At 42.2% G+C, this 144,179-nt stretch overlaps 2 protein-coding genes and 1 non-coding gene across 3 annotated transcripts; 1 reads left to right on the top strand and 2 right to left on the bottom strand.

Moving 5' to 3' along the window:
* The first annotated feature begins 30,081 nt into the window (after positions 1-30,081).
* Positions 30,082-99,885, top strand: WASL (WASP like actin nucleation promoting factor). The gene is made up of 11 exons (XM_075558619.1): positions 30,082-30,556; positions 71,005-71,139; positions 73,946-74,032; positions 74,994-75,090; positions 78,382-78,405; positions 83,543-83,711; positions 84,339-84,381; positions 85,430-85,583; positions 92,392-92,915; positions 96,679-96,787; positions 97,124-99,885. Exons 1-11 carry the CDS (start codon positions 30,440-30,442, stop codon positions 97,183-97,185), a joined length of 1,521 nt encoding a protein of 506 aa, XP_075414734.1. The 5' UTR covers positions 30,082-30,439; the 3' UTR covers positions 97,186-99,885.
* LOC142457455 (U12 minor spliceosomal RNA) lies at positions 42,650-42,788 on the bottom strand. The gene has a single exon (XR_012786189.1). It is a non-coding gene; the product is annotated as a U12 minor spliceosomal RNA (small nuclear RNA).
* A 19,088-nt stretch (positions 99,886-118,973) lies between the features above and the next one.
* On the bottom strand, positions 118,974-129,652 carry LMOD2 (leiomodin 2). Its single transcript, XM_075557708.1, has 3 exons — positions 129,376-129,652; positions 120,113-121,461; positions 118,974-119,000 (listed from the first exon to the last, which is right to left on the bottom strand). Exons 1-3 carry the CDS (start codon positions 129,650-129,652, stop codon positions 118,974-118,976), a joined length of 1,653 nt encoding a protein of 550 aa, XP_075413823.1.
* Between the last annotated feature and the right edge of the window lie 14,527 nt (positions 129,653-144,179).

Raw genomic sequence — 144,179 nt, 5'->3', positions numbered from 1 at the left:
TGCCTAGACCAGAGGATGTACACTGGTACAGATAGGAACTCGAAACACAGGGAATCCAGGACAGATGATCCTTTCAGGACCAGTGCTGAGAGTGGTGATACCGGGAGGGTTAAGAGAGAGGGTTGGAAAGAGGGAACCGATAACAGGGATCTACATGTGACCTCCTCCCTGGGGGACAGACAACAGAAAAGTGGGTGAAGGAAGATGTAAGAAAGGGCAATATATGAAAAAATAATAATTTATAAATTATCAAGGGTTCATGAGGGAGCGGGGAGTGGGGAGGGAGGGAAAAAATGAGGACCTGATGCCAAGGACTTAAGTGGAGAGCAAATATTTTGAGAATGATGAGGGCAATGAATTTACAAATGTGCTTTACACAATTGATGTACGTATGGATGCGATAAGTTGTATGAGCCCCTAATAAAATAATTTTAAAAAAGAAAATTATGAAGGGGACATAAGTGCAAATGTGCTTGACACATTGGAGAAATGTATGAATTGTGATAAGACATGTAAGAGCCCCCAATAAAAGTATTAAAAAATAAGTTAAAAAAAAGATTGAAGGAAGTGTTTCTGTTTGTTTGATTTTTAATCATTTTATTAGGCCCTCATACAACTCTTTATCACAATGTATACATACATCAATTGTGTAAAGCACATTTGTACATTCATTGCCCTTATCATTCTAAAAACATCTGCTCTCCACTTAAGCCCCTGGCATCAGCATCTCATTTTTCCCCTCCCGCTGCCTCATGAGCCCTTGATAATTTGTAAATTATTATTTTGTCATATCTTGCCCTGTCCGATGTCTCCCTGCACTCACTTTTCTGTTGTTCATCCCCCAGGGAGGAGGTCACATGTAGATCCTAAAATTGGTTCCCCCTTTCCACTCCATCCACCCTCCACCCTCCCAGTATTGCCACCCCCACCACTGGTCCTGAAGGGATCATCTGTCCTTGATTCCCTGTGTTTCCAGTTCTTATCTGTACCAGTGTACATCCTCTGGTCTAGCCAGATTTGTAAGGTAGAATTGGGATCGTGGTAGAGGGGGTTGGGAAGCATCTAGGAACTAGAGGAAAGTTGTATGTTTCATCATTGTTACACTGCACCCTGACTGGCTCATCTCCTCCCCACGACCCTTCTGTAAGGGGATGTCAAATTGCTTACAGATGGGCTTTGGGTATCCACTCTGCACTCCCCCTCATTCACAATAATATGATATTTTGTTCTATGATGCTTGATACCTGTCCCTACGACACCTCATGGTCACACAGGTTGGTGTACTTCTTCCATGTAGGCTTTGTTGCTTCTGAGCTAGATGATTTCTTGTTTACCTTCAAGCCTTTAGCTGGGCACCATCAGCTTTCTTCACTACATTTGCTTATGCACCGCTTTGTCTTCAGCAATTGCATTGGGAAGGTGAGCATCATGGACTGCTAGTTTAATAGAACAAAGTATTCTTGCATTAAGGGAGTACTTGAGTGGAGGCACAATGTCCATCTGCTACCTTAATACTAAACATATACATATATGCATATAGATCTATTTCTACATCCTCATATAGAAATATATTTACATATGTACATGCCTTTATTTAGGCTTCATAAGATGCCCTTTGCCCCCTAGCTCTTTCCTCTATTTCTTTTTACTTTTCTCTTGTCCTACTATCATGTTGAGCCTTCATCAGGGTTTCAGTAATTCCTCTTGGTCACATTACCCTTGGTCACACCCTACCAGGTCTCATACACTGGAGAAAGGTTTTTAAAAACCTGTGGTACACAGATGATGTCCTTACCAAACGTGATGTCTTTCTCTAGGGACTGGTCTCTCCTGACAATATGTCCAAAGTATGCAAGACAAAGTCTTGTCATCCTTGCCTCTAAAGAGCACTCTGGTCTTACTTCTTCCAACACAGATCTGTTTGTGTTTTTAGCAGTCCATGGTACTTTCAATATTCTTTTCCAGCATCACAATTCAACTGCATCAATTTTTCTATGGTCTTTCTTATTCAATGTCCAACTTTCACATGCATATGAAGCAATGGAAAAGAGCATGGCTTGGGTAAGGTGTACCTTAGTCCTCAAAGAAACATCTTTGCTCTTCAATATTCTACAGAGGTCTTGTGCAGCAGATTTACCTAATGCAATGCATCTTTTGATCTCTTGACTACTGCTTCCATGAGCATTGATTGTGGATCCAAGTAAGACAAAGTCCTTGACAACTTGAACTTTTCCTCCATTTATCATGATGTTACCTGTTGGTCTCGTTGTAGTTTGGTCTTCCTTATATTGAGTTGTAATCCATACCGAAGGCTATAACCCTTGATCTTCATCAATAAGCGCTTCAATTCCTCTTCACTTTCAGCAAGCAGGATTTTGTCATCTGCACAGCACAGGTTGTTAAAAACCGTCCTCCAATCTTGACACTGCCCTCTTTTTTATATAATCCAGCTTCTCAGAGATCTGCTCGGCATACAGACTGAACAAGTGTTGTGAGAGGTTTCAACCCTGGTGCACACCTTTCCTGATTTTCACCCATGCGGTATTCTCTTGTTCTCTTCCGATAACTGCTTTTTGATTCATGCACACGTTCCGGATGAGCACAATACGTGCTGTGGCATTCCCCTTCTTCTCAAGGTTATGCAGTTGATTTGGGTCCACACAATCGAATGCTTTTGCATAGTCAATGAAACACAAGTAACCTTTCTGGCATTTTCTGCTTTGAGCCAGGATCCATTTCAAATCAGCAGTCATATCCTTTGTTCCATGCCTCCTCCTGAATCTTGCCTGAACTCTTGGTAGTTCCAGTCAACGTGCTGCTATAATTATTGTCGGAGAATCATAAGTAAAATTCTACTTCTTTGTATGCAACGTCAAGGATATTGTTCTATAGTTTGAGCATCCTGGTGGGTCACCTTTCTTTGGAATGGGCAAAAATATAGATATGCATATGCATATACATACACATACACACACATATATATTTGGCAATGTTTGGAAACATTTTTTGGTTGTCCCACTGCAGGATACTGCTGGCATCTAGTGAGGCGAGTTCTCTAAGCTGCCAAAAGACACAGGACAGTCCTCCACTACAAAAAATTCATTCCCTGCCATTGAGTTGGTCAACTCATAGTGACCCTATAGGACAGGGCAAAACTGTCCCTGTGAGTTTCCAAGACTGTAACTCTTTGTGGGAGTAGAAAGCCCTGTCTTTTTCCCGCAGATAGACTGGTGGTTTCGAACTGCTGACTGCTGATCACAGCCCAACTTGTAACCACTACGACACCAGTGTTCCTCCACAAAGCATTAATCAATATTAAATATCAACAAGAGCCCGGGTTGAATGTTGGCCTGCTAACTGACAGGTCCGCAATTCACATTGGCAGAGAAATATGATTGACTGCCTTGGTAAAGATTGATAACCTTCCTCGCCCTATGGAGCAGTTCTGCTCTGTCTTGTAGGGTGACTAGGAGTCGAAATCGACTCGGTGCCAGTGGGAAATCGCATTACAGGTACAGAAACCTTGACAGATACATATTGAAAACCATGAAGAGTTGAGGCTTTGCACAAAATTTTGTTTACAGAGCATGTCAGAACCCTGAGCTCACTCTGCATTGAGATCTAATCTCGGTGGACATGGTACTGTGCCATGCTTGCTCTCCCATCATTCAGCTGTTAGTAAAAGCCAGATTATCTAAACCGTAGGAGCAAGGAAGGGAAGGCATCACTAGACATAGGACCTTCTCTTTAGCTGACTCTCCCTAGAGGAATATTTTAAGACTGGAACTTTCCTCTTTCCAAAATCTCCCTCTGCCTCACCATCTCTTTCTCTGAATGAACACAGCACCGTGGTTTGTTTTTTTTTTCCCTCTTCCTTCTTCAGGGCCCGCCTTCAATAAATTGCCTAATTCTCTTGACGCAATTTCCACTACCGGATGAGTCAGACTCGACTCGTTGACAATGGGTTTGTTTGGGTTTTGGTCTACTGAATAATCCAACCCCAGGGTACTCTAGTTTCATTTCTCACCACTCACTACATGACTAAGGCCCATCCTGAGCAGAACCCAGGATCCTTCCACTTCTGCCCTGCATTACGTGGTCATGCCCTGCTCTTTCCCTGCCTTTGCCCACACTGCTCACTCACCTGAAACCTCTCCCCTGACACATCCTGATACTTGTCTTTCAAGGACTCTTCAGCTGGAAAGTTATATTTTCTGCAGTCTCCCTTGGGGTTCTTGAGAGGCAGGAACGTCTAGAGCAGGACTTTTGGTCTTTGTTTTAACTCACTCATGCCATCCCAACTGCTGGTAATAAAAGTTTCTCCTGTCCATGATGGCATAAGATTATTGAAAACAGTAGAATACTTAAAAAAATGCATTAAATAATTATTCTTTATTCTGATATTTTGCCCATCTGATATTATGTCCATCCTAAGACATGGGGTCTTGGTAGCATAGTAGGTTACTCACTGGACTGCTAACCACAAGGCCAGCAGTTCAAATCCACCAGCTGCTCCTTGGTAGAAAGATGGGGATTTCTACTCCCCTAAATATTTACAGCCACAGAAACCCACAGGGTCACTATGAATCAGAATCAATTCCATGGCAGTGAATTTGGTTTCAGAGGAGGTGAATTTTCAATGGTATAAAACTTTCTGAACACACTATCTCTTAATGAATTTTTAAATAATGAAAATGTCTAAGCTTTGTTATATTTTTGTTCAATTTCTCCTTGACAATGGAAACCGTTAAGCTTGTGCTTAACAGTCTCTGTTTTAAGGACTGTGAAATCCAAGAGTCTTACACTGCAGTTTAAACACTGTAGGCATGTGAAGGAATAAGAGAAGTTAATTGAGACAGACCCATCATTCTCCTTGAGGAACATGAAATAAACATAGATCATACACTTTTATGTGTGTTTTTTCTGAGTAATTATGCTATAGAAATTCTATTTTAGTTTTGGTAGGCTCTTTGGCGGAATGCATAAGCTGGTATAAAATATAATTTAAAGATCAATATTATATATCATCCTCTTAGAAAGATTCACAGGCCTCTAAACCCAGAAACATGCTCTAGCACAAAAAGAGAAATGAAAAGGTTAGGGTGGCCCAGGACAGAAACGAGAACAACCTTGGAGTCATGTCAAAGGGAACACTAGAGTATCCCCTCAGCAGGTCATCATCAGAAGGTCTCAGTCACATACTGCTTCCTTGAATAGTCCTCTTAAAACTCAAATTTCAAGAAGGAATTGTATACCTGAATTGGCTTGGACTTCATGCCCAACCTGTAGTCAAAGGATGATAGGATGTGTGGATTGACAGTTCTACTACAACTTGAAGCAACTGGAAAAATTACAACATCTCAAGTGACAGCTGACGTGCTATTATTAAAACAAGGGTGTGTGTGGTATACAGTCTATAGCGATGAATCTGCCTGCCTTACACAAGTCTATCAGGTGACATAAACCAAAACCATTCTGAGACTCTTGGTCTCTAGATGAATCAATGACCTCTAATAACTCCCTTGGACTTAAGGCTGAAATGTCAGAGAGTAAGAAGAAGCAGATGACTACTATCCCGAGGTTATGAATTTGGAGATCATTGGGCTTTGGTTCAGATCTCTTGTTTTAAGATTATCCAATTAATGGCAGCTCGCGACTACCATATATTCACTATTTTCATGCTCTCTTTGCATTTTTATGACATTTCTTAATCTAACAAGCATGGTTTTGCATTTGTGAATGAGTGTTATTGAAAGTTGTGCCTTATTTCAAACCTTCATTATTTGTGTAAATAGTATCAAGTCACTTTGGTTTTTAATCTGTACAATTCAATATCCAGGTATTTTGGCCTCACAAGCTGCCCTGTGCATGTATATTTTCCTTTACTCAACATTGTTTTAAATTCTAAGTCATTAGCTAAATTAATAATACTAGCAATTGTTGTTCTTGTTAGATACTGTCATTTCTGACTCATAGCAACCTTATGCACAGCAGAACAAAACACTGCCTGTTCCGTGTCATAGTCAGTATCGTCCTTGTGTTTGAGCCATTGTTACAGCCATAGTGTCAGTTCATCTTGTCAAAGGCCTTCCTCTCCTTCACTGCCCCTATACTTTACCAAACATGATGTCCTTCTCCCAGGCCTGGGCTCTCCTTATACATGCCCAAAGTATGTGGGAGGAAATCTCGCTCTCCTTGCCTCTCAGGAGCATTCTGGCTATACCTCTTTCAAGATGAATGTGTATGCTCCTGGCAGTCCATGGTACCTTCAATATTCTGCACCAGCATCATAATTCAAATACATCGATTCTTCTTTGGTCTTCCTTATTCAATGTCCAACTGTCACATGCATATGAGACCATGGAAAATACCATGGCTTGGGTCAGGCACACGTTAGTTCAAAGTAACATCCTTGAACCCTTGCTTTTCAACACTTTCCAAAGGTCTTATGCAACAGATTTACCCAGTGCAACACATACTTTGATCTCTCGACTGCTGCTTCCATGAGCATTGGTTGTAGATCCAAGCAAAATGAAACCTTCATTTTTTTCAAGCTTTTCTCAGTTAATCATGATGTTTCCTATTGGTCCACTTGTGAGGGTTTGGGTCTTCTTTACATTGTGTTGTAATCTCTGCTGAAGGCTAGAGTCTTTGATTTTCATCAGGAAGTGTTTCAAATCCTCCTCCCTTTCATCAAGGTTGTGTCATCTACATATCACAGGTTATTAAACCTTCCTCCAATCCTGGTGCTGCAGTCTTCTTTATGACATTCAGTTTCTGTACTTAGTGTAGGTAATCTCAAGCATTTCACGGGACACACTTATACTAAATGTTATTGTTTCTCCGAAATTAAAATTTAACTGGGAATTCTGCATACCCCACTCACAATCTAGCAATCCTACTTTGTGACTTGGTGGCAGTATTGTTGGCACCCATGGAGTCTGTTCTAACCCATGGCAGCCCTATATGTGCAAAATCGAACTGTTTAAGTAGAGTCTTCAATGGCTTCAACCTATCAGAAGCAGATCACCAGACCTGTCTTCTGAGACGCCTCTGAGTAGGTTTGAAACACCAACCTTTCAACTAGTCATCAACCAGAGGACTTAGCTTTTTGCCCTATCCAGGGTCCCTATCTGACCCTGTTCCTCCACACCACTGGTAACCATACCTCTTTTCCCTTAAACCCAAACAAACACCTATGTTGTTATTTATATGTTATTAGTATAGGTGATGCGCTTGGTATAGGAACGTCCCTCAAATACATGATCAGAGCACTGCAAGTACCATGGCGACAACGAACACATCCCCTGCTGAGGGCAAGGAGAGTTATAATGACAGCTCCCCTCAAATCCACTGCCAATGAGGTGACTGTGACTCAACCACCCAATAGACTGTCACTCTTTACAGCAGTAAAAACTGTCACTCTTTACAGCAGTAAAAAGCCTTGCTTCTCCCTAGGATCAGCTGGTAGTTTCGAGCTGCTGACCTTGCCGTTAGTGGCCCAATGCATAACCTACTACGCTACCAGAGCCCTTCCAAAGAAGTGGGAAAAGACTGATTCTGGTTGTCCTGAGGTCATTGCTCAGCTGGTAGGTTCTAATGGCTGTAGCTGGAAGGGACTAACTCCTAAAGCGAGCCTGCTGTAGAATCATGTTAGCAACGAGCTGAGCTGAAAGACGGAGAGTCAATAGATGAGAGCTGTTGACTTCATTGAGCCCTGAATCCTGTACTTCGGACTTTTTTAGGTAAGAGAATTAATAGAACTAATTGTGCTTAGACTTTTTCTTCTGGTAGTCTGGAGGTACTTTGGTTGGTTGGTTTACAGTAGTAAAAAAAACTGAGGCCAAAAAATTCATATACAAAAAAATAGAATAAAGTTATTTCATAGAAAATAGAACCAAGAAAAGGGGCAGAACCAAGAAACAAGTGAGCCATTAATAACAGTTGTCACAGTTCAGTGTTTTCCAATATATGATGATGGACATGTGAGATGATCTTAGACAGCACCTAAATAATACTTTAAAATCTTTTATAGTAGTTCAATATTTACTTTGGTGTGAATTAAAAATACAGCTAGCACATCAAGTTCAATTGAGGATAAAAATACATAATTGTTCAACTCAAACTCACGGCTATGGAGTCAATTCTAACTCATTATGGCCCTCTCGGACAGGGTAGAACTGTTCCTGTGAGTTTACAGCACGGTAACTCTTTATAGATGTAGAAAGCCCATCTTTCTCCCTCAGCATGATTGCTGGTTTCACACTGCTGACCTTGCGGTTAGCAACCCCACATGTATCCACCACACCACCAGAGCGCCTCACATACCTGCTCGGTGTAAAGAAAAGAGAGAGACATTTGACAAAAATTAAAATACAATAATTGTTCTAGAAATATGATGGGATAGCCAACATTACAAAGGCATCGGGCAAGTATCTGGGATTTTGAAAGCACTGATGTCGTTGATGTCATTGGACATCACAGAGTGTTCTGTACGTCCTCAGAGCCAGAGGTGGGAGAAGAGAGGGAAGTAAAAGACTCCTCTGCATATTGTACAATTATCATCAAAAGAGGAATCATGTCGATGCTTCTCAAAAATTATCTTTGAAACTAAATTCCAAAAGAACAATGTCATCTAATGCTTCTACAAAACTAAGCTCAGTGCCATCGAGTCACGTCGGATGCATAGCGACCATACAGGATAAGGTAGAACTGCACATGTGGGCTTCAGGGACTGTAAACATTTACAGGATAGAAAGCCTCATCTTTCTCCCTTGGAGTAGCTGGTGGTTTTGAACTAATGACCATGTTATTAACAGCCCAAGGAGTAACCCACTCTGCCACCAAGAATCCTTTGAAAAAAAGTACTTTATTAATGAAGATGTCAGTACTTCTCTATAGTCAATAAAAGGTGAATTTATAACATGCTTTTAAGACAACAATCTTCTAGGAACATCTAGGATTTTTGAAAATATCACTTAGTGCATTGGGTTCCATGTGCAACTAAGCTAATGGGGGTACAACCAGCAGTCTTTCGGGTATATAATTTAATTGAAACATTATACATAAATTACCATGGCATTAGTTGGGGAGCATTTTCCTTGAGACCTTCTTAAACTCCTAGGTCTCTTCATGGGTTTTGAGTGTAGCTGATAAGAATTAAGAGGGCGTGCTGTCAGGTGTGGTTTTGATGCACTGGTATTCTCTATAATCAAGAAGAGATTCCTAAGATATGGGTGCTCTAGCAAAGGGCGGTGAAGAAATCAGATGGTGCCTGCGCTCAGAACGGACAGTGGCTGGGGTCTTAAATACTTGTCTTAAAACAAGCAACCATCTAAGTGAAGTGCTCACTAATGCCGCATGGAGGAAGGGCACCAGCCTGCGTGTTCCAAGGTTTGTAAATAACCAAGTCAAGACTGAGTAGGGAACAGTATGGGAGTTTAAGTTCTTGGCCCCCAGTTTGCAGAAAGGTATGGATGAAAAGTGAGAGGCCCAGATTCATTTGCTGGGACCTCATGTGGAGTGAATCTCCCCTGACCCATTGACCAGGATGTGAATAAGCTTTGTATCAGACAAAGTGCATTGGATTGCAGATGTAGTTAGGGTAAAGTTTAACATTTCATCACTTGATTTCCCTTTTCACTTATCTTAAATTTGTACTAGTTTTTACTATTTTCTGCTTCCTTTACAATTGAGGCTTTCCTCTATTTAATTTGCTATTGTTGTTGGGATATTTTTATGTGTTTTTTTATGTATGACATTCAGGATAGGCAAATCTATAAAGATAATAACTGGAATACTAGTTTCTTAGGGTTATGGCCAGCAGGCTTCGGGTGGGGAGTAATAGGGAGCTAATAATGAGTACAAGAGAGAAGGAAATGTTCTAAAATTAATTGTGGTGATGACTGCACAACTTATTTCTGTTTCTATTTACTTATTTATTTTCTGGTTCGCTGATTTTAATGGTTTTATTGGCACATATCATATAATTTAATAGTTCAATCATATCAAGATGAAAATCAATTTTATAACATTTCCTTCTACTCATTGTTATTCATGTTTTTTTTAATTTTGGCAAAAATATACACAACAAACCATTCTTCATGTCAAAAACGTCTACATGTGTTATTCAGTGCCATTGAACAACTCTTTTTACATAAGATTAAACCATTGAATTGTATGATATGTGAAGTATATGTCAAGAAAACTGTTTTTAAAAAGTATACCCCTCAGGATGCATTAAATTTATTAAAGTGTTATCAGTCATTTGCAAACACGCACAAAAGAAGAGATTCATAGGCTTTGAAGATCAGGAAAACAAAAGACAGCCATCACTGATTTTTTTGTAATGCCATGATTTCGGTAACAACTACAATCGAGAACATTCTCATAAAAGGTCAGATAGCAACATAATTTCCCATCGACTAGAATATCAATGATTGGAAACCCAAGTGTTGTAGGTTTATTCAATTAAAAACTCTAGAAACAGGAGTTGGAGTGGGAAACTAAGAACAAATGGGTGAAGAATGAACAAATAATATAAAGGTATCAAAGTAGAAGGCTCATGAGAGAAAGCTCGGAAGGAGCTGGCCTGTAACACAAGCACATGTTCAGAAGGAAACTGAAAGAGCTTAAGGAAGGAGGCAATGATAGTGAAGGAGAGCTCACCTACCGTGGGAGCGGGACAGCTACATACTCACGGAATAAGCCCCTCCCAAACAAAGTATTGTTCTTTGTTATACTGAGGAAGTAGGAGTGCATATTGTTTGCTAATTTTAGGTATGACATAGACTCAGTCAGTCACAACCTTGGGTTAAATAAATGTGATGACGAGGATAAACACAGGCCTTGCACTGTAATGACTTAGCTGAAGAAATGCTGACTACAGAAAGCCGGTCCACAGAAACAATTGGACAACTAGTTTGCTGTGGAAATTTTCACCTAAAACATAATAAGATGTTCAGAAGATAAAAGCAGGTGTACAAAAACATGTGTGCACCACATTAACTTAAATTTTAAGTGTTAGTTTCTGATTATTTTGAACATTCCAGAGTTCAGGGTTTTTCTTTCTTTTCCTTGAAGAACCAGTCGCTTTCCAGTGGATTCAGTTGGATAAGACAAACTATTTCATTAATGAATGCAACCTCTGAAGGGAATTCAAGAAGCGTCAGGCCCACAGTGGACTGGGCATTAGGTTGCTAACCACAGGTCAGTGACTCACACCCTCTGCTCCTCTGAAGCAGGATGAAACCATCTGCCCCAGTGAAGATGTTCAGCATTGGGAACTCGATACAGGTTTGCTCTGAGTTAGAACTGATGTCATGGCAGGGGGGTTGGGTTTTAACAAGGAAATTAAGGGTATATTTAAATATATATATTTTTTAATTTTCTTTTTTTCAAAATTAAGAGAAGAGTCAAGAAGTCCTTTTGTTACCATAGTTTATGTAGAATGAACAGATATCCACTACTGTCATATTCATATATTTCATGAGTGATTTCTCCATTTAGTTAGCAATTGAAATTTGAACCCTTGGCCAGCACACATTCTTAATTTATAGATCATTATATAGTTTTAATGTCTTTGTCTGTTATGGTGAAGCGAAATGTCTTAATATGATTCTTCTATTCATGTCTCTGTATCTCCAACTAAAACATGTTTGGGCAGGACTATGCAAATAGGGCATTGGTGACACTACTACAAGGATTGGCCCATTGTAGTTGCCCCTTGCTATAAGGAATGAGCCATCTCAGAAGCAGGAACAAAGAAAAGACAGGACTATCAAGGAAGCGAGCCACCAGTGGAGTACATTCCAGGTCTCTGCCTGAATCATGGAAGGCTAGACCAGAAGCCGCATGGATGACTATAGCATGGACACCAGGAAACAGAGCAACTAAGCCAGACTAAGACCAGAGATAGAGGCAAGGCTATCATGAGATTGAACAGAAGAGCAGGGCCGAGGCAGGAGACTGAGGCAGAGCAGTGAGCTCAAATTCCTGAATTTGAGTGTTTAGAGGCAGGACCTGTGGTGGGTGGTTAGGTGCAGTGGAGTCCATTTCAACTGATAATGGCCTCTGAAACCTAGCAAACTGCCCTGAAGGGGTTTCTGGGCTGTAATCTTTATGGGAGAATTCTTTCCATACCGAGCTACTGTAAATTGTCTACCTTTGCATTTGTAGATAAGCACTTAATTAATGTGCCCCCAGGGCTCTAAATTAGAGTTTGGAGGAATTGGAAGTACTGAAATCCAGGAAATCTGTATCAGAGAAGTCCTTCAGCTAACAGAAAACAAAACAAAACAAAAAAAACCCCACCTCTTTTAGACCCTATAGATGAAAAATCCTAAGATACCAGTAACTGGAATTCAGCAATATTTAACACACCTGAGCAAGCAGAGTTTATGCTAAAGATACAAGGCCATTTCATTATTTAAAAAACAATCATTGTAATTTTCCCTATTAACACACTAAAATGTAGACTAAATAAACATATTTAATAAATACTGACGGGGTATTTGATAAAATTTAATATACATTTAGAAGAGAAATTTCTTTGCAAAGTCAAAATAAGAGACAACTTCTTCAACCTGATAAAGAGAATTTAATATCATGATCAATGAGCAGAAATCAAAGAAATAGAACATAGAGCAAGTAAAAAGAAAGTTAAAAAACGTTTATTCTTTTAAAAAGCCAATGAAATGACAGAAATCCAATGAATTAATTATATATATCACATACATAAATAACGCATACCCACCATTTATCTGCAAATGTGTTCCATTGTAGTCCATTGAAAGTGGCAGTGGTGCTGGAAGCTTCGCCACCAGTATTTCAAATAGCAGCAGAGTCACTCATTGTGAACAGGTGGCAGTGGAGTCTCCAGACTAAAATCAGACGAGGAAGAAGGAATAGGCTGATACTTCTGAAGGCTTGGTCGATGAAACCTTTATAAATAGCAGCTGAAGATGAGCTGCTCCAGCAGGAAGGCACTCGAACTACAACTGAGAAAGAGCTGTCTCATCAAAGTAGCGTTGAACTTAATGACTTGCCTGGAGCAAAGCTTTTGAGACAGTCATTTGCTGCATAACTCAAAATGAGAAGGAACAACTGAAAATATCCGTGAAACATTGGAAGTATGAGTCTCAGAAAATTGGAAGTCCTCAAAACTGAAATGAAATACATACAGATTGATACCCGGGGCACCAATGAGCTACAATGAGTTGGTATTGGCCATTTTTAATTGGATAATTATAGGGTTATGATGCCAGGAATGAAAAATTCAAGAGGAGCTGGGCCACATTCGCCATCAAAAAGAATACTTCAAGATTGGGCTTCAAATACAATGCTGTTTGTGACAGGGTAATAGACACACCTACAAAGACAAGCTAATACAACTGTTATCTAAATGTATGCACCAATCATTACAGGATAAGAATAGTGAAGAACTCTACTGTCTTCATTAGTCAGATGTTGATCAAACAAGTAATCAAGAAGAATGGATCATTTCAACTGAAATGTAAAACTTGGAAACACTGAGGAAGGTTCAGTAGTTGGGAAATTCGGCCTTGGGAGTAGAAATGAAACTGTAGATCACATTATAAAAATTTGGAAGACCAACAACTTCTTCGTTACAAATCCCATTATCAACAGCATAAAGGCGATTATACATGTGGACCTCACCAGATGGAACACACATGAATCAAATGGACTACATCTGCAGAAAGAGATGACGGGGAAACTCAATATCCTCAGACATACTAAGGTCAGAGGCCAACTACGGGGCAGACTATACATTTTTCATTTAGAAATTCAAGTTAAAATCGAAGAAAATTGAAAGTCAGGTTGAAATTGAAGAAAATTTAAAGCTCCCAGGAACCAATTTACAATCCCAAGTACATACCATTTGAATTTAGAGACAATACCAAAACATGTTTAATACATTGCAAAGACCAGAAAAGTTGTGGAATGACATCAAGACTATTGATGAAAGAAAGCAAACAGTCATTTAAAAGACAGGGTAAAAAAAGAGAAGACCAAAATTGATGCCAGAAGAAACCTGGAAACGAGTCCTTGATCACAACAAAAATAACTAAATGGAAGAAATGATGAAGTAGAAGAGTTGAACAGAAAACCTCAAAATGTAGCCTGAGAAGACAAAGTAAAATATTATAATGAAATGTGCAAAGACCCGAGTTAGACAATCAAAAAGGAAGGACACATTCAGCATTTATCAAGCTGAAAGAACTGACCAAAATAATTCAAGCCTCAGATTGCAATAGTAAAGGATTCTCTAGGAAATTTGTTGAATGATGTCACGAAATCAAAGGATGTCTTGTATTGGACAAATCTGCTGTCTAAGACCTCATTAAAGATTAAAGAGCAAAGATATCATCAATGGGTGACTGACTTAAGCCATAGCATTTTCAGAAGCTTCATATGGGTGTGACAGCTAGACAATAAAGAAGGGAAACTGGAGAAAGATTGATTCATTTTAATTATGGTGTTGTGGGACAACATATAAAATATGGCCAGACTAACAAATTCAGAAATGACATGGGGGACACATTTTGCCTCCTCTACCTTTAATAGAAATATGGAGACTCCAACTCCACATCTGCCTGAGCATGATTTCTATGAAGCATAGGCTAGGGCTTGATCAAGGGCAACGGAACCGAGAGGAATTACTGAAGCCCAAATGAAGGCTGAGCATGATAGTGGAACCAGAGGAAAATAAAAGGAAATAGAACAAAGCACTAGATGGGATGTGTAAATGTGCTTGACACAAAGGATGGATATATGGATTGTGATAAGAGTTGTACAAGCCTCCAATAAAATGACTTTTAAAAACTCAAAAGAACTCCACTGCTATCAGTGGATTCTGACTCAAAGTGATCCAGACAGTGTTTCTGAAACTATAAGTCTTTACAGGAGTGGCCAGCCTCATCTTTCTTCCTTAGAGCAGCTGGTGACCTTGTGGACAGCAGGCCAGTGCCTAACACATGGATCCACCAAGGCTCTTTCTCTTGTAGACACTCCCTCACTGCCATCGAGCTAATTCTGACTCATAGCGACCCTGAGTAGGCAGGTGAGAACTGCCCCTCTGAGTTTCTGAGGTTGAAAATCTTTACAAGATAGAAAGTCTTTCTCTAGTGGAGCAGCTGGCAGTTTAAACTGCTGACCTTTAGGTTGGCAGCCCGATGCATAACCATGATGCAATTAGGGCTCCTTGGTCTCTTGATGGATGCTCAGTGCTAATAACCAAAGGCAATATGTTTCACTGCCACTTTCCCATCTCGGAATATGAGTGAGAATTTCATTACCTCTGAACAGCCAGATAACCAACTCCGATTAGCTCAACTTCCCTGAAGATCTGTTGCCTACAACCACCTTCTTGGTACAAATTTGCATACTAACCAGTTCCCAGTGACAACCATCATAAAGTTAAACCTGCCCAAATCAAGTGAAGGGCATTTATTAGAAAGATATTGTAGAGCTCATTGCTCAAGAATAGGCCAGCTCTCCTGTGGGGCTGGTCCCTTGGTGAGACATGACACCCCTTCACTAACTCACAGTGCTACGGGGACAGCACTAAAGACAGCAAGGGAATTGTGCCTATTCTGATTCCCCCCCCACACACACACACCAGAGTGAAACAATAAGGGAGCACAACAGAGCAGCAAGGGGAGGAAAGCAATGAACTACTCAAGGAATCCCCCAAATAGACTTTGGAATCTGTGGGCTGGGCTTGGGACTTCACCAGATTGGATTGGAAAACATTCAGAAGGGTTAGCAGACAGACCTGGAACTATATATAGGCTCCTCCTCTCCCTTTTTGTCCCTTCCTTTTTTCTCATGTCTATCCATATAAGATAAACAGGATAACCAACCCCCAGGAGGAAATAACTGGTCCAAGGGCTCCGTGAGGGACATGGGAAAGGAGGAGGTGGGAGAAACGGAGGAGGGAGCCAACAAATCCAGGGACAAGAGAATAAGAGATCTAAAATCAATAGTGAGGAGGGCATGCAACGCTTGGTGGGGTTTGATCAAGTGCAATGTAGCTGAGAGAAAGTACTGAGAGATGAATAAAAGGTGAACAGGATAGTGGGAAAGCAGGGAATTGAAAAGAAATAGAAGAAAAAACTAGGAGGCAAAAGACATTTATAGGAGTATAAATATAGGAATGCATATATGTAAATTTATTTAAATATATTAATATATAATGATAGGGATATAGGTCTATGTCCAGATATTTACATGTTAAGTATTAAGGTGGCAGATAGGCATTGTTTCTTTACTCAAGTACTCCCTCAATGCAAGAACACTTTGTTTAAATAACCTGGCATTCTGTGATGCTCACCTTCCTGATATGATCACTGAAGTCAAAATGGGTGCATAAACAAATGTGGTGAAAAAAGCTGATGATGTTCGGCTACTAAAAGATATAGTGTCTGGAGTCTTAAAGGCTTGAAGTTAAACAAGCAGCCATCTAGCTGAGAAGTAACAAAGCCATTATGGAAAAAGCACACTAGCCTGTGTGACCATGAGGTGTCGAAGGGTTCAGGTATCAGGCATCAAAGCCCATCTGTAGACAACAGGATATCCCCTTACAGTAGGGACGTAAGGAGGAGACAAGCCAGTCAGGGTGCAGTATCACACCAATGAAACATACAACTTTCCTCAAGCTCTTTAATGTTCCTCCTCCCTATGCCCCCCTAATCATCATAACCCTAATTCTATTTTACGAATCTGGCTAGATCAAAGCATGTCCACTGGTACAGATAAGAGCGTGCAATACAGAGCAACCATGACAGATAAACCCCTCAAGACCAATAATGAGAGTAGCAAAGCGATACTAGGAGGGGAAGGGGAAGGTGGGGAGCAGGGAATCAATCATAATGATCGGCAAATAACCCCCTCCCAGGCATGTTAGAATACTTCCTTCAGAATGCAGGACCGGTTGCTATTCCTTCCACACATGTTCAGTAAGAATGAGGTTTGGTGAGCCTCATTGTATGGCAATAAACCAAGTTGTGTGCCTTGTTTTACCCAAACCACTTAGAGTAGAGAGCTGAGATCAAAAGCAGGCTCTCCAGGTAATATATACTGAAGTAGAAGGAATATGCCAATTCTCTAAACCAAAAACTATTAAACCACACTCATGATGCTTAGAGATCTTGAGGAAGGCGGGGCTCTTGTGCTGATGTGCATTAACAGGAACCTGGGATGGGGTGACACATTCTTCTTTATGAGTGTCAGCATATTATAATATGCTTACACATGTAAGTGGCATCAGTATCTAGGAACTGAGTCAACCAGTCAAGTACAAAAGGTTTTGAGCTTATTCTCAGCAACCTAGTATTAAGATGTAGGACTCACTCTGAAAAGAATTGGCATAGTTTAAATTTCTGATGAGATGGTAATTTTTTTCCCATTAGAAATGTAAGAGTTGCGGGGGGGGGGGGGGGAAGTAGGACAATGTCTCAAAACTTGTTATACGCTCTATAGGGCTTCTAGATGACATATCTTCATGTTTACAAACATATTGTTACTGCGTGCACTCACACACACGCATGTCAGAATTGACTCAATGTCAGTGAGTGAGTTTGCATTCAAGAAGATCCAAACTCACAGCAACCAGATAGGTCAAAGTCATGCTGCCCCAGAGTTTCCAGGGGATTCATCTTTCTGGAAGCTGACTGTCACAATCACGCCCACCCCCTCCCTGCACACAATGCAGCTGGTGGGTATCACCTGCCAACCTTTCAGGTAGCAAAAGAACACTTAATCAGTTACCCATGATCCCACCAGACTTCTTTTTCATATGTATCGATGAGGGCCTTCACAAAAATTGTGGGAAAATTTCATTATCATTCAATTCCATGTTTCTTGTGCATGTGTGTGTGTGTGTGTGATTAGAATTGACATTCGGGAGAATGTGAGAGAGCTTTGGCTCCATTTGAATAGTAATAGTTACCATTTACTGAGCAATTATTACAGTTCCAGGCTTTGTAGGAATGGTTATGCTAACTGCAAGGTGAGCAGTTCAAACCACCAGTCACTCAGTGGGAGAAAAACCAGGCTTTCTACTCCAGTAAAGATTTAGTCTCGAAAACCCACAGGGTAGTTCTAGCCTGTCCTTTAGGGTCACCATGAGTTGGCATCCACTCAATGGCAGCATTTGGGGCTTTGAGGCTTTGTTACAGGTGCTTTTACAAATGTGATTTCAATTTTATTCCTAATACTCATCCTGTGAAGTCCATGTTATCTCAATTTTCACAAATGAAGACATTGAGCATCGGCGAGTTAAGTAATTTGACCTCTCTAAGACACAAAACCAAAGCCACTGCTAACATGTCAAGTGTGACTCATAGTGACCCTAAGGACTGACTAGAACCTCATCTTTGGGGTTCTGAGGCCACACTTTTCCTGGAGCAGGCAGCCTCCAATTTCTCCCCAGGCGTGGCTGGTGGGTTTCAACTGCTGACTTTGTGATTAGCAGTCTAATGTTTCACCCACTATGCCAGGGCTCCTCTGGACTTGTATGTAGCAGGTCATTAACCAGTGTCTCTCTGGCTGTAATGTCTATGTCCTTTTCTTCTCACAAGAGATTTTTAGACACATTTAATCAGCAGTTGTTATTGTGTACGAAACCAAATATATCCATATGTGGTGTTATATTTGTTTGCCATTTCCATTTTTAGACATAGGTAAATGAGAAGTTTGGACTGCGTAATTGCTAAGGTAGCCTCCTGCTCAGAAGCGTGGATTCTCAGTAAAGCTATGAAGCTGAATGGCTCGCAAACAAGGAAGAAAGGACTGATGTTAATGTGACCAATGACTCTGGCTACACCATTTGGCTCACCTTTAATCATTTTGTCCTTACCCATTCAAAAAATAAGAAAAATAGCAACTAACTTTCAATAATCAGGTATTGAGATGAATGATTTAAAAATGGCAAACTAGCACACAATCTAGTTTTGAGTGCAATTGGTTACATATAAGACAATTCCATCATCACACTACCACTACTAATTACTCTATATACTCATGTATAAGCCGAGTTTTTCAGCACATTTTTTAGCAGTTTTTTGTGGTAAAATTAGGTGCCTCAGCTGATATTTAGCACGGCTTATTCTTGAGTATGTGCGGTACTCATTCCTTTCTGCTCGGAGAGAATTAAAAGTGGGATATTTATGCTGAGGAAATTGAGATTCTCACCACCACTCTGCCTTTCCAAGAGAGTAAGGCTTATAATAAAGCCAACATGCTCATTTTTATACCCTGCACATGGTATTTGTAAGGTGAAAAATACAGCAATTGTAAATATTCTCTTATGCATTACCTTTTATTCTTTTAAAAAATGTGAAGTATTTTTGTTTAGTTATTTAAAAGTATTTTATTGTTTTAAATGGGTTCATATAGCACATTAAGCTCCCATTTAACAATTGTTATACAAGTTGTTCTGTGACAATAATTATAATTTTCCCATGTGTCACAAGTCTCATTATTTTTTATTGTTTGGGTTCCTTTGTTCTAGCATCCCTGCTCCTTCTCATCTTGGCTTTGGGGTAAATGTTGACCATTTGATCTCACATAACCAAACAATAAAAAGAAGAGGGAAAAAAAAAAAAAAGAAAGAAACCCATGGCCGTCAAGTGAATTCCAACAGGGGTTGTTGTTAGGCTCTAGTAAGGCAGTTCGGACTGATAGTGCACCCCTGCCATATACGACAGAATGAAACGCTGCCAGGTCCTGTACCATCCTCACAAGTGTGCTTATGATTGAGCCCATTGTTGCAACCACTGTGCCAATCTATCTTCTCCAAGGTTTTCCTCTTTTTTGGTGCCCCATTCACTTTATCAAGCCTGATGTTCTTCTCTAGGGACTGGCCTCTCCTGATAACATGCCCAAAATATGTGAAACAAAGTCTCAGATCCTTGCTCCTACAGAGCATCCTGGCTGAACTTCTTCCAAGACAGATTTGTTTGTTCTTTTGTCAGTGCCTGGGACTTTCAATATTCGTTGCCAGCACTAGGATTCAGGTGTCTAGATTCTTCTTTGGTCTTCCTTATTCAATGCCCAACTTTCACATGCATATGAGACGACTGAAAATACTACAGCTTGGGTCAGGGTCACCTTAGTCCTCAGTCACAACCTTGCTTATGGGACCCTATACAGAGTTTCTCAAACTGTTCATCTGTCCAGGAGAAGACAGCTGTATCTGTTTCCCATAGTACAGCTGGTGGGTATGAACCATTGGTCTTATACTGCTGACCTTGTGGACGGTAGCCCAAGACATAACCACTGTGCTACCAGGGATCCTTTATCAGATACGTAAGGTCTCAAAATGTGTACTTTTTATAAAAAAAATGTAAGGACGTGATTAAAGGATATGCACCACTAAAGGAGTAAACCAAGATAAAATGACATAGAACACCAAAACACAGAGGACTCAACATACACAAAAAGAGGTGAAAGGAAATCCTAAGATAGTAAAAGAAAAAAAAAAAGGCAGTAGCTGTGTAGCTACAAAAGCAACCACTCATGTGAATGTAGGATTGTGGAGGGGCTCAGTGTAGCTAATACATTCCTGATACATTTGACCATTTTGAAAATAGTATGAAATGGAGGGAAATTATCAACAGAAATAAGTATCCACTTACTCCCAAGTAATTGGTTCTGAAAAAGATACAAGGACAGAAATAATAATTAAAAGGATAGAAATATAATCATAGTATAATATTTTACTCACTATGGAATAATACACACTATTCTGTGTATTAATGATTTAATCACATATTGTGCTATAACTAACTATATTGGGGGAATGATGTTTAAGAAATAAATCCTCATTGTTGATAATAAGAAACAAACAGATAATGCTTCACCTTAATACATCAATAAATAAGTGCTTAGCACATTAAAAATTGTTACAGATTGAAGAATGTACCCTAAAATGTTTTGTAAAGCCTAACTTGTATGCTTGAGGTTATAATTCCATTTGAGAATGGGTTGTCTTTATTATGTTAATGAGGCGGAATTGGTCTAGGATGCATTTTGAGCCCATCTCTTTTTTTGAGAGATGATGTTGCTGTTATTAGGTGTCATTGAGTCAGATCGCACCCATAGTGACACTTTCCTGCACCATCCTCACAATTGGTCCTATGCTTGAGCCCATTGCTGCAACCTCTGTCAGTCCATCTCATTGAGGGACTTCCTCGCCTTTGCTGCCTCTCTACTTTATCAAGCATGATGTCCTTCTCCATCGATGCAATTAAACAAGCAAATAAGTGAAGCAGAGATAGCGGAAGAGAGAGGCCAAGCCACATGTAGACCTTTCAAAAGCTGAAGCTCACAGTGACAAGGACCTTTCCCCAGAGGCAGCCCACTCCTAGAGGCAGCACCCTGAATTTAGACTTCTAGCCCCCTAGAGTGGGAGCGAATACATTTGTTTGTTTAGGTCTTCCACTTGCGGTCTTTCTCCTAGAGCAGCACTGGGTAACGAAGCCAGAAAATACACACAAATGCCAGAAGAAGCATTCAAACGGCTCAGAGTCAGATGTCTGTGGAGAGAGCAAGGGAGTATAAAAGAGAGAGTGTGGAGCTTCTCTTTTTGTGGTAGCTACAAGCTTGGTAATTCTATTTGATTTGTAGAAATTCTGTGCATGTATTGGTTATATACAAATCAAGGTTGAGTTTTTAAAAGTTACAAGGTAAAGAGCCCTTCTCCTTCACCCTAATGCTTCCAGTGAGATAATGGGGGAAACGTGGCATCTTCAGATAATCACAAGCATCCATGCTGCCTGCTCATCTATAGTGGAGATTGACCTTGAGCACATCATAATAAAGAATTCAGTGTTTCCCCTCTTTCATCTGGAATAATTAAACCGAGACTCATTGAATATCCATTAAAGTTAAAGAACAACAGCTAGGAAAGCAGTAAGCAGCATCCTGGGAACTCTAACATACTTAGCTTTTCAAATTACTTCTTGAGTAAAGGTATTAGGTGTCTGGAGACAAGTCATACAGTGGTAGCAAATAGTACTGGTAATTCGCTAGTATAACTAAGAATTCAATTTCCCACTAGCATATGTGAAAAACCCGAATGTGTGGTAAAGTAAGCTATCTATTCTTTAAAATTATAACCTCCAAAATGTTCTGTGCTCAAAAGAGTTTAAAAGGTGGTGGGGGTGGGGGTGGGGTGGAATCACTTACATTTTACAATTTTAACTGATGAACAATAACACATTCAACATTTAACATGAGAGGACAGGTTGTACAATAAAATCTCTAGCATTGTTCTATGCAACAATTACATAAAAATGTCCAGAAGTATTTTAAAACATGAACATCTAAAAACCCTATGGCCCTTGGAGTTTGCATGGGAATGGTGGCATTCATCAGCCCAGCAGTCTCCAGGTTTGCAGCTGTTACAGCTCAGTGATTCAGTTCTGTCCTCACAAGCAGCACAGCAGTACCAGTGTTTAGGGCTACAATGGTTCTTAATGCCGCAGACCCCTGGGTAGACCGCCCATAACATTCCCCCACACAGAAGGCTGTCCCTACATTAGAAAATCTTAATATTAGCAAGGGGAGCAGGCTGTTTCAGAGGACTTTCAATAGTACATGCATAATGACATTTGTAAAAAAAGAAAAATGGATAATAAAGAACCAGGACATGAGAATTTTGCAAAGAATAATGATAACAGCGTGGAATACATCTTAAAATATGTCCTCATTTCCATATGTAAACTACCCTAATGTTTTCTGTTAGAAGGAAAGTTTTACCTTAAGGGATCATAGCAAAGACACAAAGAAAGAAGAAAAGAGTCTCCTTAAATCAAAGAATAGAGTCTCCTTAAATCAAAGAAACTCCAAAGAAAAAATAAATTAAACTCAAGAATTTTCTTATTTTAACTATATTCATAAATGTTTTAATACTGCATGTATTATATATATCCATATATTATGTATATGCATATACATGAGTAATACATTGAGTAAATATGCCGCAGAAGACCTCTTTAGGGTATTGAAGAGCAAGGATATCATTTTGAAGAATGGGATGTGCCTGACCAAAGCCATGGTATATTAAATTGCCTCATGTGAAAATTGTACATTGAATAAGAAAAAAAATTGAAATTTTTGAATTACGGTGCTGGCAAAGACTAGTAAAATGCCATGGCCTGTCAAGGAACAAACAAATATGTCTTGGAAGAAGGACAACTAGAATGTTCCTTCCAAGTGAGGCTGATAAGTCTTCATCTCATATACTTGGGACTTGTTATCAGGAGAGACCAGACCTTGGAAAAGGTGATAAAGTAAAGGGGCAGCAGAAAAACACCTTTGCAGAGATGGATTGATGCAGTGGCTGCAACAATGGGTTCAAACATAACAACTGTTGTGAAGATGTTGCAGGACCATAATATGTTCTGTGTGCATAGGGTCACTAAGAGTTGGAACTGCCTTGAGAGCATCTAACATCTAACAACAACCATCTCTCCATATTATACATATTTAAAATCTCTAGCTTTCTTAACTTGGCTCACAAACGTCATGTTACTCAGTTGGAGGGAAACAGGATCCTTATTTCCTGGATAACATCCAATCTTTGAAACTCGGTAAAAAGAAATGGAGATAAGAAAATAAGTTGGCAAAGAAACAAAGAGAAAGAGGTCTTGTGTTCTGCCAAATAGAAGATACACTATCAAGAATAAAAGGAAGAAAAGACTTGCTAAAACTGATGAAATAAGTCTATTCAGTACTTCTTGGTCTCTGGATGAATGCAGAAAAATAAAATATTCTATGCATGATAAGGGAGAAAAAACAGTGTTTGTTCACATGCTCCAAAGGGTAAGAAAGTCATATTTCCAATGTAATGCTAATGATTACATATTTCACATTTTAAGAACAATATCAAGGAATTGGGAAAAGTCTAGAGAAAAGCAAAAATAATCGCAACAAAAAAGGTGGAGGAGAAAATCAGAATTCAAATTGTAATTTTCTGGACAAGTACTATTTTTAAATTTTTAAGAAAAAAAAACAGAGATATGATTTGAGAAAAAAACCTATGGTGGTTATAAAATCAGAGCACGAGCAAATAATCACAAAGATGTATTTAGATATCCAAAACTCCACACTCAGTGCCAATGAGTTGATTCTCACTCAAAATGACTGCCCTTGTGGTTTTCTAGAATGTAAATCTTTATTGGAGTAGAAAGCCTCGTCTTTCTTCTGAGGAGGGGCTGGTGGTTTCGAACTGCTGACCTTGCAATTAGCAGCCCAACAAGTAGTGCACTTAGCCACCAACGCTCCTTGCATTTAGATAGAGGTCTTTAAATGTTCTCGAAAGGAGGAAAAAAATCAACTAAAACAGTGATAATAAAACAAATCCTTTGCTTATTGAGTCTAGAGCAGTTCTACTTTGCAGCACATGGAAGTGGAAACATTAAAGCTCTTTCACCTTGAAGTTAAGAACCGGGCTCTTAACCAAAAAGTTGATGGTTCAAACTCACTCAGAGGAAGCTCAGCAGAGAGACCTGGAGATCTGTTTTCAAATGGTCACAATTATGTAAATCTTAGGGAATGCAGTTTTACCTTGTAATACAAGGTGTTGTTATGCGTCGGAACTGATTTGATAGCACCTGCTTGTGGAATCCAGGCCTCCTTCCGCTGTGGTGCTTATGAGTGGATCCAAACTGCTAATCTTTTGGTTATAGGACAACACAAACCATTGTGTAAAGAAGGACCTAAAAATACACAAGGTTGTGAAATGATTGAAACCCAACCATTCTCAGCACGGGACATATTCCTCTTCATCTTCTAAAAAAAAAAAAAAAACATTTGCCATCAAGTTAATTCTGACTCGGGGCAACCTATATTTGTCACAGTAAACTGTGTTCCACTCAATAATTTCAAGTAGTTTGCTAGGCCTTTCTTCTGAGATGACCCTAGGCTGTCTCAAACTTCCAAGCTTCCAGTTAAGAGCCAAGCTTATTAATTGCACTCCTCAGGGATTCCTGCTCATCTCACAGCTACTGTCTCCTCCTTTAACTTCTTTCTCATGTCCCTCCCATGCCTCTCCAGTCTTCAAAATAGTTCCCTGGTCTACAAGTTCTAAAAGCTGGTGCCTCCAGTCTAAACATTACTCATTCTCCTTTTTTATTAAGTAAAAGTTAATAATTCCATCCCTACAGTTATAGTTTTAATGTTTTACTATTTAGACATGCTAGGATGTCTATATCTATGGGCTTCATAAAGTCCAAGGAAAAAAATTCTTTTAATTCCGTTTTCCCATGAACTTTTGGTACTTCCTTGAATATCTCCTAATCAGAAATTTTGTTAACAAAGAAATTATTATCCAAATTAACCACCAACAATTTGAAGAAATACTGTGCAGTTCTAAGTTTGGAGGACAATTTTAAAAGAATCAAGTTTGTGTAGAACAAAGGTAACAATAAACATTTCAACTCCGCTGGATATCCCTCGGTGAAGAAAAATAAAGCAGGGAAGTCTATAAGCAAAAACCATTAAAAGCCTAAAAAGCAAAAGTATCACTTTGAAGACTAGGCTGTTCCTGATCTCCATGATCTTTTCCCTCACCTTATATGCATGTGAAAGTTGGATAATGAAGAAGAAAGAGAAAAACAGATGGCTTTGGCCTATAGTGATGACAAAGAAGAGCAAGTATAGAATGTACTGCCAACAGCAAGAACAGCTCAGTCTCAGAAGAAATGCAGCCAGGAATGTGCTGGTTCAGCATTCAACTCCTTTCCCCCATATGATCAGAAAAGGCCAATCATTAGAAATGGACTTCATACTTGGTAAAGCAGAGGGCTAACAAAAATGGGGTGGATTGACACAATAGCTGCCTACAATGAATTGAAACATACCAGTGTATCATGAAGATGATATGGGATTCATCATTTTTTTGTGTTACACATAAGGGCATCAAGAGTTGGAATCACTCAAGGGAAACTCACAACCTGTACCAGGTACTTTACATATGCTTTTTTGACAAATTTTACAACTTTCAAGTAGGTATAGTGATTTCCACTCATATTACAGTCTAAAGAAATAGAAATTGGTTTCATTTCACAGAAGAAGGAATGCACTAAGAGAAACAATTTGTCCAAAGTCCATAGCAGATAGGGACTGCCATGCAGTATTATTTTCATTTGACAAGGTTTTATTCTACAAACTTTAGTATTTATTAACAAACGGGGCTATCTTGGGTGACTTTGAATATTAAGATGTACAAATTAAAAATGTTTAAGTCCTTGGGATTTACTTCTAAAAATTAAACCAAACCAAATTGAACCAAATAATAGTCATCAAATCGACTTCAACTCTGGTGATGGAATAGACTACACACTGAGCTAACCACAAGGTTTGCAGTTCCAATTCAACAGCTGCTCTGTGGGAGAAAGATGAGTCTATCTATATGCTCAGCATATCTTAAATTGAAAGAACTCAAGAAAAAACCTCAAACCTCGAGTTGAGTTGCAAAATTGGAAGACTCTATGGGAAAAATATTGAATGATGCAGAAAGCATTCAAAGATCATGGAAAGAAAACATGGAGCCACTATGCCAAAAAGAACTTGTCAACATTCCACCATTTCAGGAGGCAACTAGCATCTGAGCAAGAACCAATGGTGCTGAAGGAAGTTCAAGCTGCACTGAAAGCATTAGCTAAAAACAAGTTTCCGGGAATTGATGGAATACCAATCAAAATATTTCAACAAGCTGATAAGGCACTGGAAACAGTTGTCTGTGCCCTAAAATTTGGAAGACAGTTAATTAGCCAACTGACTTTAAGAGATCCATATGTGTACCCATTCTAAAGAAAAGTGACCCAACAGAATGCTCCAACTACAGAACAATTGCATTGATATCACAGTAAAATTTTGATGATCATTCAACAATGGTGTTAGTCCAGGTTGACTAGAGATATAAATTCATGGACACTGATATGTGTATAGGAAAGAACTTTATATAAAGAATAATTGTACATTAAGAAACAATCCCAGCCCAGTCCAGATCAAGTCCATAGGCCGATATTAGGCCAAGTCTTGTGGATCCAGTGGCAGTGGAAGCATCTTAGCACTGGTGTGGGTCTCCACATGGCTCCTCCAGCTCCAAGGCTCTCACTGCCATCAGCGTAGCTCCATGTGACTAGTCAACAGGAATGTCTCCCAAGGAATGAGTGTGTGTCCCGCCTCCAATAAGCTATTTCTCTTGTTAGGGCCTCCAAATGAGATCATCAAGCTGTGACCTGATTAACAGGCTAAACTCCACCCCTTCACTCTGAATAGTCTCAGTTGACAACAGATGATGTAACTACCACAAACAGTTGCTGCATTTCATTGTCAGGGAGCTGCCGGGGATTCATGCTGAATTTAGAAGAGGGCTAGGAACAAGGGATATCATTGCTGACATCAGATGGATCTTGGCTTATGGCAAGAATACCAGAAAGATGGTTCCTGTGTTTTATTGACTATGCCAAGGCATTTGACTGTGGATCATAACCAAATATGGATAACCCTGCGAAGGGGAATCTTCACTAGATCAAGAGGCAAGTATTGCAACAGAACTAGGGAATACTCCATGTCTTCAGATCAAGAAAGGTATGGGACAGGGTTATACTCTTTCATCATAGCTTTTCAATCTGTATGCTGAGAAAATAGTCACGGGCGATGGATAATACAGAAGGGTATGGCATCATGATTGGAGGATGGTTTATTAAGAACTTGTGGTATGCAGATGATACATCCTTGCTTGATGAAAGTGAGGACCTTAAGTACTTGCTGATGAAGATCAAAGATTATGGCATTCAATATGGATTAAAATTTACTCTACAGAAGATGAAAATCCTCCCACCTAGATCAATAAGTAACATGATAAACAGGAAAAAGGTTGAAGTTGTCAAGAATTTTGTCTAGCTTAGATCTATAATCAATGCTCATGGAAACAGCACTCAGGATATGAAAAGACAATATATATTATGCAAATCTGTTGCACAATACCTCTTTGTAGTATTGAAAAGCCAGGATACTACTTTGAACGCTAAGGAGCACCTAATTCAAGTCATGGCTTTTTCAATTGCCTCATATGCTGGACATTGAATAAGGAAGATTGAAGAATTGACACATTTGGATTATGGTACCGGAGGAGAATATTGAAAGTACTCCGGACGGCTAATGGAGCAAACTGATCTGTGTGGAAGAAGTAAGGCCAGAATGCTCCTCAGAGGCAAGGATGGTGAGACTTCATCTTACATACTTTGGACATGTTGTCAGGAGAGGCCAATCCTGGAGACAGGCATCGTTTAGTAAAGTAGAGGGACAGTGAAAAAGAGGAAGGCCCACAAGGAGATGGATTTGCTAGGTAGGCAGTATAGGGACTAAGGGGGGGGGGTGTCATCTGCCCCAGTGCCTGCATAGGGCCATAATAAAGGGGTTGCAGGGAAATCAAGCACCCATTCGATATCTATGGGAAAAAATCTAAACTAAGCATGCTCTGACAGAAGCCCTCTAGGCCCTGGTGGAAGCCAACATGGGCACACCCACCTTAGGCACCAGCTATCTAACATCCAGGTGTGCTTAAACTCAGTCAATACCCTTGACTATGCCTCCACAGCCAGTGGGGATAAAAGCAGTCCACAGAAAGGCCACCCTTGTCTTTTAGAAAGGCTTAGCAGGTGGAAGGTGGGAATCTTCCTCTTTATGGGCAAAGGCATGCTGCTCAGGCCAAGGCCCAAGCTCTTCCATGCCTCTCTCTTGGCCCCTGGGATTTCCTGGTTCTGCAAGCCTGGTTTTGTGCTCCTGTTCCGGTATTCTTTCTAGGGTTTTTTTGCGTTCAGCCGTGAACTCCTATGTGGTTCCCTCCCTGCATGTACTTTTTGAGACTGCAAGACTTGAAACTTCCCTTTTCCTCATAAAAGTCACTTGGATTACAAAGTGCTTCTGGTTGGTGAACTCCTCCAGCGCCACAAAGCAAGAACCAGTGTTTCCGATCGAGAAACCTACAGAATGACACTGTGGCTGCTTAAAACAGGAATATTTGTGAGGATGGTATAGGACAGGGCGATGTTTCATTCTGCTGTGCATAAAGTCGCTAGGAGTCAGAACTGATGGATAGCACCTACCACCAACCACTCTGGTAAAAAAGGAAAGTCTCAGAACTCGAAAGGATTGGATTTTACCCTGTCCTATAGGGTTGCCATGAGTTGGAATCGACTTGATGTCGCCTAGAGGATTAGACCAGATGAAACATTTCCCTAGGTGGCGTCCTCAAAAGGGCAGGCTGGGGTGGAAGGAAACCAGGTCTTTGAGGGCTGAGAGAAAAATATATTGGGGTGAGGGTGCAGTCCAATTAAGAGTTGCCCTGCGAAGCATAAGGTGAACAGTTCAAACCCCGATCATCCCAGGAGAGAAAAGAGGAAGCTCTGGGCTCCAATAAATCGTTACAGGCCTGGAAACTCACACGGACAGATCTCTGTCCTGAAGGGCAGCCATGCAGAATTGGCTTGTTGGTAGTGAGTCTGTCCTGCTTTCTTGCTTTTGCACAACTTGCAAGACAGAAGGAAAACGTCTCTTTAGGGAGAACGTGAGCTGACGCCTACGTTTTTTTACGGCGGCTCTTCCAGCATAAGACTGTTTTTCCTTACAGCCGCCCGCGAGAGACCTCCCGGAGAGTCCACTGCCGCGGAGGAAGTTTGGACAAAGTTCGAGCATCCCAGGCACCTGCGGCTCTGACCGAAACGGGCAAGCGGCTCAGGGGCGCGCGTCTCTTCCCACGCAGTTCCTTCAGATTCTGGACCTTTCCGCCCAGCGGTGTGCGAGTCCCGCCTCCGCGCCTGGGAATCCGGGGCCGTACCGGGCGGTGGGCCGTGGGCCGTGGAGCCTAAGACACTGGTGCGGCCAGAAGGGGCTGGAAGCGCGCGAGGCCCGGAGGCCGGTCGGGAGGCCGGAAGGAGGCGGGGCCTCGGGCGGCGCGGCGGCGGTGGGCGGGGCTTCGCTCGGTCGCACGCGCGTTTCCGGCGCGCTCCACCCCCCGCCCCCCCGCGTCCTGTGCGCTCGCCCGCCCTCGCTGCCATGTTGGATTGTGCGGCTGCCGCCGCCGCCGCCGCCGCCGAGGGAGGAGGGTTGGAGGAGGAGTTGGGAGTTTAGCGCAGCCGCCACACGGCGAGGACAACGGCCATCCGGCCTCAGCCTTGCCGGGCGGGAGCGAGGAGCCTTCCTTTCCCCGCGCGGCCCGAGGCGGCCTTGATCTGCGCCTCCTTCGCTGGGCCTCCTGCTCCTCCTCCCCGCGCCGGAGGAGCTGCGAGATGCTGCACCTCTAACTCCCCTCCTCCCCACCCCTGTCACCCAGAGGGGGGACGAGCGCTCGCCCACTCGCCGAGGAGACGGCCCTGGACTCGAAGCCTGGCCGGCCGCAACCATGAGCTCCGGCCAGCAGCAGCCGCCGCCGCCGCGGAGGGTCACCAACGTGGGGTCCCTGCTGCTCACCCCGCAGGAGAACGAGTCCCTCTTCACCTTCCTCGGCAAGAAATGTGTGGTCAGTCTCCGAAATCTGCGCCGCCGCCGCGATGCGATCGCCCGGGTGGAGGGCCAGGAAGGGAGAAGCGGGCGGGGGGGGGGGGTGTCCAGCTGCTCGCCGGGCCCCCGGCCTGTCGGACCCGCGGCGCGCCCTGCCCCCCAGGCCCCCGGTGCAGGCGTTGCGAGCTGGGGCTGGGCCAGTGTCACCTCCGCAGGCCTGCCGCGAGTCCGCCGGCCGGGAGCCTGCCCGCGCTCTTGCGGCGGGTGCAAACTTTCCCCGCAGGCCACAGGGGGCTTTTGGAATTTCTGGTGGGAGCCGCTGGGTCTCGGAAACCGGGCCCCCTCGCTGGCCCTCGCGTCACCTCTTAATCTTTGATCTGGGCGTGCCTCGCCTCACAATGCCAAAGGTTCCGCAAGTGGATAGATCGGGTCAGCAAGCCCAGATGGGAACGAAGCGGGTCAGCAGATGGGCCCAAGCCCTCCTTTGGAGTCCCGGAGTGGGTGAAGTGAGCACAGCAGGTTCCCGAACCCCCGCTTCGGATCAAGGGCAGGAAATGCCGCAGCTCTCCGTTGCTGAGACGGGGTTTATTCCATCAGCATTTTTTTTTCGGGCCCTGCTTCCCTGTGCCTCTCCACCGAGTTATGTTATTTTATTTTTTGCTTTGGTTAAGAGCGGGTGCCTCTCTCCCCGCAGCCATGCGCAGGGAAACCACAATCTCTAGTAGGTTTTAGCCGTTGGGGTTATAGAGTGACTCTTGAGTTGGGTCTCTGCAGCCCATTCCAACCCCAGATGGCCGATTTGGAGCCAGCACTTCTGTGGGAAGGAGAATGTGTGTTGTTGACGGAAGCATTCATTACATTGGCTGCTGGCACTTCTGGGGGTGGGGAGGTTCGGCTCCGCGGTGTAGGCCTTGTCAGGTTGCAGTCTACTGCGGTGGCCTGGCTGAACTGTGATGGAGTTGGTTAAAACGCTCGCTGCGTCCTCTTCTCCCCACCTTACTTGTCCGCACGTGCAGAGTTTGTGCCACGGGGATCCTGGGCACCCCGATGGGAATTGGAGATGAGCTGTACCATTCTTTAGTCATCCTTCGTAATTTTAAAGCATGCCAGCCCTGGCTGTACCTGCTTATTTTAGAAGTTGGGTTAGACCAGTGCTGAAAAGTTACCAGATTAATTGTTAACTTTCAGGGAGCCTACCCTTTGTAACCTGTGCCATTCCAGCTGGGGATTGAATCATTGTATTCAGTTGCTTGGGTCGCGGAAGTTATATTTCAGAGAGCAGAACTTGAGTTTACTGATAAGACGAATGAAACAAGAGGAAGGTAGCTAGAAAGCAGACAATTGGAGGACAATTAATACAATCCAGTCTCTTCCACAATCACATGCACTTATTTTTAAAGCAAGAGAAGAGTGAGCCAGCAGTCTAGTAATGGAAGCAGAACTCGAAAACCAGGGCTCGGATGCCTGATCGGTTTTATTTTCCACTACATCATGTTGCTTTAGAAGGTTTCTTTTCTTTTTGGGTTCATAGTTGTTGATTTATTTCTAAAAGTTGCCTTAAAGAAATAATCCTGTTACCTTTTTGTTTCATCAGAAACCAGTGTAATTAAAATGTGAGACTCTTAAAGTAGAACTAGTTCAAGCATATCTTCCACTTAGGAAACTCTCCAGCACTTTGAATGTTATGGAACTTGCATTCAGAACAAGGAGCCCTGAGAGTAAAGCGGGTTGTGTGATGGGTCACTAACCACAGAGTCAGCAGTTCCAACCCACCAGCCACTTTGTAGGAGAAACATGAAGCTTTCTGTCCCCTTAAAGATTTATACCCCGGTGACCCATGCGGGCAGTTTTACTCTGTCATATGGGGTCACTACGAATCAAAACCAACTCTAGGAGTGTGAGTATGCTTTGGGAGTGGGGGAAAAAAAGTTCCAGTTTTGCTGGTTTTTTACCTGTAGTGTGTCATCTGTTTCATAGCACGTAGTTGTTCTGTTTCACATACCAGACACATTAGGTAGGTTATTACATTTGTACACACGTATACCGACTAATTGCTCCGTGCGTAACCATTAGTGTTTACTGGTTTCAAGATAATGGCAGTGTCCTCGGCTGGTTAGAGCGTGCGGATTGCTGAGTAAGTTATCGGTATTGAATCTCAACAGTCAATCCTCAACTGGCTCATGGCAGCTATTATTAGCCAAGGCCCTTTACTTTTCAGAATTCTTTCATTTATAGTTGCCTCTTGGGAGATGAAACTGTTATAAAGATTAACTAATGTTTGGGAAGTCCCTAGTAAGAATGATACTGTAATTTAGAGGAACAATCTTTCTTTGCTGTTTTTGTTAGCTTAAAATAATACTGAAATACACATTCCCACATGAAATTTATTAAATTTTGTTGGGTTTACATCTCGCAACCTGAGGATTTAATATAAGAAACAAGTAGCTATAGTATCAGCTCTCGAGGAGCTGTATTACCATATTTCATTCATTCAATAAACACATGTTGAGCAACCAGCTATTAAGGCCAAAATCACCTTTGAGGAATTTAACTGTGTCCAAAAGGGCTAATGAATGTATAAACTGATGAGTAAGCCAACTGTCAAAATGGAAAATGCCTTGCTTTGTAGTCACATGCAGAGAGCACTTTGGATAAACTTCATCTTCCTGCCTTGGGTTTACGATCTCCTCCTGTAATGTCTGGACACTATTCTGTGGGTGGTTGTGTGGATTTGAAGGATGATAGGTATCCATAAGGAAGGTATTATTAGAGGTATATTAAGTTGAGGGTAGGGTTAAGGAACTGAAGGAGAGTTAAGAAAGATAGTACAACTCCTAAGATTAGTAGCTACTCACTAGGTTAGCCAGGAAGGTGTGAAACAACTTGGAAAGGTAGGGGCCCTCCTCGTGGATTGCTAGGGAGCAAGAACGGTTTCAGCTCTGGCTCTCAAATTGAAGTGTTCATTGGGGTCATTATGGAGATTATTAGAAATGCATATGACTAGGCCTCATCATTTGGTGATATTCAGATTCATTGGATCTGAGATGAAACTTGGACTTGTCTAATTTGGCAGGTGATTTTGAGGTATTGAAGTTTGTAAAAACAATACCACTAGAACTCCTTTTTGAATTAAGACAATACTTCTTGGAATTTTAAAACCAATTACTAGTAGAAGGATTTCAGCAGGAATTAATGCCACCTGGAGAAATGGGCTAAGGAGCGAGAGTTGGGATACAGGAACGTATCACATGCACCGCTCCTGTCGGTTTGTCATATTCTGGTGCCTGTGTGTTGTGATGTTGGAGGCTGTGCCAGCAGTAGGAATGCAGGGCCACCCATGGTACACAGGTTTCAGCACCGCTTTCAGACTAAGACAAACTAGAGAGAAAGACCTGGCTATCTCCATCCGAAAGAACTGCCCTGTTAGTATGAACAGCACTGGGACATTGGATGGTGGAGATGGCAAAGGACCGGGCAGGGCAGCGGGGTTTCATGCTCTTGTCTATGGGGTTGCTGTGAATCAGAACTGACTCAACGACAGCTGACACATAACCAACAACATTCTCACCACCAGCAAAAGAAGTAGAGGGGGCTTCAAAAGCTCCTGGAGTTATTTTAAATTCCATTTCTTCATGAACACATGCATCTGAAACCTAGATGTTAATGAGACCCTGGATTGGTGAGTGAGTATGGCTTTGTGGAAAAAGCAGCTCTTTCATAATTCCATTGTTTGGCTGCAAACAAAAAACTTACTGTCATCTAGTCCATACCAACTCATGGTGACCCTCCAGATAGAGTAGAATATTCTATCCTCAGGTTAGCATTTCCCCTGTGAGTTTCGGCGACTACAACTCCTTCAATGAGTAGAAAGCCTCATCTTTCTTCCACACGGCGACTGGTCGCATCATATTACTTGGCTAGGATTTTGCTGTGTTTTTTAGAAGTACATTTTGTGGATGTTGAAATTTCATTTTGTTATATTCTACGTTTCATTTAAAGTTACAAGAGTAAGTCAAGAAGTATTGCTACAAAATCATGGACACATTTATTAAACAAAAATATCAAAATATGAAATGATTGTTTCTTGACATACCCTCCTTCATGCAGAATATGTGCACTTGTGAGGGTAGTGTTTCCAGCACTAACCCTTCTCTGAAGCATTCATTTTCTCACAGCAGAATGACGTCCTCCAGGGTCTCGAATTATGTTCCTTCTAAAAGTCCTACGTGTTTGGGAACAGAAAGAAGGCTGAAAGGGCTGATCACATTAAGTTCTCTATAGGACAGTACTTGCTCCCTGAGAAGAATGAGCAGGAGTGTTGTCATGAAGGAAAACAATTCCTTGGCACAACTTTCCATGCTTTTTCTCTCCAATGCTGGTCTTTGTAACGAGTCCTTATAATAGTTGTCCTGTCACTCAAGCAAAAGTATCAAGATTATCCTTTGGAATCCCCCAAACTGCGACTGTAAACTTTCTGAGCTGACCCTACTGCGCGGCTCAGCAGAACCCTTTGAAGCTGGTTTTGACTGAAACTCTTTGAAGGCACCCTAACGAGACTACTAGCAGTATAATGCGTAGAGAGCTGCAGCCATCCACTGATCCCAGTCTCGTTTAGCACATTTTGTTAGGAATAACTCCATGAATGTATGAACTGGAGCCCCAATCACAGTGCCCTTTGACAACCTTACCCCAGTGCATTATTACTTTTACATAAAGTACATTTATATTGAATACCAGGTCTCCGCTGTTGCTCAATGCAGTGGGGCAGGTTCTGACTGTGGTACAACCCTGTGAAACATTGCCCACTCCTTCCCCAGCCTCACAGTCACTGATTTGTTTGAGCTCATTGTTGGAGCCACGGTGCCAATCCATCTTGTTGAGGCTTGCCCAGTTCTTTTGCGGATCCTTTACCAAGCATAATGTACTTTTCTTGGTCATTCCAAAAAAACCCGAAAACCCAAACTCACTGCCATCAAATTGACTCGGACTCCTGGACTCCTGGTCACTAGCTGGTAGAACTTTAATATTTAAAGATAATAATGAAGAGATAATCTGATTTGCTTTGCAATGAATTTTGTTGTCTTTCTTGTTGTTTGAAACGGGACATGCAATTTTGACAAGTGGAGCTGAATGTATGTAGCCATGAATAAGTAAGATTTAAAGAGTGAGAAACAGTAAGTTCTTAAACTACTCCTCTGCAACCATCTCTTGTCCAACTTGATCAGTGATGTTAACTGTTCCCTTTCCTTGACACACTCACTCAGTCTGTTGTGTGTTAGGCAGTGCTAACTACAAGACTGGCCGTTCAAACCCACCAGCTGCTCCAAGGGAGAAAGAGGAGACTTTCTGTCTTCATAAAGATTTATGGTCTTGGAAACCATTTATAGGAACCTTATGTGTCAGAATCCACTCATTGGTAGTTTTATTTTTTAGTTTTAGTTTTATTTTTTATTCAGCACTTAACTTACTTACCATGGTGCGCCACATAATATCTTTTAGGTAATGTCTACTGCATCCATGTCTATGGTCCCAACCTCTGTAAAGCAGACATTGACAATTGGAGGTCCATATGATGGCGCATAGTGTGCAGAGAGCATCAAACATTACTGTTGTTATTGCTATACTGTTAGGTTCAAGGAGCCCTGGTGGTGGTGGAGTTACGCGTTGGGCTGGGATCTGCAAGGTCACCTATTTCAAACCACCAGCCACTTTACAGGAAAAAACAGGACTTTCAATTCCTGTAAACAAGTACAGTCTGGGAAACTTTACAGGGCAGTTCTAGTCCAGTGATTCTCAACCTTCCTAATGCTGCGACCCTTTAATACAATTCCTCATATTGTGGTGACCCCCTACCCATAAAATTATTTTCGTTGCTACTTCATAACTGTGATTTTGCTACTCTTATGAATCGTGCGACCCCTGTGAAAGGGTTGTTCTACCCCCCCAAAGGGGTGGAGACCAACAGGTTGAGAACCCCTGTTCTAGTCCCTCCTACATGGTCGCTATTAGTTGGCATCAACCCAGTAGTGGATTTGACTGTTAGGTTATAGACTGTTATTTTGATGTATCTGTGTTTCTTTGCTGGTTTGTACTCATAGAAAGATACACTATATTCTAAGACAAGCAGTTGACTAATTGATGTTAGATACGAACCACACCAGTGTTCTGACTTATGTGCAAAAGGGCTTAAAGTTAGTTTTGGGAGTGGAATTATTCATTATTCATCATTTGGGCTGGCGTGCGTGTGTGCGCGTGTGTGCGTGTGTGTGAGAGTGAGGGAGCCGTGGTGGGGTAGTGGGTATGCATTGGGCTGCTAACTGTAAGGGCAGCAGGTCAAAACTACCAGCTACTCCTCAGCAGAAAGCTGAGGCCGGCTGCTCCTGTTTCTGAGCCTTTCGCAGAAACCCACAGGGGAGCTCCTCCTGGTGCCATCGAGTCTCTGAGTCGGAATCGACCTGATGGCAGTGAGTGAGTAAACATACAAGGGTGTTCACAGTGTCCAACCCACATAGCCTCCTATTTCATAAACCCTGTCCTGGTTGTTAGTGACACATGACTGTGTTTATAGTCCGCAGTTTTTTGTTTTCTCACATTATATATAACTCTGGAAAGTACACCTTCTACCTATGTAGTTGTCTTTAATTTTTTTAACATCTAGCATACTGATCACTGAATATTTAATGATATGTAATTTTTCTTGCTAGCTTGTCTATTCTATAGGAACTCATTTATCCTTTCTCATTGCTTGATCCAATTGTCAGAACCTTCTATTTCTGAGGCAGATGGTATCCGACTTCAGTCTTCATTTATTAGAACAGAATGGTTTAATTCAGCTGTTGAACAAATACAGCTGGTAGCAGTGGATGTCAAACAGTTGTATTATTTCTAAGTCAACATGTTGGTGGCAGTGACTCTTAAATGGGCTTAGAGCAGTGGTTCTCAACCTTCCTAGTGCCGTGACCATTTAATACAGTTCATGTTGTGGTGACACCCCCCCAACCATAAAATTTTCATTGCTACTTCATAACTGTAATTTTGTGCTGTTATGAATCGGGTGACCCCTGTGAAAGGGTCATTTGACAAAGATCCCCGAGGGGTCCCGACCCACAGGTTGAGAACCACTGGCTTAGCGGGAAAGCGGTGTTACAAGGTAGTTGTGGCTGGGAATATGCTTCTGCTTGAGTACTGTGAAAGAAAGGTGGTGGTGACAGCAGTTTGTACTGGACTACTACACGCTAAAGGTTGGTGGTGTGAACTCTCCAAACTGTGCTGTACAAGAAAGGCGTGGCAGTAGACGGCAGCCAAGAAACTAGGGAACAATTCTGCTTGCTAACACATCGGGGACAGCAATGGGCTTAGGCTTTTAGTTGTTTTATTTTTAGATTAGTGTGGAAGAAAAATGATTAAAATTCACTGGCTTGGCTAAAGAAAAGCATCCCAGGTGGTGCTGTGGGTTAGATGTAGGTTTCTGAGAAGTGGTGGTTCTAACCCACTCGCTGCTCTGGGAAGAAAGACGAGGCTGTTCCTTTCCATAAAGATTTATAATTTTGGAAACCTATATACAGTCACTATGAGTTGGAAGCAACTCACTGGCAGTGAATTTGTTTTGGGGGGGACTAAACAAAGATGAGAACTAACCTTTGTCTTAAAAAACATAAAGGAAAAAAGCCAGCACAGAAAATTTATACATGAGTGGAGGTTCAGAACAGTATACAGGTCTGGGTTGTAAATCCTGCTTTAGCAATTCTTGACTCTATAACTATATAGGTGATTCATAACCAGTCTGAGCCTTAGTGTCCAAGTTTGTAACAGTTTTTGATGAGAGCTTTCCAGCAATAATGCAGTACTGTCTGTAAAGCATAGAGTACCCGGCATTTCTTCAGGCATAGCTCAGTCCACTGCAATAAAGTGAAGTGCCATAATACAATGAGTCACTTGAAATGCTTGGATTCCAAGTACATATTCATGTTACGTTCATTCTGCACTGCAGTCTGTAAAGTGTGCTGTGGTATTATAGAAGAGTTTTGAAAATTTGTGAGAATTAGCAAAATGTGACATGAATGAGCACACGCTGTTGGAAAAATGGCACCAGCAGACTTGTTCAACACTCAGTGACAAACCTCCAATTTATTAAAACACACCCTAACTGCAAAGATGCAGTAAAGCAAAGCGCGGTAAGGGTTTCAGGTGGGAGGGTGCAGCGGCGGTAGTAAAAAAGGGACGGTGTCTAGGAAGGAAAAGAGTGTGGAAAATGATTGTGGTAGCAGTTGTGCAGTTTTACTTGACATGATTGAACTATGGAATGATATGTATGTATTAACTCCCAATTAATATAAAATTATATATAATTTTTAAAGGTGTTCCTGAAATTGTGGGGATTTGGAAAAGTATAAGAAAGGATTAGGTCATCAGTGTTGCCCCATATGTTTTAACTGGTGGAAAACCTGTCAAGGAAATTTTTAGAATAAAATATTTCATTTGATTAATGTCCTCCAACGTGTTTGTTTATTTGTTTGTTTAAAGGACAGTTAGCTATATGTATAAATGAGTTAAAAGGCCTTATGAGCATGTCTCATTTCTGAGTCTGTGGGCAACTTGATGTTCCCTGCTTGCTGACTGAAGAGGAAGAAAGGAGTTTTGGGTGTCAGTCCAGGATCTGCCACCAGTGTGCTGTGAATGTGCACAAGAAGTTCTCCTGTCTGGCCCCTCAATTTCCTCATCAAAATAAGGGGCTTGGACCAGATAACATGCCTAGTCTTCCCAGCGCTGTTTATCATCCTAAACCCTTCAGTGGCCAGGGTCTGTGTAGGAGGAAAGGGCACTGCTACTGTTGAAGCTCACCAGTGACTTTATTATCAGATTCAGAAGGACTTCCACGATTCTTAGATGCACACTTCAGATATTTCACTTCTGATTACTAATGGATGCTTGCAACCGTCTCCTCATATTGAGTTGTGCTCCGTCAGCAAACAATGGTCCTGAGAACTTTGCTGTAGCCTCATCATTAAGGGCAACTTGGCTTTCAGGGGAGCTCTGGTGTGGCATATTGGGTATGCTTTGGGCTGCAATCAGCAAGTTCAACAGTTTGAAACTATCAGCTTCTTCCCAGGAGAAAAAGGAGGCTTTCTACTCCTGTAGATTTAAGGGTCTTAGAAACCTACAAGGGAAGTTCTGTCCTGCTCTATAGGGTCACCACAAGTCAGAATTGACCCGATGGTAGGAAGTTTGGTTTGGGTTGACTTTCGGGAGGCAGCTCTTCCCCAGTTGTGTTTTGAGTGTCTTCTCAACTTTGGGACTCATCTGGCACACACTCTGATCGTGTTCTGCTACTCATTGTAAGATTGTTCTGTGCTATTCCCCCAGAAGTGGATCACCTATCCTTCCTAACTTGGAAGTTCTGCTGATGCATGTTCACCATGGGTGATCCTGTGGGTGTCTAAAATATTGGTGGCACAAATTCTAGTATTACATCAACTCTAAAGTAGGGGTCCTCAAACTTTTAAAACAGGGGGCCAGTTCACTGTCCTTCAGACCGTTAGAGGGTCGGACTATAGTTAAAAAAAACCAAAACTATAAACAAATTCCTATGGGCCTGGGACGAGTTGGCTGCTAAGCAGGACAGGCAGTGGTGGCAAAAACACTTGGCGGGCCGGATAAGTGACCTCGGCGGCCTGCTTGTGGCCTGCGGGCCGTAGTTTGAGGACCCCTGCTCTAAAGCCACCAGAGTATGTCAGGCTGACAGATGAATGAGTGTTGGCAATTTCATCTAGGGCCTTACTTTTATATGAAACTATTAGTGGTATGATGACTAGATAAAGCATCTTAGTGTGTTTTTAAACTTTTGTAGCGACCTGATTTGGTCCTTTTAAAGAGATTGATTCAAAGTTGAGGGTGCGCTAGGAATTGTTCATGTGATTAAATTAATTTTGACCTGTAGTAGGAGCCTAGGTGGGGTAGTGGTTATGCATTGGCCTGTGATCTGCATAGTTGGCAGTTCAAAACCATGCGCAGTGCTGCAAGAGGAAAAATGAATGGGCCTTCAACTCCAAGTACAATTACAATCTCGGAAACCCATGGAGGGTTGCTATGAGTCAGTATGAACTGGATGGCAGTGAGGTTTTTTGTTTTTTAGTGAGAAAGGAGCCCTGGCGGCAGCCTGTTGGGTAAGCCTTGGGACTGCTAACCAAATGGTCATATATTCAAGCCCATCAGCAGCTCTGCAGGGAAAAAGAGGAGGCTGTCTTCTCTTGTGAAGATTTACGGCCTTGGAAACGATCTATAAGGTCGCTATGACTCAGAGGTCAGACATACTAGCGAGGATCCTTGGTGGCACAGTGGGTTGAGCATTGGGCTGCTGAAAGCATGCCCCGTGGGTCTCAGTGCCTTTGACCGAATTGTCCTGAAACTCATTTGGATACCTAAAATAGATATGTGTGCTTCACTGGTTGAAAAGGACTCTTTTATTTGTTACTACTTTGTTCTTTCAATCTCCAATTTTTCTGTGCTCTGGATACTGGAAAGTAGAATCCACGAGGGGAAGGTCTGACTGGACCCTTTGAGTGCCTCCCAAGTTCAGCAAGTCACTCTTGGATCGTATTTAGGATTGTATTAAGTCATCTTTTACTCAAAGTACAAATGTTAGGTTCCAACTCAAAGTGAAAAACAAAATGAAGCCCTTTGCCATCCTCACAGGTGTTGTTCTGTTTGAGTCCATGGCTTTATCAGTCCGTAACTGTGCAGGGTCTTCTTGGTTTCCATTGACCCTCTAGTGTACGAGGCACAATGTCTTTCTCCAGGGATTGGTCTCTCCTACCGTGTTTCCCCGAAAATAAGACAGTGTCTTATATTAATTTTTGCTCCCAAGGATGTGCTAGGCTTTATTTTCAGGGGAGGTCTTATTCTAACACAAAGAATACGGTACACATTTATTGTTTATTGTTTTATTAAAAGAGACCTTGCACTTCCTGTCTCTCTGGCTGTGCTATGCCCAACAGTGAGCTGCTTGGTTGCACCTGCCGCTACAGTGTAGAGTCCAGAGTTACGGTAGCTTCAGGGGGCCTTATTTTGGGGGGGGGGATGCCTTATATTTCAGTGAGAGGCAAAACTGTAAGTAGGTCTTATTTTCAGGGGATGTCTTACTTTCAGGGAAACGGTAATAACATGTCCAAAGTATTGAGATGAAGTTTTGGCATCCTCACTTCTAAGGAACATTCTGGTTGTACTTCTGAATTCAAGATAGATTAGTTTGTTCTCCTGGCAGTCCACAATACTTTTAACACCCTTTGCCAGCACCATAATTCAACTGCATTAATTCTTCTGTGGTATTTTGAATGATGTCCAATTGGCAAATCTAGAAGTTAAATGAAGTCTCTTGGGTAGAAAGGAGATTTGACCAGGGCATTCAAGATCGCTGTCATTGCAAAGAACAGGAAGATGCTTCAGAGTTGGCTGAAGCACTGGAGAGCTAGGTTCTGCTTTGGTGCAGCATGTACATCAGGGCTCTGCGTCCTCCAAAGCAAGCTTTTTTTTGTTGTTTAAAAAAAAACTTTACTGAAACTGGTAGAATAAAAATTTCCAAATAAAATAGGGGCTGCTGCTATAAATATAATTTCCTTCATTTCTGTTAATATTCTCTTGATTTTTCACGTGTTTTTAATGGAAATCTGTGTAATAGCTTTTCTTAGTTTTGAGAAGAAAAATACATTTCGAGAGCAAATAAAAGTTGATTTCCAGTGTAAGTGTTCCTGCTTAGGAAATCTAGCTGTCTGATACTCTAAAGGTTCTTAGAGCAAAACCAGTTGACATTTTTGGTCTTACAGGAATAGATTACATGTTGTTTACTTAAAATACAATTCTTACTCCTTTGTGACTGAACCATATAATGTTTTTAAGTATTCTGTATTATTAGAAGATAGTTGGTGTTCTTACTGCTAATTCACAATTATAGCATGGCAAGATACACCCTGTGTTGCATATTTTGTCTCTGTCAGCATTTTCAGAAATTGGACAGGGTTATTAGCTTCCATCGGGTCTCGTTCTGACTCAGCGGCGACATCGCACACAGCATACAGAACTAACGGAGTGCTGCCCTGCGCGGCCCCCATGATTGGTTGGGGTGCAGGCTGTTGTGATCTGTGGGTTTTTTTTTGGGGGGGGCAACCTTTACCCGCTCAAAAATTCGTCTCACATTAGCAATGAGGATCCGGGCGTCACCCCGATCGTTATTTTCCTTACTCATAAGTTTAAGGCATTGATCTGTGGGGTTTTAATGGGTTGGTTTTCCGAAGCAGATTACCAGACCTTTCTTCTTGGTCTTCCTTCATCTGGAAGCACCACTGAAGTCAGAGTAATACACAAGCCTCTCCTGGCAGTGGTGATTATGCATGAGATCCACTGACAGGGAATCGAACCTGGGTCTCTGTGTGAAAGGCGAACCACCACTGCCTTCAGGAGAATGAAATGAATTACAAATCGACTGTGTTCCTCTGGGGTTCATATGCCGTGGAGAACTGGGACCCTTTATGAATGGGACTAAATAATTGACTGTCTAGTAATGCTGAATAGGCAATTCTGGGGTTGGCTGGGTGGATAAAAACAGAAAGTTTTGTGGTAGCCTTGTTTTTCAGTTACTCTATTTGTTGTAAGGTGCTGTTCAGATGACTGTTTGCTCTAATTGTTCTTATATCCCTGGCCCCTGGGTTAGTGACGTCTAAAAAATGTATTTTTTCAAGTTAGACTTTTAGCATAGATTATGAGGAACTATAAAATAATTTAGAAATAAGGTTATTTGTTGCCTTTGTCATATGGTTCTAAAATAAAAATTTTAATGGTGGATCCCTCCTATAATGATTTACTTTTATCACCATAAAAATACCTGAAGATGTACATTGGTACAGTTAGGAACTGGAAACACAGGTAATCCAGGACAGATAAACACTTCAGGACCAGTGGTGAGTGGCGATACTAGGAGGGTGGAGGGAAGGTGGGGTAGAAAGGTGGGGGATGGACAAAAGAAAAGTAGGTGAAGGGAGATGTTGGACAATGTTAGACATGACAAAATAATAATTTATAAATTATCAAGGGTTCATAGGGGGTAAGGAGGGAGGGGGGAAATGAGGAGCTGATACCAAGGGCGGAAATAGAAAGCAAATATTTTGAGAATGATAATGGCAACAAATGTACAAATGTGCTTGACACAATGGATTGTGATAAGTTACACAAGCCCCCAATAAAATGATTTTTAAAAGATAATAATCTGGGAGGAAATACCTTAAATAGTTCATAGTCTTAAAGGAACTGATTGATTTTGATCATTTGCATACGGCTAGTTGGAAATCCAAGTCATTTCCTCAATATTTAGCAATAACATACTGTTATGAGCAACCACTGCGAACTTGCTAAGTGTATAATACCCTTCCAGTATCTTTGAGTACAAGGAAGGAGTGGAGTTAGGAGGATTCAGTATTTACTGTTTAGGTTAGTCACTCAGGAAATCAGAAAACATTTATAGGTAGAGACATACAACATACTACAAACCAGCAGCACCTGATACAAGCTGGACTAAAGGGAGTAGTAGATAGATCTACAGACCATTGTAAGTTTGGATATAATATTGTGGTACGTTAGTAGGAGGAGCTGAAAATGACCCATAAACTTTGTTAGGAGGAAGAGAGCAACTCATTTTTGGCATAAGGAAATGTGTAAGCAGAGGTTTGGAGCAGAAAAAGCATAGGGAGTATTTGAAGATGGGTAGGCTGGACAGATAAAATTAGAAGACATATTTCAAGCGTAAATTGAAGGCAGATGTTGGAGGACCTTGAACTTCAGGGGTAGAGATGGAGTTTTATTCTAGGTAGTAATGAACCACAAGATTTTTCACTTAAGACATGTAAAGGTGGGATGACTTTGAGATGGAGAGAGACAAATTATTGTTCACAGTAGGAATAATTGAAAAATTTTTAATAAAGTTAACAAAATAGTTCCTCATCCATTACTTCAGGAAGCCTGACCCAGCTAAGGAACCTGAATTGTAGCTGGAATTGGGACAAAATAGGATTGTGAGGGATAGTGAATGCTTGATCCTGTGCCCCAGGCAGATACCACTGATCACTCCCAGCACATTTCCGTACTGATACTGAGTGCAGATGACCTCTGGATCATCTACAGCATCTCCCGCATACAGGCCACTGCAGGATCCCAAGTTCTTTGGAGGTGGAATCTAGTTGCTGCTGCAAGGCTAAACCTAGAAACATTGTAGAGAAAAAAGTGACAATATTTAGTTGACTATGTGAATTCCAGATGACTACACAAGTTTCACATGCCTATTTCCATGTGCCCTTTGTGAAGACCAAGGTACTTTCAACAACTGGAGGGCACAAGCAATAAAGTATTAACAGATTTATTGCTGAATTGTCTTCCCAAACATTTGATCATATCACTGGTGAAAAGAATCTCGTTTGTTGTGGTTTTTAGTGAGGTTGAACATTTTTATATGTCTAATGACCCTTAATAATTCTTTTTTGTGAATTGCCTAGTCATGTATTTAGACTATTTTTCTCTTGCATTGCCCTTTTGTCATGACTTGAAAGAACTCTTGTATATTAGGGACACTAATCTATTATGTTATATCACAATTTGGGGGGTGATTCTGTCTTACATTTGTTATTTTGTGTGTGATCTTTTTAGTTGCTGTACAGTTGATAAATTTTTGCAAACATTTTATTAGGGGCTCATAAAACTCATCACAATCCATATGTACATCAATTGTGTAAAGCACATCTGTACATTCACCACCCTCATCATTCTCAAAATATTTGCTCTCCACTTAAGCCCTTTGCATCAGGACCTCATTTTTCCCCTCCCTCCCTCATGAGCCCTTGATAATTTATAAATTAATATTATTTTGTCATATCGTGCCCTGTCCAACGTCTCCCTTCACCCACTTTTCTGTTGTCCGTCCCCCAGGGAGGAGGTCACATGTAGATCCTAAAATCGGTTCCCTCTTTCCAACCCACTCTCCCTCTACCCTCCCAGTATCGCTACTCACACCCCTGGTCCTGAAGGTATCATCCATCCTGGATTCCCTGTGTTTCCAGTTCCTATCACTTCAACACTCGAGATCACACAGGCTGGTGTGCTTCTTCCATGTGGGCTTTGTTGCTTCTGAGCTAGGTGGCCGCTTGTTTACCTTCAAGCCTTTAAGACCCCAGATACTATACCTTTTGATAACCAGGCACCATCAGCTTTCTTCGCCACATTTGCTTATGCACCCATTTATCTTCCGCGATGCGATCATATCATGGAGGTGTGCAGCCAATGATAAGATTTTTTGTTCTTTGATGCCTGATAACTGATCCCTTCGGCACCTCGTGTTCACACAGGCTGGTGTGTTCTTCCCTGTGGGCTTTGTTGCTTCTGAGCTAGATGGCCGCTTGTTTATCTTCAAGCCTTTAAGACCCCAGACACTATCTCTTTTGATAGCTGGGCACCATCAGCTTTCGTCAGCACATTTACTTGTTCACCCACTTTGGCTTCAGCAGTTGTGTCGGGAAGGTGGGCATCATAGAATGCCAATTTAATAAAAGAAAGTATTCATGCATTGAGGGAGTGCTTGAGTAGAGGCCCAAGGTCCTTCCGCCACCTTAATACTTAACCTATAAATATAGACACATAGATCTATTTCCCGATCCTCATATATATATTTGCATATGTACATGTCTTTGTCTAGACCTCCATGAATGCCCTTTGACTCCTAGCTCTTTCCTCCATCTCCCTTGACTTTCATCCTGCCCCACTATAATGGGTTTCAGTCCCCAGCTGGGTTTCAGCAATACTTCTTCCTTACATTACCCTTGATCATTCCCCACCAGGCCTGCCACTCCCCCCTCTCTACCATTTTGGGTCCCATGTTGTTCCCTTGTCCCTGTGTTTGTTGACACCACTTCCTTACCCCACCCCCACCCCAAACCCCACCCCCCAGAACTGTCGGTCCCATTGTTTTAACTCCAGATAGTTCATCCAGCCTGTACTATTCAGACAGACCTGTGGAGACACTGCCATGCATGAAAACAAGACAGAAGAAAACAAAACTACAGTATACAACCAGACAACAGAGCAACAAAAACAAATACATCCATTGTGTCAAGCACATTTGTACATTTGTTGCCATCATCATTCTCAAAACATTTGCTTTCTACTTGAGCCCTTAATTATCAGCTCATTTTTTCAAACTCTCCCCTCCTTCATGAACCCTTATCATTTATAAATTATTATTATTTTGTCACGTCTTACACTGTCCGATGTTTACCTTCACCTACTTTTCTGTTGTCCATCCGCCAGGGAGGAGGTTATTTGTAGATCCTTGTCACTGGTTTCCCCTTTCTATCCCACCGTCCCTCCACCTTCCAGGTATCGCCACTCTCACCACTGGGTCTGAAGGAGTCATCTGTCCTGGATTCCCTGTGTTTCCAGTTCCTATCTAATATGCATCCTCTGGCCTAGCCAGATTTGTAAGGTAGAATTGGGATCATGATAGTGGGTGGAGGAAGCATTTAAGAACTAGAGGAAAGCTGTATGTTTCATCATTGCTACCCTGCAACCTGACTGGCTCATCTCTACTCCGCACTCACCCTCATTTACATGCTACGATTCTGTGTTGTTTGATGCCTGATACCTGATCCCTTCGACATCTCGTAGTCACACAGGCTGGTGGGTTTCTTCTATGTGGGCTTTGTTGCTTCTGAGCTAGATGACCGTTTATCTTCAAGCCTTTAAGACCCCAGACCAGGGGTCCTCAAACTTTTTAAACAGGGGTCCAGTTCACTGTCCCTCAGACCCTTTGGAAGGCTGTACTATAGTTTAAAAAAAAACAAAAAACCTATGAACAAATTATGCACACTGCACATATCTTATTTTGAAGTAGAAAACAAAACGGGGTAAAAACACCCAGTGGGCCTGATTAATGGCCTTAGCGGGCAGCCCTCAGGCCGTAGTTTGAGGATGCCTGACCCAGACACTATCTCTTGATAGCCGGACACCATCAGCTTTCTTCACCGCATTTGCTTTTGCACACATTTGTCTTCAGTGATCATATCGGGAAGGTGGTCACCCACTGATATGAATTTTTGTTCTTTGATATATGATACCTGGTCCTTTCTATACCTCATGGTCACACAAGCTGGTGTGCTTCTTCCATGTGGACTTTGTTGCTTCTGAGCTTGATGGCCGCTTGTTTACCTTCAAGCCTTTAAGACCCCAGATGCTGTACCTTTTGATAGCCAGGCACCATCAGCTTTCTTCACCACATTGGCTTTTGCACACATTTGTCTTCAGCGATCATGTTCGGTAGGTGTACATCATGGAATGCCAATTCAATAGAACCAAGTTTTGCCTCAGTGTCGCAGGGCCAGTCCGGGACAGTGTAGTCCCCTGTAGGGCCATGGGTCAGCGAGGGACGTTGTGTCTCATGGTGGGCTCAGCCATACGGGCCGCTTTGCATGTCACCATTTGTAAATGAGAAAACCACTCACACACTTGAGTATTTCTCGTAGCGCTCTTCTTGTCAGCTGTGTTCAACACCACAGCAGTTTCTGTGATGTTTTTCCCAAGCAGGAAACAACATTTCACAGCCACATGTTATTCTCTTAAATCAGGCATCGCAAAAAACAAAGTTGCAGCGCAACTGCTTCTATGAAAAAGTTCACTGTGACCAGAAAGAACCTTCCCAGGCAACGCCACTGGGGGCACTGACTCAGCCGGGTGTTCCGTGCTCCCCTAGCAGGAAAAATATGTTGACTACGAAGGCTGTGCTCACCCAGTGCAATTCTGGTTTTGGGCAGGGGTGGGGGTGGGAGTTTAGGGGTACTTTCTTGTATACCTAGGCTATGTTATCAGGGAGAACCAGTTGCTGGAGGAGGACATCATGCTTGGTAGAGGGCCCATGAAAAAGTGACGAGTTGATAGAATACCTGTGTTACAATAAGGACAGTGATTTATTCTGTTGACATATAGAGGTCAAAACCAACTCACGGGCACCCGACACTTATGTAACACTTAAAAGTTCTTTAACCATATTAAAGGCATAATGAATTAATTCCTAATTTTTTGAGCCCATGTTTGATACAGCTAATGATTTTGATCTTTTATTTTTGAAAAAGAACATGTTGAGAGGCAAAGTTATTTTAATTCATTAATTGATTAAACAATCTTATATTAAGGGGCCTAAAATAATGCTGATACAGTGGATTTAAGCAGTATATTTTCCTTAACTTGAACTGTCAGAAATTCACTATTAGGAAATCTGGAATTAGGAGATTGGCTTCATGGAAACATCCACATGCATATGGCAGAACTCACTTTCATGCTATATTTTTAATTGGTCCTTGCATTATATACCTTCTCTTGGCTTAGAGGAACCTCCTCGTTTCTGCAAGGGAAAAAACAAAAACAAAACATTTCCATACAATGCTAGGAAACAGTGTGAAGGACGTAAATAAAGTTATTTCATACACAGCTGTGAAGCTTTGGGGAAAGAACTCTGATAACAGCCAAGTGGCTTATTTTAAGAATAGCATTTCTCTCATTACAAATATAACATAATGTGTGTTATTAAACATTTAGAGCTTCACTGTCCATGACAATAGCTGGTAGCCCACATATGCTATTTAGCAATTAAAATGTGATTAGTTCAAATTGAGATGTGCAATAATAACCGACACTGGATTTCTACGACTTTGTACAAAAAGAAGGAGGTAAAATATTTCATTACTAATTGAAAAGTATTACTGCATATTGAAATGATCATGAATTGTTAGTTGGATTAAGTAGAATGTAATAAAATTAATTTTACCACTTTTTACTTGTATTAGTGTGACTACTAAATTGTTTAAATTGTTTATATGGTTTACATTATAATTCTCTTGTTCAGCACAGACTTAAACAGTGCACCAATAATGATAAACATAAAAATGTAAACTGTATTTAAGCACACAAAAATGTTTAATTAATTGAATGCAATAAAATTACTTCCTGCTTCTATGCTCCAGCTGATTTACTGCCCTTGATGTGCTTTGAAAATTAGTGAGGAAAGCACACTCTTTTTAGAGCTTTATGTTGACTTTGCCACTTTCTGCCCACAAACTACTACTTCCATGCATGGAGGTAGTGAGGGGAACTCGTTAACTGGTATTTTCTACCATGTCATTCATAAAGACATTCGTGATTAATTGAGGGCCACAGAAAACAGACACAGGAAACTTGCCGTTCTCCTAAAATTTAAATACCACAGATTACTAATTTCTACTCTTCTGAAAATTATGTAAAATAGTTTTGGTCCTGTATCAGTAATCCATGGTTCCAAGAAAGATGCCTCTTCTGCTCAGTTCAGCAAATGAATGAATGCAAAATGTTCGGGACAAAGGATACTAACTTTATTCATACGCCAACTCTACTTGTGGGGCCCTACTTCCTCCCCACCTCGAGGGTTCTCTCAGTGTAAAAACTTGCTCCTCTGCCCAGGGATATTACCTGATTTAAGCTCTGTCAATTAAGACTCTCTTTGGGGAATTACAAATCCCAAACTGAAGAACTCAATTGAGATTCCCTCTTGGGAATTATGAATCCCAACCTGAGACCTGGGTTGAAGGAAATGGCTGGAGTTGAGAGACATTTCACTGACTCCTGTTGTCCTCAAAGCGTCCTTGGCTCCTGCCATATCTGAAGCTGTGTTTGGAATTCCGTGGAATACTCTGGTAGCCAATAAATTCCATTATGCTTAAGCAAGCCAGAACTTGTTTCTGTTACTTGTACAAAAATAATCTTAACTAACAGCAATCCACTTAAAGACAATATTTCTATTATATACAGTCTTCAATGCCTAAAATCTTATTAGAAATCAGTGAAAAATAATGTATCTTTGCCTTATGCAAGGGGGCTTCAAAAATTCGTGGAAGAAAAAGTATTTTTATTATACCTTTCCCATGTCATATTAAAAATATGACAACTGAATGAGATCTGAAATTTACCCCTTCTTTGTGTCTGTGTTGTATTTCACTTCTTAGTATAGTCTCCAGTTATTTTTTAACCTCCAAGGAGTTTTTGATAGTGGTGTTAACTATCTTTTAATGTTTCACTTCAGTAGATACAGCCGAACAGTTTCCATTGAGCAAACTTTCCAGTTTATGCTTCTGTCAGTACTATGGGAAAGCGCTACTGAGCCCACATTTTTGCTAACACTTGTAAATGAGTTAAATTAGCTTTTCACCCATTTGTGATAAAAGTGTATATTGTGTTAACTAATAGGAGGTTGACCTATGAAGTATGATGAAAACCTTTGAGTTAAGACCACGTTATTTTGGCATTTTGCCTTTATAAGTTTGAATGTGTATCTGTATCAGACACATTAAATATCAAATGTATCAATCATGGCATTTTAAATTATTATTTAGTAAGTCTATCAAGCATTTAATTGCATTTAATATTTTACCAAGTACTATTGAAGTGGGGAGCGGATAACTTAGTTTTATTTTATAAAAAATGTTTTAATAGCTATTCATAGCCTTCTGTGGATATCACTTTGCTGTATATTGTAAATCAAGGTGGAAAAGTTTAACTATTGAAATGCTAATCCCAATCATTACTGGTGTTTGGTGTCGGGATGGTTGTTTGAAAGAATATTTTGTTTGACAAATGGATAGAAATGGAAATTGGAGCATCATTTGTTGTGGCTTCAAATAAGATTACCAATGAACTGTGAACAGCACATTTTTACATTCTGAAGTTTTAAAATTCTTTTGATATGGTTAAAACTTTTTATTTTGTGGATAGACTAATTCCCATCAACACATCAAAAGTAGCATAAAAATGAATACACATGACACCCTGCTGACATGGTAACATACTTAGTCAAATCGTTTTGTGCCACATGTCACGCGCATGTGCGTCCTGACTTGCTCATGAGCTCTCTGAACTTGACACGGACAGAAATGACCTCTTTTTAGATGGTCTTTTCTAGAGGTTTGCATTTCCTTCTGTATCTATAGTATATTAGCTGTAGCAGCTTTTGTGAGGAGTCTTGGTGAGGTAAGGGGGTCTTGGCGAGGTAAGGGGTTCTTGGTGAGGTAGCAGCTTTGGGCTGTAACTGCAAGGGCACCTTCAGCTCAGTGAGAGAAAGGTTAGACTTTCTATTCCTGTAAAGATGTGTAGTTTGGGGTTCCCCATTAGGGTAGTTGTATTCTTGTCCTGTAGAGTCACTGTGAGTCGGAATCAACTTGATAGCAGTGAGTTATTTTGTTGTTGTTCTTAATAGCAGTTTGACACTGCTTAATTAATCCTTGGTAGAACTTTGAATTGCTAGTCATTAAACTGAATTAGCCGATGTGCTATAAACTTAATTCTTTTTTAATTTTAACAGTGTGGAGACTTATTTTATTGGATGCATTTTTAATTGAATCTTAAACATAGTTTTATTTGGGTGTTTTAAACAGTGCTCACATGTAGCAAAGGTTTTTTGTGCCAAGAACTTTTCTTTAGAGCACTTTCCATGTATTAAGCAAATTTAATGTACATAATAACCCAAAATTAAATTAGCTGCACTGGTACTAATCCTCATTTTTTGCTGCAATTATCTTCATTTTACAGATGATGAATCAGAGGCATGAGGTTAAGTAATTGCCCAAATGTCACAGCTAATAACTGGTGGGGTCTGCCCCAAGCCTGTGTTGTGGGCCGTCACAGTGCGCCCCTGACAAATATATCGTAATGACTACCTGTCCTGACTGCCTGTCATCCTCCATCCTGCCCCACCCCTCCCCTGTCCCTTCTTAGCCTTTCCAAAATGCATGATTTCTGCATCATTTTGACACTTGTGCCATACTTGGTTATCGTTTGATTTTGTTTTTTTTATTAAGCATATCTCCCTTACTAGGATATAAGGTCTGTGAATACAGGAACCATCTCATAATTATCTTTTTGTTTTTTGCATGTGATAAGTATTAGTTCAATTGACATTAGTATTCTTCTAAATTTTAGTTACTAGATATTTGCGAACAAATGGAATTGTTTTATTAGATGTGAAATTCCTTTGTCTGATGATCCAACTCAGATCTACCCTGGACCTTGTAAGTTTCATGTCATCGTCTAAGAAAGTTATTTGTATAAAATCTCTACTACTTTCAAGAGTCATACTGCCCTGCACAACTTTCAACAAAGGGCACATTGTATGTCTGCGCTGTCCAATGAAGTTACCAGTCGTTGAATATGTGGCTCATGGGATTGAGAAACTGAATTATTAACTTGATTTAAATATAAATTGTTACCTATTAGTACAACTCTAAAGAGCAGAAGGTAGAGGAGTTCAGATAGTACTCTCCCAAGACCCTCAAATCTAGGGCCTACCTGGAGAGGACAGTTAACCTTGTAAAGATGCTGAATTGAAGTGAACTGGTTCCCAAATGTTTTATACATTTTTAAAGAGATAATGCATATCTATTAAATACATACACAGATCAGCCAGTCCATTTACAGAGCAAATCATCTACTTGCTCTTTGGCCCTCACCATGATTCAGCTTCCCCACACCCCAGCTCTTGGTTTATTAATGGCAGAGAGCTTTTAAGAGGAAAAAGATACCATGATCTAACTTTTATTTTTTTTCAGGGTCCTATTCCTTTGTGAGAGTTGCAATTGAGTACCCAGTTATGCAAACTCATTCGATTTTGGTAATAATAACTGTAGTTAGAATTATTGAATTCATGCATTATGAATAAAAGCTTTCTTTTCAGACCAGCAGTGTTAAGCTTTCTGGAGAAGTATAAAAGTTGGTTTATTGAATAAATAATTTGTATTTCAAAATGATCTGCTAGATCATCATTAATATTTTACACTGCAATCTTAAGTCTCAGGTAATGTGAGTAAAAAGTAAATCTTGAAAATAAGACCTCAGAAAAGTTCCTGCCCCTTTCAATTTGTTGGGGGTTGGGGGGAGACAGCTGTATGGGAGTATGTTACATGTACTTAAGAGTCCCATTTTGTGTTGAATTTAAACTCTCATTGGTAGAAAAGTTCTACTCTTAGCCCACACGTTCAGATTTTGGTATTTGGTTCACTTACTATCAGTTTACCCTGCCCTCTTATGTTCCTCATGCATAGTCTGTGTCCTCTCTCCTTCCCATGCTTTTGAAAGTTGAGCAAATTAGAATTGACTCAATGGCTGGGATTTTTTTTCTTGTCCCGTAATATATATGCACATTACTGTTAATTTGTGTAAAAGCTTGGAGGCTTTTACAAATATGAATATAGAGCCAATTGAATTTTAACTTGGGTAACGACTATAGGGTTGCTATGAGTTAACATGAACGTGATGGTGGTGAGTTTGGGTTTATCTTGATATTAAGCAATATGTAAATATTCTCATTATTCTAAATAACTAGAGTGTGTTGCTTGTTTGTAATGCTAGCAACCATGGACTGCTTGACAACGGACTTTTAATAAGTTTTCTTGTGTTTTCATATTTTTTAAACTTAAAAAATATGTTGACATCCTAGTGATGGCTGGTAGAGATCTCTGCATGTCTTTAGACATACTTCTGAGTCTTGGAAGACTGGTGAAAACGCTGCAGTGTATATTCCAGACGACCCCACACAAATACAGACTCTAGTATTTGTGTTTTGTGGGTGATATTTGTAGTTCCTCTTTTATCTCCTTTTTCTGCATGGTCTTTTAACAATTTTTTAAAAACATCTAGACTTGATGTGCGATGCCAGCAATACTTTCATTGCTACAGCTTGTACTTTATTTACAGTGTGTATTAGATAGGCATTTTAATAATCGATTATAATATAAAAATAAAAGCAAAACTACCCAGTGATGAGTAGAGTTGGCAAATCACGTCACTGTATTATTTGGTTCTACCATGCCAAATATATTAGAATAATACTATAAAACAAGTAAAATTTACTTTAAAATTTGGGTATTAAATTAATAATTTATATTCTAAAATTAGCAAGTAAAACATAATTTAGGAACATGTAATTTTTTCCTCAGGTCTGAGAGAGTCAAATAGTTCTACAAGAGAATTGAAAATAGCACACTACCATTACCCAAAAAAGGGGGAAAATAGCATCCTTCGTTTCTTAAAAGAGTTGGAAATAATGTCCTTGTTTGATATGCTGGATGGCTGCCTTTTGCAGATAAACTTATATCAACAGCAAAAACATTTATCACAATAAATTGATAATGGATTTTGGGTCTTGACTTGCCTACTCTTGTTTATGAGCATGTATAGAGTAATAACGGCAGACAAACTCACTGGATACATAAATTAAAACTTGTTCCTGTGAGATAAATATTGATTAGCCAGTATGTTATAGATGTTTGCTATGGTGGTATTAAGTTATTACCCAAGTTAGTATTAAATGTATGCTGGATTGTGACTTTGTGTATGCCAAACATGTTACAATTGAAGTGACAAAGATTGTTTACATAACTTAGGGTGTGACTCTACATAAATGCTATACAGTTAAAGAGTAACGATTGAATCCATGCAGTAGTTGACTTTTTAAAGTTCTCTCACTCTTGCATGTCACTTGACACTGGCGTTCCCATTAACGTTTGCCTAGGGCCTGTGCAAGAGCATACTGTGTGTTTGTCAAGGAAAGAGCACTGCTGGCCCTCCAGACTGGGGCTCCTGCATCAACAGACATGGATATATCGGATGGTTCATTCAGAGTGAACCTACCATCCATAAATAGCATACATCAATGATGACATGACTATAATCAATCATTCCTTGCCCAGTAACTGCGCAGGTTGGAACCACTTTTGTATTGGGGGAATGTAACAGGAGTTAGACTTGATTGCCCACTAACCTCTTGTTTATTAGAATGAAATAGCTTACTTCCAAGAGACCCTCTGAGATAAGACTGCCCATTACACAGAGGAGAACTGAGGGAGACAGATGTCAGCAAAGTTGTTGAGTGGTAGGGGCCTGACTGTTTTGTGAACTTATTTCCGGTGGGTCCATTCTCCCGTACTGGAGCTGGTAGCACTTTCATTTAGTGCTCTCTCTCTTTGGCGTCAGTGGGCCTTTGCTTTGGACAGACAGTTAGAGGCCCCTGTTTTGTTGATGACCTAAACACATGCTTACCTTGCTTGTTTTCATCTTCTCACATGTTTGCTTTTAATTGGTTCTATATTTCATGCTACCCATTAGCACTTGTTTAATGTGTTTTATTTAACCCAACTATCTGTGAGGTTTGAAATGACTCAATTACTCCCCTACCTACCCCTTCTTGGGTCCACTGGCTTTTCTGGGGTGACTTCTTGGCAAAGGCTGAGCTAGGGGGAACCGCTTCCTTCCTTCAGATCTTGATGACCAAAGCTTAAAGATATCTCCTTTCCCAAGCTTACTTTGCTAATCTTTATACTAGTAAAGTGTAACAGTGCATTAAATGTTAACTCTACAAAACATAGTTTTTAACAGTTACATGCTGTGTGCTGTGGGCCGAGCAGGTGCTGGCTAGGGGAACAGAGGAATCAGGACCTTGTTCTCCAGGAGCTCATAGTCTCCTGAAGAAACCTGTGTGAGCAGTTGCATCGCCATGATCTCATCCACTACCATCGAGTCATTTCAACTCAGTAGACTCTGGTTTCCACTCAGTAGAGACTCTTGCAGTTGGCAGTGTCCGGGTACTGTGGAAACCTGATCTGAAACAAGGGAAAGTAAAGTTGCCATTAGGTAACTAATGGTAAGGTTGGAGGTTCAGACCCACGCAGAGGTGCCTCAGAAGAAAGGTCTGGCCGTGTGCTTTGGAAAAGCAGCTGTTGAAAACCTGTGGAGTACAGTTCAACCTTGACACACACGGGATTGCCGTGAGTCAACGACGGCAGTGATCTCAGATCATATACATAATACTGTGCACTGCACTTTCACAAGGACATCTGATTACTGAGCAACCTCTAAACCCAACAAGAAATGACCCAAATACATTTTCACGGAAAAGTGTTGACCTGACCTGACAAGTGGACTTCTTAGAGGGCAACTCTCGAAGTAAAAATGTTATTGCTGCTGCACAGGAAGAATAAGCCTGCTGTACACCCTCAGCTCCTTCAGTACCTAGCAATATACCTGTCTCAGAATAAATGACTATGCAGACCTATAAACAAATGAATATAAAAAAACCCCTAATGAGTGTGAATTGTTAGGAAAATAGTTTAGGTTGTATTAAGAAATGTGTCATTGAACTACTCAACAAGAATACACCCCCCCCACTACTTGTGCACTCCCCATTACAGCAAAGCATTCAAGCAATGCTATGTGTTCATTTGTTAAGAATGCTCCATGAAAGGTATCCCCCCCACACACACACAAACACACACTCCATTGGCCTCTTCTGCAGTTGCTGTTTGAAGTTTCTCATCCTTAGTTTTTTTGCGTAAGGTCACTATATACAAAGGTCAGTAAGACTGGCTTTGTGAAATGAACTTGCTGAGATAGCTGCTTGTTTTCTTGAGATACAGAATTCTTCTGTGCTGATTGACACACGACTTTCTCCCCTGCAGCAGGGCTGCTTCAGCTGGTGGCCTGATTTATACAGGCTAAGGGAGTAGTAGGGGACAGGCTTTCTTGGAAAATGAAGAAACAACTAGGTATATCTGTTACAACTTTTTCCTTTTATAAATGTTCACATACCCTGTCAATCTTCTATTTTCTTACCAACAAACATCTCCCTACCTGTTGCAGACAATTAGATAGGAACGTCAATCAAATGAGAAGGGAGCGTGGGAATAAAGTTATATGGGTTATATAGTTAGTAGAGAATCATTTAGATCAGGGTGGGGAAGCTTTTTTCCACCAAAGACTCCTTAGATATTTATAGCTAATCTATACATCGTTTGAGGTCCATACTGGTCACACAATTATCTTACTCCTAAAATGACGGCTGGACTGCTGCTGCTTTTTGGTGAGGTATGTGGTGTTAGCTTGTATCGATGATTTCAAATGGCCCGAGGCCCAGACCTTCCCCAACCTTGATTGAGATGGCATAGTAACTCACTGCCAATCCTGACTCATAGTGACCCTAAAGGACAGGGTAGAATTGCCCCTCTGGGTTTCCAAACTGTAAATCTTTTAGGCAGTTAAAAGCTTCATTTCTTCTGCAAAGCAGCTGGTGGTTTCAAACTGCCGGTTTTGCAGTTTGCAGCTCAGTGGGTCGCATAGTGGTTATGCATTGGTCAGCAATCCAAAACTACCCGCTGCTTGCCAGAAGAAAGACAAGACTTTGTACCCCTATAAAAAGCTAGCAGTCTTGGAAACACACAGGGGCAGTTGTACCCTGCCCCTGCCCTATGGAGTCACTGTAAGCTGGAATTGACTTGATGGCAGTGAGAGGGCATAAAACGGGACAAATTAGGATCTGAGACAGACCAGTGAGAATAAGGTGAATGTAAAATGAGCTGATTGGGAAATTCAGCTGACTGCTAATGAAATGTATGACTGTTTGCAAATAAATGGGTGGATTTTTTCCGTTATGCTTCATAAAATGTATTCTGGAATGGTGTAGGTGATATATGACTGTACGATTAAGAACTTTGAAAATGCTAGTAGCGCCTCAGCCCTCAGCTTTCTACTTCATCCCAAACTCTTCCTTAAGACATGGCGAAGGTACAGTAAATGGAAACGGTTCCCTTTTTTATCAGGGCTCAGGGCGTCTGAATTCAGAAGCCTAATGAGCCTTCTTTCCATCCTCGTTCCCCATAAACCTAACCCCCCCACTCAGGTTTTACCACAATCCATCTGGTCTTACAAGAGAGAGCTAAGAGGTACAGAGGAGCGGAAAGAAGCTACCTGAGAGGAATGAGAGAAAAAACACTTCTGGTAGGCAGGTCCACTTAAGTTACAGCAGGGGTGGAGAGCTCCTGGCTTGCTACCCTTTTACCAAAGAGTATTCTCACCTGCTTGCACACATGACTCAGTCTGAAATGAGATTGGTACCTCTCTCACCTTACCTGCATATGGTTATCTTTCGAGTAGTTTTTAACATTCTTAATGTCACTGGTAATGCTAATGGCCTGTGCCATCCAGTGATTTATAATTTTCCGGGTGGGTGAATTTAAGTCACAGGCACTATATGAGATTGATGTGTGGCAGTGAGTGACTTGAGTGAGCCTCGTCTACGGCCTGGAGTGCACCTTAACCCTATAACTTCGAGAGCGATGTTTTCGTAACATTTAATTAAAATATCTGGTACCGAAATGATGAAGTTTTGGAGCCGGCGACGATGTCGACAAAACGGCCCCACTTTGCTAGTGCAAATGCACACCCGCCAGTCACGCGTTTTAGCGGCAGAATGCTTGAATGGTGGCGTGTGCTCTGACCGAGTGTGCGCTCGGGGCTAAGAGGTCCTTGGCGTTCAGTGCATTTTAAGGTAATTTTCAATCCAATGAAGTTTTAGTGTTGATATTTTTGTATATGTTTATAAGACTGTAGTTTTTATGTCAAAGGTATAACACTCATAAAAACATTACATTTACTTTCTGCTTTTTCTAAACGTAACAAATTCGTTGCATTTGTTTTTTGAATCGATGGTGACAAATATTGCCACAGCATGGATTTTGATTTGTTTTACGGAAAACGGTGAATTTATGACCCAGATGGAAGTGGTAGACTCAGACAAGGAACCAGATGCTAATATAGATGAAATTGGTAAATAAAATGTGTATTATATTTACAAATTTTGAGTTTACAATATAAAATTTTAATTATTGCTATTCAAACTATTTTGATAACACTATTTTTTTCCCTTGATGGGAAGTGAAATATGCCCGATTATTCTGATTTGGATGAATTCAAAGACCTCGTAGTTAGTAATGATAATACTAGTGAAGATGAGTTAGAAACTTCAGTTGTTGAAGTTGAAGAATCAATTCCAATAACTACAAGTTCAAAGCCATCTACATCAAGAAATCAAAGAATTCCTCTTGGCGGCACATTTCTGGAGACGGTACAGCTAGACCTGTGCCTGCATGGTTAGGACAAATAGATTCTTCTGGGGTAGTAAAACGTTCTGTTGAATATTTTAGACATTTTTTCTTGAAGGGATATCATTACTCATATTGTCAACCAATCAAATCTTTATGCAGTCCAGCAAAATCCCCCTAACCTCTTGCACTGAGTAGCCATGAACTTGAGCGATTTTGCGGTACACTGCTTGCTATGTCGACGGTGAAGCTCTCGAATTCACGTTTATATTGGAAGAGCAAACTAAACTGTCCTATTGTATCGGAAGTGGTAAGTAGAGATAGATGGGAAGATATAAAGTCCAAGTCTCACTTCAATGAGAATTCCCAAATTCCCAAAGTCTGTAAGAGTTCAAAATGAGCATCACTGAAACTCTTCTTCTTGACGAAAAAAGTAATAGACCAACAAAAAGAGGCAGCCCTTCTAGCTTTCCTGATGTTGAGTTTTGCTGGCAAAAAGAGAAGAAGTCCTGCCACTAAAAGTATCCCTGGAAGAGCTACCCATTTGGATGGTCTTCACCATTACCCTGAGGTCACAAACAGAGGAAAATGCAAAAATCTAAATTGCAAGAGTGCACCAGTATTTTTCTGCAGCAAGTGCAAAGTTCATCTTTGTATCACAAAAGAAAAAAATTGTTTTGTTCAATTTCACACTAACTAAAATTATAAACAAATTTTGTATTATATTTTATAAATAAAATAAGTTTTCAGTTTGTTTTTTATATAATAATGAAATAAGATGAAAAATAATATGGAAAAGAAGGTGCATTTTTTTATTCTTGTATTATAAATCCATGGACGGATGTGACGATTTGGTTTAAAAACATTGCAAATTTTATATTTTTAAAATGTATTTTGGTTGTTATATATATTGATAACAATGAAACTAAAAAATAAAAACAAATTTTTTTTTCCTGAAACTAAATATTCAGGAATTATAGGGTTAAGGTAAGAGCCAAACATTTAACTGGCTGTACCACCCTGGGCTTAACGAGGGCCTAAAGGACTACCAGTGTTTGTCCCTAGGATAGCAGCTGTTTCTATCTGGCTTAATCTTTCTTCTTTGTTGGGAGGACAGTTACTACCCTCTTTTACTTCTAGGTTAACTATGTCTTGTGGCATTTTCTTTGTTATTTTTGGTTTGGGTTTTGTCTTTAATCATTGCCTTTTACATTTATTTTCTCTTCCTTTTCTGGTTATTTTTCATTTTAAAAATTACCAGGCAATAAGATCCTTGCTTTCCAGTGAGTTAGCAATTTGCCCTTTAGTTTCTATGTACTTTTTATGGGTACTTATTACTCAGGAGGATCTCGTTTTGTAACCATTGGTTACTGTACTGTGATTTTGAGGTTGCCATACAGTATTCTGGTTTAACTGGAAGTTTGCTCTTTGAAATCACTGCATGTAATTAATCACAAGATTCTTTGTTTTTTTTCACTCATTTTATAATACAGAGGTTAACATTTTATTTTCAGACAATGTCATTAAACTGCACATGGGAAGAATGTTGAAATAGCAAATGCTTGGTCACACATGCACACTTATCACAATAAAGCATTTTCACATTCAGGGGAGGAAACAGAATGAAACAGCACCTGGTCCTATGCCAGTCTCACAATTGTTACAGTTGAGCCCATCATTGCAGCCCCTTATGACACTTTTGTGGTGGTATAGGGTATAAATTGTACTACTAACCACAAGGTCAACAGTCCAAAACTACCAGCAGCTTCCTGAGAGAAAGATGAGGCTTTCTACTCCCATAAATTTACAGTATTGGAAACGCACATGAGCAGTCCTACCCCATGAATGAGTTGACTTCCCACGTGATAACAGTGAGTTTGAGTTTGATATAGACAATGAGTGCATTAGGGTGAGTTTTTCCAGATTTATTTTTAGGAACGTGGGCCAAATACAGACACATACAAAAGCTGGACTGTCTTGACTTAAGCAATAGGATCATAAAAATAGTTTTTATTTAAATTTTTTTATCATTTTATTGGCGCTCCTACAACTATTACAGTCCATACATGTGTTCATTGTGTCGATCACATTTGTACATTTGTTACCATCATTATTTTCAAACCATTTTCTTTCTACTTGAGCCCTTGGTATCAGCTTCTCATTTACCTCCCTCCCCAACCCTCCCTCCATCATGAACCCTTGATAATTTATAAATTATTATTTTTCGTGTCTTACACTGACCAATTTCTCACTTTACTGTTGTCCATCCCCCTGGGAGGGGGTTATAATAGATCATTGTGATGGATTCTCCCTTTGTTCCCCCCACCTTCCCTTTACCCTCCTGGTATGGCTACTGTCAGTATTGTTCCTGAGGGGTTTATCTGTCCTGGATTTCCTGTGTTTCCAGCTCTGATCTGTACCCATGTACATGCTCTAGTTTAGCCATATTTGTAAGGTAGAATTGGGATCATGATAGTGTGGGGTGGGGAAGCGGGGGGCATTAAAGAACTAGAGGAAAGTTGTATCTTTCATGGGTGCTATACTGCCCCCAGACTGCCTCATCTGCTCCCCACAACCCTTCTGTTAGGGGTGTCCGATTGCCTACCAGGTGGGCTTTGGGTCTCCACTCTGCACTCCCCATCATTCTTTGTTCTCTGATGCCTGATACTTGATCCCATCCACACCTCATGATCCTACAGGCTGGTGTGCTTCTTCCATGTGGGCTCTGTTGTAAATATATTTATATATAACGATGGGGAAACAGATCTATGTAAATATATTTGTAGGCTTAGTATTAAGGTAGCAGATGGACATTGGGCCTCTACTCAAGTACTCCCTCAATGCAAGAATATTTTGTTCTATTAACCTGGCATTCAATGATGCTCACCTTCCCGACACAGTCGCTGAAAACAAAATGGGTGCACAAGCAAATGTGGTGAAGAAAGCTGATGGAGCCTGACTATCAAAAGATAAAGCATCTAGGGTCTTAAAGACTTGAAGGTAAATAAGTAGCCATCTAGCTCAGAAGCAACACAGCCCACATGGAAGAAACACACCAGCCAGCCTGTGTGATCACAAGGTGCCGAAGAGATCAGTTAATCAGATATCAAAGAACAAAAAATCAGATATGACCGCTGGAGACAAATGGGTGCATAAGCAAATGTGGTGAAGAAAGCTGATGGTACCCAGCTATAAAAGATATCATCTGGGGTCTTAAAGGCTTGAAGATAAACAAGCGGTCATCTAGCTGAGTAGCAACAAAGCCCACATGGAAGAAAGGCATCAGCCTGTGTGATCGCTTCAACACAAAGTGTCGAAGGGCTGAGGTATCAGGCACCAAAGAACAAAAAATCATATCATTGTGAATGACAGGGAGTGCAGAGTGGGGACCCAGAGTCCATTTGTAGCCAACGGGACATCCCCTCATGGAAGGGTTGGGGGGAAGAGACGAGCTAGTCAGGGTGCAGTGTAGCAACGATGAAACATACAACTTTCCTCTAGTTCTTTAATGTTTCCTCTCCCCGTCCCCTCACTATCATGATCCCAATTCTACCTTACAAATCTGGCTAGACCAGAGAATGTACATTGATACAGATAGGAACTGGAAACACGGAATGCAGGACAGATGAGCCCTTCAGAACCAGTGGTGAGAGGCGATGCCGGGAAGGTGGAAGGAGGGTGGGGTAGAGAAGGGGGAACTGATTACAAGGATCTACATAAAACCTTCTCCCTGGGTGACAGATGGCAGAAATTGGGTAAAGGGAGACATCAGACAGTGTAAAATATGACAAAATAATAATTTATAAATTATCAAGTGTTCATGAGGGAAGGGGGGGATGAGGAGCTGATGCCAGGGGTTTTTGAAAATCATTTGAGAATGATGAGGGTAACAAATATGTTTGGATTATGATAAAAGTTTTATGAGCCCCCAATAAAATGAAATTTTTAAGTAAATAAATAAAATTTGTGCTTGGGTTCTGACTGACCAGCAAAAAGAGCATCTATTGGCAACACGCAGTGCTTTGAAAGAACAGCTTCCAAGCAAGCAGACTTTTCCCAAGGTTATTACTGGTGACAAGACAGAGTGCTATCCATATTTTGGAGGGGGGGGTGCTATTTCTTACAACCCCACAAGCAAACATCAATGAAGTTAGTGGAAGACGCCGTTGTCCCCTCCTGCCCCCTCCAGAGCTCATCAAGTGAAATAAAAAATAAGACAATGCTCACTTATTTCTTTGTGAGGGGGTAGTGCATTTGGAGTTCCTCCCACCAGGTCAGACTGTTAATCAAACTTTCTATTTAGCAGTTCTGAAAAGATTGCCTAACTGTGCAACAAGAAAAAAAGCCTGGCCTGGTTTAATGGTAGACTGGGAACTGGTTTTGCCACCACGACAGTGCACCTGCTCACTTAGCCTTCTCACTGTGCCAGTTTTTGGCAAAAGACAGCATTCCGCTCTTGCCCCACGTACCTTACCTGACCTCACTCTGTATGACTTCTTTTTATTTCTGAGAATGGAGAGGGTTATGAAAGGACTGTGATTTGATGACGTAGAAGACGTGAAGAAAAAAAACGAGGTAGGTGCGCTCAGCTATCCAAAAGAGGAGTTTGAGAAATATTTCCAAGAATGGATTCTCTGATTTGACAAATGTATTAAGTATAATGGAGAGTACTTTGAAGGTGTGTTAGTCTGGGTAGATTAGAGAAACAAATCCAATGACACACCTGTGTGTGTGTATAAGAAAGAGATTTATATATAAGAGGAATTGAACATTGAGAAAACATCTCCACCCAGTCCAGTCCAAGGCCATAAGTCTGATATTAGCCTATGTGTCCAATACCAATCCATAAAGTCCTCTTCAGACTCACGAAACACATACAATGAAGCCAAATGCAGGATGATCCCAAGCCAGTGGGTAGAAAGTCCTGTGGTCCAGTGGCGTTGTAAGCATCTCAGTGCTGACAGGGGTCTCTCTGTGGCTTCTCCAGCTTCCAAGGTCTGGTTGTGTCCATGTGGCTTGGCTTCTGCAATGTCCCCAGGGAGTAGCAGATAGAGAAGGGTGTCTTCTGCCTCCAAGGAGGAAGTACCAGAATTCTCAGAGGGCCTTGCCCACACAGTAGTCTCATTGGCTATCTCTAGATTGATAGCCTAGACTCCACCCCTACACTCTCAGTCTTTAAATTGACACCTGGTTAGGTTACTACCAAAGAAGGTGATAAGGCTGTTTTGTAAAATATTTAAATACATAGCGAGGGTGGAGATTTGGAGTTTTGAGGGGGGGTATCCCCTGATAAGCATTAGATTTTTATTTACTAACATTTTGCTAGATTCCTACTGAGATTTTTTAAGATAATTTTTCAGTATCAAGTCATTTTAGTAATTGATTAACAGGTTTATAGTGGCCTGTCATTACAGTCTTTGCCTGGCATTAGTTAGTAGGTAACCAGAGAGAATCACCGTATTTTTCTGATCTGGAAATCATATTTGACCAAGTAAATAATATAGTTCTGAAATTGTGAAAGGACTTTAAACTAAAAGTATTGGAGATTCTTGGTGTAAGTGTTTTTCAAGTTGAAACTCCCTTTTAACAAGTTCGGTATAGAGTACAGCATAGGTTCCCAAATTTATTTGAACAATAGCCTCCTTTCCATGAAAACAATTACTCAGCACATACTTTGGGAAATACTAGTGTAGAGGAAGGAAGTGGCTATCATCCCAGTTTGGGTAGGGAGTGAGGTTAGTGACTAATATATGTAAAAGCAGTATGAATGTGTTAAGCATTGGATTGCTAACCACAAAGCCGCAGGTTCAAACCTACCACCTACCCCAGGGAGAAAAGGTGAGGCTATCTGTTCCTGTAGAGATTGACATTCTTGCATACCCATTGGGGCAGTTCTGCTGTCCTATAGGGTCGCCGTGGGTTTGAATCAGCTTCATGGTAGTGGCAGCAATGGGACTGAAAGTTTTCATTTTGAAATAATTTCACGTCCATAAAAAACAGGCAAGTATAGTGCAAAGCATTTCTGGATCTCCTTCTGGATCTGCCGTTTTTCTGTGCTTTTCTCATTTTATGTACCTGTATGTGTACGTGGATACTTTTTCTGAGTTGCTTGAGACTGAGTGGCAGGCATGTTGCCCTTTTACAGGACTTCAGGGCATAGATGTTAAAATCAAGGTCATTCTCCTTTTTTATCTGTCATTATCGAAGTCAGTATGTTATTTTAAATTTCACAAACATTTGTGTGCTCGAGGGCAGTCAAAGGGTACATCCAGTGGAAGTGTAGCCTTGTAAAACTATTTTAGGAGCTGAACGGAATTGCACTCTGCTTAATGGGTAAGAAATCAATGCAGAAAGTCATTTGGTTTTAGCAAAAGATCTGTGGTATACCAAAACTGCAGGGAAGTATTCTGGTGGCGCATTTGTACCTGGGAACTGGGTCTTCTTGCCTGGAACAGTTAGCCCAAGAGAGGTGAAAAGTGCACCCACTGCAGACACAGAGGTGGGTGGGTGAGGGAACTTCCTCTCCCAGAACTCAGCTCCCCGCCCCCCACACAAGGGTTCTGCCCTTGACAAAGAAAGCTCTGTGTGTGACTGTGTTACTTCAACAACCCAGTACTGAAATAGCAGTCTATAAGATAAGATACCACACCCATGTTTTTCTTCAACTGATTTTAATCTTAACATTATTGGGCTAATAAGAAATAGATTTCCCTTCTTCAGCGCTTGGCCTTCAGGTTGTTTTTCAATAACATCCTCTTGATTAGGCAAAGGCTTAAAGGAATGGAGTTGACTGGCTGTAATTCACTTAAAGGAATGGAAGGAATGTGTTTAAAAAACTTAATTAAGCCACTGTCAATCTAGAGTTTAAGGAATAATCATTGTTTTTCATATTGTCTAGCATTTATATACTAAATAATGTGTATAAGCTATTTCTGCTTTTACTATAATTACTCTTAAGTGAATCAAGAAAGGGCTGTTGTGTATAATTCTCAGGCTTTGTCGATTTAAGCTCAGAGGGAAGAATTAAGATACACATTTTTAGACAGATACTGTGATTGTGATTAATTTTTGAAAACCTGGTTATTGAACATTTCTTATGACTAGTTGGGTTTTCTTCCAGTATTAAAATATATTACACCATTTTACAATAAGATATATGATGCCTTGTGAAAAATCGTTGCATTGTTTCAAGATTTCTTTTAAGCAGGAGCTTAAGAATTTGTTTTACATTTATATAAACATTTAAATGAGGACTTGTAGACATCTTTTTTAGTTCATATCTATTAAAGGACTTCAAGTTTGTGAAAAATTGGAATTAAAAGATAATAGAATTTTTCCACATATTTTTTGAAGCCCCGTCCTAGAGGCAAATAGTGCTTTACAAAGTTGATATTGGGACCTTTGGCAAGGGGCTTTCCATAATGGAATTTCAGATGCTGTTAGGTAACACATTCTGAAATCTGTAACTTCTTGTTTTCTGGTTAAACACGTAAAGCAAGGAAATTTTCAGAGCTTTTTCCAGGCATCTAGTTTCCAAATTGCTTCTCTTCTTAGAAATGAATATATTTTGACAGGATCATGCTAAAAGCACTGTAACATATGTTTACCTAAGAAATAATTTTTCATTTGATGTTTTAAAAAAAATCCTTCAGCCTAGTCCTAAAAACGCTTGGTATATATATACATATCCCACTTTCCCAAGGCTTTCTTCTGTGGGGCGTAGGCTCGGAATACAGCCGGTCGCCATTCTGCTCTGAGAACGATTCGGTGGCTAGAGGTGTCTGCATTCTTCAGTCTTCTTGTGGAAGCCCAGTGTGGCACTACATGCGTTTTCTTGTGTAATTTTAAGTAATCTTTTAAGTGCCTTTTCCTGTGGATATTTTTCACTGCCGCTTTGTGTCCTGATTACATTGAGGTAACACCTGTGCAAGAGTCAAGAGCACGTCTAGGAGTGTTGCTCCAGGTCTGGGGTGGTCCTCAGGAACCGCATGAGCTCCCAGCCGCACTGAGCTGATTGTGACCACTGCTGCCCCACGTGTACAGAGTAGCACTGCATTCCATGGGGATTCCAAGCCTGGGACCTTGCAGTAGCCGACCGCCAGGCCTTTCTCCCCGGTAGTTTCTGTGTTTGGGTTTTAACTGCCAACCTTTTTGTTGGTAGTCAAATATTTAGCAATTTGTGCCACCCAAGGATTCCTAAAAGGACAATATCCTTGGGGGAAATTGAGGCTGCAGATCAGCGGTTCTCAACCTGTGGGTTGCGACCCCTGGGGGGGGGGTGGAACAACCCTTTCACAGGGGTCACCCACTCCGTAACAGAAGCAAAATTACATTCAGGAAGTAGCAACGAAAGTAATTATCTGGTTGCAGAGTCACTATAAGGTGAGGAACTGTATTAAAGGGTCGAGGCATTAGGAAGGTTGAAACCACTGCTGTAGACACAGATCATTATTAATATATATAAATTGAGAGAAAACACATTACATTAGGCTAAGAACAGTTTGTCCTAAACAAGTTGTTTAAAAAAGGAGCATTTGTTTCTGGGTGAGCCAGAGGAGGGGAGGCATTGAAGTAAATCAGTCAGTCCAGTTTCCAGTATTTCCATATAGGTTCATTTTTTTGAGGCAAAAGCTTACATGAAGTCCATGGGCCCACCCCTCCCCCAGCAAGTGGAGCCAATGGCTTCCCCAACAAGGCACGAGAGTGGCAGCTTTGGGAGGCGTCTCAAGGCTTGGTGGGCCAGGATATGCTCCATGCTCTCTTTTCCTTCCCCTTCATTTTCTCCCGTGTGCCCTGATCAGACATGTCCCTATCCCTGAGCTGTAGCTTCGGTTTTGTCCTCTGAAGTAAATTCTTCTTGGGGGAGGTTCTTTCTTAGTCTAGAAGCTCCGTTGTCTACTATGCTGGTATTTGAAATGCCAGTGGCATGATTTCCAACATCTTACCAACTCACAAGCCCCCCTGATAAGACAAACTGACAGATACAAGATGGGGCATTATAATTAGCAACTGTGAATCTTGCTTTCACGTTTTACTTAGTGCTATAAGAAAGTGTTTCTAAGAGCTTTATAGAAGTTAATCATGGTTAATACTATTGATGGTTTAAATGTTCATTTTATTAGGTAGGTTATATAGGATCTGAAGCCGTAGCGTGCCCAGACTGGAAGTCTAACTTTTCCACTTACCTGTGTGAGAGGGCACAAATAAATCCCTTATTCTCTGCCATCAGCATCTCAGATGGTGGTCTGGTATGGTTTCTCTCTTGAGGTGAATGTCAAGATGTCAGTAGGAACTGTGGTCTTCTGAAGCCTTGATGCAGAACTGGGAGATTCATTTTCAGGATAGCTCATTGGTGTGTCATGGTTGTTGGGAAGGGGGCTCATTCTCTCCCAAGTAAACCTCTGCACTCAGTTATATAAGTAATGGTCCTTGTGACATGGAAACTGGATTTCTTCAAAAGACAGCACAGCAGAAACTAGGATTTCTTAAGCCCTCTCCAGGGATCAAACTTAGCCTTACCAGACCGCTAGTTTGAATCACATGTAGTGTGGCACAACTGGGTTTTCAACTCCCGTTAATGCTGTATTTACTCAGGTATAAGCCGATCCAAATATCAGCCGAGGCACCTAATTTTACCACAAAAACTGCATTAAAAATGTGCTCAAACCGAATAATAATTTATAAATTATCAAGGGTTCATGAGGGGGGAGGGGTGAGCAGGGAGGGAGGGATGGGGGAAAATGAGGAGCTGATGCCAGGGGCTTACGTGGAGAGCAGATGTTTTGAGATAGATTAGGGTAACGAATGTACAAATATGCTTTATACAATTGATGTGTGTATGATTTTTGATAAGAGTTGTATGAGCCCCCAATAAAATGATTTTTAAAAATATGCTCAAAAACTCGGCTTATACACGAGTATATACTGTAGTTATAGTCTCAGAAACAAACCCACGTGGGTCCCTATTAGTCCGCATTGACTCAGTGGCGGCGGGTTGGGTTGTTGGAGGGGTCTGGGCTGGCCCACCTTTCTGACAGTGTTTTTGGAGATGCCAGTGCTGCTGCACTGGTGTCCACACTTTGATTAGTGAGGCTTGAAACTTCATCACCCGTCGTACTTTTTATATTTGGGATTTTTACCTTATGTTAGCTACCTTAATAAACAAATTTGGGGTGAAGCAATATCAATGTTTTAAGACCATATTGTTTTCCAGAATTATTTTTTGTTCTAATTATGCTGCTATCCACATCTTGGTCTGACAGCAGGGCGTGCGTTCTTCACTGTAATGCAGCCCACCATCGATCTCATTTGGTTCTCCCAGTCAGCCGTGCAGCTGGGGTGATCGCTGTGAGTGTGCTGGAGAGACGGACGGAGCCCCTTATTTAGGGACACACAACCAGAAGATTTAGTCTCCATGCATCCCCAACCCTGCCTACACAGCTGTGATTTCTCGGAAAGTCTAATGGAAGACTAATGATAGTTGTCTTTAATTTAATGAATCCAGACATAAGACTAAATATTTTCCTATAAAACTTACAATTCTGAGTTAGATGGAGCTGCCTACAGATCAGGAAACACAACTCTCTTGGCCACTTACCTAGCAGGTGGCAGACACACTGAAATTACTTAAATGAATGAGAGAGTCTATTTCATCATGATAGAATTCTAAGTTGCTTAATAGATGCAGTTAAAAGATCACTTAAGTTAGGACAGCTTCCCCACCCCTCCGACACACACACACTTTTTTTTTTCCAGCCACCAGCTTCCTTTGTCACTGCCAGTTGGCCAATGCCTGAAACGTGTAGGACACCCTCTCCAACCTCTGACACTCCCTCCCTCTTGTTCTTCAGCCAAGCCACTTCTGTAGCTAGAGAGCTGGGCTTCTCTGGATGGCTCTGGCTCCTCCAGCCCACATTGGAGGCAGAGAGCGGTCCTCTTGGGTTGCACATGTTGTCTGGATATAAAATGTTGCTGTTTCCACTCTTATGGGTGTTTCCTAATCTGCCCCCATCAGTATTAGAGTTTGTAGATACATGACTTGCTTTCAGAGAATTGGAGTACCACACCTCTAAGATTTATGTGGATAATAAATCAGTAACAGTGTGTTACAGGAGTTTCCGCCCTAGTCTATCACAACCGAACTCGTTACCATCGAGTTTACTCCAACTCACAGTGATGTCTCACAGGGTTTCCCAAACTGCAAGTCTTTACCTGACCAGGTCTCCAAGGTGGTGAGTTTGAACCGCCGACCTTGCTAGTTAACCTGCTAACTAGCAGCTCAACACTTAGCCCACGGTGCCCTCAGGGCTCATATTTTGGGCCATCTGTCAGATTTGAGACTTCTTTTTCCTGCCATCTGAAAGGACTGCATGTCTTGGCTATTTGGCATGCTTGTTGGGTGTGGGCTTATACACTTAGTTGGGTCTGCTTATTAGGTACTTATATTTAAAAGTCTTGTTTTGAACCTAAAGGCTGTGACTCTTCTGTTTTGCAGACCATGTCTTCCGCAGTGGTGCAGTTGTATGCAGCAGATCGGAATTGTGTGTGGTCAAAGAAGTGTAGTGGTGTTGCTTGCCTCGTTAAGGACAATCCTCAGAGATCTTATTTTTTAAGAATATTTGACATCAAGGTGAGTGGTTTTACTCTCAGTTGACACTTTAGATGATTGTTTTGTACCTCAATGATGATGCGTATCTTTTAAATTAAAAAATATTTTTAAATTTTAATTTTTTTATCATACTTACACTACTATTCTCACTGCCCTTGAGTTGATTCCAACTCAGATGATCCTGTAGGACAGAGTAGAATGGCCGCTGTAGGTTTACAAGAATAGAAAGCCTCATCTGATTTCAAATTGCTGACCTTGAGGTGATCAGCCCAATGTATAACCCACTATGCCACCAAGGGTCAAGCTTGGTTTTATATATAAAAGTGTGGATCTTGTAAACAAATGAGAAGATGCCATTAGGCAAGTCAGAAACCACTCCATACTCTGTTAACTCACTGCCATCTAGCAGTAGTTTTACTCTCTTTTGTTTTCTTTATTATGCATGTGGTTGGCTCATAAAGGATCCACAGTGGTTCTTTGGGTGCTAGGTTGTTTAATTGCAAGGTCAATGGTCAAACTTAATGGCTCCTCCTCAGGAGAAGATGACACTGTAAGATCCCATAAGTGGTTTGTGCTCTTGGAAACCCTGAGTCGGTTCAACTCTGTCCTGTGTGGTGCTGTAAGTCTGAGTCAACCTGTTGGGCACGGTGGGTGGGTGGTTTGGGCTTCTGAGCTTTCCCACCCTCTCTTATTCAGCAATGTTCTTTATCCCATCCTGTTCCTTACAGACTAGTTAGTATACGCCCTTCTTTCAGGGCACAAGGAGCCCTGGAGGCGTAGTGGTTACACAGTGAGCCGCTAAGGCCAAAGCTAAGGCCAAAGTCAGCCGTTTGAAACCACTAGTCTCTGAAAGATTTCTAAACAAGGAGTAAGCAGCTCCACCCTTCATTTGGAGTGGTTATGATTCAGAATTGACTCGATGGCGGTGTGAGTGTGGAGTTGAGGTTAGGGAACTGCAAGAGTATATTTCAATTTGGTCTGTGGTATTATCATTTACTTCAGTTCAGGTTTAAAGCTTTATACGATACCTATGCTGATGTATTTGCTACTCACCTTTCTTTCTGTTGTTTCTCAAGAAGCCACATTTAAGTTGTTTTAGTTCTTATCCATCATTCTGAATTATAAAGCCCCCTTGTCCTAGCATGTCTGCCTTTTCAGGGATCCGTCTCTTAACAGTTACTGCAAATATAATTATCATTTGCCAAGGTGAAGTCTCCATTCTTCATTTTAAAACTTTGCTCATAAGTAACCCTCCGTGATTAATAATTAAAATATGGTAATATGATTCACACAAACTCCCATGAGTGGCTTTAAAACCATGAGTCTGAGTTACTCTCTAACCATAGTCAAGTTAAGCTTCCTTGTACATCTCTGGGCTTCCATTCTTTTGTCTGTAAAATAGACATAACTTTTGGGGCCTGTTGCAAAGTATTTCACTAAGAGTAAATAAGACTTGAGTCACTATGTAAATTAGTGTTTGTTAACAGTCACCACCTCCAAGCCAGCTGAGAGTTGTCCTGCGTTCCTGTTCCCCACAGCGGCTGAGTGCTGCAGGGGTCCTAGCTGACAGGGAAGGGAGCACGTGCAGAGATGAAAGAAACCCCTAAGCACACTGTTTAGAAACGGAATTCCTTTTCATAGCTCCAATGAGAAGAAAAGATTTGGGGTGCAGTGGTTACAATATCATTGTGCATTTTGAAAGTATGATCTAGGTAGAAGAGTGCATTTCAGAATAGGGCCCTCAGCATGCTTCTCCTGTCACCCATTTCTAAGCGTGGGTAACTGTTGTGCAACACTGGGATCAACCACCGCAGATGTTAGGGTTAAATCTGTTTCTTGCACTCCAGTGGTAAATGTGGCCGTCATCGACGCCTCTCTTAACCATGGCGGGCTTTAATACTCAGTGCCTTTCTGAGGTCGGAGTAATTCTACTAATACCAATGTTTAGGAGGGGGCCGTGCAGAAGTTAGGAATTCAAAGATTGCTAATGAGAATTAGGAGAATATGATTCCCCCAGCATCTACAGGATCTAAGAAAAGAGCATGGAAAATTCCTGTAATAATTGACCAATGGAAAACTAGAACCCATTGCCAAGAAGTCTATTCTAAATCATAGCAACCCTGTAAGACAAAATGCAATTGCCCCATAGAGTTTCCAAAGCGGAACCAGTCTAAATATTACTGATGGTACTATCACTGGTATTTGGCACATATAAATGTTTTCCTCTCCTATAAAATATTGATGATCTAATAATTGTTCTAGTTTATGGCTTTGGCTAAATATTTTTGTGAATGCTTGATTAATGAGATTGTAATCCAACATACTGAATTAAACTCAACATGATATGTAGGTTTTAAGACATTTTAAAAATGTCTTAACTATCTTTTGTTTGTTCCTTAGTAATTCCTCCATGATAAGGTAGTACTGATAAAACCGTGTGATATGTTACTTAGACAACCGGCATATTTTCTTTGTTGTCGATAGGTGCCATTGAGTCGGTTCCCATTCACGTGCCGTGCCCACGAGTGTTCTTAGTTTTGAGCCCACTGTAGCCATGTGTCGTCGGCCTTGCCAGGGGGCTTCCTCTTGCACTGCTCCTCCACTTTACCAAGCGGGATGTTCTTCTCCAGGGACTCGTCTCTCCTGACAACATGTCCAGAGTACATACATGAGATGAAGTCTCACCATCTACATATGGCTTATATGTATATAAAAGCTATTGCTAACATTTTACAAATCCTGTAATATGAATCATTGGCTTTCCTTCATTCCTAGATACTACCTTTAAAATTTTTTTTCTTTCTTTTTTTATTTCCGTTTTTTCCAGGATGGGAAACTATTGTGGGAGCAAGAGCTATATAATAACTTTGTATATAATAGTCCTAGAGGATATTTTCATACCTTTGCTGGAGATGTAAGTCATATTTTTTCTGTATTGTTCTATGTAATGTATTGCTTTTATAGTTGCCTGGAAGGCATTTGTTAGCTTCTTTTATAAGTACTGTATCAAATATAAAGAATTATTTTAATTTTAGAAGCTTCTTCAGAGATATTATGGCTAAAGAGGAAGAAAATCCTCAGATGTAAGAGCCAAAGAAATAGAGGTGGGAAGGTTAAAAAAAATACTGTAAATGTAATGTAGTAGTGAAGGAGAGTTTTGTTTTTTTCCCCTTTCCTTCCCTCTTTGTCTTGGGACTTTCAGTAATAAACTTCTTTAGGTCTTAGTTTTGTTACCTAAAAAATGAGTCTTAAGTGGCTGCTAATTTATAGTAATTTAAAAATGTTGAATATTGTATGGTCAGTCATATTATCCTGCGGAAGAATAATTCACAACCTAGAAGAGGGTAGGATACAGTAAATGAGGGAGGAATTTAAAAATATTAATTGTATCTGCTTGAGGAAAATGTTGGAAGGATTTTTATACGGAATGCTCACAGGAATTGAGTGATTCATGGGTACATTGAAGTTTCTTCCTTTGCATCCTTGTCTTTCCTAAAGTTTATACATTTGGAAGAAAAAGTTGGATTAGGTATTGTATCTGTCTCTTCAGACAGCATTTTCTTCTTCAACACCTTTTTTTGTTTTGGAGAACATAAAAATAGACCTAAGTTCCCATGTAGTGCCATGATAATAGCAGCGTGTGTTTGTAAGTAAGGTTGTAATTTAAATACATGTGATTGGACTGTAAAATAAAAACACGGTGCATACAGTTGGCCAGTTTGTTTTCAGACCCTTAATAAAAGTTCCTTGAGTCGTAAAATAATAATTTGTCTGCTTGTAGCACCAGCCTTTCTTTCTGCTGGTCATGTTTTTCTTTTTGCTTTATATTGCTAAATTTATGCATTTTGTTTATTCTTTTGATGAAAAAATTTCAGACTTGTCAAGTTGCTCTTAATTTTGCCAGTGAGGAAGAAGCAAAAAAATTCCGAACAGCAGTTATAGACTTACTGGGCCGGCGACAAAGGAAATCTGGTAACTTTCTTTCTAATTTCTTAAAAACAGAGGCAAACAACAGGTGCAGACTAAATATGGTCTGCTGCCTGTTTATGCAAATAAAATTTTACTGAAACACTGCTATGCTCATTCATGTGCATATTGTCTGTGGCTACTTTTCTGTAACTGGAGGGTTACGTATTTGACAGAGACAAGAGGGCCTACGAAACCCCAAATTTAAATTATTGGCAATTCACAGAAAAGATGCTGAGAAATAATTTCTCTAGATTTATTGCAGGACCCATTTTAATAACTTTGTTGATAAAATTTTACATCCACTAGCTTTTAAATTTATATTTCTGTAGCATTGTTCATAGCTTAAAAACCAATTTTAGCCATTTCATACTTTATGGACAAAGACTAGGCAGAGTTGCAAACAGGAGCTGTCAGTAGTCGCACCTCTATTTTTTTCTTCGTGCTATAAATTATAAAACATAAAGAACTTGTCTATCAGTGAGCCTGGGGGGGCGGGGCACTAGAGTTACTAGTATAGAAGTTTTGTGTAGCATTGTGCCTGACCTTTTTCTTACTTCCTGGAGGAAGGGGTATTAGAATCAGTATTAGAAAGGAGAGCATATGGGTGTTAGGTCAGCAGATAGGTCCCTTACCACTTGCCATGTCTCATTGTGTCCTGTTCTTGGAGCCAGTCTTCCTGTACTTCCAGTGGCCCATGTTACCCAATTTGGAGGTCACTGTCTTCAAGGGTATAAGCTGAGAAGAAGAAAGACATTGGCTTGAAACGGCTCTACAAAAGCATGTAGTTTTCTTCTTTCTGTGAGTCCGTTCAGCAAGGGGAACAGAGGTTGTCCCTTCACTTCCACCATCTTAATATATTAATATTCCCAAAAAACTAGTGATGAAGCTTAGTTTAGACATATATCCCACTTAAAATACTTAGTACTTTCCTACCAACGGAAAGCTAGTAGTGTAATGCCATAATCATTGGGCTGCAGCTCACCCACATACAGATTGGTGGGTCCCAGCCCACCTGCTCTTCCTCAGGAGAAAGATCCGGCTATCTGTTCCCGTAAAGACGTGCAGAAGGCAGAGGCAGAGGGAGTTCTGCTCTGTCCTCTGGGGTGACAATGAGTCAGAATTGACTCACCTCCAGAGATTTTGTTGTTTGGGATTTGGTGCTCCGTCTAATGAAGCCTCAGCTTGAGGAAGGATGGTGGCTTCAGTGCCTGTTCCCGGGATGGTGACGTGCTGTGGTAGGAGGCCAGGGGCCCTCGGCTCCTCTAAGTCAAAATATATGATGCATTCACTGTTGAAGCGTAAAAGATGCATGTTTATTTACATATAGAAAAGTTCCCTTTGGAAATTTATAGGGAACTTTCACAGCCTCTCACCTGCAACAAGAATTGTTTTGTGTCGTTCTTTAACTGTGGGCAGTATTTCAGAAGCAGACAGCTGACTTATTGTGGGATATCCTTTATGCGAAGTCCAGCGCTTAGGTCAGGCCTCTTTAACTTTGATCTATGGGGTATAATTTAGGGAACGACAGAGAATTAGTCTGCTTTGTTGGTTTTTTCCCCTTCATCATACTGGAGGCCATCTATGTCCTCCTCTTGCCTTTACTTCTCAACTCCAATCAGTACCAGGTTTTAAACCATTCCTCATATCTGATATAGACTTAGTACTGTGTTCTGAATGCAACACAGGTTTTTATATACTCCCGCAGGTCTGGTGTTCAGGTTGAACACAGTGTTTCAAATGTAGTCTGACTAGCACTGAGATATTTCAGCATCCTTTGACTTGATTTCAACACTGTTCTGGTGTTTTATGGAAAACTTGACAATGTTAGCTCTCATTCAAGTCATCTTCAACCAAACCTTTTTTTATTCCCCTCACAAGAGTTGCTTTCAAGCCAGGGTCCTGGCATATGCCCAAGTCATTGCATTTGGGCACGTATTCTCTGGATCGTATATTGGTCTCACTTCATATTTGTTTCATCCACCAATTGAAGAAGTATTTCAATTCTGGATGCAGAGAGAACATCACCTTCGAGGTTGGGGTTTGGCATTCGTTGACAGGGAGACGACTTGCTTCCTTCATAGGTTTCAGAAAGTTACTTTGTCAGACCACCAAATGGAATAATACATTCATGTTTTCTATTGCTAAGATTTTTTTCATGTATTCCCCAATTAAATTCTACTTATATCATCAGTTTGTGGTTATGTTTTTAAATAATCATCTAATTCCACCTATTATTTGTATGTATTTCTCTTAAGAGTTTTATAAAATTTTTATTTTAAAAGTCTGTAAAAATTGTTTAAAATTTTTTCAATCACTCTTGAACTTTCTTAAAAGCCAACATTTATATTTTCTGAGAAAACCTGGTGCATAAGAATGTAAATGCAAAAAATGGATAGAAATACTCCTGAGTCTCTTCTTCCTTACATACTTGTATCGTCTTAGTATGTTCTTGGTCTGTCTTGATGCTGCCGTCTGAGAATGTTCATGTCCCCTCTGTCCCACCAGACACGTGGCTTTGCATACTGTCTCTGTCTCTTCAGAATGAATATCGATGTAGCCTTTGGACTTCACATCTGAGCAGAATACTTGATTCTCGTTCCACACTCCTAAATTAAGCCCCATTCTGACCAGGACCGGGGTCTCCTAGTCTTTCCCATCTTAGTAGAAGAGACTACCTTTCACTAGTCACTCAGGCTCAAATCCACGGTCTCTCATAAATTCTATTGGCAAACCCCGTTTGATCAATCCAGTTCTAAGCAAGAATTCCTGAATTTGACTGCGTCTCCCAGTTGACTACATCTCTAGCAGCTACCACCTTCATTAGGCGAAGCCTCCACGGGCTGCGCGGCTTACCGCTGAGTCCCCTGAGGAGTCCTGCTTCTCTGGCGCTCTGCCATCTCTTCCACAATGAAGGTAGAGCGAACCGTCCACAGCACAGCTTAGATTCTGTCACTGGCTATACTCAGAACCCTACACGAGCTTCCTATCATACACAGAATAAAACCTGTAGTCCGTAACCACAGTCCCATCGTGTTAGTGGGCCCTTCAACTCTGCTTCTCCTCACTGGTCTCTTTTCATTCTTCCTCTTGCTCACTCCCGTCCAGGCTTCAGGATGTTTCTTCATGCCATTTTCTCCGTGTACACTGATGCTCCCTCCTCACTTCATTCAGATATGTGCTCACTTGTCTGTTCTCAGAAAGTCCTTCTTAAGAATGAGAGTTTAAGTGAATTGAATTTTTTAAGTTGATGTCATGTTACATATTTTAATAATGTTTTAATTTATTTTCCAACAGAGAAAAGACGAGACCCCCCAAATGGTAAGCACTTTGATAATTATTGGTCAAAAGATTTTAGATTACTACTTAATCCTTATGGAGACATGTAGTATACATTAATATCTATTATTATGATCAAATATGCTTTTTTCAAACTTACTGTGTTCTTATTTTAAAATAGTGACGACAGGTAAGACTTAAGAAGTAAACACTGTTTTTTGGCTTCTCCTGTAGGAGGAAGGAATACATGGTGGGCAGGTAGATTAGTGAGATCTTAATTCTGTATTAACCATTGACTGAGTTTGGAATCTCTAGAATTTGGTCTTCAATATGCTCCCAAGAGGGAGACTATCTTTTGCTAGCATACTTATTTACTCCATTAAGATTTATCCTTTTTTTTTCTTATTTCCAGATAGTAAGTATTTCATACTGGTGGTATGAAACCTAGCCCCTATTCGGTATTAATATTACTGCAGTGATTTCCTTTGAACTAATATTAGCTGCAGAGAAGTGTGCACGCACACGCACTCATGCATGCACACAAACAATTATATAGCGCTGTTTACAGAGTATATATTTATACTTAAATACATTATATGCATATAAGGATTTAGGATATATATATATATATATAATACCTCAGAAGACAAGATACTGAGATGCAAAAGAAAGTGCCTGGGCTTTTAGGGCTGAGACTTTCCCTGGGCTGGATGAACCCTCCCTGAAATTGTGTGCTAAAGTATGTGTTCATAGAGGCAGCACCTGGCAACACACTGCACTTAACTGTGTCTGTCTGTGGAATTTTTAAGACAAGCCATAGCAGGTTCGTATGATTGAGCCTGACTTTAGTGCAAGAAGAGCCTAGAGCCTTTTCCGTGCTTTGAAAGATGCACGTGCAGCATTGAGGGTGATAGTGATGAAGACTTCGTTAGGGGCAGAGAACACAGGTACGCAACAAACGAGAAGTGACTAGCCCTGGGTCTGACTGTGTATTCACTTTTGGATTGGAATAGCAGCAGCTCGTAACCTGTGGATTGCGACCCCTTTGGGGTCGAACGACCCTTTCACAGGGGTCGCCTGATTCATAACAGTAGCAAAATGACAGTGATGAAGTAGCAGCGAAAATGATTTTATGGTTGGGGGAGGGGTCACCACCACATGAGGAACTGTATGAAAGGGTGGTGCCATTAGGAAGGCTGAGAATCGCTGATATTTTGTCATTGCCCTTGGCTCTCAAGTCCACACTGACTCGTAGGGGAGGCCCACCCCGTGCTGTGTGCTCTGTTGAAAGTAGAGCAGCAGACCTTTCTTTCAAGGTGCTCCTGGGTGGGATCCACCCTCTAGGCTTTGGTTGGCAGCTGAGCCCCTTGGTGCCACCAAGGCCTGTTTGTTTTGAACAGATTGGGAGACTTAATCCACCTAGCACACAATTCAGTAGTTCAAGCTTATCAAGACGAGTTGTATAATCATTACCACAATCAGTTTTTACTACAATTTCATTTTAAACCGTGCGCCCCCCTCCCCTTCATGGTTAACAGTAGTTCAGTAGTGCTTATCATGTGCCAAGCAATATATACTTTGACTTTCTCTTTTAAATGAAAATATTCTTATTAATACCTTTTTATAAAATGGGACTCTGTGGGGATTAAACAAGGTGATCAAAATGCTTATCATAGTGTTAGTCCTGCGCAGGTACTAATTGTTAGTTATTGTGATAAAGGTAATGCAGGAATAGTAATAGCAGCTACTGCTTAATGATCATCAACACTGGCAGGCGCGACTCAGGTCCCTTATGCAACAACTCCTATAACCCCCACCCTCTCCAGGATGTGTAAACTGGGGTACACAGAAAAATAATTTGCTCTCAAGTCAAATAACTAGTTTAAGTGGCCAAACAGGATTCCTCTGCATGTGATCTGATGCCAGGTACTGGCCTTAACCACTGTGAGGGTTACCCTGCTAGTAAAGGCAGAGGTATGACTACTGAGTCACAAATCACTCATTTGGTAACTCTCAACACATTGAAGGTTTTTGTTTTTCTTGATGTGCCCAGTAGGGTAGCCTGTTGTTTTTGAGTTGATTATTTTATATTCTGTGAATGTCTGTTGAGGTGTACCAACTAGTGTGAAATGGTCTAAAGTTTTAGGGAAAGCAACTTGAGATTTTAATGCATACATGATTCAGTTAAGGATAGATATGCTGTCTGTAGCTTTTGGTATTTCAATATTTTGAGAACATTTCTAAAATGCACTTCTGCAAAAGGTTCCTCCTTTCCTTGATTAGATACACTGAGCATTCTTTCTGGATAGTGTGTCCCATGAGCTTAGTACCTCCGGCAAGAGGGGTACTCTTGGTGGCTGCATGCGGTGGTCATGAAAGTTGTTCATTAAAGAGTTAAAAGAAATGCACCCTAACTCACTGCTGAGTCTAGTCTAACTCACAGTGACCCTATAGGACAGAGTAGAACTGCCCCTGTGGGTTTCTAAACTGCTTCTGAAGCGTGTCTAGCACTCTTGACAAGAGTGGAAAAACAAAATTATATAGCCTGTGTCACCAATATTTGTATACTTACTAATGTAAAGATCTATGTATGAAATTATATTGACATATTGCATGCACAATAAGGAATGCAATAGATAATTATAAGCAGATGGGTCCATTTCTCTTCCTGCTTACCAGTAGATTGTCTTGCTCTCCCACATGTGGCCAGTTTTGGAGGAGGCCAATGGCTTTTCTGCACCACCACTAGGTGGCAATGATAGCTTACCCACGTCACATAGTGTCCATACAGGTACTGCTTCAAATGCTTGTGTTAGGCTATCGACTTACCATCCTTCTCAAAATAGAGCTTTTAAGAAAGACACTCTGAAATCTCCAAACCTTTTTTTTTATTTTTGGTTCCTGCAATTAAGTGTTTTGGAATTCCCATTCTGCCCAAGACTCTAGTTTGCTGTGGTGCACACCGTTGAGTGCCTCTGGGTCGTCAATAAAACACTAACAGATATCTTGTTGGCATTCTCTGCTTTCAGGCAAATCCGTCTGACAGTAACGTCTGTCTAGTATCTGTATCTTATATAAACTTAGACAGTTCTCAAAGTTATTGATTCAGTATTAAGTAATGGGCTGCTGGATTCCAGCTGGAGAAAACTGATCAATAAAGAATACATGGCAGTATCTAAAGTTACCTAACTATAATCCGTTAGAGTTTTCAAGCACCTTGTGCTTTGACCTTTGTAGAGGTTTCAATAGTTAACACAAAGGATGGACTGTGGTAGACCAGGAACTAGGAGGCCTGAGTTCTTTGCCTCTGTCACTAATTGTGATGTATGGCACCAGATTACTTGGTTCTTCTGGTCTTTCATTTTCTTCATCTGTGAAATGGAATGGTGTACAAAGGAAGCTAATGTTTTCTGTACACCTCTATAACCTAATTTCCTATATAGACTTATTTCAATAATGTTTTAACCGGTCCTTCAGAAATTCACCTATAATTACCCTGGAGAGAGAATACCAGGCGTTGTAAACTATTGGCCTCTGAGTCACAATATCCCCACATCTGAGTTAAGGCAAAGAAAAGAGAGGGATCCTAGGTCGCTAGCATACGAGTGGAGCTTTGATATTGCCTTCTAGCTGTCACGTATAGGAAAGGGCTTCAGAACATTTGTGGACAAAAGAATGAAAAATTAAGGGACTTTTTCCATGCCATTAAAAACAATCACTTTATTGGGGGCTCATACAACTCAGCACAATCCACCCGTCCTTTGTGTCAAGGACATTTGTGTATTTGTTTTCCATGACATTTTTGAAGGTTCCTGTATTTTGTTTCTGTCGTCTTTGTCCTTGAGCAGTCTTCGAAAACAGTGTTAATTTCTCTAGTGAGGCTATTCATTGAGCTTACAAGATCCTCAACTTCCTTCCTGACCAGAAAAGAAGTTCACTGGCTTGAATAACTTAAACTCCTACACTTAACCCAGTTCTCGTACCAGGACCTTCTCATGAGATCCCTTTCAGAGCAGTTAGTAGGATAGCTGGGCACCATCTAGTTCTTCTGGTTTCAGGGTTGTGGAGACTGATACTTGCATTTCCCGTTAGTCTATTGAGGTAGTTATTTTTATGTGTCTTTTGATGGTCATTTCTTCCCTGTGGACAGAGAGAAAAGTAGTGGTACCTTGGATGGCCATTCATTGTGTGACCCTGGTTGCTACTTGCCATAGTGGGATGTAGAAGGTTATCTATGTGAACCATGTTAGGGTAGTTGACCTTGGTCTGAACCCCAAGCCCAGTGACTCATTCTCTCAATGTGTTTGGTAATATGGAAAAAGCTTCCGTAACTAGCACCCTTGTGCTCTAGCATATTCATCGATAGATTTGCAGTGGAGGTAAATACCCATGTGCAAAGGCCCTTTGTCGGACCTGTGTATGTTCTTGAGTGTACTTCCACTCTCCACTCATTTTTAATTAACTAGAGTTGTGAGCAATGGTGTGTATATAAATTACCCGAGTAGCTAAGTCTTTTTCTTTCACATAAACAGAGTGAATTTGTCAGGGAAGCTGAGTAGATGCTACGTTTCTCATAGTCTCCGTGTATGTGCGCTGACGAGGAAAAGACTACTGGGCTTAGCGGATAGTTGCGGGGCGGGGGGGGGGGGAGCGGGGAGGATGGTTCTCGTAATTTTGAAAGTACTTTTCCCCCCATTTTGGACGAATAAAATTTAAACAGAGTGAAGACAACATTCATTCGTTAAATTTGAAACAAATAGGTTCTCATACTTTGACCGTTAGGTAATACATGCCACTTTTCAATGTTGGATATGAGTCTATTTTAAGAAAAAATTGAGAGGGCAATCCAATTGACTATTAAAGTCAAAATTTCAAGACATCAGATCATTTTAAATTCTAGTTGAAAGTTCATACTCTTCATTAAAATGTAGTTATAAAATTGAAGTTTGCATTGAAATAATGTATCTAGGATAATGTGTTTAAGAATATTATAAGGATCTGATGTTTAAGCTGTACTTTTTCCTTTACATGTGAATATCTAACATGTAGGCTTAAGGAAACATGTAAATAATTTGCAGTAATGAAGTAGTACTCCAAAATTACATTATTGAAATTAGTGTTTATTATATGTAATTACCTTAAATGATAATATTTTCTATTAATTTGCCTTTATTTTCAGGTCCTAATCTACCCATGGCAACAGTTGACATAAAAAATCCAGAAATTACAACAAATAGATTTTATGGCCCCCAAGTCAACAACATTTCTCACACCAAAGAGAAGAAGAAAGGAAAAACTAAAAAGAAGAGACTAACCAAAGCAGATATTGGAACGCCAAGCAATTTCCAGTAAGGCGATCCTTAACTATCGTCCTCGGTTTTGATTTAGTCGTTGCTGCTCTGGAGTTTTAGAAAAATGTTCAAAATTTAACTTTCCTTTTGGAAGGACCCTTCCATTCGCAACTTGCATGCTTTTTGAGCTGTGGGGTGTTTTTTTTCGGGAATTTTTCTTTTTTAAGTAAGCACTCAGTAAACATTCTGTGCACTTTGGTTTTTTTAATTTCTCACTCATCAGAAAAGAAAAATGTTATTTCTTCAACTGAATGTAGATAAAACCATTTTCCCTATATATAATATTGGAAACTGTTTTCTGCCCTTTTAAATGCTTATTTCTTCAGCCCATTATAAAGCATCTATCCAGGAGCATGGGCTCCGTGTATTCCTGTGCTTATCAGGACACATCAGGAAGTGAATCTCAGAGAGCTTGTATCACATTATTGAAGCTGAGTTAGTAGCAGAACCAAACCAGATCCTAAAGTATTGTGTTTCCAGCTCCTTGTCCATAGTTTTTTCCTCAGACTATTGACTCTACCTGAGAGAACTGTAAAAGTTTAAAGGACAGATTTGATTTCACGTGTATTGTGTTTCTAATCCTCCCTATGTGTTTCTTTTTTTTTTTTCTGACTTCTACTTTAGACACATTGGACATGTTGGTTGGGATCCCAATACTGGCTTTGATGTGAGTATCTTTTCAAGCAACCAATGTTTATTGTTCTAAATATGTGGTAGTGTTATGACTGATCTGTAGGTTTTTGTACTTATTCATTATTATCAGGCGTAGCATGTATTTGGATATGCTTCTTTATATCCTGAAGGCCATGGTTTTTGGGTTGTCTATGTAGGTATGCCATTGAGGTTTGAAACCGTAGTTTGTTCTATTTTAAAAAGACGGTTCTGTATCTGTAAGTTTTTTTTTTACAATATCTCGTGTTGTGTGTTATTTAAATAAAACTTTGAAGAGAAGAAAAAGTCTTGGTTATATACAACTTGTGAGCAATATACATTAAATGACTATAAGGTACCATTATTTACTGTCGATAGTAGTCCATTTTTGAGTTACATAGAATTTTTTATTGTCTTGTTCTTTTTGGAAAGTTCTTAATCGATTTAACTTATAGCACTTTATAAGGTAAGTGAAACTGTTGGCAGAAATTAGTGTTTTATCTGTTTTCATAATTGTATCTGTTTCATGTAAGTGTGTAAATTATTTTACAGCGCATTGTTTATGAGTGGGGTCATGAATTCTCTTGGTTTCTTCCATTAAAATTGTATATCTGGTGAATCTGCAAGCATCTATCTAGTGCCTCTTGGACTTTGGTGGGACTACAAGGAATCTTTCTCCCTCCCCATTTATTTATTTGTTTGTTTAATTATTATTATTTTGTGTGTGTGTGTGCGTGTTTCTACCTGGTGGTCCTTACAGTCGGATAAAGTGCAAGAGGCAAGCCCTGAGGTGCCTGACTCTAGGATGAGTCAGTAAAATGTCTAAATGGGGGGCCCTTTTGAAGGCAGGGGATGTAAGAGAAATGGGATAAATAAATGAACTCCTCTTGTACTCTTTTTATGAAAAGCTAATTAGCATATAAGAAATGTGACTGTATTCAAAGTTCATAGACTTCAAATGTCCTAAAGAGCACGATTATGTAAATGAGAATTGGATCTTACTATACCCATGTTGTAAAGATCGTTGTAAAAGTTGTCATTAATAGTTACTTTCTTTGTTACAGCTGAATAATTTGGATCCAGAATTGAAAAATCTTTTTGATTTGTGTGGCATCTCAGAGGCACAACTTAAAGACAAAGAAACATCAAAAGTTATATATGACTTCATTGAAAAAACAGGCGGTGTTGAAGCTGTTAAAAATGAACTGCGAAGGCAAGGTAACTCAGCCGTGTTTGGGCATTCTGCTCTCTCTTCTTTTCGATCTTCCCTGGGCCACACCATTATCAGCTACTCGACAGATTCCTTGAAGCCTTCCTGAGACAGTCTCTGAAGAAATCGTTTGGGCCAGTGTGCATGGCTCGCGGTTTTTTATAACTAGGAAGTGTGACAAGGTTTGTTTATATCAAAAGTTTTATATTTGCCCATGACCATCAACATAAATTCTTCTATTTTACAATAAAAATTATAGTTTCTTATTTTATTTAATGAATCTTCAACCATCTGGGTTTGCAATTCCATTAAAATTATTTTCTGGATAATTCAGCAGTAGGGACTTAAATATAATCAGCCTGATCACATCCATTATGAGAGAACCCCCGTGCTTAAAAGAGCTCAGCTGCTAACCAGTAGGTTAGCGGTTCAAACCCATCAGCCCCGCCTCTAGAGACAGACATGACATTTGACTTCTTAGGCAGCCTTGGAAGCAATTCTCCTGTGCCTGCTAGGGTTACTGTGAGGTGTGAAAGGTTGACTTACAGGTAGTGGGTTTGGTTTTGGTTTCATCAGTGTTCTAAAGAGCCAGGGGTTAGGAGCTCAGCTGCTAACTGAAAGGTCAACAGTTTGACGTCACCAGCTCCTCTGAGATAGATGTGGCAGTCTTAAGGCAGTGGGTTTTTGTCCAATATGGTAAGCAATTTCAGAAAATGAGCAATGCAGATTTTCATAGTGAAATGCACACATTTTCTCTTTGAAAAAAGTGTAACTGGTGTCTCTTGGTACCTGAGAGCACAGAGCATAACAACTCTAATCCTTGTAAGATCTGGTCTTTCGTTTCAAGCATTTTGAGTATGTCTTAATTATCACAATAAAAGGCCAGGTACGTTTTCTATGGAGCAGTCCATATACTTGCCACCTGGTCCACCCCTTCCTGACTTTTGTTTGCTTAAAATAGCAAAGCAAAATGTCCATTTAAAGAATTGGACTGTTTTTAAAAATTCGGTGTTGACCTTACCTGTGTCTTCTATATTGCTTATTTATGTTCATTTAGCATCTAATTGATTCGTTGGTCCATGTATTTAGTCAACATGACTATTTGAGCACCATCACTGAACATTTAGATGAAGAAAGATAAAGGTTTTGGCTTTCTTCTCAAAAATCTCACATACAGGCATATAAACAAATATATAAAGAACAAACAAACAAAACACCCTTCAAACCCACAATTGGTGAGTCTATTTGGATTCATAGCAATCCTATAGAGTTTCTGAGGCTGTAAATCTTTACACGAGTAGGCAGCCTCAACTTTCTCCCAAGGAGCAGCATGTGGGTTTGAACCACTCACCTTGTGGTCAACAGTCCAGTGCTTACGATACCACAAATATGAACGTTTGAGGGAAGATGGAATTAAAAGACAATGGGATGTTTCTGGAAACATGTTTTGAAGCCCCCTGGTATATGATCATGATTTCTATTTTGGAAACACAGTGCTGGTTCCACTGAAACTAGCATGATACTAATTTATCTGTTGGGAAAGAATTGCATGTGTAAATTCTATAGACTTAGAAAACAAAAACATGTCTTCTACCTCACCATTGTTTTGAAATTCTCGCTGGTCAGTCCCTGTTGCTAGTTCTCAGCTGTGGGTGGTCGTGAAGATTCTCTGATGCCCCTTTTCTCTCCTCCACTGATGTCCACTCATCTAGAGGGCCTGAGAGTCAGAACTGACTCTACAGCAAGGTGGTCACCGTTCACTGTGCACTGCTAAGTAAATCCAGGGTGTGTCTGTCTCCCTGACCTCTCGGGATTCACGAGTCTGTACATTACTCATAGCATTATTGGACCAGGGGATTGCTTCCCTCTCACCTAAAGACAATTAAGAAGGGGTACCAACAGAACACCCGGAAAAGTTCCTGGGTGGAGCTTTCATAGTATGCATTTTTCCCACGAGGCGAGTCTCAAGCAACTCGCTCTGAGTTAGTGCACCCCATGGTGTTGCCTGGGAAGGTTCTCTGGTCACAGTGAATTTCTTTCATAAAAGCAGGTTCGCTCAGCCTCGTTTCTCTGATGGCTGACCTAAGAGAACAGCATGTGGCTATGAAATTGTTTCCTGCTGGGGAAAAATGTTGCAGAAACTTGTGATGTTCAACACAGCTTACAAGGACATCACTTTGGGAAAAACTCAAGTATACGAGTGGTTTTCTGATTTCAAAAAAGGTGAAATGTTGATTGATGTCAAACCTTGTTCTGGACATCTGTCAACTTCCTGAAGGGACAAAAAAGTCAACTCGTAGTGCATTTGGAGTTCATTCCACCAGGTCAGACTGTCATTCAAGCTTTCTATTTAGATGTTCTGAAAAGATAGCATAACAGTGTGTGACCAAAAAGGCCTGATTTGTGGCAGACGGGACTGGTTTTGCCACCATGACAATGCCATGCAGCCTTCTCAGTCCATCAGTTTTTGGCAAAAAACAGCATGCCTCTCGCACCACACACCTTACTCACCTGACCTCGTTTGATGAAACTTCATTTTGTTTCCACGAATGAAGAGGGACATGAAAGGACAGCGATTTGATGACAGAGGTGTAGGGGAAAAAGAGGGAGGTGTTGTCACCATCCAATCAGATGAGCTTGAAAAATGATTCCAAGAATATAATCTCACATTTGACAAATGTATTAAGTGTAATGGAGAGTACGTACTTTGTAGGTGATAAGGTTGTTTTGTAAAAAATGTTAAATGCATAGCTGGGGGTGGGTTCTGTTTTTTAGGGGTACCTACCCCCTTGTATTAACATGAGTGGGTTTGTTATCTAAGCTGCAATAGTACTGTTTTGTTACTCTGGCTGCTTTTAAAACAGCAAATTAGGCCAAGATCTTTCTTCAACTTAATTGCATGAAACAAAGACCTGGGCTGTAAAAAAAGCAAGCTAAGAGAACAAAGTCAAATTCATATCATAGTCAAGAACCAAATTGCGAATGTAGTGTGGAACCTTTCAGATACCAAAGAATGATTTGAGGGAAGACTGACACCCCCCCCCCCCCGCAGGGAAGACGCAAAAGGAAAATTAATGATTTGCTCAGGAAATAAATATCTTCTAAAATGATTATATAATGAAGTAGACATTCAAATTTAAAAAGAATGAATTAGAATGTAGAAGTCTGTGAAGTTATTTTTTAGAATATGCATCGTGACTGATTTTGCAGAATGGTGTAATTGGGTTTGTAAAACAGTAACAGATTTCTCTTTCCTCTTTTTCGGGGTCTGTTGAAAATGTTTGATGTTCATTAACACGAACCATCTATTCTTTAGGTCCACCACAGTGGAGTGGTATGTATTCGGGGTGCTGTTTGACCTAGTACTGAAAAGGATGCATGTTGTGAAGTGCTTGTTTTCAAAGTCAGAATTCACGTATCCTGACTCCAAATCTGACTTCCAGGGAGGGTTTTTGCCCTCTACACAACTATTGTTTTGGTCACATTGATGTTAAAGTTTTCTTAAAATATGTGTTTATTGCTATTTGTATTTACTAATCTAAGGAGCCGTAGCTGGCACTGTTGAGTAACATTGGACTGCTAACTCCAAGGTCAGCGGTTCAAATCCATCAGCTGCTCTGAGGGAGAAAAATGAGGTTGTCAGTTTAGGTAAAGAGTTGGAGTCTCAGACAACTTCTAGGAATTTACGTGATGGCAGTGAGTAGGCTTACTTTTAGTGGTAGACTTTCATAGTTGGCATTATTTCAACAGTACATTTATGTATCCAGTATATTTATATTTTTCCATCATTTAGGGGCATGCCAAAGGGGCTAGACAGAAATGGCCCCATACTTTTCTGCAAACACCTACTCAGGGAGTTGTCAGCATTCCCAGACATTTCCATTTGTGCTGGGTCACACTTCTCTACATGCTTAGTCTCCAAAATACTTGAGAGCAATGCTGGACTGGTTCCTAAATTCTACAGTATCACATGTCCATAAGTAGTTTATATTTGTATTATTTTATAGTCTGTTTATAATTCCTACTAATATCACTAGAGTGTCTACCATTTACTTTTAATAGAATCAGCGATATTTTTTATTTTTAAATATGTCAACTTCTTAATAGGATTCTGCCAAGGTTTTAGCTCTAAACCTGTCATCCTGTTTAACTAAACTTTGATAGCAAACGCTGTTTTTAAGTGTTGTGATTTTTTGTGTGTACTATCTTTTAAAAAGCTAAGAAACCCTGTTTTCATTGATTCTGGTGACTCTTACTTAAGAGTTTTTAACATCTCTTAGACTCTTAGGGCTTTCTCCTACGGTGTGTGGTGCTGCTTGCTAAGCATCCTGTGCGTGCCAGCCTAACTTGGTGGCATCTGTTCCCTCCTTTCCGGTTAGCTCCCTCACTCGCAGTTTGACTTAGGATCAGGCATGCCTCCTGCTGGAGTGCTTCCTTTCTGGGCAGGCATGTTAGGAGTTACACACAGTACAGCTGCTCATCGGTTTCCTTCAAGAAAATAGGGGAATGTTTCCAGAGTGACTTTTCAAAGTGGTAGAAGTTCAGGACTCAGGCTGGATACAGCTGAAAATACACTCCCTATCAAATAACCCTCTTCCTCACTCTGGCCCTTGCTTAGTGTTTATCTGGGAGGGCCTTCGCTGGGTTCCAGGCCCGCGATCACAGAGATGTAGCTCTCTTCTACTGAGGAAATAATACCCAAAGCCTGTGATAGGAAAGCCCTCGGTGAGGTCAGGAGGGAGGACTTCTGACTGGTGTTTTTCAGAAGAACATGCCTGCACATGGAACGCAAGGCATAAGCACTGCAGATGACTCGTGTAATTTTTGTTCATGCTGTAAACCCAAAATAGATTGAAATGAAATTTTGGTGTCTCCTTGAAGGGCTTGAACCACTGCTCTACTTAGAGTATGCATAATACACACACCGTCTCCGCTCTCCTCTTTTCAAAGGTTCTCTGCTTTGAATTCGGTGAAAAAATGGAAAGATCCTTGGCTGCAGCTTGCAGACCCCCAGTACAACTGCTGTATAAATAGTGGGGACCCTCTCTTGGGCAGCCAGGGTCTAAGAAGGGCGAATGCTCTTGAGGTTGTGGGGTCTTTCTTTATGTCAGGAGGCAGTTCCCAAGTAATAAATTGGGCTTTGTGTGCTTCATTTCATGTTCGTGGCTATTACATGTAATGGCACATTGTTATAGCTTAATTCCCCCATATTGTCCCAAATGAAATGGGGAAGATACCCTTCGATTTTCTTCAAGTTACTCTGCATTGCATTTTCCAACATCTAGAGCTGTCGTTATTTAAGGTGAAAATTTACCATTAGAAAAATGGGTTAAGAATATCCACCAATATCATGTGAGACACTGTGTCAGATACAAACAGTGGTTCCAGCTTCTGGGATTTCTCTGTTTAAGTCTCCATTTCCACAGTTGTAGCTACAAGAATGCGAACATCATTACTTTTCAGATGAACTTTTGTAGAGAAATTCTCAGTTCTTGTGCTAGCAGTCAGTTCATGTCTCCCGAGTGCCTAATCGAGCATGTCGCCTGAGCAGCCAGTGCTTCCATTGGCCATGACTCGAGTGGCTGTCTTTTAGACATGGGACATTGTATCACAGACATCCCCGCCCCCCCTAAAGCTGCCAGAGAGGAAGACACAGAGAGTGGTAGAAACGGGGTAAGATTGCCTCCTGTCAAAGGTGCAAAACTTGTGAGAGCTGAAGAGGCAGCTGGAAAATCAAGTGCCGACCCCCGCCTCCCCCGACCCCCACTTCTCTTCTTTCACAGGTTTCCTTTGTGAAAGTACACATAAATGTAAGCTGGGTGGCGTTTGTATTTTAAAAGATCATTGCATTTTCCAGCTCATGTTAATGGCTATGAATTCTAATAGGTTATGTTATTGCAGTACTTTAATTCTGGAGGTGAAAAGGTATTAATATTTTTGGAGAAGTATTCTCTTCTAGCAGAAAATTCATGCCATCCAGTCCCTTTCAAATTCAGTAGCAACCCTGTCATTGTCTGAGACTAGCTCTTAACAAGAGTAGAAAGCTTTTCTTCCTTTTGTGGAATGGCTGGTGGGTTTTGAACTGCTGACCCTGAGGTTAACAGACCAACCTCTAACCACCGAGGTTCCCTTAATTCTTCAACACAAAATTCAACAGTCTCAGTTACTCTGTTTTGAGAAGCAAAAGGGCAATGATCTTAAAGCGGAGAAATTCCCAATAAAATTAAACTATCTCCTCGCGTTATCTTGGCAAAATAAAATAGAAAGAGGGCAGCACCTCCCCAGCCCTCTTCTTTTGTTCCTGTGGGGGGGGGCAGGGGCGTGAATTGTTTCTCTGTGATGTTTGTTTAGGGTAGTGGTTTTCAGCCTTCCTCATGCCTGGGCCCTCCATACAGTTCCTCATGGCGCGGTGCTGTTAACTTTGCTACTGTGAGGAGCTGTGAATATCTGGTAGGCAAGATGTATTTTCATGGTTACAAATTGAACATAACAAAAGCATATGCAATTACATGTTATGAAATACTGATTTCTATTGACAAATCAAAGAAGTTTTGTGTGGAAGCGTGGTGTAGCACGGGGACCAGTCTTCACACCAGGTACCCGGAGGTGGGCCTACCTGCATGTGGGCGGACCCGCCTGGAGACGGTTGGGAGGAGCGGTGTCTCGGTTCCTAAGACCTTCGGAAATAGGTGTTTTCCCAGGTTTTTAGGCGACCCCTGGGAAAGGGCCCTTCGACCCCGAAGGGGTCACGGCCCACGGTTGAGAAGCGCTGGTTAGGGGAAAAGTTGACATTCCTTTTTTCTGTTTGTGTTTCAGCACCCCCGCCGCCCCCACCATCGCGGGGCGGGCCTCCGCCTCCGCCGCCCCCCCCACATAGCTCAGGCCCGCCGCCTCCCCCTGCCCGGGGCCGCGGGGCGCCCCCGCCGCCGCCCTCCAGAGCCCCCTCTGCAGCCCCTCCGCCCCCGCCTCCTTCCAGGCCGGGCGTGGGCGCCCCGCCGCCGCCGCCCAATCGGCTGTACCCGCCGCCGCCGCCGCCGCCAGCCCTTCCCTCCTCCGCACCCTCGGGGCCGCCCCCGCCGCCGCCCCCGCTGTTGGCCGGGTCCGTGGCGCCGCCTCCCCCGCCGCCCCCGCCGCCCCCAGGGCCGCCGCCCCCGCCCGGGCTCCCGGCTGACAGCGGGGAGCACCTGCCGCCGCTGCCGGCCGGAGGCAAAGCCGCGCTTCTGGATCAAATTCGAGAGGGCCAGCAGCTAAAGAAAGTAGAGCAGAACAGTCGGCCAGTGTCCTGCTCGGGACGGGACGCGCTGCTCGACCAGATACGACAGGGGATCCAACTGAAATCTGTGAGTAACCGCTCCCCCTAGAGTAATCCACGTGAAGTCTTTCAGATGCTTATTGTTTCACTTTCCCCCCTGCCATTAAGTTTTCGACCTTATTGTTTGTTAGGTTAAGTCCACACATTTTTAGTTTTGACAAATTACCGTACTAAGAAACCAGGTGTTCTAAATCACTTGAACATTAAAACCAGCCATAAATAAAATATAGAAAAAACGGGCATGATCATGTTATAATACCATTCTATGATGGAAACTGAAGTGTGAATATCTGTATCATTTCCACATGTCACAATTAAAATTTTGTTTTCTATCTCAAAATAACATGAAATCTTCTTAGCCTTCTAGTCATACATAGAATTTGCCTGTGGGCCAACCTTGTCCAGAAGCCGGCCTTCTCGAACTTTCCTATGTGTCGTATCTTAGCTCCCAGCAGAACATTTGTTCTTTAGACTCTTCACGCAGGTAAATAGATGATAGCCTTTTGTTTGAAATGAGTGGAGGTGAATGAAGGAGAATGCACTTGAAAATGATTTTGCAAAGGTTTGGCTGTGAGAGGTGAGAAGTAGGATTTAATAAAAGCATTTTAACAGTAACAGCACAAATTCACGGAACTTCTGTTAAATCATACTTAATCTTCCTTTGATGTCTATTCATAGTGAATAACCACATCTGCCTGCTCATCCATTTAACTCAGGCACCAGGTTTCTTGGAAGCAGGCAAGCAGCTGTGAACAGTGGCTGGGGGAGAATTCTTGTCAGTGACCACAGCCACAGGATGTGATGAATCGGTGCGACATACAGCCCTGACAATTACTTTAAGGCGCTAGCAGGAGGCACTGAAGTGTTCCCTTCCATGTGGTTCGAGTTTCTAGTACTTCCAATAGCATCATGTTCAAGTAAGAACGTTAAAAAGTCTCCCAGCATGACAGTTGCTGCTCAGGGTGACTAGATTGCTTGACTGTTGTCTCAGTGTTTCCCCTTGCTGCTGGTACACTTCTGAAAATATCCCCGCGTGCTGACGCCCAAAACCACTCCTGTCTGCCTTTTCTCTTCAGTAATAGAGAAGACGTTGAGGTGCCCTGCTGTCAGTTCTCACCTACAACTCAAAAAAAAAAAAAACCTTCGCCCTAGTCCGTGAGTCTCTCTGGTAGGGAGTTACTTTGAATATTTTGAAAAGGAAAAAAGTATCCAGCCCAAACAAGGGATACTAGAAAGGGGGGGAAGGTGTGTAAATACCAAAAAGAATTTATTTGTCCTAATAAATTTTCTTTGTGAGGTGATGTGGAATTTTTATATTAATCAGTCAGTTAATTAAGCATGTCTTGCTTTCCATGAGTATTGCTTCTATAAGACACTTCAAGGACGCCCAACTCTACTCCACTCTCACATCAGTAGCATGTACTCTGCGGAACTCCACAAACCAGAATGGCGCTGGCGGAGCTTGTGTCGCCCACCGTTTCCCGCTAGGGGAGCTGGAGCAGCTGCACTGAGTCAGCGCCCCCAGTGGCTTTGCCTGAGAAGGTTCTCTGGTCACAGTGAGTTTTTTCATAAAAGCTCTTTCGAAGGAACCTCGTTTTTGTGACGGCTGATTTAAGAGAGCAACGTGCAGCTGTGAAATTTGTTTCCTGCTCGGGGAAATGTGCTTCAGAAAGTGTTGTGATGAACACCGCTTACTAGGATAGCGCTATGGAAAAACTCAAGCGTATGCATTGTTTTCTCGTTTCAAAAAATGTGGAATATTGATTGATGTCATACCTCGTTCTGGACGTCTATCAACTTAGCGAAGACGAAAATGTCGACTCGTGGTACACTTGGAGTCTGTTCCACCAAGTCAGACTGTTCAGCTTTTTCTTTAGAGGTTCTGAAAAGATTGCATAGCCATGTGCCACGAAAAAGGCCTGATTTGTGGCAGACGGAGAACTGGTTTTGCCACCATAACAATGCACCTGTTCACGCAGACATCTCAGTGCTCCAGTTTCAGGCAAAAACCATCATGCCGCGCTTTCCCCAAACACTTCACTCAGCTGACCACACTCTGTGCGTCTTCTTTTTGTCTCGCAAATGAAGAGGGACATGAAAGGACAACGAGTTGATGATACAGAAGAAGTGAAGGAAAGGAGGGAGGTGCTGTTAACCATCCAAACAGATGTGTTTGAAAAACGTTTCCAAGACTGGAATTGCAGATTTGACAAATGTATTAAGTGTAAGGGAGGTACTTTAATTTTTTTGTAAAAAAATTAAATACATAGCTTTGGGAAAACTCTGTGGGTTTTTTTTTAGGTGCCCCCCTCATATACCTTGCATTTCCTCTTGGATGCTGTAAATAATCTCTAGGTTGCTGTATAATTTCTAATTCAGTGTGAGTGACAAGTAAATAGTACTTTACTGTATACACCCTCTTAGCCTTTGAGGGATTGCTTTGACCATTTAATTGCCCCATGCCCACCCATGTGTTTTTTTATTTATGGTTGGTTGAATCTAATTGTGCAGAACCTGCAGATATGGAGGGTGACTGTGTATTTAAAAACTAAAATTATTTAGTGTAACTGTTCAGTAGCATCCTTAACTATACCACGTTAGACCTTTTACATGACCAACTAAGTCCAAAGACAAGATTAACATATATGCATTTTAGTCAGTGCAATTTAAACAGTACTTTCTAAATTCTCATATACTTGGTGTTTTGTTTTAATATGAATATTAGAATAGAGATAATTGGTATAGACTGTCATTCTCATTGTGGGGGGGAAGATGTGGCTTTTTGCTCTCATAGAAATTTACAGCCTTGGAAACCCACAGGGACAGTTCAACAGTGTCGTAGAGGGTGGGGTCACAGTGGATGTGACAGCAGGGGGCAGCATTCTGATAAGTCTTGACCTGATGAGAATCCTCAATACTAGTTGCACCCCCCCCTTCCTAAATGGAGCCTTGGTGGTGCAGTGGTTATATTTTGGGCTGTGATCTGCATGGTTAGCAACTGAAAACCACCAGCAGCTCTACGAGAGACAGAATGGGCTTTTAAAAATACCCGGAAACAGTTAAAGTCTCAGAAACCCACAGGACATCATTGTGAGTCAACTTTGTGACTCTGATGGCAAGAAAAGCAGGAGGGAGGAGGAGAAAATGTACTTTCTAGGAGATAGTGCTTTCCTGTAAAGGTTGTTGGTTTCACAACATGGGTGTGTTTGGGAAATTGTTCAGGAGTTTGCTTGGCCTCAAACGACTGCCTTACCCAGACTCCGGCTTCCCAGGGTTCATTGTAACACAGCAGGGTGCTTCGGGAAACTTTGAAATTCCCTCCACGTACAATGTTTATTAGTAAAGTCGAATTTTTTCTAGAAATCTCTTCTCTCACGCTTGGATATCTTAAGTATGCTTCCTAGCTAACAACTCATCTAGATCTCATCCCTGTGTAAAATGATGTCTCTTGATGGTAGTTTCTTTACCTAAGACTCTGGGTTGGAATGAGCCAGAAGTACCCCAGATGTGAAAGCTAGTATTTTGTTCGGACAGAATGATAGCTCAATAGGATCAAACATTTGAAAATACCCTGAAGGTTATACATTGAGGAGGGGGAATGTCTCTTGAATTATTCTTTTAAGGCAATAGTCTGTTTCTTTTTAATTTGACCGATTTTTGTGCTAGGCTTGCTTTCTTTTTAAGTCTTCTTTTTAAGTAAGAAGTGATGCTAGGAAAGTAAAATTCCCATTGACAAATATCCATTTTAAGGATCCTTTCCTAAGCAAACTTCATTAACTTTGTTTTCCCAGGTATCTGACGGCCAAGAGTCCACAGCGCCGACACCTGCCCCCACTTCAGGAATTGTGTGTGCATTAATGGAAGTGATGCAGAAAAGGAGCAAAGCCATTCATTCTTCAGGTATATTTTCATGTCTGTCTGTGTCTTCTTACAGGTTTGAATGTGTTGCACTATTTTATCTTATTACTCAGCCTGCGCTAGCTTTTTCTTTGCTGTCTGAGCAACTGAAGGAGGGTTACTTACAGAACACAAGTTATCTGGCTGCTAGTCTAAAATTTGTTACCACACAGTCTGGACCTATTTCATTAGATTCATTTTAAAACTCTCCAAGTACCTCTAGAATCAAATGGTTTAAAATTCAGGCGTTATATAATGGAGGAAGTCACCCAAGAATAATGTAGTATAATTGTGTGTGTGTATGTCTTAATTGTTCATTTTGGTCATTTTTTTCCCCAGATGAAGATGAGGATGAAGATGATGATGAAGATTTTGAGGACGATGATGAGTGGGAAGACTGATCAATATATGTTATATATATATAAATATATTTTTAAGGTGAAATACTAAACACTACTTTCTGTCTATGGATTCTGTAAAATTATCATGTAAATGTTCTACCAATTTGCTGTATATTTTTGTTGCCTTTTTGCTTTTTTTTAATTAATCTGTGCAATACCTCATTTAGTCTGTCAAGGTTTGTCATATCCTCGACAAAGCTACTCCCTGTTACTGTGTGCAGGTTTACACCAGAATGCTCACTGTATTTGTGAATATTTTCATTCCATCAGCACGGGAGTTTAAAGATTATATGTGAGACTGACAAAAACCTTAATGTAATTTACTTATAATGCCAGAAGGAAAACACTATTTTCATACCCTACTTTTCTGTACCTAAATTTTCTTATTAAAATCTAGTATAGCACTACATTCTTTTTTAAGTGACGCAAACCTTAGTTTCTTTAGCCCCTTCATTTTTGAACACAACGCTACATGAATGTTAAAGCCAACACATTGCACAGTTCCTCAGACATCACCACACTGATGCCGTTTCTCAGACATTAGCAACCTGCTCCACAGAGCTGCAGAAAGGCTGGTGGGAAAAGTCAGCCACCACCTGGCCTGCCTATAGCGCTGCCAATGGCCGTGACAGTGGCACCGGGAGGTTGGGATGGCCAGGAGTGCTTGACCGAAGCTATTTTTATGCTGTACCAAATGCTGCAGGCTCTTTGGGCAAAATGGTTTTAAAGATATTTTTGAGCAGTTTCTTTCACAGCCAAAGTGATATTTAGTCCTCAGAATATGGGGAGAGCATCGTTCTACACAAGCTGAAGGGCTATCTCTATTCTGTGGTCACTCCGTCATTCGGTTACAAATACTACAAATCTCAGGACATTCTGAAAATGGTGTGGAATCAGCTTTTGGGTGTTTTGATCTCCACCCCCGTTGCTTGGACTGTTCAGAAATGCCAAGCATAAAGGTCTAATCTAGAAAACTGCATATGTTCATCCTATAATGTTAAACCTAATATTCTCTTGGTAATTTCTCAAGGTTTTTGTCAAATGTCAGGTGAAGGGTTACGTTTTTCTTCAAATATTAGTGGTCCTAATGTCCGATGTCTTGGGACACTTAACCAAATGATAGATTTAAAAAAATAAACATTTACAACCTGCACATTTGTTACGCATACTAAATGGTGTGTTAAAACTAGGGTTTCCTTGCCTCGAAGCGGCCTGCAGTGGTGGTCCCGTGTTTAGCGCTGCCCTACCCACCTGCGTTACCAGATGTAGGTAGAAAAGGAGCTGATTTCAATGCAGACATGGATATTTCTCACATTGAGTCATATGCAGAATGTAGTTACAAGTGTATTTCATTGCTATAGTTGCAATATCCATCTGAAAGTTTAAGCTGTCTAGAAATATACTGACCAAAATCGAGTATTGGCTTGATCTTGACAGGCTGGCCCTGCAAGATATGGCTCAGATTTTAACCCGTTATCACATACTCTCTAGTGAGGATGCATCTAGTTAGAATAAGATGATTTCAAAGGTTTTGTGGCTGAAAGCAGTTTGTGGTGCTGTAAAATAGTTAAGTTATTCAGAGAACCTTAACCTTCCTTGCAAGAGTAATTTAAGCACACAGAAACTATACTTTTTGTTTCTGCAAAAACAGCGCCCTCTGCTGCTAGAAACCTATGTCTGCTTCGGTTTATTTTTACTGTGGCTTGCGCTCCCAAGAGTCAGGTGTGGCCGAGGCTGGACAACTTGGTAACCAATAGAATTAGGAATTTGTGCAAATGGTCACTAGGACATTATAATTACTTTGAATATCATTTAAGCCTTTAAAAAACTTTTTAAAATTTTCTAGAAATGTACTCAAAGTAATGCCAATTAAAACGCTCAACTTTTAGCCAAAGAATTCAGGAATTTCTACTAACATTGATATGATTAAAAATTTACCAGGAACTCAGTTTCTTGGAGTTGACAACATAGTTTTAAGCATGTAAGACCACCTACCCTGCTGCCATTACATCAGTTCAGACCCATAGTAGCGGGGTTTCCAGCGTGTTTTGGTAACCAACAAGCCCATCTTTGTCCTGGAGGGCAGCCTGGTGGATCTGAAGCACTGACCTTGGACTTAATAGTCCACTGCTTACCTGACAGCACCTCCAGGGCTTCTAAGCACAGAAGAGGGGTATGTCATTTGCCAAAGGGTCATCAAATTTCTTCACTCTTTTTAAAGGCAAAAAAAAATGTTGCACAAAGTCTAAATCACTGTTGGTTGAAACAGCAGCTGTGCTGTCCCGTCCAGGCATGGCGACGAGATCTGCTTTATACCAAGTGGGCTGCCCAGGCAGCATGTTTCTGGGCTGCCACCTCACCTCGCCCTGCGGCTGCACTCTGCTTAAACCCAGTCTGAAAGTCGCCCGCTGTGTTTACTCCAGCTAAGTGGTTGTCCAGTAGCCTTCGCGTTTAACAAACTAGCATGAGGCTTTTTCTATCTCAACGCTACGTGATAGACAATTTCAGCTAGCCACAATTGTATGTATGAGATTCATAAAGACTTTCAATCATTCTTTTTTATTTTTCATTTATCAACTGAAATTTCATTTAGTATGTGAATTATTCCCCTCCCCTGGAAATGTATAGTGAATAGGATGTTGCACTGGTGGCAATTCATCATGGAGCATAATAAAATTAATTTGACCCAAGTAGCATGAAGTAGCGTGTGTTCGTTTGCTGATTGTTCAGACAGAGATAAAATTCTGTAAACCACCTGGTGCGGTGAAGGGGACATGGCAGCGAAGAATAACAACGTTTTCAGGAAGATTGCCTGCCCGCAGCGGTGGGATGTGCTGTGGAGTCAGCGTGGTGAGGCCGAGTATTGCCCTCTGATCCCCTGGGATGCCGGACAGCCGCTCTGCAGCCCCCAGCCACTGCTGCGCCCTTCAGAGCAGTCGCGGCAAGGTCATTGGGGCTCGAGACTCCTGCACTTAACGGGAGCGAGACGGGTATACCAACCCTCAGTTAAAGTCCTGCACAGCAATTCATGTGGGTGGGCCTTGAAGAGCTCCCATGAAAAACATCAAAGCTGGTGCTCTGAACAGGAAGCGCAGCTGTTGATAACAGAAGGCTCTGTCCCTTGACCGGCACTAGTGGGTCTCTGAAGAGTGAACCGCGTTATGGAATTCAGCATGTAGGATGCTACAAATATGCCATCTGGAGCTCTGGCCAAATTTAACAAGCCTTTCACGAGTAACAACCAAAAAGTTCAGTTACATGTGAGCCTTTAAGAAAGCACTAACAAAGCTTGTTGGTGTGGGGTGATTTTTGAGAGAAATGTGGCTTAAAATTCACCTTGTCGTTTCCTCTTTATCTGTAGCCAATGGAGACATTCCTGAAATGACTTCATCTCTTTTAGGAGTGAAGTTCCCAAAGGAATAGTCTATATGAGTGCAGCCACAAACCTTTCATTGAGGAAATTAGGAAAATTTACCGTGAACATTAACTGACATTGTCATACCTAGCTTGAAATAAATGGTATTCTCTTGGTTTTGTATTCATGGATTTCTTTTTAAAACTTTTTTAGGGAAGCTACCTGGCTGGAAATCGTAGTAAACTGACTCTTGGGAAGATGACCGGAGGACTGTAATCCCTGACAGCTATCTGTGTTGCCTTGGGGAGCCTTTGGAAAAGGGTGGCTGTAGAACAAAACACCCTGGTGCGACTTCCACCACCATTTGTTGAATATACATCTGTAGTTGCACTGAGAAAGCCTGCTGGTATAGTGGTTGAATGTTGGCCGCCTAACCACAAGGTCAACAGTTCGAAGCCACCAGCTGTGCCTCTAGGGAAAGATGAGGCTTTTCAACTCTTGGAGAGCTTTGAAGTGGGCTTCACAGAGGCTGTTCTACTACCGTATCCTGCCCTGTAGGGTTGCTATGAGTCAGAATTGACCCCAGGGCACCAACTACGCCAGTGCCTGGCCAAGTTAGCGATATACTTAATTTCACACACATCTAGTTTACATCCCAATGGGGCAGGCGAAGATAAAAATTGGAGCACATATTTTAAAATAAGATAAAAAAGACTGGCTTTATAGGCAGTTTACTGTTTAGTCATATAATTACACATTTTACTCTGGTTAGGGGAAATTTCTGGAAAATTTTGAACTTTGAATAACCATCAACAAAGTTTTTTGTTTTAATGTTTTTCTATTTGAAAGGAAGTTCAACAGGACAAATTTGCATTGTATAATTTAAACAGGTTGGGTATGATCTAAGTTTTTATGTTAGTTACTGCTGGATATGAGGATTTCATCAAGGTTTAATTTTAAGCAGTTCTTAGAATGGAAGCATGAAGGGAACTAGCTAGTAAAATTGAAAGCTCTGGTGCCAGCATACCCACCTTAAAACTCAGATACTCCTAGCACCACTGAAAAAGACTTCAGGACCCTTGAGTTGGATCGGAAGAGAGGAATTGTGGAGACCTTTGAACCTACCCTTTCATTCCATAGCTGAGGGCCCCCATGCTCCGACTCCTCGGGAGACTTGCTGGTGGTCAATTAGAGCTCATAATAGAAGTCACATCTGCCTTAGTTCCTTATCATGCGTTATATCTCTTAATTCTTGTTTTCTCTCTCAATCTGAGCTTTTTGTTTTCTGACATATTTACGGCTACACATTTCTCTCTCCCCTGTCAGCTGGGCCTTGATAGAAGCCAGCAGCATCCTGTTGTCTGCCCAGGGAAGCTGGCAGCCTTTGAGGAGCTGGCCTCTGACTCCGAAGCATGTGATGCTACTTTGGCTCTGTGATGGCCGTCACTCAGCATTGTGCAAGCATTTGGTCATCACAGGACATTTGCGTCATTTAGTATGGGGTTGAAATGAAGTTGACCATTTTCTTCTAAATTCACCTGCTTGATTAGTTTCTTATGTGTTTAGATGGCCATTAGCTTTACTAAACCCAAGTATTTAATAAACCTTGACTACCAACTTGTCTGACAGAACATTGAGAGTGAATTAATATTTCTAATTTTCAGCCAACAGCTCTGATGTCAATTTAAAGACCGGGAGTTCTTCCCAGGAGCACAGGGACAAACTAAGCATTTTAAAATCCAGCTTCCTGGTGTACGATCCAGGGTTCCACATGGGTTGCCAGTACTTCACCCTTACTGGAGAAGAGGCAGGAAAATAAACTTAGATGTATGGCATTGTAAGAAAATCAATGAAAAAAAGGGGCCTTATGTCCAACCGTAAGTTTATAAATGTCTTAATTCTGTAGCTGTCTTAAGATTTATCCCCATAAATCAGTTTCCAAACCTAAAATCTTTTCCTTTTTTTAAAATTAGGGTAGAAATCTCAGGAAACAACAGAAATGTGGAAAAATAAAGAGGATTTGTGGTCAGACTTGTTTTTTCCCTTTTGAAAGCTTGGAGAACACAAAACCAGACCCATTGCTAGTGAGTTTTTACCTCTTAATAGTTATGTGTAATTGAACTTCAACCTATAGCAGTACATTCAACTTTATGAAGGTTTTTGTTTTTTAGAAAACGTTTCTAAACTTTGCTGTGGATATTTATCCAAGATGTGACCTTGGGGTTAGCAGTCACCACCAGGGTGACTAAGGACCCAATTCTCAGGGGTTCTTCTCCTCTCCAGCCAACCAGTGAGCCTGCTCTCTTACCATTTTTTTCCCTCCACATTTGTCTCCCACTCCATGCAGGACCTTCTATTGTGACCCCTTTCGGAGCAGTTAGTTGTGGGAGCTGGGCACCATCTAGTTGTTCTGGTTTCAGGCTTGTGAAGGCTGATGTTTTTGTCGTCCATTGGGTAATTGGATTGTTTCCATCTTTGATTTTCATCACTCACTAAAATAGGATGTAGAACTGTCTTTGTAGACTGGTAAGTGACTTGGCCTTGGTGTTCCCCAAAGTCATGGTCCTTAGCCCCCAGGTCCAGTGACTGACTTTGCATCATATTCCTGAGTTTCCAAAGTCTTTAGATGCCTGGTTTCTTTTTTAAATGATTAGATGAAAATCTACTTGAATTTAAGTGTTGTTTTCCTAATGTCATATACTAAAGCAAAAATCAAATTTGGAAGAAGGCATCAGAATAAAAGCAAAACCTCATTGCACATATATATAATATTAATTATATATTTTATATATATATCAGATCAGAATACTAGAGGAAATTCATGTGCCATTGAGAATCAGACTCCACCACCACCTACACCTCCTTATAGCACCTTAGCAGGGTTTTGTGGTTTTCCAAATAACCTTGACAAAGAGGAACTTGTAATTGTGCTCATGACATTTAGGGCAGGATGACGAAGAACTTACACATTGATGAAGATGGAAATGAGGTTAAGAAGCCCTAGCACACAATGTAAGATATTCACTTGAACACATGCCAGGGAGCATTTGAGGTGCTTCCAAACCCATCAGAACAAGAGGCCTGCTCTAGGAGACTGCTGGGGCTACTTGGTGCTGCTGAAGTGCTTGGGTCGTTGTGGAAAGGCATGAATATTTGTGCATACACATGTATATACAATGTGTGCTAGTCTGGGTAACCTAGGGAAGCAAATCCACAGGAACTCATGTATAAGAGAGTTATATAAAGGGTAAGTGTGCATCAAGAAAACATCCCAACCCAGTGCTGCCCAAGCCCACCAGTCCAACATTAACCCGTATGTCCAACCCCAATCCACAAAGTCCTCCTCCATCTCACAAAACACACAATAATGCCAACTGCAGGCGGAAAGCTGAGTCAGTGGGTGTGTAACCATCTCAGCTGCATTGGGGTAGGTCCATGTGCCTTCTCAGGGATGTCTAGCAGGAAGTCAGCCTTGGCAGCGGAAGCAGCTGCACTCTGGTCTGACCATCACAAAGCAAGAGACCCGAGAACTAGAAAGCCGAGGCTCACTGAGCCATTTATCCCTCCGCCCTTCAGTTAACCCCACATGTATTTTATTGGCCAGGTTGGCACAATAAACTAACTACGTCACAATGAACGGCGCCACTCTGGTCTCTGGGAATTACAAACCTGGCCTGGGTAGAACAAGGAGAGGCCATTAGTGTCACAAGTCCTTCCGAGGCTGACGCCACTTGGATTGAGCAATCAGCTTCTTCGCCTCGGACATGCTTCTGCGGGTGACTGCCGTCTGCATGACTGCACTCAGCGCACGACGAGAAAATTGGGGGAACCAGAATGGGATGAGGAAGAGGCGTAGATTTTTATAAATTGACCAATTCATAGACTGGCTTTCCAAGACGAGAAGTCTTAGTGGGAGCAGATCACCTCCTCTTAACACAGTGGCTCCAAAGAGCAAAACTCCAAAAAACTGCCATCAAGTTGACATTGAGTCCAATTGACCCTATAGGACCGAGACCGCTGGGGTCCCAAGTTGTAAATCTGTTTGGAAGCAAAAGTCTCATTCTCCCTTTGTGCAGCTGATGGTTCTGACCCCTGAATTCATAGTTAGCAGCCCAGCATGTAGTCCATCGGGGACTTCTTAGCATGACCAGTGGGTTTAAACTGCTGACCTTGAGTTCCGGGGTGAAGGTTTAGGCTAGTTGGGAGATTTGGTTATTATGGGCTGTTTTATAGAAGATTATTAATATTAAATCTTTGTGTTCGTTACCTAAAAAGAACAGACAAAAGACTAACCCACTGCCATTAATTCAATTCCGATTTATAGTGCGCCTATATAGGACTTCAAAGGTCTTGTAAATCTGTTTGGGAGCAGGCAGTCTCACCTTTCTCCCCAGCGTGGCTAGTGGATTCGATCCTACTATGACCTTGTGGTTAACAGCCCAACACTTACCTGTCAGCACCCTGAGGACTCCATGGGAGAAACGTTTCTCCCACATCTTCAAAATGCAGGAGGCTTGGGTTTTCCTGCTTCTGCAGATGCAGTGACCCAAAGGGAAACGCTGTCACGCTCTTTTCCCAAAGAACCAAAATACCAGAGGAAGGACTTATCATCACGCTGTTAAAACCCAGCGAGAAGGCCAGTCAAGGCACGTCTCGATCTGCGAACACCCTCCGATTTCAGTGGCATGTTCAGTGAATGGCGTGCCTCTCGTCAGTCCTCTTTGGTCTGTTCTCAGCACTCTTCTCCACCCTGAGCCCCCACAAAACTATTTTTTCAGTTGAAACATTAGACGGATAATTGGCCTGCTTGAGTAATAGCCCAAATATTTTACAAACGATCACTTGGAGTTAACTCAGATTCTCCTCTCTGAATTCAGTCTCTGCCCATGAATCATCCGTAAGCAGTTTTTATTCCATTTTTATTTTTGTCAACTCCATGGTTTGTGGATGCTATCCACAGGACACAGTTAGGCTTGTTTTACCTTTTTTTTGTTTGTTTCCCCAGCTTATATTAAAAAAATAATAATAATAAGGTTTGCCTTTTGTATCTTTAAAGGTGTCTTTTGCTACTGAAAATTTTGAGGTAAAAGAATTATTGTTCATCCCAGCAAATTTTGATAGCTCTTCGATTCGGAGAACCTCTCCAAAAATGCATGCCAGCATCCAGAGAAAAGCAAATAGGGACGTTTGGGGAGTGGTGCCTTGCTGGCCTGCGTGTGGCACGCATGCCCAGTTCTCTGTGGGTCATGTGCTTGGTCATCCCAACTAGCAGTTGACCTAATTTCTAGAAAGACAGGAACAGGTTAGTGGAAATAAATGTACAATGAGAACGGTGAGAGCTGGAACTCAGCGGGCCTGCCTGTTTTTCCAGGTCTTGCAGACTTTCTCTCCTCAACCAGATGCAGCCTCACCAGGTCTATGTTGATCGTGTAACGGGCGAGCTTTCCTTGATGGCAGATTTCTACCTCCCACAGCTTTCACGGGTTTTAACGTCTCTTTCCTCTGAGTCCTTCCCTTCCATGTTGAAAAATTAAGAGGACAAAGAAGAATGCTTTCTTGTCCTGTTTTTTACTCCAACGGAATGAGGTCCACCAAACTGCTGTGTGTCGGGCCGTGTGTTTATATATGGAGGGAGTTGGGTGGGGTGGTTGGCATGAGGGCAAGTTAATCTCTGATAAATTCAGAGGACACTGTGCAAATTGTAATGGGGGAGAGACCAGAGCAGGTATTTTTGTGTTTGTGTGACAGTCTTCTGCTAGTGACAACCATCTTTTGGGATTAGGGTAGAGTGTATGCTTTTCAATGACGTGCTCCATTTCCCCCCCCCCCAAAAAAATTCTAAATATATTACCCAAAAGACTGACTCAAAAGAAATGTGTTTCTAACAAATGAACTTAGGTTAAAGATGGTACAGTGAGCCTGCCAACTAGCGCAGTGTCATCAGCAAATAGCTAAGTGATAGATCAAGTCAAAACCCCAGTGAAAATGTGTCAAGAGCTAGAGTTCTAAAGTTTATGAGCTGACCTCTGGGCGGCTTCCTTCCATTTGCCAATTGGCAGCCCTTGACTTGCCCAGATGCGACAGACCACACAGCCACTCATGACTACAGCCGGGTACTGTCCCCAGGTCACACATGGAAAAGGGACAGAGTCTGTGGGGAGGTGGCCCCCTGAGAACAGATGTGGATAGTCCGCACTGGCTCCTTACTGATGACTCTCCCTGGAGCTTTTCTCAGCCTCCATGTGGAAGAACAGCCCGGCCCTAGACCCTGGGGCCAATCTCCTTTTATTTGTTGGGTAGGTAATTACTGCCATCTATTTAAATAGGTGTGTAAGGAGCCTGGGAGCTGGAGCCGGATAAGCATTGGGCTAGCCACCAGGTCAATGTAGAAAAATGTAGATGTCTGCTTCCATAAAGATTACACTCTTAGAAACGCTATAGGGCAGTTCTTTTAGGGTTGTTCTGAGTTGAAATCAAATCAGTGATGGTGGAATTGGGTACTCAAATACATGTGTTCTGTATAAGGTGTAAATACCAGGCATGTCCCCGTTCTCGATGTATAATGCAGAAGGATAGGAAGAAAAAGTCAGGCACACACATAGCATAATGTTACATGAAATGTGTTGTTGTTAAGTGCCATTGAGTTGGTTATGACTCATAGCCACTCAGCACAACAGAACTTTACGCACTGTCTAGTCCTGCGCCCCCCTCAGTTATTCCTCCGCCTGAGCCCCTGCTGCATCCCTAGTGCCATTCCAGCTCCTCGAGGACCTTCCGCTCTTTCTCTGCCCTTCTACCCTACCTGGCATGATGCCCTTCTGCAGGCACCGGTCTCTCCTGACAACATGTCTAAAGTATGTAAAACAGTCTTGCCATCCTGGCCCTCTGGCTACACTTCTTCCAAGACAGATCGGTTTGACCTTTTAGCAGTCCGTGGTACTTTCAATATTCCTCTCCAGCACCACCATTCAAATATATCAATTTTCTTCCAACCAAATAGGAAGCTTGAGCAAAGAACAGTAAGGGCTGAGATGATTGGAATAAAGTAAGTTCTGTGGAAGAAAATGGACTTGGAAAGAAGAGTAACTTATTGATCCAAGAAGGTGGGGAGAATCTAGCTGAGAAGCAACAAAGCCCACTTGGAAGAAGCACGCCAGCCTGTGTGATCACAAGGTGTTGAAGGGATCGGGTATCAGGCATCAAAGAACAAAAAAACATATCATTTTGAATGAGGGGGAGTGCGGAGTGGGGACCCAAAACTCATCTGTAAGAAACTGGACATCCCCTTACAGAAAGGTTGTAGGAAGGAGAAGAGCCAGTCAGGGTGCAGTATAGCAATGATGAAACATACAACTTTCCTCTAGTTCTTTAATGCTTCCTACCCCCACCACTATCATGATCCCAGTTTTACCTTACGAATCTGGCTAGACCAGAGGATGCACACTGGTACAGATAAGAGCTGGAAACACAGGGAATCCAGTGCAGATGCACCCCTCAGGACCAGTGGTGCGAGTGGCGATACCAGGAGGGTGGAGGGAAGGTGGGTTATAAAGGGGAAACCGATCACAAGGATCTACATATAACCTCCTGGGGGGACAGACAGTTGAAAAGTGTGTGAAGGCGTCAGATAGTTTAATACATTACAAAATAATAATAATTTATAAATTATCAAGGGTTTGTGAAAGAGGGGGTGCAGGGAGGGAGGGGTAAAATGAGCTGATACCAAGGGCTCAAGTAGAAAGCAAATGCTTTGAGAATGATGATGGCAACAAATGCACAAATGTGCTTGACACGATGGATGGATGGATTGTGATAAAAGTTGTATGAGCCCCCAATAAAATGATTTTTTAAAGGGAAAAGAAGAAGATGAGGAAAGGGCAGTATGAACTGAAGAGGCAATTTAAGTAAAAACATGGAGATGGAAAGCCAAGGTGGTATTTGATGACTAAGACTTGAATCTCATGCTGACTGAAATTTTTGACCCAATTAGAGGCATTTCTATTATGCCACATGACACCCAAATCCTTACCTCTAGGGCAGATCCCATCCCCATGATTCCAGGCCTACATATCCAAATGTGTAGGCACTTATGCTCTACATCTTTTGTCTTCTGTACATAGACGTAGCTTTCCCAACTCTGCATCACTGCTTCCTAGATCAGGACAATGGTCTAATGGGCCTTCCTGCACCTGACTATACCTTACTGAGTCTATCCCCTCCCTGTTTCACCACCTTAGTTAAAAAGTGTGTATGAACATCAGGTCACTTCTCCTCTTGGTATCCTTGGATACCTGCCCCTGGCTTTCATCATGAAGTTCTTTGACAGACTTCTGTCAGCCTCAGCCCAGTCCTCAACATTCTCCCATTCATGTTTTATTCTTCAGTCAGAAGAAATTTCACAGCCTTTCATTTTACTAACTCATGCATCTGTGATTCAGATAGACATAGTCTTTGGCTAAGACAGCGGTTCTCAACCTGTGGGTCATGACCCCTTTGGGGACTGAACGACCTTTTCGCAGGGGTTGCCAGATTCATAACAAAAGTGCAGTACCAAAATTACAGTGAAGAAGTAGCGATGAAAATAATTGTATGGTTGGGGTCACCACAACATGAGCAACTGTATTAAAAGGTCATGGCGTTCGGAAGGTTGAGGACCACTGGACTAAGAGAAAGTTCGCAGGCAGGATAGTTGAGTTCAAACCCAGTGTCTTGGTCTGGTGTACCATGGTGAAGCCTCAAGTCTTGCCTGTGTGGGAGCCAGTGTTTTTGTCTCTGATTTTCAGCCAATGATTTCTTCTCTGGATTTGGTGGTAGAGTTAAAATTTTAAATAGTCAAATACTACAGGTTCTGTTAAGGAGCCCTGGTGTCACATTGATTAAGTATCGGGCTGTGAGCCCAAAGGTCAGCAGTTAGAAACTATCAACCTCTCTGCTGAAGAAAGACCGGGCTTTCTACCCCTAGAAAGAGTTGCGGTCTCGGAACCTCGCAGGGGCAGTTCTGCCCTGTCCTGTAGGGATGCTGGGACTTATTATTGAGTTGATTGCAGTGAGTTTTGAGGAGTTTACTCTTTTGGAGGTAGATCATTAGTGCTCCATCCAAGGAGCCTGGAGGGGATTCAAACTCCCAGCCTTTCGATAAGCTATGTTCCGGCATCAACTCTGGCAGTGAGTTTGGGTTTGGGGTTTTTTTTTGTATGGGTTCTGTTGGAGTAAGCAATAGGGACTAATAAAAATAATCTAAATATCCAATAACTTAAAATTATGTAAATAAAATGTGCTGTATAATGGCATGTATGCTCTCTTTTTTGGGGAGGGAAAAAAGTTAAATTTATGTTTAAGTATTCATTAAGAAGGATCTAAAAAGATGCATGAAAACAGTATCAGTAATCGGTCTATGTGGTGGGATTATGGGAATCTAGATTCTTTTGCTTATTGGTAGATTCTGACTTTTTAAATGATCTTATACCATTTTTGTTACCAGAAAAATATCTTAAAGGAAAACCACAATCCTATTTTAATCCACTAAGGAAGAAAGTGATTGAAACATTAACTTTTTTTTTACCAAATTGTTTTTACTGATTCAAAGTCAACCTCTGATTTTCAGCTAATTCCTATAGTATCATAGTATCCTGTTTCCTCATGCTGAACTGTCCTTCGTCAACCCCTAGTCTCATCAGTTCTTTTGTAAACCTGATAGCTCCCCGGTTCTTTAAAAGTCCAGATCAAGCTTCACCTTCCCCGAGAGGCTTTCCTTGAGCCCTTAGTTGTTGTCAGGTGCCATCAGATGGGTTCTGAGTCATTGTGACCCGTTGCCCAGCGCAGCAAAACACTGTCGAGTCCTGTGCCAGTCTCATAATTGTTACGTGTGAGCCCATTGCTGCAGCCACTTTTCTTTTCTTTTAAAACATTTTATTAGGGGCTCATACAACTCTTATCACAATGCATACATACATCAATTGCATAAAGCACATCTGTACATTCTTTGCCCTCATCAATTTCAAAGCATTTGCTCTCCACATAAGCCCTTTGCATCAGGTCCTCTTTTTTTCCCCTTCCCTCCCTGCTTCCCCGTCCCTCATGAGCCTTGAAAATTTATAAATTATAATTTTGTCATATCTTGCCCTGTCCCACGTCTCCCTTCACCCCCTTCTCTGTTGTCCATCCCCCAGGGAGGAGGTCACATGTAGATCCTTGTAATCGGTTCCCTCTTCCCAACCTACTCTCCCTCTTCGCTCCCAGTATCGCCCCTCACACCCCTGGTCCTGGAGGTATCATCCACCCTGGACTCCCTGTGCCTCCATCTCCTACTTGCACCAGTGTACATCCTCTGCTCTACCCAGACTGGCAAGGTAGAATTCGGATCATGATAGTTGGAGGGGGGGGGGTGTGTGGCAGGAGGAAGCATTTAGGAACTGGGGGAAAGCTGTATTCTTTATCGTGCCGGTGCTACATCGCACCCTGACTGACTCATCTCCTCCCCTAGACCCCTCTGTGAGGGGATCTCCAGTGGCCAACAAATGGGCTTTGGGTCTCCACTCTGCACTTCCCCCCTCATTCACTATGGTAAGATTTTTTTTTTTCTGATGATGCCTTCTATCTGATCCCTTCCACACCTCGTGATCACACAGGCTGGTGTTTTCTTCCACGTGGGCATTGTTGCTTCTGAGCTAGATGGCCGCTTGTTTATCTTCAAGTCTTTAAGACCCCAGATGCTATATCTTTTGATAGCCGGGCACCATCAGCTTTCTTCACCACATTTACTGCAGCCACTTTTCGACCCATCTCCTTGGAGGTCTTCCTTTTTCATCGACCCTCCACTTGACCAATCATGATATCCTATTCCAGGGACCAGCCACTCCTGATAACAAGTCCAAAGTACATGAGACATAGTCTCTCCGTCCTTACTTATAAGGATCACTATGACACTACTACCATGAGTTTTGCCTTTTTGGCAGTCCTTGGCACTTTCATTTTTCTTCACCAACACCATAATCAAATGCATCAATTCTTCTTTGGCCTTTGCTCATATTTCATGCACATATGAGGCGATTAATAATAGCATGTCTTGGGGCCAAAGCCAAATTCACTGCCTTCAAGGACGTGGTGACTCATAGCGATCCTATAGGGCAGGAAAGAACTGCCTCTGTGGGTTTCCGAGTCTGTAACTTTTTTACAGGAGTAGAAAGCCCAGCATGTCTTAGGGCAGGTGCACCTTAATCTTCAAAGTGCTATTCTGAGTCTTCAACAATGTACAGGTCTTGTACAGCGGATTTTCCCAGGGAAATGTGTCCTTTGATGTCTTGACTCCCATGGACATCGAGTCTGCCTGCAATCAAAATTAAATCCTTGACAACTTGGATTTTTCCTCCATTTATCATGATGGTGCCTGTTGGTCCATTTGTGGGAACTTTTGTTTTCTTTACATTGACTTGTACAGAATACTGCAGTCTTTGACCCTCATAACCAAATCCTCTTCACTTTCAGTCAACAGGATTGTGCTACCTGAAGATCCCAGGTTATTATTAAGCCTTCCTCCAATTCTGATGCCATATTCTCCCATTATATGGCCGGCATACACATTGAGGAAGTATGATAGATGGATACAACCCTGATGCGCAGCTTTCCTGATTGAAAACCATGCAGTAGTCCCTTGTTCTGTTTGTATCACTGCCTCTTGGTCCGTGTACAGGCTCTACATGTGCATAATGAAGGGTTATGAAACTCTCATTCTTCTCAGTGTTACTCATATTTTATTATCCACCCAGTCAAATGCATTTCCATAATAACTTGACCTCTTGTTGTTGTTGGGTGTCATTGAGTCAGTCCCAGCAAATGAAACATTTCCTGGTCCTTTTCATTATCACAATTGTTCTTATGTTTCCACCCAGGGATGCAACCACAGTGGCAATCCATCTTGTCAAAGGTCTTCCTCTTTTTCACTGAACCGACTTTATACCAAGTATGATGTCCATCTCCAAGGACTGGTCCCTCCTGGCCACAGGTCCAAAGTATGTGAGATGACATCTCGCCATTCGTCTCTCTAAGGAGCAGTCTGGCTCCATGTCTTCGGGGAGGGATGTTTGTTCCTTCGGCAGTCCGTGGCACTCTCAGCATTCTCCAGCATCACAACTCAGATGCATCAGTTCTGCAGTCTTCCTTATTCCGTGTCTAACGCTCACATGCAGATCAGGCAACAAAAAATATCTGACCCCTAGGCAGTTTGAAATCAAGGGTCTGGGAAGCTATGACTTACAGGTCAATCCATCTAACATCTATTTTTCTTCATCCTGTGAAAACTAAGAATAGTTTTACATTTTTTAACAGTTGAAAAATTTTCCAAAGAAGGTGAATATTTTGACAGGTCAAAATTACTTGAACTTTGAATTTTAGTTTCCATAAATAATGTGTTATTAGAACACAGCCATTGTATTGGTCTGGGTAGACTAGAGGAACAAAATTCATAGATACTCATATGTATATAAGAAAGAGCTTTATATCAAAGAGTAATTGTATATTAAGAAAACGTCCCAGCCCAGTTTAGATCAAATCCATATGTCCAATATTATCCCATATGTCCAATACTAGTCCATAAATTCTTCTTTAGACTCATGCAACATATGCAATGACACTGAGTACAGGGAAATCACAGGCCAGTGGGTGGAAGGTCTTGTGGATCCAGTGGTGGTGGAAGCATCTTAAGGGTGGTGTAGGTGTCACGTAGCTCCTCCATCTCCAGGGCTCTGGCTGCAATTAGCATAGCTCCATGTGGCTTATCAACAGGAATGTCTCACAGGGAGGCAAAGCAGAGAGACTATCTGACCTCCATTGACCTATTTATCTCCTTCACACCTCCACATGAGGTCAGCAAGCTGTGACCTGGTTGACAGGCTAGACTTCACCCCAAGTTGACAGGTTATGTAACTGCCACAGCCACTGTTCGTGGAAACTAAATTTTACATGTTGTCTGTGACTGTTTCTGCCCTCCAATGGGGTTATAACAGACTGTATGACCCACAAGGTCTAAGAATGTACTCTCTGGCTTTTTACAAAGAAGTGTACCAGCCCCAGCTGTAGATAACAGGCTGCTGCATAGACCCCTATGCCCTCCTCTAACTCTCCTCTTACTGCACTTCTGGGAGGGCTGATACTCTTAGGACTTTCCACCACTTCGAGGTTGATGACACTTCCTAATTTGACTTGGTCTCCCAGCATGAAGCACAATGCCTCGAACCCAAGGGCCACGTGGTACATAGATGCCTGGACGCCTGCAGGATGGACAGAGCGCCCTCCACTAGAAGTCCATGTGTATTCTCAGTGCCTCAAAGACCCTCTGAACTACTGTCTATATTCAGAAAATATTTGTGCAAGTTGTTAAGTGCAGGAAGGTTGGTACAATGCTTCTAAGTTGAATAGTTCATGGATGGAATTCTTGTTTTTTTTATACCGTGGTATTTGCTGAATGCTGGGAATCAAATTCCACCTCCAGAGCCTCAGAGAAACAAAGAAGAGACTGTTTTTAACATCTGAGGTCTTTGCAAGAGCATACTGTCGTAAGCCAGTGGTTAGTGCTGCTCAGTAGAGGCACTGGGGGATGTTAGTCCTTCTTCCTCGCACTCACTTCTAGTAAGGAGCTCAGGGCAGATATTAAATCAAGATCCTGCTGACACTGAGATATTAAATACCCCTTGGCTACAGGCTGGTGTGGCTGAGTGCAACTCAGCATTCTGGCCCCATCTCAAATCGGGATGAGGTGTCCTTTAGACGATTAGTAGGCACGTATAAATCAAAGCCTAAAGACTTCATCTGGGCTCAGACAGCCTCTATTTCAGTGAGCTGAAAGCCCTTTATAGAGATGAACTAATTAGGTTCCATACCAGCTCTATGAGTTCGCAGGAAAGATGAACTCTAATCCCTGTCCTGAGCTAGCTAAGAATGCAAAATTTACATGTTTATCACACTGTATATCCTGACATAACATATTCCAGACACTTAGTATCTGATCACACCATCCTTGTGTCATGAGAGCTTTAATATTTAATCTTGTAGATTGAATATGAAGGTCTTGACATAACATTTTCATCCACGATGACAAATATGTCTATTTAGTATCTAACCATTTTTCTTACTTGTCTGATGGGAAGTGTAATTCTTCATCTTGTAGATTGAGTGTGAGGATCTTCATTTAGGTGGTCTGATGTGTCTGGTGGATGCATTCCATTCTCGTCTAGGCCCCAAACAGCTCTCAAAAAGGCAACCTTTTAGAATGCAAAGGAGATAATATGGGCCACCTCATCACTTCATGTGAGCAGACTTGGCAAGCCTCTCAGTCCCTCCAGCATCTGACAAGGTTGATTCCAGCCAGCGCCTCTTCATAGAGGAGGTAGACTGCCGCCACCACCACCATCACCACCCCCAACGCCACCCCATCCCGAGTTCTTGCCTGGTTTTGTCAATGAGTCCGTTTGCCAGCAAATGTTTCTCCCTTGGGCTCATCACAATGGAGTCGGAAGACCTCTCCTTCTGTCTTAGAAGAGCTCTGACCTCCCACTCAAAAGTTCATGAGAAATGAAAGGAAGGCTTCTGTCTTAGCTTTCTGTTGTAAACACACACACACACACACACACACACACACACACACACACACCACCCCCATCCCCCACTGACATGTGCACCGAATTTCTTAGATGCAACCACTTTAAAGAGGGTGTTGCAAACCGGAATTCCCCTTGCATCTCTCTGGATAGTCACAATGCGCACGGATTATGGCTAGCAGTGGAAAGAGGGGGAAACAGCAAGGTGACCACAAGGAAAACATCTCCACCATTGTTCTAAGGGTGAAGACTCTGGAGGGTTGAGTCTGGTTGGAGGCTAAGACAGTGAGACTGTGAAAGGAGCATGGGTTTGCAGTCCCAGATTCCCAGTTTCAAGGGCAGCCTTTACCTCTTTCAGCCTCAGGCTACTCATCTGTAAAATGGGACCAGCATCTTTTAAGGTTGATGTGGAGAGTACATGACATAACTCAGCTAAAGTGAATGGAAAATTGGAAGAGTCCCCAAAGGGTCAGTCTCTCCCTAAGTGGAATGAGGGCACTGACTTAGCTTCAGGGCCTTGAGAACCCACTGGAAGGGATTGCATCTGTTGTCTTTACATAATTTTTCTAACGGTTGGATTATATAAACAGACTAAAAGAAGCAAACCTAAGAATGGGAGGAAATTTCTAGTGAAGCACAGTTGTCTTGACCGGATACAATCTGTCACTCTGCACATGAAGCATTCAACTGGATGGCCCTAAACCATGGGCCAAGGTCATGGTTACAATTTTCAGGACACAAAGCATGCGTCACTAATCATAGTTAATACCAAGGTCTTTCGCGAGATTTAGGGCTTTCATCAATTTCAGTAGAGCACGAGAGTTGGGTAGTTAACAAGAGTGAGGATAGGAACAGTGGGGGGAATGGTGCAGGACTGGGAAGTGTTTCCATCTGTTGGGCGTGTGGTTGCTGCTAATTCGATGACAACATATAACAACAGGCAATCTCTGACTGTTCTTGAATGATGGGGGACGGAGTGATAGTTGGGGTTGTAGGCACACATCTGCATGTCCCTGGGTGGATATTGGCATTGCCACTGTTTTCATAGCGCTCAAAGAGCCACAGTGCCAAGGCTTTCCCAATAAGCATTCAAAAGGCATCTTTGGTACCAGCCAAAGCTGCTCTGAATTCAGGGAATGTCTGGGTAGGAAAAGTAGTTCATGAGCTTGGCTTCAACTGTAAGGCTGGAGGTTCACATCTACCCAGGTGGCCTAATTCTGAGAAATCAGCTATTAAAAATTCTGCAGAGCCCCGTTCTACTCTGACATATATAGGGAGGGTGTCTGTGAGTTATAATCGACACTATGGCAACTAGTAATTTTTTTTAACTGTTCAGATTTCCCATAGCACTTATTTCCGTCCACTAAGATACTTGCTAGCTTTAGGCAACTTTCCCTTTCCACAAATAGGTGACTTTACTTATCACAGCTTAACAACAAAAAGTGTTCTTCTTGGTGTCTTGGACTTTAGGCCTGTCCCTGGGGTGATCTGGGGTGCTGATAAAGAAAATTGCGTTGGATAGACTGCATCAGCTCTTAGATATGGTGTTCCGTTGTATTTTCAGCTATTATATCATAATGATTTATTATTTATCATCCTAAATATGAGAAGAATTCCAACCCACAGATTATGGGTTCAGACAAAATAGATGATAAATATTTGAAAACGAATTAGGTATAAAGGGGCTTCCACGGGAAGCTGTATATGGACCCATGATAGCTAGTTGGTTGCATGTTGCGCTGCCAATCTAAGGTCAGTGGTTGGAACCCACCAGTCTCTCTGCAACCTTGAAAAGATGGAAAGGTTTGGAAATCCGAAGGGGCAGTCCTTCTCTGTCCTATATGGTCACTATGAGTTAGAATCAACCAGATGGCCATGGGTTGTTCTTTTTGGTAAGGGAGACTGTGCAATATACACACACAAGTTGGATACCGTAAAGCGAGAGCACAGCTTGAGAAGAGTAGAAAATAAAAAAGAATGTAATAAAGGTACATACACGGACAATGTGCGGACAATTTCGAGTGTGAAAAACGTACGTTTTCATAGCAATTTCCTAAATGTTTTGAAGATCTGAGTTTTTCTTCTTCAAATGATGTAGTAAAAATTTCAGAACCAATCTTAATATTTATATGTCAATGGATGAGTCATGTTAAATATTTCAGAGGTGGATGAGGTTTGCTCCAAACAACTTTGTAGAAAAAATTCAGACTTTCTTTGAAGGGTTTCTGTGCACACGTGGAGAAGACGTGCCATCTTGTAATAAGACTGGAACATTTTAATAAAGGAGCTTGAGCTCAGGCAGACCCATTTTGGGTTTCAGAACATTTGAATGTTTATTATACCAAACTCACTACCAGTTGGTCAACTCTGATGCGTAGTGACCCAATGGGACAGAATGGATCCTGAGGATTTATGAAGCTATACATCTTGATGGCAGTAGAAAGTTTCATCTTTACCTTCCAGATCAGCTGGTGGGTTCGAATAGCTGACCTTGTGGTAAGCAAACACATAACTTACCACACCACAGGGCTCCTTATTTACTGTAGAGAATCTCTTATTTCTGGGCATTTTTAAAAAGAAATCAAATTGGAACTGCTCGCTAGTCAGTTCCTAATAAACATGAAGTGTTACTTGGGGAAAATTCCAAGTTCATGTAATGTTCACTGTTCAAATCTGTCTTTGGATCAAAGGACAAAATATGAAGTATAACTTGATCTAAATGTTTAGTACAACACAAACTACTCGGGCTAACTAGGCACATTCCCAGACTCACTGCCATTGAGTCCGTTTTGACTCATAGAAACCCTACAAGACAGGATAGAACTGCTCCTGTGGGTTTCTGAGACTGCAATTCTTTTCAGAAATAACAAACCTGGTCTTCCTCCCAAGGAGCAGCTGGTGGTTTCAAACTGATGATCTTGAGGTTAGCAGTTCAATGCATAACCACTACGCCACCAGGCATCCCAGGCTAGCTAGCACTACATTATATTCTGTTTTTTTTTAAATAGGTAAACGGAGTGAAGTGCAGTATATGGCATATGTCCGATATCTCAAAAACTAGAGCTGTAGGGGAAAACTGGGGGCATTTTGGAAACCAGCAGGTCAAATATACCCAGAAACAGGCCTGACATTTGAGCCACCAAACTGTGGGTTGGCCATTGAATAGAATTGACTCTGGGGTACCTGTCGGACTTACATGAATATAAGGCGTGCCAGCTGGCATCCTGGGCCTCCCGTGAATGCTTCTGAGATTACCACAGCCACCCGAGTCGTTTTCCAACCTTGAATCTCACTGCAAAGGGCCTTTAAGAAAGTTTCTGATTCTCAGCCTTTGGAAAGAGAGTGGGTTTGGTGTTTGGGGGCATGAGGCATCAAAGAAAGGACAATGCTAAGAACCCAAGTCCTTTTGGGTGAGAATGCCATCTTTTTAATATTCAGCCACATTACATCCACCCTGACAGAGGTGAGTATAAACTCACAGGAAAATGATTAATCTAACTTTAAAAAAAAGGAAAAAAAATTAATCCCAATTTATTTGGATTACAAAAATAACAGCACACCTAACTCACTCATCACAGTTCAGTTACCAATGCATCCAGAGAGATGAAAAGCATCTTCGAATAAATTGCTTCTTGCCAATACCAATCTCAAGGCATAAAAAATAAGTTTATTTTCATATTTACAAAGCAAACGTGGTTGCCTTTTGGATTCTCATTGGAATTAATAGGTAAGGCTACATTTAAAAGTCAGGACGCTATCCAATCAAAGATGGTATTTGGGGAACATCTCCCGATGCATTTCCTCAGGGAACAACTCTGCATCCTCTTCTACAGATCGGGATTTTATCGAAGGGCGTCAGGCACATCCACCTACAAAATATAGGGGATTTTCTTTCAATAAAACCACATACACAACAAATGGAAGAAAAAAAACCCCAACACCTGCAGGTTATCCATGAGTTGAGATCGAGTCTACTGCAACTAACAAATAACAACTGTGTCGCTTTGGCAGGATCTCGGCGCACATTTGGCTGAAGATGGTCATGTCACCGTATTCGACATTCTTATTATAAACTAAGCCTTAAAATCATTGGCTGTCCGTGGCAAACGCTTTGGACTAGTGCTTAATCCTTTTAGGGTGTGGATTATATGGTCTGGTTTTGTAATGAAGGAAGTTAGATAAACATATATGTCTATATATAGATAATATATTATATGTAGATATACATATGCGTGTGTATCTGCCATCAGTAAATTCTGACTTACAGCAAACAGAGTAGCACTGTCTCTGAGTATCCGAGACTGTAACTGTGTATGGGAGTAGAAAGCCCTGTCTTTCTCCCAGGGAGCAGCTGGTGGTCTCAAACTGCCAACCATGTGGATTACAACCCAACATGTATCACTGCATTAGATCTCTCTCTAGATATAATCTTGGAAGAAGCACAGCCAGAATGCTCCTTAGAGGCAAGATTGTCAAGACGTCATCTCACGTGCTTTGGACATGTTTTTAAGTGAGACCAATCGCCGGAGAAGAGTATCGTGGTGGGTGAAGTAGGGGGAGAGGGAAAAAGAGGAGGGCCCTCAATGAGCTGGACTGACCAGTCGGTGGCTGCAACAATGGGCTCAGACACAGGAACAATTGGGAGAATGGCGCAGGATCAGGTGGTGTTTCATGCTGTTTTACACAGTGCCACTATGAGTCAGAACCAACTAGATGGCACCTAACAACAACAACAACACATGGTGGAGCTTCTGCAAAGAGGGCATCATGGCTCTCACAGGATTAAGATACCGGGGAAATGACCCAGGTACACCGTTCAGTTGGAAAGGTACTCACTCCTGTGCCTGCTCCTAGCGTTTCAAACTTGGTGTGCAGGCTCTCGCCTACTGAAATAGGGAGCATGTCAATACATACTTGGAGAGGGCACTAGGGCCCCATCATGATGTGGAGGCCAGCTCCCTGCCTGCTCTCGGTCACTCACCCGCCTCAGCTGTCTGATGCTGCTTCCCCGGATGGCTTCCATAAGGTTGTCGTGGGCGGATCTCTGTGGGGTAGACGGTCTTGAGCTGTCTTCTGTTTTCTTCTCTTGGACGGACCTCAGGGAGTTTTTTATTTCCTTTAGGATATTGTTGGACTGTTTCTTCCCTTTCTTCCCTTTTTTCTTTTTCTGTCCATTTTGTAGTACCCGCTGAGCACTCTCCTGCTGCTTGATAACTTCGGCAATGTTTCGGGTGATTAGCTTTGTTTCAGGGAGTGGAGGAGGGGGAGGGGGAGGAGGAGGTGCCAGGGCTTGTGGGGGAGGAGGGGGCGGAGGAGGCGGTGGTGGCGTGGCCACTGGAGAGGGAGGCCGGCTCCTCACACTTTGCACTTTCTTGGGAAGTTTGGGGGACGACCAGGGAGACTGCCTGGGAGATGGGTAAGGGGACGAGCCGGGAGTTCCCCTTTGCCAGATTTTGGTCCTCAGGTTGGCTCCTCCATCGTATCCCTCCTGCTGTTTCTGCTCCTGCATCCGCTTTTGCCTCTGTTTATCCATATTCCGTGTCAAAAGGCTCGTCATGCTCATTCGTGGTCCTGGGAGCTCAAAATGGTACCCGAGCCTCAGCAGCGTGGTGTTGTCCTTCAGCAGCTTGACGATCTCCATCTCCACCTGGCTGCCCATGATGTGCCTCTGATTGTGGAAGCGCAGCTCGGTGAGCACCGTGTTGTGCTGCAGGGCTCTCATGATGGCCAGGATCCCCTTGCCCGTGATGAAGTTGGACTCCACGTTGATGTTGGTGATGTGCTCATTGACCTTGAGCATCTCCGCGATGGCCACAGCGGCACTGTCATCGGCGTGCGTGTTGGCCAGACTGAAGGTCTTCACCACCGTGTTGTCCTTGAGCGCCTCAGCGAAGTGGACGAGAGTCGGTGTTGTGATGTTCTCTATATTGTTCAAATTGACTTCTGTGGTGTCCGGGTCATTGTTTTTGATCTTTTCCAAAGCATCCTCGATAACCGTGGGATTTCCACACGGGTGAATGGCCGCAGGCGACTCTGCGTTCCTCCTGCTTTGGCCATTGGTTAAATTTATGTTTTCTATTTGACTTTTGAATGTCTTTGGCTTAGAGTTGTCTGAATCGGCGGCTCCATTGTCATTGACAGTTCCATTGATGGCTTTTGCATTTTCGACGGTTCCTTCCTCTTTGTGGCTATTTCCTTCCTCCTCTTCCTCCTCCTCTTCCTCTTCGTCCTGGGACTCCTCCTCTTCCTCTTCTGTGTACACCTCCTCAGAAAGCTCACTGTTCGTTTCAGTGAAGATGAGCTCTTCCTCGCTCTCCTCTTTGTCTTCTTCTGCAACCTAAAGAGTATGAACGACAATCATGAAGGTTTGCACCGTCACGTACATGGTTTAAATCTAGGAGCGTAGCATAGAAAGGGTGAAGTTAATAATCTGTGTCTGACAGCACCAGCTCAGGTGGCCAATGTGAACATTTCATTTTATTTCCTACATCAGCTTTTGGCAAACGTGCACATACCTTTGCTGCTGTGTGCTGGGTCGTGAATGCCAGCTCATGACAATGCTATAGGACAGACAGACCTATTCAGTAGGATTTCTAAGGCTGTAATCATGGAAAGGAGCCAGGGTGGCATAGTGGTTATGCCTTGGGCTGCTACCCATAAGGGGGGCACAAGGTGGGCAGTCTTTCTACTCCTACCACAGGAGAAAGATACGATTTTCTACTCCCATGAAGAGTTACACTTTCGGAAGCCCACAGGGGCAGTTCTACCCTGTCCTATAGGATCTCAGTAAGTCAAAATTGCCTCAACGGCAGTGAGTGTATTGAATCACGTGACGCATACTGTCACGTTTTTATTCTGAAGAGTGGTTGGTGAGTTTATACCAATAACCTGCTGACGAACAGCCCAGTCCTTACCCATTGGACCAGCAAAGACATTTTAGAGAATCAATATCCAGAATTCCATCTACTGAGTCAAAGTACAGTATCAGCCGGCCAACTGGAGCAAGTCAGTCAGAACTTAGGCTTTGGAAAAACAAAAACAAAACCTCCTTGACAAATGCGTGGCTCTCTTGTGGAGCAAATGGTTAAGCACGGAACTACTATCCCAATGGTTAGCGGTTCCCACCTACCCGAAGAGATGCCTGGGAAGAAAGCCCTGCTGATCTGCTTCCAAAAGGTCACAGCCATGAAAGCACGATGGGAGGCAGCTCGACTCTGAAACACCTGGGGTTGCCGTGAGTCAGAATCAACTTAACTGCCACCGGTTTTGCTTTGTTGTTGTTTTTATTAATCACCGGCCTTGAACAATTTGGTTCTTAGACTATGCACAGTTTAGTAATTCACATCCTCTCTTCTGCAATCACCATCGATCCTTATTCCTCTACCCCAAAGAGACCAAGGACAACCAAAAATACATGACATGTTAATGAGTTCGCTTGTGTAACCTTAAAAAACTCTTCCCCAGGTTTGTCTTGTATAGCAGATGTGGCAGGAACCAGTTGCTCTCCCCTTGGCTTGGTCCATCATGGCACTCTGTGCTCCTTCAGCATTTCTGTCCCCGGGAGTGGCGGTCTGGCACAGGGGCTTGCAGACCCACCTCACCAGAGAGCTGTGGCTAGACGTAGCCATGACCTGGAAGGGAAGCCCAAGGGACAGGGCTCCTGCTCAGGATAATGGGAAGCCTGAAGCCAGTTCTTCACAGAAAACAATTCAGTTCACTCTTTTCAGTAACTCGATACCCACTCTAGAGCTGGGCTGAGATGAACTGTGCAAGGAGCAGACCAGGTAGGCAAGATAGTCACTTTTGACACCTACTAGAGTCTGCCCATAATGTGGGACAGCAGAGAACGGTAGAAAATCTTGTAGTAAGTGTTGCCTTAGCCAATGGTCTTAAATTATTTAGCACGCATCAATAATGAAAGGCCTAGAGGCGGCATGATTTCATTCTACCTTTGCCATTCTTGTTTGCAAGACGACCAAGTGTCTCCCTCCTCCGTTCCCTTTCTTGCTTTCATTTCTGATGAAAAAGAACAGCAACAAAAAACCCTGAAAACTGCTGAAAGTCGGCAGGCCTTTTTCTCCTGCTATCATTTTAGGTCCTTTATGCGTCTTCTCGGAAGCTCTAGGGTTGTCTCCTGTCCCCTGAGCCCCATTCTTCTCTCTACTCTGGCAGAGGTGCTTGACCTCTGGGCTCCTGCTGCCAGAGGCACGTGGGAAACAGTGCGCTCCCCTCCTGGTTTGTTTGTCCAGTTGCTACCACAAAACAGTCTCCACTTGTTTGGAGTGGCAGGCACCAAATGATGGCCTGGGAAGGGGTCAGTGTCTCCTAGAATGGCTTGTCCAGTCTTAATTTACACCCACTTATTTTAGAGTAGGAGGGAGGGTAATACTGTGCATGCATGTGTCTGTCTGTCTGTCTGTGTGTATGCGTGTGCATGTGTGTGGAGGGAGAGAGAGAGAGAGAGAGGAGACAAGCACACATGCACACATGAATATACAGAAGGAAAGAAATGTACAAATGTGCTTGACACAATGGATGCATGGAGTGTGATAAGTTATACAAGCCCCCAATAAAAATGATGTTTTTAAAGGAGAGAGAAGGCACAAGTAGAACCCAAAACCCGGGAGAAAGATTGAGACTCTAAAGCCCAGTTTCGCTCGCTCGCTCACTCGCTCACTCACTCACTATTCACTGTCTCACTCATTCACTCACTGTCTCACTCACTCACTCACCCACTGTCTCATTCATTCATTCACTCATTCACTGTCTCACTCACTCACTCATAAAAAAAATTAAGTAAAGCCCAGTTTCTTGGCATATGTGAGCACAGAGAAAGCCTCCCGGGCCCAACAGTAGAGCAGATGGACTAACTAGAGACAGGAAAGAAGTGTAAGTAGACTTTCCTCACACCTCACTACAAATCCCTTTGCATGTTGTTGATAGGGGCCTTCATGTAAGCTCTGGCTCATAGCGATAGCCCGTTGTACAGCAGAAGAAAACACTGCCTGCCCCCCCAACGTTCCTCACAGTCATTACCACATTTAAGCCTATTGTTGAAGCTACTGTGTCAATCCATCACCTGGGCTATTCCCCTCTTACTGACCCTCTGTTTTATTAAGCGTAATGTCCTTCTCCAGAGGCTGGTCCCTGCTGATATGTCAAGTGCATAAAACTGATAAGGGCTTGGGTAAGGAGAGCCTTATTCCACAAAGTGGCATCTTGTGATTTTTAATACTTGAATTTGTTTGCTTGTTTTGCAGAAGACTTGCCCATGGCAATCATCATTGGATCTCTTGACTGCTGTTTCCATGGGTGTGGATTGTGAACCCAAATAAAATGAAATCTTTGCCCTCAGTCTCTTCTCCATTTATCATAACATTGTTTATTGGTGTCCACTTGACTGGGCCAAGAGTCTCAGTGGTTTGGCACTTGAGAGCTCCCCATGATGTGATCTAACATAACAACTTCTTGTAAGCAAGCAGTTGTGGGAAGATTAGGGTGGAGGCAAGCCCTTTCTCAGATCACAACTTGGATGATACTTCCTCCGGGATATAGCCAACATGATATGTAAGTAGACGCTGTGGAGAACTCCTTTGCCTTTTCTGCTGGGTCTTGATCCTCCATCTAGTTTGCCAACCTCTGGTTCTTTGGGCTTGAGCCAACGGCCCACCCTATTGTCTGCCAATCCTGGAAGTATCAGTGGTTTCCTACCATCTCCCATCAGGCCTGCCAATCTTGGAATCAACCACTCTGCAGTCATGCCCAACCTGTTAACATTCACCAATCTGAGGTTTTCCTAAATCTTGGCTTCCCTTTTGCTTCTTGTTAGTCAGCCCAATAAACTGCAGGAGTCAGGAGAAGCCTCCAGCTTAACGTCCGGCCCACAGACTTGAACAACACTCGACTTGCCTGTTTCTATAACCATATGAATGGAATGATACACCGCGTTCTACATTTTCTTTTGAATTTTGCTTGAATTCCAGGCAGTAGCTCCTGTCAAAATTATCCACAGCATTTCTAAATTATCCACAGCAAAAATTTAGGTGCGTGCAATATTAATGATATTGTTGGACAATTCCGCATTTGGTTGTTATCATTTTTGTAAAAGTAGTCACGTGGTTGGGTTTCTTCCAGTCTTTTGGCCAGTTAGCTGTCTTCTAAGTTTCTTGGCTTCCAGCATTGCGGGAGTGTTGAGACATTTCTCTTGGTATCTGGAGCCTTGGTTTTCGTTTTGGGGGTTATTTGAGCCAGTGCCTTTAGGGCCACTTGGGTTTTGCATACCCACTTATAATTCTCGTCCATCTTAGCTGTGTGTGTGTGTGTGTGTGTGTGTGTGTGTACATCTAGCTGTTTCAGAATCTGGAGGAAAGGAGCGGTCTCAAAATCTAAAATATACTGCCTTTCAAGCCACCTGTCCAGGCTCTGTCTGGAGGACAGTTTCCCTTCAAATTGCACAACACAATAAACACAATGGATGGCGTTGGGTTGCCTAGAGAAAGATGTGGAACGGCAGGTATTTGGTTCCATGTGTGTATTTACCACCGTAAAAACAGATGGCCCTGGACTGACTGCATCCTATATGGTTATCCGGCCACTTAAGTTATCATCTAACATTTAGAGAATACTTCTTACAGAAGGTGTTCTTTGACACCCCCTCCAACTCTCCCTGCCCATTGTTCCCATAGCATTGGACGTTCCCTAATTAAGAAACGGTTATACTCTATTGCTTGCCCTTTTCACCATCAGTTGTTACCTGGATGTGGGGAGGGACCACTCCTGCTTTGAGCACTTGGCACAGTGTTTAATGCACACAGTGGCCCGGTCAATATTTGCACAGGGCTCTAACTTTGTGGAGCAGCTGAGATCCAGGACAAGGCACAGGAGAGGGGACAGATAGCATTGGGCGGGGGAAAGGATAAACGATCCCAGTTTGCCTAAAACTGAGGGATTCTCCAGGACCTGGGTTTTTAGTTCTAACCTCTCGAACTAAACCTGGACTGTCTGAGGTGATTGGTCACCCTACCTGGGAGACCTCTGAACAGAGCCCACTAGAAGGGGGGAAAGTCCCCGGTACAGAAGTTTGCCACACACAAAACACAAATGGTGCCTACTTTGCCCATTTGTCTGGCACTAGGACAGTCTGTGCTATCCAGGTCACCTGTGTGCCATTGTGAGGGACTTCATTCTGGTCCTGGCGAGAATAAGGGTGGAGAAGTGGCAGTCGGGGGAGGAGATGGGAGGGACCTGGCAAGGTCAGGAGAAAGGGAATGTTGAGACATACTGGGGATAAATTAGGCAACAAAGAGGAGGCTGCCAACCATTTCTCCTGGTTGCCTTCCTGGCATCATTGGCATTATGATGAGCTTCTGGTTCTTCCCATAAAAAGGTGGTTAAATTTAGACAGATCACTAAAACCTCTCAGGGTTTCAAGCGACTATGGCACCGCTCAGTAATTCCTGGACTTTGTTGGCGGTGTTTTAATCAGATGCCATAGATTAGATTCTGACTCACGAGGACCCTATCCATGTCAGAGCAGAACTGCTTTCCGTGGGGTTTTCAATGACTGATTTCTAGAAGGAGATTGCTAAGTCTGTCTTCTGAGATCCTTCTGGTGGACTGGAACCTTCAACCTTTAGGTTAGCAGCCCAGCTCATTAACCGTTTGCACCACACAGGGACTAACTTCAGCCTGAATCAGAATCCCCTGGAGGGCTTGTTAAACCACACACTGCGAGTTCCACCCCCAGGATCCCTCATTCTATAGGTGTGGGGTGAAGATGTGGCATTTACCGCTTTAAGAAATTGCCAGTGATGCTGATGCTCTTGGTCAGGTGCCTAGATTTTGAGAATAGGGTCTTTGTGCCAGCCGACGACCTTAGTTTGACTTTCAGCTCCACTTACAAGCCGTTACTTTCAAGTGCATTCTACACCTCTCCTGGCTGAGATGGCTGCTCGGCAACAAGGTAAGAATTCCACAAGCTATCTGAGTTAAATGCTCCGGTACCCCGTAGGTACTCAAGTGAGAACTACACCCTTACCTCTCCACTGTCCCTGGAAGACTGACACAGCACAGGCTTGGGTGAATCAGGTGGGCAGACGGCTGTCAGTCACAGAGCACAAATGGTTCTGCCCTCAACACCTAGCCTTTGGAAACAATCTAACCAGAGGCACCCCCGGAAGGAAAGCCAGGTGATCTTCTCTAGTCAGTCTGAACCACCCCATGGAGCAGTCCTCCCCCCACACCCCCTGGGGTCACCATGAGTCTGAATCCACTCAAGCGCACCTAACAGCAATCCCTGAGCAGATGCCCCCTGGGTGCTGGCTTTCACTTCCAGTGGTGTTAAGGCACCGCCCATCCCCAGAGCTGCTTTGAGCCTGTCCCCTGGGGCAGGGACGGATTGACACCCTTCACTAGCCAGCTTCTGCTCAGCAACCCTTGTGACTACAGACAGCTGGCCCCAGGGAAAGTGGAGTAGGAGAAAAATTAACTAGCTGAGAAAGGAATCCACGTTCATCAACACGGCTGTCTCTCTAATTGAGCTGATAAGCCGTGGCGGCGCTAAAGGAAAGCCGTGGCAGGCTCAGGTGGGTCCATCAACAGCTGACAACAGCTTTACCCTTCCTGTCCCATCGTGGCATCATGACACGATGACCTTCAAACGCCTTGCTTGGGTGACGGCGATGGTGGCAGTATGTTCCAGGTGTTCGGGGACCGTTTTATTCTTCTTATGAATGACATTCTTGAATAACTTTTTAAAATGATATATTTATTAGATGATCTATTTTTATCCAACTTCTGACACTAGTTCTCACACAAAGAAGAAACCTCTGAAAAATATGGTTGTGTAGGGATTGACTGTCCCCAATCCCGGCCCTGTCCTGGGTGTCCTTCCTTTCCACCTCCACCTCCAACCCCCAGGATAAGTGGCCACCGTGGCCTTGGCAGACCTTGGCCTGAATCCCAATGGCCCGTCCTGCGATGATTGACATGGACAGAGCTCACACATAACTTGCTACAAATGTGGCCCCCACAGCCTATCATCAGGATCATCTACCAGCGCCCAGATTAGAGCCCTGGAAGCCTTGCCCTTGGCTCCAGGCCGTTTCGATTGTAGACCATTCCAGGGGAGTGCAGCATGTTTCAACAGTGGCCGTTGACTTGGAATCTTCTACAAATGCAGGCACCCCCCCCCCCTGTTAGGTTAATGTTCTCCTTACTGTGGCCCAGAAGGTCAAATTTGAATTATGACTCATTTGTCAAATTGATAGTAACATTTGCTGGGCAGTGAATGAGAGATGAGTAGACCTGGGCTCTTAAGATAAGCACATTTCCTGGCTTCAGAGTCCCCATCGTAAAGTCGGAAGGGATCTCAGGAGCTGTCTATGCCGTTGCTTAATGTGAGTCCTCGGACGGGTTTCAGGACATGCATGATCGTCTTGAAACTCTGCACACCAGTGTCTGTCTATAGCCACATGCACACGAGGACCCACGGGTATTGTAATAAGGGACTTCTTCATTTATACATGTAATATTGGCCTTAACTCCCTCCGTGAACAGATGCCCCAAATGGCTTTCCCAACACAGGTGTTTATGACACTACATTTGTGACTAAAGACAGCTGGGAAATCGAATCCTGCGGACACGACTATCTACGTGTGGCTGAGCAATGTCATGGCAGGGTGGGGACTAGACATTCAGGCGCCCTAGTCCTCAGCCCTGTGTTCATATCACCACCCACACTTCTTCTTGGTGTTAGAGGGAAAAAAGAGTTCCCTTTACAGTAGCCGTCCTCACAATCAAAGCAACCACAGTGTGTCTTTACAGGTTCACAAAGAAAAGGAGGGATGGAGAGAAGGAAGAAGCGGGGGGCAGGCAGGCAGGAAGGAAGGAAGGAAGGAAGGAAGGAAGGAAGGAAGGAAGGAAGGAAGGAAGGAAGGAAGGAAGGAAGGAAGGAAGGACGACCCACATCAGAAATAAGCATTATGTCACACCAACAACGCACAGACATGTCTGGCAAAAATATCAAAACCTCAACCTGAATTATTTCCCCCCTTGAATGTTTGCCTTTTGGTTGATGAGACCCCAGTTAGACGGTGATGTGCCGTGACCCAGAGTGGCTGCAGAAATTACCCGAGAGACCTGAGCAAACATTCAGTAGCAGGCACAAGTGTGCTGCATAAAGGACAGTGAGGAGGGGGAGAGGGTTAGAGGGGACAGGAGTAGCCAAGGGAAAACCCCGAGCGCCTACCTTTCCACACTCCCCCAGCCTCTCCTTCTCCAGCAGTTTTTGGGACTCCTTTTCCCAGTAGGCCATCAGTGCCTCTCTGCTGAAGTTCCCTGTGGGAGTTTTCTCAGTCAAACTCTTTTGCCTCAGCCCCACAGGCAGGCTGTGATCAGGTTCAATGTCTTCCAACTCCCTCTCCAGCTCCTTCAGCTCCTCAGCCGAAAGGGAGGCGAGCAGTTCATCCTCATCGATGGACTCATATTTGCTAAGTCCTCTTCGGTAGCCAAAGGTAGACATGGTCCCCGCTTTGTCAGAGCCGCGAAGAGCTTGACGAACCAGGCATTCAGGGCAGCGAGAAGCAGGCAGGGAGGCGAGTGGGCAGGCTGGCCAGCAACTGGTGCTCAGAGGAGCTGTGATAGCCTTTTAAGAGTGGTGATACAAGGCTCTGACAATGCAGAGAGGGATGAAGGCATGGGCTGTTTTAAGCATCAGACGTCAGCGAGCCATTTGAACACAAACAATGTCACATCGGTGGTGGTTGGAGGTCTCAGGAGCAGTGGGGATTATTGACATAGTGGCCAGCGCCATATTTAGCTGAGCCCGGCAGCTCATGAGGACAGTCCGGGAGGGACAGGGACAGACAGGGAGCACATGGGCCTTTATGTTTTTTTTGGACTTTTCAGTTAACCAAGTGCTTTAGTAGAATCCTCCTCATAATAGCGCTAGTCGTTTGGAAGAGTAATAGTACCCTCATTTTATGGATTTTTTTGTTCAAGAAATGAAGTGGAAAATTCAAGGTCAGACAACTGGAAGTGAAAAACTAGCATTTCCCTCAACAGAATGGTTTCCTTCTTTCCAACGTAGATTTTAGTAAAAAGAAAAACAAAACAAAAAAACAACCCAAAAAAACTAGATCTACGAATAAAACTTAAAGAAGATAAATAACACTGAGTACTATTTATTGAGGATGAACACTAGTCAGGCAAATATTAAGTACTTTTACATGTTTTATCTCATTAACCCTATGAGTCCTAGTTTGTGTATTACTACTCATAGTTTACTAGGACACAAAAAAGTTCGGTAAATAGGTCAGCGTCACAGGGCTCAAAAGCTGTAGAGCTAGAATTTGAATGCAGACTTGTATCTTGGTTGAAAATTGAAGACATGTTAGTTATATTTGAGGGAGTTTCCCAAAGTTTGTGGAAAAATTCAATTATCTTTTAATTCCATTTTTTCCATAGACATTCTGAAGCGCCTGTGTTTGTGTGTCCTCTCCTCAACATGATTAAGTTCCAAAAATAAGATTGTTATGTGAAAATATGGAATAACCACAAAATGGAACTTGACTACATCATTACATAACTCCCAGTCTACAGAGAATCATTGTCCAGCCAAGTTAACACATAGCCTTAACCATCAAAGTCAACATTACTCTCTCCTTCTATCTCAGCATTTGTTATTGCCAGATGTATGCTGTTAAGGAACAAAGCAGTTGAATAGAAAACATTCATTCGGTTGGATAGAAAAGTTCTTTTAGATTCTTCTAGCTCGCAGATGTTTTGCCATTGTTGTAATCAGTACATGAGGACAGGGTGTATAAAGTTTATGAAAAATATTCCATTATCTTTCCATCACACAAACTAGCCTTTAAAAGTTCATGGAAGAATGGAATGAAAAGATAATGGAATTTTTCTAATTGTAAACCCCCTGTTTGTGTGCATGTGTGTGTGTATGAAATATATAATATATATTTGGTACATATTCACAGAGTCTTATCACATTAATATACATAACTTACCAGATGTCATGAATATGTCACATTAGCATATATGCATGTAAATATTGATTAGAATGTACATGTTTAGAAATACATATATGCACATCTAAAAAAATCAAACTCAGTGCCATTGAGCCAATGCTGACTCATAGCAACCCCACAGTGGGTTTCTGAGACTGTAACTGTTTATGGAAATAGAAAGTCCAATTTCTCTCCTGAGGAGCTGCTGGTGGTTTCAAACTGCCGACCATGTGGATAGCGACCCACTGTGTAACCACTACACCACCAGGGCTCCTGTATGTACATATATCAACAAGTTTATCAACACATGCATGTTTACATATGAACAGCATGGGTTGCTTGCAGGCTTGGGGAGTCTGAGTAGTGCTGTCATGAGCATTTGCATGCAAGTCTCGGTATGGTCATCTAAGTTCACGTCCCTTGGTAGATGCCTAGGAATGGAAGGTGAAGTGGTGCAGCTGCGAGCCCTCCGGTCACACAGCCCAACGCGAGTCTGCTCTGGGTCTTTCCAGCTGCCTTCTCCACCGAGAAATAACCCATAACTGGACTCAGCACAATGAGGAACACCTAAGTAGGGCTTAACTGTTATTATTTCTATGGCCATCGTCTCTAAATTTTAAAAATCAGACAAATGGATGATCTCAAAACAGATTTTTTTCTTCTAGTTCTGAAATCTTTTGATGGGACAGAGAAGTCACGGTCTGCTTTGATCAAGATGCCAGCCTTGGGAACCTTATGGGGTGCTTCCACTCTCTTCTGTAGGTTTGTGATGGAAACAGGATATTTTTGGTGACCAGGTTCTTAATGCTCTATGCCAATAGTTACTCCCTTAAACTCAACTGTGGTTGAGAACTTTAATATATATCAGATTGTTTATTTATCTATCAAACAGCAAAACAAATAGCACCTGCCCCCCCCCCTTGGCATACCACACACAAACCAAAAGGTCACACGTCCACCATTGATTCTAACTAATAGTGACCCTACAAGATCGAGCAGAACTGCCCCTGTGGGTTTATGAGGCTGTACATCTTTTTTAATCATTTTATTGGAAACTCTCATAGATATTATAACAATCTGTAATTCATTTACATCAAGCATAATTGTACAATTACGGCCACCATCATTTTCAAAACATTGTCTTCTTGAACTCTTTGATATCAGCTCCCCTTTATCCCATCTCCCACCCTACCCCCCTCCCCCAAGAACACTTATTCTTATAAATAGTTATTATTAGTATATCGGGGCCACATTATACCATCCACTGTATATGTTCCCCTATAGCTCTGTTATTTGTTCCCTTCAAGTGGGGTTATACAGCTGAGACTACAGCTATGAGAGTAGAAGGCCCTGTCTTTCTCCCGTGGAGTGGGTGGTTCTGGTCATTTCAATCTGACCTTGTGTTTAACAGCCCCATGCCTACCCACTACACCAGCATCTATCTATCTATCTATCTATCTATCTATCTATCTATCTATCATCTATCTATCCATCTACCTATCCTACTGCTATAAAATCCATTCTATCGAAACCCAAAACCAAGCTCACTGTCTTCAAGTTGATTCCAACTAATAGCGACAGTACAGAATAGAGTAAAAATGCCCTTATGGATTTCCAAGACTATCATTTCTCCCACAGAGTGGCTGGAGAGTTTGAACTGCTGAAGTTACACTTGCAGCCCAACTTATAACTCACTCTGACACCAGGGATCCTAGTCACACAACACAAAGGGTCTTGAAAAGTCCATGGAATAATTCCATCATCAGAAGCCTCCCCCACTCCATGTGAGTGTATGAAAAATAAAGCATATGTGCAAATGATGACAAGGTTTTTCTTCCTCTCCACAGTTATGATATTCTGACCACTGTGTACCAGCTTCTGGGAGAAAGGCAGGGCTTGCTCCTCCCTTGAAGAACTACTTTCGGAAACCCAAAGGGACAAAGAGTTGCTATTGAGTCGGCATCCTGAGTAGTAAGTAAGTGAGTGAGTGAGTGAGTGAGTGACTACCAGTTTCTGGACATATAAGAATGTACAAAAATTAATGGGATTATGTCTTACTCTCTCTTGTGTTTGTAAAATTTCCATAACACTTTATATTATAGATATGCATCGCTTAATGTCCATGATATGTTCTGCGAAATAGAATGCTATTTGGTTTGGACATTTTGGGAGCACCTATCAGAACACAATGGGTACAGGCTTCAGGTCGTTCTTGTCTCTGCTGCTGCCTCTGCTGCGGTGAGAGCTGCTGGGGGAGGCTGGAGGAATGGCAGTGCAGCAGCAACAGCTGAGAAGGCAGCAGTGGGAACAGAGACAGGAGGCAAGTGGAGAGGAGTGGAGCCAGCTCAACCTGCCTGACATCCTGCCCGTCTGAGCAGCAGGAGCAGCCTGGGTGCTGCAGCTCCTATACCTCTGCCTCCCACTGTGTAAACCCCAAGAACCTACGCTCAGAGTCCCCTAGCTATAGCCCACCTATGATACAGTGCTGTAAGAGTCTGGGTTTGGGAGCTTAAAAATCATTAAAGGGAAATAATAAACAAAGGGGAGCTGTTTTCCTGTTAGGACACACACACACCCTTCCTTAATGGAACCACAGAAGTATATGCAGCTGGAGGTTGCCTAAATTAGAAATGTATATCTGTATTTCTATTTGATAATTCTGAGTACACACTATGCTCCAGCTTAAAATTTAGATGTGGGAGATAGAGCAGTAAACAGAACTAAGCCCCTAGACAATTCTCATATATACATTAAAACGTAAACACAGAGCATGCCGTCCAGAAAGGAGTTCAGTGGAGAAGAACAAAGGCGGAGAAGAGATTTTAGGGATGATCCTTTGGAGAAGGTGACTTGGAACACAGACCTGGAGAAGTTAGGGATTGATGCCCGCAAATTGTCATACGTATTCTGTGTTACTATTAAATAACTGATTGGGTCTGCTTAAAAATCACAGCTTCTCAGATTCCAAATATATCAAACCTCTATGATCTCTTGGCCATACAGCATGTATTTTAACGCTTCAATGAAAAGAGTGTATTTCCAATAGCACATTCTTCGTTCTGTGCCTCAACTCATTAGACGGTTCTTTCTATTGTAGTAAAACAGATCTCTTGGGAAGACAGTCCATCTGGTTTCGTTTTCTCATCAGAACATCTCAAAATAAGCAGTCTCCCATGAGCTTTTACTTGCACTCTTGTGTGGCTCACGAGTGTCTCTGGAAGTGACTCCAGGATGGAGTGGTTAGAGTGGTTTTCAAAGTGTCAACATCACTGGGGGTGGGGTGGGAGGGGTGAGGGATGGGGTGGGGGGTGAGGGATGGAGTGGGGTGGGAAGCAACAAACCCATGACCTCTTGGGGGCACAGCTTGAGAACAGTGGCATTTAGGTATTCTGGTACATTTATTAAAACTCACTCATGGGTTAGCCATCACACTTCATTGTCATACTTAGAAGACTAGAATTATTCAATCTATTTGGGAAACTTTTCTTGGGTGACCTTAACATCACAATCTGACCCTAGCGAGACTCAAGTACAATGAATAATTTATATCTCCTTGCAACCTTCTCTATATTGAGAAAATAATCAGTCTAGGCAATAACAGTTTTTATTTATGGAATATTTAATTGGCCACATTGTGTTTGCCTTTGACCCATGATGACTCTGTATCATAGAATACAATGTCGGGGGCCTGATCCATCTTAATGATCATTGGTGTACTTGAATCCATTAATAATGGCCAGGACTGTCTATATTTTGAAATTGTATTAATGTATTTCTATTTCTAACCACCCAGGAGAACGGTGAGGTTTTCTAATCCCATTAAGATTCACAGACCTGAGCTGTATGAGCCCCCAATAAAATGATTTAAAAACAAATTTACAGACCTAGAAACCCTACATGTAGTCACGGTGGTGCCACTCGATGGCGGTGCATTATTTATAACCATTGCCAGATAAATGAGAACCGTAGATGAAATATTTAACACAAATGAGCGTATCTAACTAATACCTTATTTCTTTTGTTCCTCCGGCCTGTTCTATAATAAGTCATGTCTTTCATAGATTTAGGAGGCATCATTTCAATGATTGGACAGGAACGTCAACAGCCCAGGACTCAGAGAGGCATGTCATTTTGCTGAACTAAAATCTGTACCCTCAGGTTCAAGCATGCCTCATGAGGCTACTGAGAAAATCTCCATTTAGGTTTCGTGTTGGCACATACAGCTCAATCCGCTCCAAACCAAAATCTGGATTCCTGGTTTGTCTGCTTTCCCCGCCCCCATCCCGACTGCCCCCCAGAGGTTTCCACATTCAGTCATTCTCTTCTGCCTGAGCCTGGGCCTTAAAGGCGGCTCCTCCTCCTGTCACGTTCATGGTCACAGTCAGCACAAGGCCTGGGCTCCTGCTGTCTTTCCACAGCTCTTGAATTCCTGCTTCATTTCCGACTCTTCTCCTTGCCTCCCTGTACTCTGAGCTGCTGCCCCCTGTTCATGGGTGACTGTGGCAGATTCCCTAGGCCTAATGCATTCTTACTTCACTCTTGTCCCCTGGCCTGCAACATAGCCAGGCTAATCTTTTAGAATCATAAATGGTCAGGTTATTCTTTGTCCACAATCCTCAAATGATTTCTACTGCAGCCTTTCTGACAGAACATTTAACCTCAAACTCTCATCCCTCCAGGGTCAGGGCCTGGGTACCTTTCAAGCACCACCTGGGCTCCCTCCCTCCCCCCACCCCCCAACCCTGGTCCTCACACTTGAGCCACCACACTGGGCTTCTAAAACCCGTACACTTGCACTTGCTCCCCCTCCCACCTGCCTTCCCCAGCCAAGCCACTGCACATGCCTGGACCGCTGGGCCCTTCTCCCTTCCTCAGGTTTAAGTAGCACTCCCTTGGAGAGGATTTCTTGATGTCCCAGTCCAGGGTAGGGCTTCTCAAATTTCAAAAAAACTCAAACTCCCTGCCAGCCATAGAGTTAACTGGGACTCACAGTGACCCTGTAGGACAGGATTTAACTGGCCCCTGTAGTTTTCTGAGACTTAAATTTTCATAGAGGTAGAAAATCCCTTTTTTCTCCTGTGGAGCAGCTGGTGGTTTTGAACTGCTGACCTTGCAGTTAGCAGCCCCATGTGCAACCATTACACCACCAGCCTCCAAGTAGTGTTAGGGCTTCCAGAGCAACAAAACTAATCCAGGGCATTACCACACTTAGAAGGAGCCCTGGTAGTGTAGTGGCTCTGCCTTGGACTGCGATCGGCATGGTCAGCAGTTTGAAACCAGCCGCAGCGGCTCCTCGGGAGAAAGACTGGACTTTCTACTCCCGTAAACAATTGCAGTCTGGGAATCCCACAGGGACTTACTCTGAGTCATCCTCCACTCGATGGCAGTGAGTCTCTGAGCTCACACGTAGGGGAACCCTGGTGGCACTGTCGGGCAAGTGCTGGCTGCTAACTGAATATCAATGGTTCAAACCCACCACCTGCTCTGCAAGCTATTCCCATAAAGTGATCCTACATGGGGTTTCTATGAATCGGAATCGATTTGATGGAAGTTTTTTGTTTCACTTTTAAAAACACATTTAAATATCCCGTTTCATGTCATCTTCACCGAAGGGTTGTTACCTGCCAGAGAAGGGACCCTGTCTCTCAGATTCACCTTCTTCAAGGCCTCGCATGCTCGTTCGGTGTTCCAGAAGTATGTTTTAAGACAATCAATAAACAGGTGAGCTAGAGAATAGGGAGGGGTGGTTGGGGCTCTTGTGGAATCTGTGAAGACAACACAATGCTTGCGGCCTCCTTCAGGAACATCATCCAAAATGATAACGACCTAAGTGAGTAATGAACATGAGAAAGTATTTAGAATAAGATCAAAGATCATGGCAAATGACCGGGTCTTAGCAGTTTGTGTTTCTGTCTTTTGAGGGTTCCTCGGCCATTTAGCAGAAATGGGTACAGAGAAATGATTTACAGCATGGCTTTCCCTTCCCCTGCCCCAAACACTCTCACTCGGGGAAGACCTCGGCACCCACAGGGCCTCGGAGCCTGAGCTCCATGATCAAGCTGGCTGCTAAGGGTTCATGCCTTCAGGTGGCAGTTGTGTCCATCTCATGGCTGGCCGCCTTCGTTAAGTTGCCTTAGAATGTTTCAGGGACATGGAGGTCATCTGCCATTGCATTCCTGGCAAATTGAGGAAACTGGAAAGTCCTTGAAATTAGCTCCACAACTGTCCAGTCTCTTCCTAAAATTCACTGTTCTCCCCTCCCTGCCTTTGGGGTTGTTTGGGGTTTTAAATGTCCTGTCCAACCTCTCTCGCTGTGCAGGTGGGAGGTCGCTTCCTAGACTCGAGTTTGGACCTGTTTCCGTGTGCACAGGAGAGCTCGGTTGGTAGTCAGGCTGCTGAACTGAAGAAAGGGCGCTTAAGGAAGTTAAGCTTCCGACTTTGCTCAGTCCGTCTGCGGAGAGCTTCTCAGATCACGGCAGACAGGCTCCCATGGGGAAGGTCAGGTGAAGGTCAGGTTCTGAACAGACAACAACCCCACAGGACATAGGGATCAGATGAGAACTGGCAATACCTTATCAAGTCTTCACTGTCGGATGTGGCAGCCAAGAAAATCTCCTAGTTATGTCAGCTGCTGGTAGTGAGCATGAGTCAAACTTAAAATTATTAGAGCTATTTATAGGAATAATGCCTTGCAATTGTGTAACATTTATAGTTGACAGCATGCTTTTACACAGAGCTAGGGTGCTGTATAACGTAGTAATAAGACTACCACGGACTCTGTGCTGGGAAACACTGATAAGACAGAGACTCGTGTCTCCATCTTACACATGTTGAAAATGAGTTCCCCTGTGAAGTCCTTACAGGTTAGGGAACCTCTTTAAGGATCCCCAGTTGGTGACAGATAAAAATAGCTGTGTTCTGTAAGCTTTTCATGTTGAGGTTTGCTAGTTTTTAATGTCAAAGGGAATCAAAAGGATAGGATGAACTAGATTTGTAACCGAGTGTCTAATGGACATGGAAGGTTCAATGATTCTTTGCTGATCTGTTTGGGAGCCATTAACACAGAATCTGGTGCCAGCAAATGGAAACATAGCTGATAGTGTCCACACGCTAAAGGCAAAATAATTAAATCAGAAACAATAAAACAAATTCAAAATTCAGGAAGGAACCACTGACTTTCGTCAGTCAAATCTTCCTTCTGCTTTAGCCAATCTTGAGCATGAATTTCCACTAGGAAGCATGGAAGGGAAGTGGTGCACAACATCTGAAGCTCCGCTGAAGAGCATTTCATTGGACTAGAGGGTCTGAGGCTCTTGGTTCATTTCAGCAGCCAGTTTACTTGCAACCCTGAGCATTGAAACTATGGTTTGGGACCCATTTATGTAATGTGGCTTTGGGGGAGAATGATTTAAAGAGCATGAACCTAAACCCCCTCGTCTGGCTCCCAAGATCAGTCACTTTAGGCAACTGCCAAGAAGTGGCGCCTTCCATAGCTGAGATCCTGCTGTAGATGAGGAGTAGAAAGTAAATTGAGCATCACGCTACAGGTGTGTGGAGACTCAGGGTACCCGGCAATGGCATAGGTCGTGCTGAAAAGCTGGTGTCTGGTTAGTGAGCGCATGCTTTTGCTTCTTTATCACGAAAATCAAAGGCATTGCCCTTTCACACACGCTCGCAGTGTCTCCCTGCCTTTAATTTCCACAGGCCCCTTGTATTCCTGAGATCCATGGTTTGGGAAAGTTGGTCTGCGTCTCAGATGTTCTTCACACAGGCACACTGAGTTCAGGTCCCCTTTGCACCACTCAGGAAAACAAAGCTAACTCTGAAGCATATTACATTAAAAAATATAAAATAAAAAATCCCATGGATACCATGATCCCTTCCCAGCCAGAGGATTCCATTATTTGGCTGGGTTGTAAACATGGCATCCCATGTTCATCCTCAGCATGATCCATGTAGGCTTAATCTGCGCAGCATGAAACTCACCCAGCCAGCGTAAGCGTGACGTCGCATGCTCTCCCACTCACCTTGGAGTTGTGCAAGCATCACCGCCATTCGGTTCTGGACTCTCTGCATCACCTACAAAGAGCCTTTGTGTCCATTGCAGGCAAGCCTTCTTCTTACCCCAGGAAGCCACAAATCTTTTCTGTCTCTCTAGAGTTTCTGTTTGCGGTCACTTTATAGAATTGAAATCATATTATGTCTCGTCCCTTGTGACTGGCTTCTTTCACTCATTACGTTTTTGATGTTCATCCACGTTTCACTGTGTTGCCCGAATATTACCCCATTGTATGGCTATGCCATGTTTTGTCAATCCATTCACCAGTTAGTGGACGGTAGGGGTATTTCACTTTGAGGCCATTTTGAATTACCCTTTCCTATGGTTGAAGAACTAAACGTGGGTGGGGTGGGAACAGCTTGAGGTTTGGAGTCAAGAGTCTTTGTTTGAGGCCCAGCTCTGTCATTTACTGCCTTGGTTAGTTATAAAAATTAATTCCCTTATATTAGAGTTTCAATTGAGCCCCTTGGCTTTCAGAACAGTGAAAGCCCAAATCCATTTTCAGAGTCCTCAGAGGGTTTAAGCCTCCCCGAGTCCCTTCTGATCATTAACCAGAGATGCGATCAACTACTGCCCCCAGGCAGAGTGCATTGGAAAGTGGATTGCCTCTACAGACAACACACTACCTCCTCCTCACTCCATCCAGTGCAGGGAGGCACCGCCCCTTTCAGCGGCTTGCCTGGGTGTGTTCTTGATGGGGTTTCATAATCACGAGTCATGCCCTGACTGCCTTGGGTCAGAAGGCCCCAGCCTCTTCTATCTTACCTAATGTGCATGTCCCAATCACGGTTCCCCTCCTGCTTCTGTAGCCCCACCTGTACCTGTGACGTCTTGACCTACCACCCATCAGGCTTGTGACAGTTTCCTTTGCCCTCCCATGCCATGTTTTTAAGTCTCTCAATCTCAGCAAGCTCTTAGGCACCATCATGACCTCTTGGTAATGGGGTCCTCCCCTCCCCCCATCCAGATGATATTTCTTTATCTTTGCTTTGTCTTTGTCATCTTTACGGCGTAAAAAAATGTTCTCCTTAAATTATACTTGAGATTTGGAATCTCTTTTGGATGTCCTATTTGGGAACAAAATGAAACAAAAATATAGAAAATGTTGGGAACCAGATCAGGTCCAGTGTGCATCAGAGGGGGATCAATGGACAAAGTTTTAACTGTTCAGGTCAGATTCCTGCCTTTGATCTTCTAGCCTCATCTCTCCCAAGCACTGTGTTTAGTGACCACTTTCCTCCTATCCCTCAATTGTAGATAAAGGGAGTGCATTGGGGGCTTATTTCCTATGTAGTTTCTACAAATGAATCTTGGGCTCTCACTGTCATGTGCATTCTGCAAACCTGATTCTCACAGTTTAGGCTGTGATACTAATCCCTCCTTTGACTTCAAATTATATGATTTACAAACCTTCAGTGACTGGTGATAGTGTGCTCCATCCATGTGGACTTAGTTGACATCTCACTTCGATGGCTGCTTGTTTGGAAGCAAGCCTCTAAGACCCAAGATTTTACTGTATCTGATAGGCAGGTACCATCTAATTTCTTCACCATATTTTGCTAAAGCACCCATATCTTCTGTGTTTCCTTCCTGAGGACAAGTATTAAGCAGGGCCAGGATGTTTCATGTCATGTCTGGTTATTTGACTTCCCTGAAACCTAATGAATATTTTCTTTGAGAAGCTTTGCCTCAAACAGAGAGAACCAGATAGTAGATTCTCACACCACTCCATCCTGAGGCAGGTATCACAGGTACGACTCTCCGTGATGTCTACCTTGGCCATCACTGTGGACTGCTTCTAAGAGGTTTTATCTGAAATTTCACAAGGCAAGTCTAGAATGGAAGGTGTCCAGCCTGGGAGAGGTGGCTGACCCCAGCTTACTGGAACCTGAAGCAGAGAGGTTGAGTGCCCAGTCAGAGCCTCTAATGGAGGCCAGTAGTTCCAGCACCCTGATTCAAATTACTAGACTGTCTCCTTCCCAAAACAGCAAATGCCAAGACAGACATCTCCAGTCCTCCCCGAGGTTGCACAACACAGGCCACTGAGGGGAAGTAAGCCTAGTCCTGCTACACATCTTCTCTTCTGGGAATCCCTTTCTTCCCTTGTCAGCAACTGATGGCCAGCCCTCTATGAAGCCAAAGCAGATGACCCGGGATCTTCTGTGTCCAGGATAATCCCCTGCTGAGTTTCATTCAGCGAGGGTCGGCTCAGCACTGGGAAGTGACAGTGAAATCCCACACACACCCCTACTGATAAAACGATAATTTTAATGTTTTCAGATCTAAGAATAAGACTAAGATTCTTGACTATTGCCACTCTAACAGAGCACCTGCCTCTGTCTAAAAATAACAATGAGAGTTCTCAGATTTCATGTCCACTTGTTTATCTCTTGCTCAAAATCCAACAGCTAATAATTAGCAGGCCGGTTAACTACACAGCATGTATACTTACAAACTATATTACATATGTCATTGCAGTACCATGTCTTACATGCATAACTTGTATGCATGTGTGTATGTGATATGTGCACTGTCATGCATATGTACTTGTAAGGAGGGCTGGTGGCACACTCCAATGCTTATTACCTGGTTGTTCCCATCCACCAGCTGCTCTGTGCGACAAAGACGTGGTAATAGATTTCTGTAAAGATTCCCAAACCAAACTCACTTCCATCAGGTCAATTCTGTCATAGTGACCATATAGAACAGGGTAGAACTGCCCTGGTGGGTGCCCAAGACAAGAATTCTCTATGGAAGTAGAAAGCCTCATTTTTCTACTGTGAAGTGTTTGGTGGTTTCAAACTGGCGACCTTGCAGTTAGCAGCTCAATGCATAACCCATCAGGATTTTTGGTCCTATGGCGTCGTGATGAGTCAGTATCAATCAATAGCACACACCATACCCCACGTCTTGTGTGTATGGAAGTGTGTACAGCAGCATGTAAAGTTTCATTGTGTTCCATATAAGAAACGTGGCAACTTAGAACTTTTATACCCTGAATAATTTCTGAGTTGGAAGGTACAGAAGTATAACTTGATGCGAACCCAAAATTTGGGTAGGAATTCTGGTTAAAAAACAAACAAACTCTTGTCACATGGCAAGAAGAAGGCTTACAGGCATTTTCTGCGTTCATCTTGTTTGGACTTTCTATCCTCTCTGATCCTTAGCTGCTGATTTCTCAAAAGCCGACCTCAAAGGAGGGTACCTGATGGCATTTGCATCATCCTTCTCACACCTTCGCTGCTGTCATCCCAACACCACGCTCTGCTAAAATTGATTAACGTGATGAAATCCTTGTTTCCAACAGGCACTTGGTTTCAATGTGCTTATGGAGATGAATGTTAGCCAGGGACAGAGAGATTTACTTGAATGTCCGCCTACTGGAAAAGATAACAAACGCAAACAGAGCACAACCAAGGAAGAGTTCAAACTGGCAGCCTTCCACTCAACCGCTATCAACACAGCACCCGCAGGGGTCAGGACGCCTGGAGATGTCTTGGCACCATGCAGCCGTCACATCTATGCCCGATCATGCCAGTCCCACAGGTACTAACAATCACCATTGGAGAACGCTTGGCTTCGCTTAAGGCTCCCTGGAGGAGCCCTGGTGGCTCGAGGGTTAAACCCTCTGCTGGGTTGGGTTTGAACTCACCTCACCTAGTGAATCTGCTGTCATAAAGACTCCCCATCCCAACCCCACCACCATCCCGTTGATTCGGACTCAGAGGAACCTGGGTCTCTGAGGGTCTCAGAGACTGTAAATCTTTAGAGGAACATACAGCCTCATCTTTCTCCTGCTAAGTGGCTGGTGGGTTTGAAGAGCGATCTTGCAGCTAGCAGTCCCATGCCTAATCCGTGGTGCCACCAGGGCCCGTCAAGATCACATCCTAGAAAACTTTCTGAGGTGGTTCTACGCTGTCCCACGGGGTCACTATGAGTTTAATGGCGACTCTTGAGCACCCCACCACAAAGGCTCGTGGGAGAGAAGCGGTTCTTGCCCTCTCCGGCACAAAGTGCCATGTTCTAGGGGAAACACGGTCCCCGTGACATCAAACTGCTTCCCCATCCCATCCAGCCCACTCCAAACAAAACAACCACAGCAGCAAAATCCAAATGCAGTGAGAGAGATCGAGTCTGTTCTGGATACTACAATTGCCATCAGTTTCATAAGATGCACCCCCACCCCCACCCCATCCCCCCAACCTCCCACCTCCCACCTCCCCACTCCCACCCACCCCCATTCACAAATATCAAAGGAACCACTTTCTAAACTGTCAGCATATGCAGGTAATTCACATTTTTACACCCAAGTGTTTCTTGAAGATACTTACCCAAAACATCCTGTAAGGAAATGGCAACACTTTAATGTGTTGTTGTTGTTATTGTTGTTGTTTTTGTTAGGTGGCATTTGAGTTGGTGCTGACTTAGAACAACCCCGTGGGCAGCAGAATAAAGCCCCCCCCCCCCCCCCCCCCGCCGCGGTCCGTTGCCACCCTCACAGGTTATGTTTGAGCTTCCTGTTCCTTCTCATCAAAGGCCTTCCTCTTCTTTGCTGCCTCCCAATTGAGGTTATTTACCATCTAACATGAGCATCAGACCTGCGTCATCAGTTATTCATTTATTTGTACAATATTTACAGGAAGTGGCATTTGAACACAAGTACAAAAACAACAGAGAAATCCACAAAACAAACGTTACAGTTTAACTAAATATGAGGGCACTTTAAAAGGTCTGTGGAAGAATTCCATTATCTTTCAATTCCATTTTTAAATGAACTTTTTGAAGCCCCCTCATATGTTACAGCTTAATTTATATAAAAATATACCCTCTATGGAATACAAGAGGTTAAAAATTATATGGCATTTTTGGAGTCATGATTACTTATTTTTTAAAGAGAAAATTCACAATTTGAAAAATGTACAAGCCGGGAAGTCATCACTATTGAAATACTGTGTAATTAATTCTTA

Source organism: Tenrec ecaudatus, chromosome 9, assembly GCF_050624435.1.
Source record: "Tenrec ecaudatus isolate mTenEca1 chromosome 9, mTenEca1.hap1, whole genome shotgun sequence".
NCBI classification, from domain to species: domain Eukaryota; kingdom Metazoa; phylum Chordata; class Mammalia; order Afrosoricida; family Tenrecidae; genus Tenrec; species Tenrec ecaudatus.
This window is presented reverse-complemented; position numbering and strand designations above follow the sequence as displayed.

What these genes read in the sequence shown, in the direction of transcription:
- WASL (XM_075558619.1), top strand. Translation starts at nt 30,440, where the DNA reads ATGAGCTCCGGCCAGCAGCAGCCGCCGCCGCCGCGGAGGGTCACCAAC. An exon ending in TAAGAATATTTGACATCAAG is followed by an intron (nt 71,140 to 73,945) that starts GTGAGTGGTTTT and finishes CGTTTTTTCCAG; the next exon opens with GATGGGAAACTATTGTGGGA. An exon ending in AAGACGAGACCCCCCAAATG is followed by an intron (nt 78,406 to 83,542) that starts GTAAGCACTTTG and finishes CTTTATTTTCAG; the next exon opens with GTCCTAATCTACCCATGGCA.
- LMOD2 (XM_075557708.1), bottom strand. Translation starts at nt 129,652, where the DNA reads ATGTCTACCTTTGGCTACCGAAGAGGACTTAGCAAATATGAGTCCATC. An exon ending in GGGGGAGTGTGGAAAGGTAG is followed by an intron (nt 121,462 to 129,375) that starts GCGCTCGGGGTT and finishes TTTAGGTTGCAG; the next exon opens with AAGAAGACAAAGAGGAGAGC. An exon ending in GCATCAGACAGCTGAGGCGG is followed by an intron (nt 119,001 to 120,112) that starts GTGAGTGACCGA and finishes TATATTTTGTAG; the next exon opens with GTGGATGTGCCTGACGCCCT.